We start from the raw sequence: 138,980 nt of genomic DNA, 5'->3' as shown, positions 1-138,980 counted from the left end.
AGCTGTTAAACCCCCCCTGCCCAGCTCAGGGAGGCCGTGGGTGGCCATCGTCACACAGCCCAGGTTGTCCCCAGGGATGGGCCAGGCTGTGGTCAGGGGTCCTCATCCTTCTGTGGTGCCTGCATCTTGTCTCCATCCCCTTTACCTGCACCACTGCTCCATCACCCTGCCTACAGCCTTCTTCCTTCCCCCTTTCCTGAACCACTGCTCCATTATTTTGTCTACAACCTCCTTCCTTCTCTGCCTTCACCACTGCTCCATCACCCTTCCTACAACCTCCTTCCTTCTCTGCCTTCACCACTGCTCCATTATTTTGTCTACAACCTCCTTCCTTCTCTGCCTTCACCACTGCTCCATCACCCTTCCTACAACCTCCTTCCTTCTCTGCCTTCACCACTGCTCCATCACCCTTCCTACAACCTCCTTCCTTCTCTGCCTTCACCACTGCTTCATTACCCTTCCTACAACCTCCTTCCTTCTCTGCCTTCACCACTGCTTCATTACCCTTCCTACAACCTCCTTCCTTCTCTGCCTTCACCACTGCTCCATCACCCTTCCTACAACCTCCTTCCTTCTCTGCCTTCACCACTGCTCCATCACCCTTCCTACAACCTCCTTCCTTCTCTGCCTTCACCACTGCTCCATCACCCTTCCTACAACCTCCTTCCTTCCCCTCTGCTTTCACCATCATCCTGCTTGTCTCCACCACCTGGCTCCATCACCCCTGCCTGTAGCACACCTCCACCACCAGGACCCCTGTCCCACCCGGGATGCTCGGTCCCACCCCACAGCCCCCCAAGCCATGGTGGGCCCCTGCCCTGACCCAGATCTCTGACAGCCACCATCTGCAGCAGTGACCACACTCCTCCTCCTCCCTCAGCAGAATTATGACGCTGGGCTAATGCGGCAGGAGCAAGCTGTCACTTCACCCTGCCCAGCCCTTGCCCGCAGCTTAGGTGTCTCCAGACCCTTCAGCGGAGCTTCGCCCACGGGTGGCAGACACCCCGCACCCCACTCAGTGTCCGGTTAAGGGGTGCTGAGGGCACCGGCACCGCGGGATGCCAGCCCACCCGTGGGTGCCACGGCACTGGGACACGGCAGGGAGCGGCCAGCATGGTGATACACGCTGAGGTGGCTAATTTGCCTGTCCCCTCCTTGCCGTCGGGTAAAAGCCAGCTCCGGAGCAGGGATTTGGGAGGGAGATTAGCCAGAGAGCCATCTGCTGCCAGCCAATCACCAGCACGGCCATAAAGCCAATAATTACAAAAATAAGGTTTCCCACCCTGTTTCTCCATGGCACCCAGCTGGGTGCTGTGCCCCCCATGGAGCAGTGCGCCAGTCCCCACCCCCGGGGCCCAGCACCCCATCAGCACCCAACCTAGACATGGCACCTGGAGTGGGCTTAGGACCTGGCCCATTCTCGGGGACCAGCCCAAGCGTGCTCAGTGCCACGGCCAAGGGGCTGCAGGCGGCGGGTTGGGGGTGAAGGAGCAAACGTTAAAGCCCGCGGCAGGGTCGTGACTCGGCTCGGTGACAGACGCTGGGGCAGATGCCATGGGATTACCCAGCCTAAAACCTTGGGATCTGCCCCCTTCCCCCATCAGTCCCCCCACCCCCAAGCAGGCAGAGAACGTTTAATTACTAATTTACTAATTACCCAAAGATGCTGGTAAAGGGCTTGAGATCTGCAGTCAGGAGCAGGCTCCAGCCACTTTAATCCCACCGTCCGCTGGCGGATGCACCCGGGTCAGGGGACAGCTCAGATGGGGACATTGGGTGACCCAGGGAAGCTTCACTGTCCTGGCATCCCTGGTCCAGTTGGTGATGGTGTAGTGTGGTGAGGACAGAAAGGATAGTGGGGACCAAGAGGACATGGTGGGGATGAGGAAAGGAGAGTGGGGATCGGGAGGGGGGGCAGTGGAAATCAGGACAGGATAGTGGAGAGCATGAAAAGACACCAGGGGTCAAGGAGAGTTGATGGGGACCAGGAGCAGGTGATGGGAACCAAGGGGAGATGACAAGCACCAAGAGAGGACACCAAGGATCAGGAGGCAATCACAGGGTCAAGGAGGAGCCAATGAAGACCAAGAGGAAACGGTGGGGACCAAGAGTAGAAGATAGGAGACATCAGGTACCAGGGGGAAATGATGAGGACAGGGATGAGATGGCAGAGACCAGGGTGGAATGGTGGGGAACCCAAATGAGCTTAAGGAGACTAAGAAGACATGGTATTGACCAGCAGGGGATGATGGAGACCAGGAGGAGTTGATGGGGGCTGGGAGAGGATGAGGAGAAGACAGTTGGAATCTACATCTTTTGATGGGGAACAGGAGACAATTGTGGTTAGTGGAGAGTAGGAGCTGATGGTAGAGACCAGGGCAGGACAAACAGGGACCATGTGAGGGTGGTAGGGACCAGGAGGATGTGATGCACATTGGAAGAGGGTGGTGTGATGCAGCAGGGATAGATGGCAATCATGAGGGGACTGTGACAACTGGGATAGGATGATGAGGACTGAGAGGAGAAAATGGGCAACAGAAGGGGACAACAATGACCAAAAGGGGCCAAGAGAATCCAAAGGAATGATGAAGACCGTGAGGGGACACTATGACCAGAAGGGCATGGTGAGAACATTAGGATAGGACAGAGGAGACAAGGAGATGATAATGGGAATCAGGAGGGGACAATGGCAAGCAGAAGGTGGCACGAAGGTCTGGGAGGGTGCGAGATGGCTGTCAGACAGAAGGAGCCTGGGAAGAGTTAATGTGGCTGCCTGGCACTGAGCTGTGCCCAGGACAGGCTCTGGTTTCAGCTGTAATTAGCTCTTGTTTGTTGGAGGCTCCGTGATAAATGATGCTGTGGTTGCCCGATGACAGAGGGTGACAGCTCCACATCACCCGCCCCAAGCCCTGCCAAAGCCTTTGCTGACCCCTCCAGCACAAGGATTAAAGTTTAATGTGGCTCCAGAACTGACCCTGAGGGCACATCACCCTGGGGGGACTGGGCTGGGGACAGGCTGGTGGCTGTCCCTTGAGCCACCTTCACGTCAAGAGGTTTTGGCACCAAGAGTTTTTTGGCACCAGCTGGGTAAGCAGCAGCCACTGCTGCACCACAGCTGCAGGGCTGCTTTGTGACTCCTTTGGGGTCACCCTCAGGGTTTGTTGCTGAAATGTCACAACAGGTTAGGTTTGTCCCCCTGGGACTGGCCCCACCGGATGGGCTCAGTGCCACTGCAGGGCTGGTTGGTGTGGTCTGGGCACATTCCTGGGCACTGGGTGGATGTGCAGGTGCCAAGAGCTGCTGCAGGGCTCAGCAGAGCCAGCTGAGATCCTGCTCCTCGGCCACCTTTGGAGCGGCAGCTGCTTGAGCACTACGGCGGAGCGAGTGGACCTCAGAGGTGTCCCCAAGGTCAGGTAGCAGGGCACAGCATGAGCACCAGGGCTGGCACAGTGCCTGAGGCCACAGCTTGGGTTTCAGCAGGGTGACAGGGCACCATGACAGCGAGGGGACAAAGGGGATGGGCACAGCCTTTGTCCCCAGCTTTCTGGACTTCACATTTTCTCCTTGCAGATGAACCTTCTCAGCCAGGTAAAGAGGAAGCTGGTGGGGAGGGCACCTCCATCCAGGTGGTCCCACCCCTCTGCTGTGGCACCTGGCACCCATGGACCCTGCAACTGGAATCTGCCCGGTGCTGAGTCTGGGGCTGTAGGGAGGTGGTTGGAGGTCCTGTGAAGTTGGGGATGGGTACCACCAGTATGGGTGCTAATAGGAGATGGGTGCTAGCAGGAGGTGGGTGCTAGCAGGAGGTGGGTGTCAGCAGGATGTGTGCTAGCAGAGGACAGGCTCTAGAGGGGCTAGGTGCTAGCAGGGCTGGATGCTAGCAGGGGATGGGTGCTAGCAGGAGATGGGTGTCAGCAATATGGGTGCTAGTAGAGGATAGGTGCTAGCAGAGGATAGGTGCTAGAAGGGCTGGGTGCTAGCAGGGAATAAGTGCCAGTAGGATGCCAGCAGGATGGAGGCTAACAGAGAATAGGTTCTAGAAGGACTGGGTAGTAGCAGGGAATAAGTGCCAGCAGGATGCCAGCAGGGTGGGGGCTAGCAGTGGGTGGGTGTTAGCAGGATAGGTGCTAGAACGGGGTGGGTGCTAGAAGGGGATGGGTGCCAGACTGAGATGGGTACTAGCAGGGGGTAGGTGCTAGAACAGGGTGGGTGCTATAAGGGGATGGGTGCCAGCCTGGGATGGGTACTAGCAGGGGGTAGATGCTAGAAGATAAAGATGCCAGTGGGGGTGGGGGTGTGCCAGCAAGGGTGGCTGACAAGAGTGGATGGGTGTAAGCAGGGATGGCTGCCAGCAGGGGCTTGGTGCCAGCAGAGGCTGGGTGCCAGGCTCGCTCTGCCCCTCTGCCCACAGGTGAGCACCCTGGTACAGACCCTGCAAGCCCTGGATGTGCCGTTCCTGCAGCCCTGGTGCTGGCTGAGCTCCTGGGTGCGACAGGTTTGGGGGTGTGGGCATGGGGGCCCTGGTCAGGGGCTCAGGTAGTGGATGGCACTCCCCAGTGCCACCAGAGCTAACACCAAGTGTTTATCCCTCCAGGTGAGCAGCTCCAAGCAGGTATGTGCCAGTGTTCCCTCTGTGTCCCCCACCATCCGTCTCACTCCTGGCTCAAAAGGGCCAAACCCAGTATGCCCTGCCTTTTCCTTGGCACCCATGGGTGCTCAGCACCTCGAGGAGGTGTCCCCTTCTCATTGTGATTCTCCATCCCTGGAGACCCAAGCCATGCCCAGTTACCAGGGATGGGGGATAAGCCAGCATGTTGGTGAGGCTGCCAGTGCCCCCAGGGCACCGGTGGCCCTGAAACGCAGCCGGGTGCCCAGGCGGCGGCCGGGGTGGCGAACACTGCAGCCTTCTTCCTCTGCGAGGGACTGCTGGGCCAGCACTTTCACCTGGTCCCCAACGGGATGGCCGAGCCCCAGCCCGGGGACCTCTTCCTCTTCCCACTGACCTCAGGAGTCCCTGGCTGGTGTGGTGCCCATGCTGGCATCTACTGCGGTGAGGGAGAGATCATCCACCTGGAAGGTGAGCCCCAGCGGGCAGGCATGGCATGGGGACATCCCCATGGAAGGGACACAGGGCACAGCGTCCTCTCCACCCCACAGGCAGCTCGGGGACATCCCCATTCGGGATCGTGGCCAAGCACAGCAAGAACCACCTGCTGCGGACGCGGGGCCCGGCCAAGGTGCTGCGGAGGAAGGGAGGGCTGGATGCAGCTGCCCTGCAGCGACACATCCGGGCGGCCATGGACCAGCTGGTGGAGTACGACGTCATCGCCTGCAACTGCATCCACTTCGCCCTCGGCCTGCTGGGGCTGGGTCATCTGGCTGGCATCATGGTGGGTGCCGCTGCCAGTGTGGCTGCCACCACCCCTAGGCACTCAGATGCTTGCTCCAGCCACGTATCACCAGAGCCTATCTCCTCTCCCAGGTGACCCCAGCGCTGCAGTGATGGAGATGGCGATGAGCCCAGGGAACACGGGGCCAGAGCATCCTTCCCCGAGGGACTGGCATCTCACCAGAAGCTTTGGCACCCCTCTTAGAATCATGGACTCTCAAAAGGCCTTTGGGCTGGAAGGGACCTGCCGTGAGCTGAATGCCAAGGCAGCCCTGGGCAGCAGGCAGTTGTGCTGGATTCAGAAACCCCCCTGGAGTAAATGCAGGTGAACCAACAGCAAACGGCTGCTGAGGTCAGTTCCTGAGAGTCAGGGAGCTTCCTACCATTCCCTTGGTGTGCCTTGAGGATGAAATGGTTGGAAGAAAGGAGAGGGAAAGAGGGAGCTTAAAAAGTAAGAAGGAGAGTAAGATGTCACCACCCTTGGATCCAGCAGTATTTCCTGGGATCAGGTCAAGACTTCTGTCCTTTGCTGGTGGATGTTCATCCAGCAAAGGGTTTCTGGGAGATGCAACCCAGGGACCCAAAACATTGCTGTCTCTCTCCCCTCTCGGGGTGTGGGGTGGCCTCCCCAGTTCCCATGTTGATTTGCATGAGGCCACTCCAAGTGTGAAGCTCATAATAAGCCTTTCCCTGGTGCATCTGCAGAGGTTTAGAGGAATGAACTCAAGGAAAAGACAGAATTCCACCTATTCCACCTTCTCATTGGTAGTCCAGCTGCCAGGAGCAGGTCCCTTGAGGCTCACCACCAGCCATTGAGACTTCCAGTTTCCAGGCAGGCCTTATCTATTCAGAACTTTAGCACCACACACTGATCAGAGAATAGAAAGTGAGGCTCTCACAAGGACCTTTAAAGGTCATCTAGTCCAACCCCTTGCAGACAGCAAGAACATCTTCAGCTAGAGCAGGGTGCTCAGAGCCCCAAGCAACCTGAGCTGGAATACAATGGAATAGCACTAAACTGAGTGGGAGTGTTCACAGCATCACCGAATGGGTTGGGTTGGAAGACACCTCAAAGATGATCCAGTTCCAACTCTCCTGCCATGGGCAGGGATGGCTCCCACCAGTCCAGGTAGCTGAAGGCCTCATCCAGCCTGGCATTCAACACCTCCAGGCAGGGGACATACACAACCTCCCTGGGCAGCCTGTGCCAGTCTCTGCCCACCCTCTCAAGAATTTCTTCCTCCTCTCCACTCTCACTCTCCCCTCTCCCAGCTCAAAGCCATTGGCCCTCAGCCTGGCACTCCCAGCCCTTGTCCAAAGTCCCTCCCCAGTTCTCCTGCAGCCCTTCAGCTGCTGCAAGGCTGCTCTGAGCTCTCCCTGCAGCCTTCTCTTCTCCAGGCTGAACGGCCCCAACTCTCCCAACCTGCCCCCACAGGGGAGCTTCTCCAGCCTCTGATTATCTTTGTGGCTTCCTCTAGACCCTCTCCAGCAATTCATTGTCCTTCTTATGCTGGGGACACCAGGACTGGAGGTAGTGCTCCAGTAGGGTCTCACCAGAGCAGAGTGGGAGAATCACCTCCCTTGTCCTGCTGCAATACTGGAAGGCTCTGGAAAGGGATCTGGCCAGGCTGGATCAGTTGTATGAGGTTTAACGAGGCCAAATGGGCTGCACCCAAGGGTGCTGAAGCGGCAGATGTGCTGGCCAAGCCACTTTCCATTATCTACCTGAAGTCCTGGCTAACTGGGGAGGTGCCAATGGACTGCAGGGCAGCAAATGTGATACCTGCCTACAAGAAAGGAAACTACAGGAAACTACAGACCTGTCAGTGCCAGGGAAGGCCATGGAGCACCATTTACACACCATGTAGGAACAACCAGGGGAGCAGGCTCAGCCAGCAGGGGTTTACAAAGGGCAGGTCCTGCCTGATCTCCTTCTGTGACATGACTGCTGGATGAGGGAAAGGCTGTGGGTATTGTCTATTTAGATTGTGGAAAAGCCTTTGATGCTGTTCCCCACAGAATTCTCATGGCCAAACTGCCTGCTGGTGGCTTGGATGGGCACAGCTCAGCTGGATAAAGCACTGCTGGGCAAAAGGGCCCAACGAGTGGTACTAAATGGAGCTGAATGCAGCTGGTGGCAGGTCACTAGTGGGTTCCCCCAGGGCTCAATATTGGGACCAGTTCTGTTTAACATCTTTATTGATGCCCTTGCAGACACAGAGTGTGCCAGCAGTGAGTTCACAGACAGCACCAAATTAAGTGGCAGTGTTAGTCTGCACAAGGGTAGGGAGGCTCTGCAGAGGGACTTGGATAGATTAGATGGATGTGCCAATGTCGATGGGGTGAGCTTCAACAAGGCCAAATGCCAGGTCCTGCACTGGGACCTCAACAACCCCAAGCAAAACTACAGGCTTGGGGCAGTGTGGCTGGAGAGCTGCTGGCAGAAAGGGACCTGGGGGCTGCAGTTTAGAAGCAGATGAATACGAGCCAGCAGTGTGCCCAGGTGGCAGAGAAAGCCAAAGGCATCCTGGCTGGCATCAGGAATGCTGTGTTGAGCAGCAGCAGGGAGGGGATTGGCCTCTGGGACTCTGCTCTGGGGAGTGCTGTGCTCAGCTCTGGGCAGCTCAACACAAGAGGGCTGTGGAGGTGCTGGAGGCAGTGCAGAGGAGGGCAGGGAAGCTGTGAAGGGCCTGGAGAGTGAATCTGATGAGGAGAGACTGAAGGAGCTGGGGATGGTCAGTGTGAAACAGAGGAGGCTGAGGGCAGAGCTCCTCACTGCCTACAGCTACTGAAAGGAGGCTGTGGAGAGGTTGGTGCTGGGCTCTGCTCACAGGGAACCAGTGACAGAACAGGAGGGAATGGCCTCAAGCTGCCACTGGGGAGGTTCAGACTGGAGATTAGGAAGAATTTGTGCCCAGCAGAGTGGTCAGGGATTGGGATGAGCTGCCCAGGGAGGTGCTGGAGTCACCAATCCTGGGTGTGTTTAAAGGTGGTTTGGGGCTATGGTTTAGGGTGAACCTTGTACAATAGGGATCTGGGTTGGCCTTGGTGATCCTGAGAGTCTTCTCCAACCTGAATGTTTCTGTCATTCTGTGAAGGCCAAGTGCCAGGTCCTGCACTTGGGTCACAGCAACTCCACACAACACTTCAGGCTTGGAGCAGAGTGGCTGGAAAGTTGCCTGGCAGAAAAGACTGCAAGTGCTGACAGCCTTCTAACATGAGCCAGCAGTGTGCTCAGGTGGCCAAGAGGCCACCAGCATCCTGCACTGGATCAGCAATGGTGTGGGCAGTGATTGTGCCTCTGTACTGGGCACTGGTGAGGCTGCAACCCAAATATTGCATGAAGTTTTGGGCCCTCACTCCAAGAAGGACACTGAGGGCTGGATCAGGTCCAGAGAAGGGCACCAAAGCTGGGGCAGACCCCGGAGAAGAGGGCTGGGGAGGAGCAGCTGAGGGAGCTGGGGGAGGTTGGTGTGGAGAAGAGGAGGCTGAGTGCAGAGCTCATTGCTGTCTGCAGCTGCCTGAGGAGGCTGCAGTGAGCTGGGGTTGGACTCTTCTCAGGTGATTGAAGAAGAGGAACTGGCCTGGAATTGCACCAAGGAAGGGTTAGGTTGGAGAGGAGGAAAAATATCTTTGATGCCAGAGTGGTCAGGGGTTGGCAGAGGCTGCCGAGGCAGGTGGTGGAGTGCCCATGGCTGGAGGTGTGCCAGAAACCTGCAGCCATGGGCCAGGTTTGATAACCATGGTGGTGTTAGCTCAAAGCTTGGACCTGATGATCTTAGGAGGCATTTCTAACAGAACAGTTCTAAGATGTAATGATGCCATGGTTCAAGGGCATATAATGCCCCTCTGGGCAGCCTGGGCCAGGGTCTCAGCACCCTCTTTTCTGGCGAGGCAATAAACCAAATAAATCAAACATGGCTCTGGTGGGTGCACCACTGGATGGGCACAGAACTGGCTGGAAGGCTGCACCCAGAGAGTGGCTGTCAATGGCTCCATGGCCAAGTGCAGGCCAGGGACAAGCAGAGCCCCTCAGGGATCAGGCCTGGCACCAGGCTTGGTCAGCATCTCTGTGGGTGCCATGGGCAGAGGCACTGAGTGCAGCCTCAGCAAGTTTGCTGCCCACACCAAGCTGTGTGGTGCAGCAGCCAGGCTGGAGGGCAGGATCCATGCAGAGGGAGCTGGGCAGGCTGCAGAGGTGGGCACAAGTCAGGCTCAGGAGGTGCAACAAGAGCAAGGGCAAGGACCTGCAGCTGGGGCGAGGCAATGGCAAGCAGCAATCCAGGCTGGGCAGTGCCAGGCTGGAGAGCAGCCCTGAGGAGAGGCACTTGGGGGTGCTGCTGGAGGAGAAGCTGCACAGGAGCCAGCAGTGAGCACTTGCAGCCCAGAAAGCCAAGCAGAGGCTGGGCTGCAGCAGCAGCAGTGTGGCCAGCAGGGCCAGGGAGGGGATTCTGCCCCTCTGCTCTGCTCTGCTGAGAGCCCACCTGGAGTGCTGCATCCAGCTCTGGAGCCCCTGGGCCAAGAGGGCTGTGGAGATGCTGGAGAGTGTCCAGAGCAGGGCCAGGAGGATGTTCAGAGGCTGCAGCAGCTCTGCTGTGAGCACAGCCTAAAAGAGTTGGGGCTGTGCAGGCTGGAGCAGAGGAGGCTCCCAGGGGACCTTCTTGTGGCCTGCCAGGGTCTGAAGGGGGCTCCAAAAAAGCTGGGGAGGGACTTTTGAGGCTGTGAGGGAGTGTCAGGAGTGGGGGGAATGGAGCAAAGGTGGAGGTGGGGAGAGTGAGGCTGGAGGGGAGGAGGAAGTTGTTGAGCAGGAGAGTGGTGAGAGGCTGGAATGGGTTGCCCAGGGAGGGGGTTGAGGCCCCATGGCTGGAGGTGTTTGAGGCCAGGCTGGCTGAGGCTGCGGTCAGGCTGCTGTAGGGTAGGGTGTCCCTGGGCATGGCAGGGGTTGGCACTGCCTGCTCCTTGTGCTCCCTTCCAGCCCTGACTGATTCTATATGATTCTATTCTATGATTCTGTGAAATGGCTGCACAAGAGCCTTGGCAAGCCCTGTTGAACTGCTGCTGTGCTGCTCACATTCCTTCTCCCAGAAGTTCCTTTCTCCAAAGCCAGTGGTGAGTGATGTGCCACCCCTGTGCAGCCAACCACTCCTGCCTCCTGCACAGTCGCATTCACTGCAACTCCTCTTGAGAATCAAAATAAACATTCCCTAGGCTGCCAGGTTGACATCTGGGCAAAGAGCTGGACCGGGGCTGGTTGCAGCCCAGCCACTGGAGGTGTACCCCAGGGGTCAGCGCTGGGGCCAGGAAGGATCTCGAGAGAGAACTCCTGCAGGAGAATGTGAGGTCTCTGCAAAATACTCCCTTTGGAGACTACAAAGCATCTCCAGCATGTTCCAGGTGGTGTCACTGTGCTCCCAAACCGAACATTCAGCGGCAAGTACCAGCTCAGCCCCAGCCTAAGGAAGCACAACTCCCCGGGCAGCTTTCGCAGAGCTTCTGCCGCGCTCAGCTTTCACTTTCACTTTCTCCGCCTCTCACAGGCGCAGGAAGCAGGAAAGCTCCGCTTGGACCCAGCACCTCGCAGCCCAGCACAGCCCTGCCGCAGTCCCCGCAGCCCTTGGAGGTTCCCGCAGCCCAGCTCCGTTACCGGCTCGGTCCTGGGACATCCCTGATGGGAATTGTGGTAAGGACACTCTGATCCCTGCTGCCTCTTGCCGGCTACTGCCTGCTGGGACGGGCAGAGAGGAGGACTGGGGCTTGTGCCGGGAGGGCTCCACCTCGAAGCGGCAGGGAAGCAGAGGGTGAGTTTTGCTGGGCTGTAGCTGACCTCTCCTGCTCCTTGTGAGAGGTGGAGAAAGGCTGCAAGGGAAGCCTGGGCACGGTGCAAAGTGTGAGCCCTGCCTGGGCCTTTGTGCTTCTTAAAGCTGGGGCTGCTTTCTGACTGCAACTGAGCGTTGAGTTCGGGCACAGAGGGAGACCTCCTGGGGAAGACTTTCGCAGGAGAACAGAAGGCTGAGGGGAGACTTCTGGATCCCTACTGCTGCTCCTCGAAAGGAGGCTGCAATAGGCTGGGGCTTGGTCTCCTCTCCTTACTAACAGGTGGTAGGATGAGAGGAAATGGTCTCAGGCTCCCGCAGGGGTGGTGTAGATTTGGCAGCAGCTGCTTGGCTGCAGCAGAGTTGGAGCTCACTCAGCACTGCCTTCCGGGAAAGGAACCTCTGGAAAGCAGAGCAAGAGGAAACCAACACACATCCAACAGCGACTGCACAGCCTCTTGTGCCACACTGCATTGCCAGGCAAGAGGGACACCAAAGCTGCCAGCACTCTGATCCAGCCCCTAATCAGGGAGTCTCTGCCAGCACCCACAAAGCTGTGGCACCCAGCACTGAGGCTGGAGGAGCAGCCTGGGCAGGGCTCACAGGGTCTGCCCCAGGGTGCTCAGCTGTGGGGAGAGGGGCAGAGTGAGCCTGGCACCCAGCTTCTGATGGCACTCAGCTGATGCTAGGAGGCCCATCCCTGTTAGCACTGCCCCTGCTAGGTCATGTTGCTGCTACCACCCATCTCCTGCTGGCACCCCACCTGCTGCCAGCACCCATCTCTGCTAGGACCTACCCCTGCTGCTGCCTATCCCTGCTATTGCCCACCCATGCTGGCACCCACTCCTGCCACAGCAGCCTCAGCACCTCCTGCCTCCCCTGCATCCTAACACTCAGCACTGGGGAGATTCCAGCTGTGGGGAATGTGGATGTTGTGTGGGATAAAGGAGGATTGGAAGGCGAGAGCATTTCCAGAGTATCCCAGGTGGTCTCCCTCTGTTCCCACACTTAACACTCAGTAGCAATTAGCAGCTCAGACCCAGCTTTCCCAAGCAGGAAGCCCCTGGCACTTTTCCCAGCGTTTGGACTGTACCTGGATTTCTCTTTCAGTCTTTCTCCACCTCTCAGGGTCACAGGACCAGGAAAGGTCAGCTTGGCCCCAGCAGCACAGGTGCTGACACACATTCCTGTGCCTCTCTCCTTGCAGGTATCCTGCATTTTTTCGTGCTTCAGGATGGTGAAATCCTGCCTGGCAGCCTGCTGGGCTGGGGCAGTGTCGTGCTGGCGGGCTTGGACCAGAGGTATCAGATCTGACTCCATAGGCGACCATGTGCCAGCCTTTGAGACGATTCACTTCATGCTGTACAAGAGCATCCCCGGGCAGGGAGAGGTCTTCCAGGAGGTGGCAGAGACAGCCCCGCAGCCCGGGGACATCCTGCTCTTCCCCCTGAGCAGCTATGGCTCCTGCAGCTCCCTCTTCAGACACGCAGCTGTCTGCTGTGGCGACGCCGAGGTCATACACTTCCAGAGTAAGTGCCTGAGCCCCTGCCCTGCCTGCGCCGTGGTGAGGGCTGTGCCAGGGCAATGAGTGGCTCTTGCTTTTCCAGACACGGATGTCCAGAAGAACGTTGGTAGGATCAGCAAGGAAGGCTTCCATGCATTGAGAAGGGAAAGGGGGAGCTGCCTGATGTACCGCAAAAGAGACGGGATCGACCTCAAGGAGTTCCATGGCAAAGTCCGGGAGGCAATGCACAGCACAGGCAGCTATTACCCAGGCACCAACAACTGCATCCACTTTGCCCTCTGGCTTCTGGGCTTGGAGGGCTCCTACATGCATCTGGTGAGCATGGAGCTGGGTGTCACGGCCGTGGTGTGATGGCTCCTGCACCACAGCCAGCCCTGCCTCTACATCCTGAACCCATTCCCACTGGGGGTAAGCTGTGGGCAGTGGGGGCAGTACTGGAGACAGCCAAGCCCCCTCTGCACAGACACCTTTCTCTTGCAGGTGGAAGTCTCAAATGGCAGAGGGAGGCTGTGAGTATCCCTTGGGTCAGCCCTCCCAGGCAGTGCTCTGGGATGCCTGTAGGGTTCTGAAAGTGGCCTGGGTTCTCTGGGTGGGATGAAAGGACCCCAGAAGACTAAGGTCCCCAAGAGGACTGTGACTTCTCCAAGTGGGCTGAGTGCAATGGCATATCTGGGTCCCCATCACGACAGAGAGGGCCAAGGGAGGGCTGACTCACTAGCAGGAGTGGGGTCTCCAAAGGAAGATGAGTTCCTCTGGGAGGGTTATGGCATGCTGGGAAAGAAGGGTCACAGGCAAGGCAGTGGGGTCCCAGGCACAGAGCGGTCCCCAGCAGGGCAGTCCTCAGGAGGACTGAGTGTCCCAGACAGGATTGGGGCCTGCAAAAGGGACTGCTATGTCCTCAGCAGGGCTGGGTTGTCAGGGAGGGCTGGAGTCCCCAGACAGGGATGGGGTCCCCAGGAGGCCTTTAGGTTTCCCAGGAGTGCTGGGCATCTCCTGTCTCTGTTACTGGGGGACCGAGCAGTATGGGGTGGGAAGGGTAGGGGATCTGAGGAACCACCATTCCTCTTGAGCCCACCTGCAGCTCATTCACCCACCCTGACATTGCAGGAGTGGTGCTCCGTGATGTGAAGGGACTGGCAAGAGCCACATCAGCCTGAGGATGACCAGCCCTGACCCACACAGGAGCCTCAGCATTGCCCCACGCACCCCAACGCCTCATCCCAGGGAAGGACCTCTGCTGCGGAGGAGCTGTTCCCTTCTGCTTGCTGGAGCTTCATTGCCAGGCATGATTTAGGTGCTTCAGGAAGGCTGCCTCCATTGAATGTCCCCATTTGTAGCAGAAATTAATAACCTGTATGAGTTATGACTATTAGTTTCTTTATGAATATTATTTTTATTAATAATATTAAAAAATCGGTAAAGTTCCCTGAGGCTCTTTGGATTCTCAGTCAACAGGAAGCAACTGCACAGAATTAAACAGTTCAAACCATCAGACCTTGGAGAACAGTAACACTGCATGAGGCTGTGGCACGGGGGGTTGGAACTGGATGATCCTTGTGGTCCCTTCCAAGCCTGACTGATTCTGTGATTCTCTTCTATGGAAACAGGACAAAGTCTAACTATGCTCTTGGAGTCGTGGCATTCACTCCAGCAGATGTACTCACAACTCTTCTGGTCCCTGAGTAAGTCTCCTGTACAAAAGACACTTTTAACCTCGTGATGTGATCCCAGGGTAGCATACAAAGTATTTCAGGCAGAGAGGAAGAAGATGCTGCTGAGCTGGCTGGTGTTAGCTGCAACACCTGGCTGCCTTCAATGAGCTGCAAACGAGGAGAAGGATGGCTCCGTCCTGAGCACAGAAAGGCAGAGCGCAGAAAGGCTAAAGTAGAAAGGCTAAAGGCAGAAAGGTGAGGTTTCTGAATCATCCCCCCTGATTTCGAAACCTGGCCAATGAATTCAAAGCTTCCTGCCTCCTTTGACTAGGCAGGCACGCTGAGAGCAGCACAAGACACCTGACACGAGGTGCAAAGCTCTCAAGGCTTTGCTAGGGGGAAACCCTTATTGTTTGCTCCTCTAACTCACTGCAGGACCCTGCAACAGAAGGAGGACAGCCAGGACCAAACCTGCCTGGCAGGATTTATCCCTCACCATGACACCATTTCCCTCCTGCAACATCTCCAATGACAATAAAGCAGAGAGCACAACAGTGCAGAAGGTGCCCGTGGGTGTCCCGCAGCAGACCACGCGTCCCCATGCAGCTGTGGTGGGCTGCCCTTGGGCTGCTGCCAGGAGCCCACCCAGCTGCCCCAGCCCTGCCCTCCTCAGCTGGACAGGGGCAGAAAGCTCTGAGCAAAGGCTCCTGGCTCCAGGGAAGGACACAAAGTCTGCCTGGGCCTTGGTGCTCCCTAAAGCTGGGGCTGCTTTGCTGATTGCAACTGAGTGCTGAGCACAGAGGAAGACCTCCTGGGGTAGCCTTGGTCAGGACAAAAGGAGGTTGAGGCAAGAGTCTCTGGGAGGAGGTTGGAATGGGCTGGGGCTTAGTGTCCCCTCCCTACTAACAGGTGACAGGATGAGATAAAATGGTCTCAAGCTGCCCCCAGGGGTGGTGTAGATTTGGCAGCAGCTGCTTGGCTGCAGCAGAGTTGGAGCTCACTCAGCACTGCCTTCCAGGAAAGGAACTTCTGGGAAGCACAGCAAGAGGGAAAGCAGCACACACCCAGCAGGCATGTGAGGGACTGGAAGGCATTCGCCATGTGGCTGCACAGTGTTGAGACACGGAGAGCCTGCACTTAGGTTCCTGGGCTCCACCGAGCGGCTCCGGGACCCTCCGAGCCCCTGGCTGCAGGCTCGTCCCGAAGCTCTTGGGAGCCTGAGACTGCCGCGGGCATTGCCCTGCCGACTCGGGGCAGGGACTGTTCTTAGCAGCTCTGTGCAGCTCTGCAAGGAGTCCGAGTGGGGCGGAGAGCGCCTCGGCTGCACAGGGCACCGCTTACAGGGGGCGGGTCGGCTGCTGGACGTGGGCTAGGGGGAGGCTGCTGATAGGCAGGAGCAGCTGCGAGAAGCACTGTGCTGGAGGCTGCTAGCAGGAGCTGCAGGGAGAGGGCTGCTAAGGGAGGGGAGCTGCAGCAGCTCTTCTGTGAAGACAGAGTGAGGGAGTTGGAGCAGTTCAGTCTGGAGAGGAGAAGGCTCCGAGGAGACCTTCCACTATCTGAGGGGGCCTACAAAAGCTGGGGAGGGACTTTGTAGGATGCCAGGTAGTGGCAGGACTGGGGCAATGGAGCAAAACTAGAGGTGAGTAGATTCAGATGGGATGTTAGGAAGAAGTTCTTCAACGTGAGGGTGGGAGAGACTGGAACAGGTTGCCCAGGGAGGTGCTGGAAGCCTCATCCCTGAACGTGGCTCTGGGCAACCTGATCTAGTGTGAGGTGTCCCTGCCCATGGCAGGGGCTTGGAACTGGACTATCCTTGAGGTCCCTTCTAGCCCTGACGATTCTGCGAGTCTCTGAGCTGCTGGGCTGGGGCTGCTGCCAGGGCTGCTGGAAGAACTCTGCTGAGCACTGCTGAGCTGAGCTGCCTTTGGAACCTGCCCGCAGTGACCTGCCGCAGCTGGCATCTTGGCTCCCTTGGAGTCTCCTTCCCTTCCCAAGAAGGTTAAGTTACTCACACTGAAGATCCCTTTGGGCACCACTCAGAAGCTCAGCTCGGCCACAGCCACTCCCTCTGGTACCTGAGCACAAGCTGGAAGCAAGCTTGGGGCTGTAACTTCTGCCACAGCAGCCACACGGGATGGTGACAGGGGACTGGGCAGCCTCTAGGGCAACCCTTCATTGGCATGCGAGAGAGGTGATAGAATCACAGAATGGAGTGGGTTGGAAGGGACCTTCAACATCATCTACTTCCTAAACCCCTGCCATGGTCTGGGGCACCTCCCACCAGACCAAGTTCCTCAGGGCCTCATCCAACACCTCCAGGGAGGAGCAACCTCCCTGGGCAGCCTGTGCCAGTGTCTCACCTCATTCACTGTCAAGAATTTCTTCCTCATCTCCACTCTCAATCTCCCCTCTCCCACCTCAGAGTCATTGTCCCTCAGCCTGTCACTCCAAGCCCTTGGCAGAATTCTCTCTCCAGCTCTGCTGTAGCACCTTCAGCTACTGGAAGGATGCTTTCAGTTGTTCCTGGAGCCTTCTTTTCTCCAGGCTGAACATCCTCAACTCTCTCAGCCTGTCTGCACAGTGGAGTTTCTGCAGCCCTCTGATCATCTACACTGGACCCTCTCCAGCAGCTCCAGGACCCTCTTGTGCTGGGGGCCCCAGGGCTGGAGGCAATGGTACAGGTGAGGTCTGTGCAGAGCAGAGGGGCGGAATTCCCTCCCTGTGCTGCTGCTGTCCCTGCAGTCCAGCACACAGCTGGCTCTGGGCTGCCAGTGACCAGTGCTGGCTCATGAGCACTTTGGCATCAACTGACACTCCCAAAACCTTCTCCTCCAGGCTGCTCTCAGCCAGCCTGGATTTGTGCCTGGGATTGCCCTGACCCAGGTGCAGGACCTTGCTCTTGGCCTTGTTGAACTTCATGACATTTCTTCAGGCTCACATCTCCAATCTGTCCAAGCCCCTCTGGACAGATGCTTCCCAGCAGTGTCTCAGCCACATCACACAGCTTGGTGTCATCTCCAGGCCTGCCGAGGCTGCCTCACTGCCACTGCCCATCTTGCTGAGAAGGACAATGAGCAGCACTGGGCACAGTGCAGGCACTGAGGGACACCACTTGGCACTGCTCTGCATCTGGACACTCAGCCATTGGCCACAGCTTTGAGTGCAGCCCTGCAGCCAGTTCCTTCTCCAGCCAGTGCCCACCCCTCAGCTCCATGCTTTTCCAGCTTGGTGACCAGGATGCCCTGTGGGACAGTGCCAAGCACTTTACACAAGCCCAGGAGGATGCCAACAGGTGCTCTTCCCTTCTCCACTGCTGCTGTAGCTCCATCACACAAAGCCACCCTGGCCATCAGGCATGATTTGCCCTGGCTGTAGCTAGGCTGGTTAACTCAAATCACCTCTTCCTCATTTCCTGTATGCCATAGCAAGGCCTTCAGGAGGATCTGCTCCATGATCTTGCCAGGCACAAGGATGACACTGACAGGATGCCAGAGCTGCCACCCTTCTGCTCCAGCTCCTCACCAGGGATCTATGCCTGCATCCACAAACCTGTGGCACTCAGCACCAGGGTAGAGAAATACTCTGGCCAGGGCTTGGAGAGTCTGCTCCAGGGTGCTCAGCTGTGGGGAGAAGAGCAGAGTCAGCCTGGCACCCAGCCTTTGCTGGCACTCAGCTGCTGCTAGGCTCCACCTCTGCTGGCACCATCTCCTGCTGCCACCCATCTACTGCTGGTACCCCTCCTGCTAACACCCAGCTCCGCTAGGACCCACCCCTGCTGCTGCCTTCCCCTGCTACTGCCCACCCATGCTGGCACCCTTCCTGCCACAGCAGCCTCACAGCACCTCCTGCCTCCCCTGCATCCCAACACTCAGCAAGGGTTAGATTCCAGCTGTGGGGAATGTGGATGTTGGCTGCCACAGCAGAGAGGGGAAACTCAGGAGCATCTCCAGGATATCCTAGGTTGTCTCCCTCTGTTTCTACACTTCATATTCAGTTGCTTTCAGAAGCACAAAGCCCGAGGCAGCAGTCACAGAGTTTGTGCTGTGCTCAGGTTTCGATTTCGGTTTTCCAACCCTCTCACAATCACAGGAAGTAACAAAGCTCAGCTTGGGTCCAGCTCGTCCCAGCCCTGCGCCATTTGCCACAGCCCTTGTTGGAGGTGCCAGCAGCGCAGCTCCGGCCCCGGCCCCGGCCCCAGCTCCGGCCCCGGCTCCGGCCCCAGCCCCGGCCCCGGCTCCGGCCCCAGCCCCGGCCCCGGCTCCGGCCCAGGGATATCTCTTTTCGCCATTCTGCGGTAAGGACGCTCCCATCCCCCCAGCCCTCTGCACGCAGCTGCCCGCGGCGCTGTTCTGCTCGGGGGGAGGGGTGGGGGAGATAAGGACCGCGGCTTGCCCCGGGAAGTCCCTGCCTTGCAGCAGCAGGGAAGCAGAGGGTGACTTCTGCCTGAGCCGAGCCCTAGAGCTGGCAGCAGTCATCGCGGGCAGGGTGCAGTGGCAGATGGGACTCTGCCCCGCAGGCACTGGTGCTGATGTCCCCTTTCTCTTCCTCTCTCCTTGCAGATGTCGGGACATTCTGTAAGCAGGATCTTGGTGAGACCTTGGTTGGCGCCATGGGGCAGTCGGGGACTGTGGGATGTGCTGGGGCCAGCTGTGCCACTTCTTCACTTTCCCTCCTTGTTGCCATTAGGTGAGCCAGCATGAGACAGTGACGTTTGTGCTGCACAAGAGCATCCCTGATCATGAAGAGGTCTTTGAGAACGTGCCAGAGGGAGAAATACAGCCTGGGGACATCCTGCTCTTCCCCACGGAGGACTCTGGCTCCCTCTTCAAGCACGCAGCTGTGTACCTTGGGGACACAGAGGTCATACACTTCCAGGGTAAGTGCCTGAGCCCCAGCTCATGGCTGTGACATGGCAGAGGCTGGCCCAGGGCAATGGGTGGCTCTTGGCTTTCCAGGGGTTGCTGGTGAGGAGAACACTGGTCAGATCAGCAAGGAGGGCTTCCAGGCCATGAAGAAGGTGAGAGGGAAGTGCCAGGTTTACCGGAAAAGAGGTGGGATCAAGGTCAATGAATTCCGGATGAAAGTGCGGGAGGTGATGAACAGCACAGGCAGCTATTACCCAGGCAGCAACAACTGCATCCACTTTGCCCTCTGGCTCCTGGACTTGACAGACTTCTGCGAGCAACTGGTGAGCATGGAACTTGGCATCATGGCTGTGGTGTGATGGCTTCTGCAACCATAGCCATCCTCACCCAAGACCTCCTCAGGCTGTCCTATACATGGTGGAGACAGTGGTGGGGACAGCCAAGTCCTCTGTGCATGGACACCTTTCTCTTGCAGGTGGAAATCAGAAAGGAGGACAGCAAAGATGAGGCAGGGAGTATCCCCACTGCCAGCACTTCCTGGTAGGTGTCCTGGGTCCCTGGGAAGGCTCTGGAGCCATCTCTGAGCAAGTGGTGGAAATAGTAGTAGAGACAGCCAAACCCTTTGTGCATGGGCACCTTTCTCTTACAGGTGGAAATCTCAAATTAGCATGGAAAAGATAAGGCAGAGATTATCCCCACTGTCAAGCCTCCCTGGCAGAGCTCTGGGAAGCCTGCAGGGACATTCCTGGGCTTGGAAGCCACCTACAGAAAACTGGTAAGCATGGAGCTCAGCATCATGACAGTGACGTGATGGCTCCTGAACCTCAGCCAGCCAGCCTTGCCCTTGCATCCTGACCCATTCCCCCCTCGGGCTGTCCCACAGGTGCTGGGGACAGTGCTGGGCATAGCCAAACCCTCTGTGCGTGGACACCTTTCTCTTGCAGGAGGAAATCTCAGATGAAGGAGACAGAAGGAGGCCGTGAGTATCTCCTGGGTCAGCCCTATGAGGCAGGCTATGGTATCCCTCCAGAGTGTGTGAGGTCATAAAAGGGGGTTGGGGTCTCTCAAGGGATGCAAGAACAGCAGAAAGATTGAGATCCCCAATAGGGCTGAGGTCCATGGTGTGTTCGGTCCCCATCACAACTGTGAGGGCAAAGGGAGGGATGAGCAGGGATGCGGTTCCCAGAGGGAGATGGGTTCCTCTGGAAGGGTCATGGGGTGCTGGGAAAGAAGGGTCACAGGCAAGGCAGTGGGGTCTCTGGGAGGGAAGAGTCACCAGGAAGGCTTAGCAGCCCCCAGGAGTCCCTTGCAGTGTTAGCGGTGACCTAGCAGAATGGGGTGGGAAGGGCAGGGAAGGGTATCTGGGGAACCTCCATCACTCTGGGATCGAGTTGCAGCCAACACACTCACCCTGGCATTGCAGACCAGGCACTCCATGATGTGAAGGACCTGGCAAGAGCCACATCAGCTTGAGGATGACAAGCCCTGACCCACACAGGAGCCTCAGCATTGCCTCATGCACCCCAGCGCCTCATCCCAGGGAAGGACCTCTGCTGCGGAGGAGCTGTTCCCTTCTGCTTGCTGGAGCTTCATTGCCAGGCATGAATTAGGTGCTTCAGGAAGGCTGCCTCCATTAAATGTCCCCATTCCCTCCAGCAACATCTCCAATGACAATAAAGCAGAGAGCACAACAGTGCAGAAGGTGCCTGTGGGTGTCCCACAGCAGACCACGCGTCCCCATGCAGCTGTGGTGGGCTGCCCTTGGGCTGCTGCCAGGAGCCCACCCAGCTGCCCCAGCCCTGCCCTCCTGTGAGAAATATATGTTTGATCCGATCAATTCGTGGCAAGAGGCCACAGGCAGGGAGGAGGGGGATTTTGAATGGAGCTGCACTCCTCCTTGCACCACCATCACAAAAGCATACACTTGGCTTAAGATAACAGAGCAATAAATAATTAGAAACCAGAAAGGTTGGTGGAGGAGGGAGGCAGGTGGAAGAGGAAGCCTTTGCACACGAGCAAAGACAGGAAGAGCCATACAAAGGACACTGCTAGTTTGGAGTTCATGGAAAGGACACTTGAGGAAGACCCCTTACTTCATCACTGAAGAACACAAGAGGGACCACTGGATAAAAAGAGACATGCGTGGAAGAGACACCTCCCATTCTTGGGACTGATCAGGAAAAACAAACCTTGTCTTAGAATTAGTACTGAGTCTGTAATAGAATTGGACCCAAAAGGAGAAGACTGAAAACAAAGGCTGTGCGTTAGGGCAGAGCAGAGCCTCCTGGTGCACCCAGCCCTGTGTACTGTTGATTCCTGTGACTCTATTAAAAGCCTTATTCTGCATGAACATAAGTTTATGCCTTTTATTTATGACACTCCTCAGCTGGACAGGGGCAGAAAACTCTGAGCAAAGGCTCCTGGCTCCAGGGAAGGACACAAAGTCTGCCTGGGCCTTGGTGCTCCCTAAAGCTGGGGCTGCTTTGCTGATTGCAACTGGGTCCCCATCACGACAGAGAGGGCCAAGGGAGGGCTGATTCACTGGCAAGGGTGGGGTCTCCAAAGGAAGATGAGTTCCTCTGGGAGGGTTATGGCATGCTGGGAAAGAAGGGTCACAGGCAAGGCAGTGGGGTCCCTGGGACAGAGCAGTCCCCAGCAGGGCAGTCCTCAGGAGGACTGAGTGTCCCAGACAGGATTGGGACCTGCAAAAGGGACTGTTGTGTCCTCAGCAGGGCTGGGGTGTCAGGGAGGGTTGGAGTCCCCAGACAGGGATGTGATTCCCAGGAGGCTCTTGGGGTGCCCAGTAGGGCTGGGCTCAGGACGGAAGTGCTGGTAGGGAACCCATCAGCATAGAGTGGGAAGGGCAGGGCAGGGCATCTGGGGAACCTCCATCGCTTTTAGCCCCAGCTGCAGCTTTGTTTTATCTTTTCGGGACCCTTTATTGTCCCAGTTTACAATCTTTGTCCCTAATGGACTCTCTGGGGGAATGTCTGGTAATCTCTTCTTTGAACTTTTGGGTCCCTTCCTATCCTCCCGCCCCTTGGAAGCGGTTTGTCCCATGGCTGTCCAATCGCGTTTACACTGGCTTCGGTGTTTCACTTGGCCAAGCCTCTCACGAGGGATTGGAACCGCAGTATTGAAAAACCTCCGCGCTCGCTTCGGAACTGCGTTCAGTCTCACTCACGCACTTCAGACAGCCGAATCCCACCCAACCAAACGGAATACGCTTTGTACTCACACTCCAAGGCTGCTTCGTTCGGATCCACGCGCAGAATTATGGGTCTTGATGTGTCTTCTTGCCGGCGAATTCGCAGTGTGGTAAAAAAATTGATTTTTTTTTTTTCCCCTTGCTTGCCTTTCCGGGTCTAAAGTGTCACTGTCAGTTCACAGCCTAAGTGCGGTAGGAGGGTCTGCAAAAAAAGGCAGAGGTGCACCTTTCCGTCCTACGTACTTAGTCTGCGGAGTTCTGGTGATCCCGGACGAGCCCCCAGATTGTTAAAATTGAGCCACCAAAAACTTAGAGATAAGTTGAAGGAGTTTTATTTTGGCAAGCAGGGAGCAGCGCTGGGCGCAGGGCAGTTTATCTCCACAGCTGCACGCTGTACACACGCGGCTGCAGGGGTTTTATTTCCCGCTCAGATAGGCTTGAGGTGAGGAGAAAGTTCTTCCCTGAGAGAGTCATTGGACACTGGAATGGGCTGCCCGGGGAGGTGGTGGAGTCGCCGTCCCTGGAGCTGTTCAAGGCAGGATTGGACGTGGCACTTGGTGCCATGGTCTAGCCTTGAGCTCTGTGCTAAAGGGTTGGACTTGATGATCTGTGAGGTCTCTTCCAACCCTGATGATACTGGGATACTGTGATGCTGTGATATTCACAAAGCAGTGTAATCCATATTTTATCATTTCCTGAAACGGTTGCAGTTTTTCCTGGAACTTTTACGCACGCGTGTGAATCCTCCTGGGGGTCTCTCTGGTGGTCATGGGGCTGAAGTAACGAGTCTTCCTCAGGTGTCCTTATGACTCGGCTCTTCGTGTCTTCATGTTCGCGCACTTTTTAGTTTCTTATCTTCCATGCTCATAGTGCTGTTCTGTTATCATTCATCCTTGGCTTTGCTTCAGATAGCCCTGGCACACCCCTGTTTTGTTTACGTCCCCCATTGACAGGTCGCTATCTCTTCACAGTGCTTTGTGTTATCACCCGAAGGTTCCAACGTCTCCAGCTTCCTTAGCTCTGACACACCCCTGTTCCCCTGTTTTACTCACATCCCATATTGAAAGGGGGCTATCTTTCCGCAGTGTTTTGCGATATCGCTCGTAGCTTTCAATGTCTCCACCTTAGTTAGCTCCGACACACCCTGCTTTGCCATTCTCATATTGTCATAGTTTTGTTTTCTCATATTTTTATATTCTATTCTGCCTTGTCTCATATTGACACAGGTACTATTTTTCACATCCTCTGCTGCAGGCTGCACCCCCCCAGCTCCCTCAGCCTCTCCTCACAGGGCTGTGCTCCAGGCCCCTCCCCAGCCTCGCTGCCCTTCTCCAAACACCTTCCAGCACCTCAACATCTCTCTGCAATGGAGGAGCCCAGAACTGGACACAGCACTCCAGGGGTGGTCTGAGCAGTGCTGAGCACAGGGGCAGAAGAACCTCTCTGGTCCTGCTGCCCACACTGCTCCTGAGCCAGCCCAGGATTTCAAGGGAACCAAGCAAGTTGTAGGAGTTCTGGGGGATGCAGCATGTATTTGTCTGGAAACAGACAGGATGTATCAGGTGAAATTAGAGGGTGTGGTGGTTCGAGGCTAAGTGGAGTATTCTGATGAGAGCGATTAGATCATTGGCTGTAAAAAGATGATCATGATGAAGTCTGGGTCATTCATTGGTTTGCTAAAAGGGATAAAAAGCCAAAATGTAAACAATTTCTGCCTCTTTTGCTTGCTTCACTCCTAAGCATTGGATCTCTTCACCTGTCCTTTGCTCCACTCTACTCTCTCCACTAAGCTTGGCTAGCAGATGCCAAGTAAGCTTTGCCCTCTGGGAGAGGGAGGGTAGCTGTGAGCCCCTTCTGAGCTTCTTCTGTTTGTCCAGGAGGGAGTTTGGCTTTCTGAATGGTTTCTAAGTCGTTTCTAGTTGTCAATGTGTTGTGCACATATGCTTGTAAATTTAGCTTTGCTGTAAATAGAGCTTCACATTGCTTCCAAGCTGACTGAGCTGCTCTGCTAAACTTCAGTGGTGGGGGGAAGGAGGGTGATGGGGTGCTGGGAAAGTGGGGTCACAGGCAAGGCAGTGGGGTCTCAGGGACAGAGGAGCCCCCAGCAGGGCTCCAAGGTCCCCAGGAGGATTGAGTTTTGCAAAAGGGACTGGGTCCTTGTTACGGAATGGAGTTTAGGGGAATTTATGGGGAATAACATGCGAGGCCGATTTATAAAGGAGATTGTGCTAGTTTGAAGCAAGCTAGAATGTTTTGGTAAAAGAACTAGATAACAGGCAGTGAAATGAAAAACAATTGTGTCTACTTCTCTCACAGTCACGCTGAGAACTCTGGGAAGAAGAAGAAAACATTCTCCATTTTGTTTCTCACTCTTGCTTTTGCCTTAGACCTGGTCACATCTCATTAACCCTGCTCCTACTAACCTTGCTCCCTAACCTCTTGGCTGCACCTCTCTTCTTCCTGAGAACTGGGGTAAGGTTGAGAGGGCCGGGGGGAGGTGTTGGGGTGGTTTGAGAGCCCCTCCTGGGGACTCAGGTTTCTGGGAGGGGAGTTGTGCTTTTGTATTGTTTATCCTTTGTATATTTCTGTATATAATTGTATATAACTGTATATATTGTAAATAGCTGCTTGTAAATTCTGCTAGCTGTAAATAAATTGCTTCATCTATATTCCCAGGGTCCGTCTGAGTTAGCTGGGGCAAATTCAAAAGTGTGGGGGGGCGGGGTAACCCCCAAACCATCACATTTTTTATTGGCGCCCAACGTGGGGCTCGATATTTCAGTGAGTGGAAATTAGCTCTGGGAATTAAGATGAAGCTAATCAAGCAGCTATTGTATTTGGTTGGTGCATTGCTCTGGTCTGGTTTTGTTTTCTTGGCATTTAGTTGGTTAAAAGGTCAAATTGTTGCTTATTTCATTGATCTGGCTTATAATAAGGCTAAAGCTAAGGTTTCAGATATGTTCTGGAGCTGGGGTGATTTTATTCTTGGTTATGCTGGTTTTAATATCTCTGAGAATATTACCAAGGACATTACAGGAGCTCTGGTCAATAATGTGACAATCAATGGAAATTCTGCTTTAAATATGGCTCTAATGAGAGTTATTCAGCCTAAGACAGGAATTCCAACTGTTTGCATAGGCACATGCTCTTGTAAAACTGTTTTTCTTCTCACAGTTTTTAATATTTGCCTCATGATTTTAATATTCATATTAATTTTGGCATTATTGGTGAAAAATTCAAAACCAGCTTCTGTAAGAGCTAGGAAAAATTCTGTGTCTCAGAAGCAGTCTCTTTCACAGCAAAACAAGGGAACACAGTCATCGGCTTCCCCCTTGCCAGCCTCTGCCCCTCCTTCTCCAAGTGCTGGGAACACAGCCAGCGTTCCCGCCACTAACGTAAACAATGATAAGGATAACCAAAACAAGCCACAGAGTTCAGCAGGAGCCTCAGGAGCACAGGCAAGTACCCAAAATCAGAATGTTCCTAGCAACAATCAAAACACGTCAGGGTTGGCAGGCATCCCAGGAGGACAGGCAAATAATAACACTGCTAGTGCTGGTAACGCTAGCCCAGTCAGTCCAAATCCTAATGACACCAGCTCAGCCAATTCGAACCCCCAGCCAGCAGACCAGAACCAAAATCCTCCTGTTAAAAGCAAGGCAGATTTGAACTCACAAGCTCCAGGTCAGACCCCTAAGGATACAAATGCTCCAAGTCAGACCTCCAATAATTCAAATGCTCCAGGTCAGACCCTTAAGGATTCAAACCCTTCAGGTCAGACTCCTAAAGATTCAAATCCTCCAGCAGACACATCCAAGTCTGTTGCTGCTCAGGCCCTTCTGGCACCTGCTAAGGCAAAAGCTAAGACAAAGAGTGGTTCGCAGGAGGATGTAAGAGATGGGACCTCTGGTGATCAGCAGCAAGAGGAGGATGAGGAGGCAGTTAGTCTACGAGACCTTGTAGATGTGCTGAGACAACAATACTCAAGTGAGAGGAGTGCTGTGAGGTTAGCTGCCAAGAGAGAGGATGGTTCCAATGAGTTTAGGAATGCTATGAGGAAAATTGTGTTAGGCCCGGCACCACCAGAACAACAGGAGGAAGAGGAGGAAGATGACATCCAGGGTTCCAAGGATCCACTCAGAGAGGTCAGGGAAGTTAGGAAGGAATACACAAGGGAATCAGGTGAGCCAATCCTAAGCTGGCTAGTGAGATGCCGTGGCATTGGTGCTAATGCTCTGCAGGTAGGAGACAAGTCTGCCAAGCAGCTGGGACCACTCACTAAGGAGAGTGGAGTGGACAAACACCTAGCAAGTCCTCTTGGTAGGGTTAGCTTGTGGACACGCCTTCTGTTGGCTGTGGCTATGAGATATCCTTCCCGAGATGATTTGCCATGGGCAGCCAAGAAGTGGAACACCGTTGAGCAGGGAATTAAGCTTCTGAAGGAGTTTGCTGTGAAGGAAGTGCTTTATGGAGATCATGGTACTCATGAGCCTGACGATATTCCTTTGGGAACAGGTCTCATGAAGAAGCTTATTAAGCTTGCTCCTTCATCCTATGCTAACATCTTGGCCAGTAAATTCCTAGCAAGGAGTGATAATGGAAGATCTTTCACTGTTGGTGAATTCACTGACCAGCTCAGGCAGATTGAGGATAGCTTGTCACATTCTGGTATAATCTCTGCCATACAAACTATGACCACAGAGATGAAAAATACTATGAAAGAACTGAAGGAGGATCTTACAACCTCAATTTCCAATCTGGTAAAGGATACCGTTCCTGCATCATCTGAATGGGTGCATGTTTCTGCAGTCAGGAACAGACGCCCACCTCCTGCAAGGCAATTCCAGCCTAGGAGGAGACAAATTCCACCTAGACAGCAGCAATCACGTGCGTCACTGTGGATACTTCTGCGTGACACATACGGGGAGAACATGAACAAATGGGATGGTAAACCTACTTCAGCTCTTTCAAAGAGGGTCAGGGATCTGCAGAGTGGCAGAAACAGAGGCAGCAATGCCAGGAAAGTAGCTGTCACTTCTTCAGCTCCCGAGAGCAACTGCAATTGTTCCAACAGTTGCAGTTCCTCTCACAACAACACCAATCATTGTGTACACCCTACATGCCATGTTCAGCATTAGGGGTGCCCTGCCTCCAGCCAGGAGGAGGAAAGGGATAGTGGAGAGAACCGAATCTATTGGAATGTGTTCATTAGGTGGCCTGGCAGTTCAAGAGTTCGGAAATACAGGGCTTTAGTTGACACAGGTGCTCAGTGTACTTTATTGCCATCTAATTGTAAAGGGACAGAGTCCATTTCTATCTTTGGAATTACTGGTGGATCTCAAGAGTTAACTAAGGTACAGGCTGAGATCAGTTTAACTGGTAAAGAGTGGAAGACACATACTATTGTAACTGGTCCTGATGCGCCTTGCATTTTGGGAATTGACTTTTTGAGACAAGGTTGTTTCAAAGATCCTAAGGGTCATAAATGGGCTTTTGGAATAGCATCTGTAGAGATTGAGGATGATAAATTGAAATTGTCTGTTAGACCTGAACTTTCTGATGAATCTGCAGTTGTGGGACATCATGACATAGAGGACCTGGAAGTGCCAATTGCAACTCAAACTGTTCATCATAGGCAGTACAGAACTAACCGTGACTCTTTGTTGCCCATTCATCAGCTGATTCGTCAACTGGAGAGTCAGGCTGTCATCGAGAAAGCTCATTCACCTTTCAACAGTCCCATCTGGCCTGTGCGCAAACCTACGGGCGACTGGAGACTGACAGTTGACTTTCGTGCCCTCAACGAGGTGACGCCACCCATGAGTGCAGCTGTGCCAGACATGCTGGAACTCCAGTACGAGCTGGAATCGAAGGAGGCTAAGTGGTATGCAACCATAGACATTGCTAATGCTTTCTTCTCTATTCCCATAGCAAAGGAGTGCAGGCCTCAGTTTGCATTCACCTGGAGAGGAATCCAGTACCAGTTCAACCGTTTGCCTCAGGGGTGGAAACACAGCTCAACCATCTGTCACTCAGTCATCCACAATGCACTGGAGAAAGGTAAAGCTCCAGAGCACATCCAGTACATCGACGACATCATTGTGTGGGGCCAAACTGCTGAGGAAGTCTTCGAGAAAGGTAACAAAATCATTGACATTCTGCTGCAAGCAGGTTTTGCCATTAAGAGAGACAAGGTCAAAGGACCTGCCAAAGAAATTCAGTTTCTAGGAGTGCGGTGGCAGGATGGTCGCCGTCACATTCCTCAGGATGTGATTAACAAAGTCTCTACCATGGCAGTTCCCACCAGTAAGAAGGACACACTTTCTTTCCTTGGTGTGGTGGGATTTTGGAGACTACACATTCCTGGTTTCAGTCAGATTGTCAAACCTCTGCATGATGTGACTCGTAAGAGAAACAATTTCGAGTGGGGACCTGAACAACAAGCAGCCTTTGATCAGATCAAGCGAGAAGTAGTCCATGCAGTGGGCTTGGGTCCTGTGAGATCTGGTCCGGACATCAAAAACATTCTGTACACGGCTGCCAGTGACAATGGTCCAACTTGGAGTCTTTGGCAGAGAGCTCCAAATGAGACACGTGGTCGTCCACTTGGTTTCTGGGGACGTTGCTACAGAGGTTCAGAGACAAATTACACTGCAACTGAGAAAGAGATTCTAGCAGCCTATGAGGGAGTGAAAGCAGCTTCTGAAGTGATTGGAACTGAGTCACAATTGCTTTTAGCTCCTAGACTGCCAGTTCTTAACTGGATGTTCAAGGGCAAAGGTTCATCACCACATCATGCCACAGATGCAACCTGGTCTAAATGGATGGCTTTGATAACCCAACGAGCACGAATGGGTAATCTTGACCGACCTGGTCTGGTGGAGGTGATCACCAACTGGCCGGAAGGCACAGACTGTTCCAAACCTCCAGAGGAGAAAATAACTCGTGCTGAGGAAGCTCCTCCCTATGGTGATCTCTCTGATCAGGAAAAGAACTATGCTTTGTTCACAGACGGTTCCTGTCGCCTTGTTGGGAACAAGCGAATATGGAAGTCAGCGGTTTGGAGTCCAACCAGGAGAGTTACCGAAACGAAAGATGGTGAAGGAGAATCCAGTCAGTTCGCTGAGGTAAAAGCTGTTCAACTTGCTCTTGATGTGGCTGAACGTGAGAATTGGCCTATCCTTTACCTCTACACCGACTCGTGGATGGTAGCCAATGCTCTATGGGGTTGGCTAAAGGACTGGAAGAAGAATGGTTGGCAGAGGAAAGGAAAGCCTATTTGGTGTGCTGATCTATGGCAGGACATTGATGCACGGCTGGAGAAAACTCCAGTGAAGGTGCGGCACGTAGATGCACACATGCCCAAGAGCAGAGCAACTGAGGAACATCAACATAACCAGAAGGCAGACCAAGCTGCTAAGATTGCTCAAGTTGACACTAACTCTGAACTTGACATTGACCTTGATTGGAAACACCGAGGTGAACTGTTCTTAGCTCGGTGGGCCCATGACTCATCTGGACATCAAGGCAGAGATGGAACATACCGATGGGCTCGTGATAGGTCAATTGACTTGTCCATGGACGCTATCACCCAAGTCATCTATGACTGTGACATTTGTGCTGCTATTAAGCAGGCTAAGTGAATCAAGCCCTTATGGTATGGTGAGAGATGGTCAAAGTACAAGTATGGTGAAGCCTGGCAGATTGACTACATCACTTTACCTCGATCACGTTCTGGCAAGCAGTATGTGCTAACGATGGTAGAAGCCAGCACTGGATGGTTGGAAACCTATCCAGTTCCACATGCTACTGCACGTAACACCATTGTTGGGTTGGAGAGACAGATCTTGTGGAGACATGGAACTCCAGAAAGAATTGAGTCAGACAATGGTACTCATTTCAAGAATAATCTTGTGAAAAACTGGGCCAAAGAGCATGGTATTGAATGGATCTATCACATACCCTACTATGCACCAGCTTCAGGGAAGATTGAACGCTACAATGGTTTGCTGAAAACCACCCTAAAAGCCATGGGGGGTGGAACTCTAAAAAACTGGGACAAACATCTAGCACAAGCTACTTGGTTGGTAAATAGTAGAGGTTCAGTAAATAGAGCAGGACCTGCACAATCAGATTTGGTCCAAACAGTAGACGGTGATAAAGTTCCTGTTGTACGTGAAAAGAATCTGTTAGGGAAAACTGTTTGGGTATTTTCTCCTTCGGGCGAAGGGAAACCTGTCCGAGGGGTGGTATCTGCTGAAGGTCCTGGTCATACCTACTGGGTAATGCAGGAGAATGGTGAAATCCAGTGTGTGCCACAGAGAAATCTAACCTTAGCTGAGAGAGTTTAAATTCAAGTTGTTAGGAGTTTTCTGTTCTAGGTAACATCGGCGCCCAACACTGAGAGAATCTACGATAGAATCTACAGTATGTGAGCATGAACCCAATATCACCTGGGAGTCCCTGTTCTGAGCTTTTGAATCACCTACGTCTGATTGAAGTGTGAACTGAACATGTATATATAGTTTTAGTGTAAATATTGGTTTAGATTAGATTGGATAATTCTCAGCGATACTCTGAGCGAAGTAGACAGGGGTGGATTGTGCTAGTTTGAAGCAAGCTAGAATGTTTTGGTAAAAGAACTAGATAACAGGCAGTGAAATGAAAAACAATTGTGTCTACTTCTCTCACAGTCACGCTGAGAACTCTGGGAAGAAGAAGAAAACATTCTCCATTTTGTTTCTCACTCTTGCTTTTGCCTTAGACCTGGTCACATCTCATTAACCCTGCTCCTACTAACCTTGCTCCCTAACCTCTTGGCTGCACCTCTCTTCTTCCTGAGAACTGGGGTAAGGTTGAGAGGGCCGGGGGGAGGTGTTGGGGTGGTTTGAGAGCCCCTCCTGGGGACTCAGGTTTCTGGGAGGGGAGTTGTGCTTTTGTATTGTTTATCCTTTGTATATTTCTGTATATAATTGTATATAACTGTATATATTGTAAATAGCTGCTTGTAAATTCTGCTAGCTGTAAATAAATTGCTTCATCTATATTCCCAGGGTCCGTCTGAGTTAGCTGGGGCAAATTCAAAAGTGTGGGGGGGCGGGGTAACCCCCAAACCATCACAGAGATTTAATGATTTATTACTAAAACACTAGAAATCTCCTTCCCCAAACTTACTTATAACTATCCCACGTAAGTTCTTGGTTCGCGGTTGAAGATTAAAATAGAGAATGGCAAAAATGAAGAAAGTTTGTGATTTTAAGAGAGTTCGTTTGAGTCTTGAGAGATTATTCAGTCTCTAAGTAGAGAGTTTGTTGGTTACTCACTGTCCAAATGCAGTTCTGAGAAGTTTCAGAGTATTTATGAATTTCAGATGCGTTGTCCGAACCTTCTGCAGGTCCAGGCCAAGCTGGGCCCTGGCTTCCGAGGCTGCTGAGCGTCAGGCGCTGCCGAGTTCGTGCTGAGTTCGTGCTGAGCTGGCCGTAACTCTTAATGCTGCTGAGCGATGCGTGTGCAGGCAGGGGGTCATTCAGAAGGAGAGTAGGGTTAAGAGCGAGAGGGCTAGAGGCAAATGCAGCATTATTATAGTGTTCAAAGAGGTGTGTTTAGCCAGTTCAGGTGATTTTTACGTTGATTTTACAGATTGGTACAAAGTTATAATCAATTCATACAATTGGACAATTCTTACCAAAAACAACCTGTAGGACCACCCAGGGGTCAGCTCCCAACAGGTGTCCACCGGGTGATGGGAACCAAGGTCCCTGTCTCAAAACATAGCCAATGTTTACCTTCTACCCCCCTGTGGGAGAAATCTTCTCAGAGGCTCTGTAACTGCCAGGGCAGCAGATAGAAATATTGGTTTGGTTTTTGCTGGTACCCGTGTGAGCCAGTGTCCTGTGCACAAATGGGGCCTGCTAAAGGGCTCTGCTACCTTCCGTGACAGTCCTGCAAAAGGGACTGCTGCAGGGGCTGGGGTGTCTGGGAGGGCTGGAGTCCCCAGACAAGGATGGGATCCCCAGGAGGCCTTTGGGGTTCCCCAGTAGGTCTGAGCTCCAGCTGCTAGGCTTTTGGCAGGGGACGCAGCAGCACTTGGTGGCAAGGGTAGGGCAGGGGACCTGGGGAACCTCCATCCCTCTGACACAGCCTGCAGCTTACCCACCTTGATGCTGCAGGGATGGAGCTTTGTGATGTGAGGGACTGGAAACAACCACTTGACCCTGAGGATGAGCAGCCCTGAGCCACACAAGAGCCTCAGCATTGCCCATGCTAGGACCCATCACTGCCAGCACCTATCTGCTGCTGGCACCCCATCTCCTAGCACCCACCTCTGCAAGGGCCTGCCCCTGCTGCTGCCTATCCCTGCTATTGCCCACCCATGCTGGCGCCCACTCCTGCCACAGCAGCCTCACAGCACCTCCTGCCTCCCCTGCATCCCAACACTAAGCACAGGCCACGTTCCAGTTGTGGGGAATGTGGATGTTGGGTGCCACAGCAGAGGGCTGGAACTCAGGAGCACCTCCAGGATATCCCAGGTGGTCTCTCCCTGTTCCCAAATCGAACATTCAGTTGCAGTTGGCAGCTCAGACCCAGCCTGAAGAAGCAGAAAGTTGCAGGCAGCAGGCACAGAGTTTGTGCTGTGCTCAGGTTTCGATTTCAGTTTTCCAACCCTCTCACGACCACAGGAAGTAAGAAAGCTCAGCTTGGGTCCAGCTCGTCCCAACCCAGCCCATCCCTGCCGCATTTCGCACGGCTCTTTTTGAAGGAGCCAGCAGCGCAGCTCCGGCCCTGGCTCCGTCCCCAGCTCCGTCCCAGAACACCGCCGATGGCTCTTTCGGTAAGGACGCTCCCATCCCCCCAGCCCTCTGCAGCCAGCTGCCCGCGGAGCTGTCCTGCTTGGGGGAAGGGGTGGGGGAGACAAGGACCGCGGCTTGTCCCGGGATGTCCCCAGCTTGCAGCAGCAGGGAAGCAGAGGGTGACCTTTGCCTGAGCCGAGCCCTTCAGCTGGCAGCAGCCATCGCGGGCAGGGTGCAGTGGCAGGTGGGACTCTGCCCCACAGGCACTGGTGCTGATGTCCCCTTTCTCTTCCTCTCTCCTTGCAGATCTCGAGCAGTTCTGTAAGTAGGAGCTGCTGACACTTGGCTGGCAGCGTGGGGCAGTCGGGGGGCTGTGGGAGGTGGCAGGGCCAGTTGTGCCACTTCCTCACCTTCTCTCCATGGTGCCATTAGGAGAGGCAATTTCAGGCAATTCAATTTCTGCTGTTGAAGACAATCCCTGGGCGTGATGTGGTTTTTGACAACGTGCCAGAGAGTGAAATGCAGCCTGGGGACATCCTGCTTGTCCCCATAAAGAGTGATAACCCCATCCACACTCTCTTCAAACATGCAGCTGTCTACCTTGAGGATGGAGAGGTCATACACTTCCAGGGTAAGTGCCTGAGCCCCAGGTCATGTCTGTGACATGGTAGAGCCTGGGCCATGGCAATGGGTGGCTCCTGGTTGTGCAGGACTAGCTGATGAGAGTAACACTGGACTGGTGAGCAAGGAAGGCTTCTGGGCCATGAGAAGGCAAAGGGGGGAGTGCCAGGTGTACCGGAAAAGAGGGGGCATCAACCGCCGTGAACTGAAGAGAAGAGTCACACAGGCAATGAACAGCGAAGCCCAGTATCACCCAGGCACCAACAACTGCATCCACTTTGCCCTCTGGCTTCTGGGCTTGTCTGACTTCTACATGACTCTGGTGAGCATGGAGCTTGGGATGACAGCCAAGGAGCCATGGCTCCTGCAGCCACAGCCAGCCCTGCCCTTGCATCCTGACCTCTGCAGGCTGGCGCACAGGAGGTGGGGACAGTGATGGGGATGGTGGTGGGGATGCCCTCTGTGCATGGACACTTTTGTCTTGCAGGTGGAAATACCAGATTAGGATGACAGTGAAGAGGATGTGAGTATCCACAGTGTCAGCTCTGCCAGCCAGGGCTCTGGTATCCCTGTGACAGCTGCAAGGTCATCAGAGGCGTCTGTGGTCCCTGGGAGGGGTGCAAGGACCCCAGGAATACTGGGGCCCCCAGCAGAGCTGTGACATCTCTAAGTAGGCTGAGGTCCATGAGGTGGCTGGGTCCCCATTAGGACTGTGAGCACCAAGGGCAGGCTGAGTGATCAGCAGGGATGGGGTCCCCAAAGGAAGATGAGTGCTTCTGGAGTGTCACGGGGTGCTGGGAGAGCAGGGTCACAGGCAGGGCAGTGGGGTTGCTGGGAAGGAGCAGTCTCTAGCAGGGCTGTATGGCCCCCAGGAGGCCCTTGGGGTTTCCAGGAGTGCTGGGCTCCTCCTGTCAGTGTCACTGGGGGACCCAGCAGTATAGTGTGGGAGGGGCAGGGCAGGGAATCTGCTGAACCTCCATCCCTCTTGGGCACAGTTGCAGTCTGCCCACCCACCCTGGCATTGCAGGGTGGTGCTCCCTGATGCAGCTGCTGGATGCTGAGGGGCCTAGATAAAATTTCTCACCTGCTGGAGACCAACAAGAAGAACTCACCAGAAGGAGAAGACTCAGCACTAATGCTGCTGGAAAACCAGAAGCTGTGAGTGAATGCCCAGCAGTGAAAGGATCTTATCTATGTAAAATCAGCTTTTAAAACTCCGAGTGCACCTCTGTTGTTGAGCTGTAGGTAAGAGCTGCAATCTGCTCTCTTCAGGCTTTCAGCCTTCTGGATTGCTGCCTGCCTCCCCGTGCTTGTTCTCTCAATAAACCAATGGATGCCCATGAATGGATGAATGGTTAGGGCAATCATTGAGTCTTTCACCATGCCATTTTCTGGTGAGCCAGACAGGAGACTCTGCTTGGGCCTGGACAGGCCCTGGGGAGCAGGATCCCAGCTGGCACCCAGCACTGAGACAGATCTCCTGATTCTGTTGGATGGGAGAGCCCCAGAGCAAGACCTCCACCGGAGGGTGAGCTTCTTCCCTGACTCAGCTGGGTTCCCAGTGAGGGTGGGATTTTCTCTGGCACTGCTGAATACTGTTCTGGAGGGCCACCCTCTTCTCCGTGGACCTTGGCCATCCTAGACAGCAATCACCTGCAGAATGAGGCATCCTTTAACACTGGTTCTGGAGACTGGTCAGGAATGTAGCAGTGTTAGCTGTGTCAGGACATCACATGCAGGTGAGGTGATACGAGCAGCTGGGCGCTACAAATCCACCCCCTGCCTGGCTGGGGAAGGGAAACCAGGGTGAGCCTATGTATGGTCTGTAAAGCAGGGTGAGCCTTTTCAGCATCCCCCTGTGTGTAGGAGAGGCAGGCGATGTGAGACCATTGTGTATTGGTTCTAGTTGAAGCTCCTCGGAGCCCAGAAGCCTAACAGAACAACACAAGAATAGGATGGTTCCCCTCTGCCCCTTTGGAGAGGAAGGGATTAGATGCAGAGAGTGGCAAGGGGGGAAACACCCGAAGAAGAGTCTGGCTTCGATGTGGAAGTTTTGGCGGTTTGTGCTGTGTGGGTCACTAAATGGCTCTGGGTGTGTTAGTGCACGCTTGAGGGTTTTCTTCTCTCTCCTCTCTCTGGAGCTGAGAAGAGGAAATTCCGTGGCACTGCCTCTAACCTCTCACACCCCTTTTCGCTGGCAGGAAGAGAGGGGGGGGGGGGGGGTTGGTTTGCCTGGGCTGTGCTGCTTTAGAAGGAGCAAAGTGCTTTAGAATGCTAATTGACCTATTATAGTTGTGGTGTTAAACTTTCCAGTGTCGCAGCTTGCTTTCTGCCAAGTCTTGTCCTCACTCTGTACGATCGCTTTAAGGACACTGTGCTGTCACAGATGCAAGCCAGCGCTGGCTTCTTCCCTGCTACAGTTTTAAGGCTTTTCCAGAGGGGTCGAACACAGAACAATGCAAGATAAGTTTACCTCATCCCACTGGACTGCTGAGTATCTTGTATTTTGCAGCACAAGCTTCTTGCTCTCTCTGGCTGCTTCCTGCTTTGCTTCTGGTGGCTCTGCCTCTGCCTTTTGACCTTGCTGACTTCTGGCTTTGACTTGTGAAGTATAGGGAGGGGGTGGGAGGTAGAGACGGTGGCTTGGCTGTAATAGTCCTCTGGGCTCTGTGTCCAGATGAGTGTGGGTTTGTCCGTGGGGGTATTGTGCTGTTGTTCATGTGTAAATATATGTGAGACACCTTGTACACCTTAACTGCCTTTATACTTTGATATTTAGTCTACTTTTGTAACTATAATTACTTTTTTTCCCCCAAATTCAGAGTAGGTGTGGTAAATTTACTCCAGGGGGTGAAAATCCAGTTTCATGGGTGCTAAATCTAAACTAGAAGATTCCCTTTCCACCAGCAGTCCTTGGCAGGTCTGTGTCTGCGTTTGTGTGATGTACAGAATCGTAGGGGTGTGGTGTGGATTGCTGGATACAACACAGGGATAGGGTCTGTGATTTGTGACCTGCGTTTTTCACCCTAGGAAGCAATGAGTCAAAACCCATCTGTGTGCTTGAGTGGTATTGCCTGCAGTGTAAATTCCAGCCTGAGAGAAGAGAAGGGCCCTGGTTTGTATTTCCTTTATTCTGTGAGGGAGACAGAGGAAAAGAACAAATAATTGTGAACACTAACTGGAATGTTGTCATCCTGCCTTGTCCTGCTAGGGCAAAAAAATCCACCTAGACTGATCTGACAGTTCTCCTGTGCCAGGGTCTGGGAGGTAAGTTTGATGAGCCCAAACAATGTAATGTTTGGGCCCTGCAAAACTGTGCCCTGAGGTCTAGGAGTTCAGCATCACTGTGTCAAGGGTGCAGCCCCTCAACGTGCCTGTGTAGTCACTCACAGTATCACAGTATCACCAAGGTTGGAAGAGACCTCACAGATCATCAAGTCCAACCCTTTACCACAGAGCTCAAGGCCAGACCATGGCACCAAGTGCCACGTCCAATCCTGCCTTGAACAGCTCCAGGGACGACGACTCCACCACCTCCCCGGGCAGCCCATTCCAGTGTCCAATGACTCTCTCAGGGAAGAACTTTCTCCTCACCTCCAGCCTAAATTTCCCCTGGCACAGCCTGAGGCTGTGTCCTCTTGTTCTGGTGCTGGCCACATGAGAGAAGAGAGCAACCTCCTCCTGGCCACAACCACCCCTCAGGTAGTTGTAGACAGCAATAAGGTCACCCCTGAGCCTCCTCTTCTCCAGGCTAACCAACCCCAGCTCCCTCAGCCTCTCCTCCTAGGGCTGTGCTCGAGGCCTCTCCCCAGCCTCGTCGCCCTTCTCTGGACACGCTCAAGCATCTCAATGTCCCTCCTAAACTGGGGGGCCCAGAACTGAACACAGTACTCAAGGTGAGGTCTAACCAGTGCAGAGCACAGGGGCAGAATGACCTCCCTGCTCCTGCTGACCACACCATTCCTGATGCAGGCCAGGATGCCATTGGCTCTCTTGGCCACCTGGGCACACTGCTGGCTCACGTTCAGGCGGGTATCAATCAGTACCCCCAGATCCCTCTCTGTTTGGCTGCTCTCAGCCACTCTGACCCCAGCCTGTATCTCTGCATGGGGTTGTTGTGGCCAGAGAGCAGCACCCTGCACTTGGAGCTATTGAACACCATCCCCTTGGCCTCTGCCCATCTGTCCAGGCGGTGAAAGTCCTGCTGCAGAGCCCTTCTGCCCTCCAACTCAGTCACATCTGCCCCCAGCTCAGTGTCATCTGCAAACTTGCTGATGACTGACTCCATGCCCTCATCCAGATCATCTACGCAGATGTTAAAGAGGATGGGGCCCAGCACTGATCCCTGAGGGACACCACTAGTGACAGCTGCCAGCTGGATGTGGCACCATTCACCACCACTCTCTGGGTCCAGCCCTCCAGCCAGTTCCTAACCCAGCATAGAGTGTTGCCATCCAAGCCATGGGCTGACAGCTTAGCCAGCAGTTTGCTGTGGGGGACAGTGTCAAAGGCCTTGCTGAAGTCCAGACAGAGCACATCCACAGGCCTCCCCACATCCACCAAGCGGGTCACCTGATCACAGAAGGAGATCAAGTTGGAGAGGCACAAAGCTTTGAATTCACTGGCCAGAACAACTGATGCTAGTGTCTATTGGTCAGGCTTATTTTCAAGCGATGTATTAGTGGGGGTGTGACAAATAGGAGCATGATTGGTGTCAGGAGGAAACAAGAAGGAGGGGAGGTGTGCCTCCCTGGGATGGAGAATTAGCACGGGAACTGGCAGGGGTTTTTTTGTGCTTGCACTGGGGGCCAGAGTTGGGAGGACACACAGAGAAGAGATCTCCAACGACCACCAGAGGTGATCGGAACAGCCCAGACGACACAGGTGCATGAAGGATCTCTGGCGTAGCAAGAATTTCAAGGACCTATTTACATAGTTGATACATAGGCATAGACTGAGTGTGTAAATGGGAGAGGATGTTGTGTGCCTGTGGCAGGAGTTGGTAGAGCACAGACTGCCCTCACACCCAGCACTGCTTGTTTCCATTTTAGCTAATAGATCATATATTATCTCTGGTACTGTTGGGCTTGTGCCTAAGGTCATTTATAGCAAATTCTTGGTGACCCCAGCGTGATCTTCCTCAACTGGACCCCCACAGGGGTCCCCCACTGCCTTAGGTGGCCTCTCTGTGCTCTTCAGGAAACCCAGGAGCACGCAAGACACACAGAGTTAAGGTGGAAGCAAGGAGAAAGAGCTCCCTGATGAACTGCCCTAAAGTACCTGCAGTTCTAGGGGTCGGCGAATGTGTGCAAGCCTGTGCGGAGCCTTTCTAACCGCGTTGGACTGGCTGGTGAGAAGACAAAGCGAGTGTGGAGACAGATTGGGCCTCTCCGGGATTGGTGGTGGGAGGCACTCAGACAGGACCACAGGAACCTCAGGATGGGGCAAGGTGCCCAAAAGCCTAAGGGCCCCAAAGGACAGGGGAGCGAGAAGGCATGGCTGAAGATATCTCCTGGTAGTCTATTGAGAGTAACAGTTTCCACCAGGAGAGATGTAAAATGTACTAAAAAGAAAGAGAAAGCAAACCTGATACAATATTGTATGATAGCATGGCCAGAGGAAAAGATAAGACCTGATGATGATCTTGATTTTTCTCATATGGGTCTTCCGAAGGATGCATTTGTCAAGCTCTGAATACATATGGAAGTAGTAAGGAACTGTTTAGTGAGGAGGAGAGAGATTATGCTGCCTGCTGGGAAGGGCATATCTGGCCCCAGGATGTTAGAAAGGTATTTAAAATTAAAGCTGAACAGCAGGGTGAAGGTCAGGATAGGAGGACTAGGGAAATAAGTGGGATCCTTTAGATTATCTTCCTTCCACATCCCCCCTATATCACCCCCTCCACAACTGATGGCACCTCCCTTGGTCAGGTTCTGACCACCCCCAGGAGGGGTTAAGACTTTACACATTGGACTTGTCTAAGGGACTGCCTGTTGGAAACGGTTCCTTGACTTTTGGTAATGATGTTTGTGTTGTGTGCATCTCTCTTGGTCCTAGTTTAAATTTCCCAGAGACACAAATATAGTTAATAGAACCAATAACAATTTATAGGATGCCTTTCCATCTCCCCCTCTTTTTCCAAAGAAAAGGAATTAGATGTAGAGAGGAAAAGGTAAACCACAGCGAAATAAATAGCCTCACTTCCATTTGGAAGTTAAAAGAGAAAACTTTAACAAAAAATGAAAGGTGTTTTGAAGTAGGGGAGTTACAAAGAGGTATAGAGAAGGGAAAAAAAGATACAATATATATGCATATACACAATCAGATTGATGGCAATGGGTCCTGTCCACCTCGGGGACTGATGGCCATGAGGTGAAGCGAAGAGCAGCAGGAATGGGAGGGTGGTGCTGGCGCACAGGCAGACAAGGCAAGAGAGAACAAAACAGGGAGTTCCTGGTTTTTATATGGGGCTAGACAGGAAGTGGGATTGGGCTAAGGCCTACACCTGGAGTAAGGCTTGGACCCACCCCTGGGGAGGAGTCAGGAAGACCTGGTGTCGGAGTCAAAATCACTCCCCCAGGAGGGTTAACCCTTTACATTCAACCCCTTGGTTAGACCATTTGGCCTCCTTCGATTGCAGTTCCTACTGGAGCTCCAACATGTTAGGCACAGCTGTGCTGACGGAGGAGTCATTTCGTTCAGGCCTCTGAATCCAGTCCCCATTCCCCATTCTCCTTTCACAATGGTCATATCAGGCTCTTGAAGCATGAGTGGCTCTTGCTGATGCCACTCTGCTTCTCCAGGCAGCAAATCAGCTGGTGTACGGGCAGCAGAGAGTCTCTGTTGGTGCAGCATTGCCTGCGGTGTACTATGCAAGAAGCAATTGGTAACTTTATATCCTGCACCTTGTGGGTGCCAACCATGGAAGGGTCATCTGACAGGCCGGGTATGACAGACAGCTGCTCTTGGTCTGCAGTCTCTACAGCTGCTATCCCAAAAGCCCTCGTGTTCCCTTTCGGATCCTTAAAGTACCCTTCCCGCAGAAAGTCGGTCCCCAGGGTGCAAGGTGCATCAGGGCCAGGCACTATGGTGTGCTTCTCCCACGCATTCTTGGTGAGGCTTATCTCAGCCTGCAGCACAGGCAGCTCTTGTGACCCCCCTGTGACTCCTCAAATTCTTATGGTTTCTGTCCCTCTGTGGCTTGAGGTTCATCAGGGTGCATTGAGTACCTGTCTCCACCAAAGCTCAGTACTTCTCTGCTTCAGAAGTGCCAGGCCATTTCACAAACACATGCCAGTAGGCTCTGTTATCCCTGTCCTCCGCCTGGCTGGAGACAGGGCACCTCTAATGCCGAACTTGGTTACCACATTGTGAGAGTCTAAATCCTCTCTCTTGTTCATCAATAAAGACAAAGATTGCCTTTGTTACCTTCCAGGACTCAGACTCGGTGCTTGGCCGAAAGCTCAGGGATGCAAATCAACAGACAACGCCTTGCAAACTCCTGGACCTCAGCCTGGCTGGAATGCCCAGGATGTATGCATCTCAGCTACTCCGAAGAGGAAAGGCTTATGTGTATTCAGGGTATGGACAGGTACAGCCAGGGAGGGGCAGAGGCCCTCTCCCTGGTGGCACCGGACCCCTGCAAATGCAGGAGGATACACAGGAAGAGTTCCTGGGGAGCTGCAGCTGGACCCCGAGCAGAAAACTGTATAAAAGGCAGGAGGAATGCCTGCCAAAGTGTGGCACTCCCACCAGACCACCAAGGGTGCATTTCTACCAGACTACCAGGCGTGCACTTCCACCAGACCACCAAGTGGACGTCCGCCAGACTACCAGAGCTGCACCACCACCAGAAGAACCCCTGACAAACTCCACAGAAGATCATCCCTGGGCCACACACCCGTCTCTCTCTCTCCTCCCCATCTGTGACTGAGGGTAATATGATATGATCCCAGCTCTTTTCCTTCCCTGCTTCTTCTCCTCTTCCCCGTCGTTCTCTTTACCTCTCTCTCTCTCCCCCTTCTCTCTTTCTCCCTCTGTTTTGTCCAACTTTATCCTTTAGTAAATAGTTTTATGGTGATCTATGGTCTCGTTTGCACCTTAATTTCACAACACGGAAATCCATAGGGACATATCTTGCTCCTCTGGACAGAGAAATTGTTAATCTCTGTTCTCTGGACCTTGACACACATGAAGCACATGGAGCTGAGCTGGTGGCAGAACCACTTCTTGGGTGAGAGGATTGCCTGTGGGACACTGGAGCAGCCCCTCTTCTGGAGGAGTTATTCCCAGCGTTTGCACCCTGCAGTTCCCTCACTCTGGCCCATAGACCTGAGGTGCCCTGACCATGCCATCTTGTCCATGTCCTCACCATGTCACAGAGAGTTCTCCACAGTGAGCCCTGAGATGTGCCCTGTCTGGCTTGGGCTGGTCTCCTACGAGGATGAGGAGCATGGCGGTGTGCATTTCTTACAGCTGAAACGTGCACCCATTCAGAAGGTGAAGAGCAAGTGTCCTCTCCCTTCTTCAGTTCAGAGATAGAGGCCTAAAGCTCCTTCATGTCTCTGGTCAAGGGCTCTACAGCTGATATTAGAGCCTTTCTGGAGACACTGTCTTCAAACTGCCTCATTAACAAATTAATTATTAATTAATAATCACTAGTCAGGTATTAATTATAATAACTATATTTATTAATAAAATATAATTATTATTTATTAATTAGCAAACTAATAATTTACAAATTCATGGACAGCTGGGAGATTGTTAAGGTCTCTGCTCAAAAGCAGCCCTCCAAGTGTGCATGCATATGTGGAAGGGGCACCTTGGGTCAGTTTCTTTATCAGAGCTGCTTTCATCCTGACATTGTCAGGGTCCAGAGGCAGTTGGCCATCTCCATAGATTATTTCCCAGACAGCCATTGGCCTCAAGCACATGAGTCCCTGTTCCATATTTGCCCATTTAAGAGGGTGGAAGATCATGTCCTCTTTTGAGGGGTACTGGTGTCTTAAAGCTGTGAGGAGTCAGGCCCAAAGTGTGTGTGTGTGCTGTCTAGCCTCCCCAGCTCTTTATCCACACCCCCATCCATCAACAAGGACCTTAACTGTTTAGCTTCTCTCTGATCTAATTCCACTGTCTCTGCCCCTGCATCCCAGCAGCTCAAGAGCCAGGCCAATAGAGACTGGCCATTTGCCCTTGCATAATCCTGCTGGCTTTGCCAGATTTCCTTTTGAGGCGTGTTTGTGATTGTGACTACCTCAGTGCCAGATTCATTCCCATCTGGTGCATTTCGCTGAGTGCGGTGAGGCAGATCTCGCGGAGAAGGGCTGAACTCACTATGCAAGGACACTGCACAATCCAATGTGGATCAAAAGCGAGTGACAACTTTATTTGGTAGACGCGCGCTTATATGTGTTACAGATAATATATGCATACATGTAAAGAGCTAAATGGCTGAATCTCCAAACACCCCATTTGCATGGTGCACCTACTTGCTACGTGCAGCTGCAAGCAGCAAACCTACTTTCTTATCTCATTCAGGGTTAGCTGGATTCTGCTCTGCCTGAGTTGCCTGCTGACTTGTCAAGGACAGTGCCTCTCTAGCTAGTTATATTAAATGCTGCCTTTGTTTCTTCAGTGCTGCCTTTGTTTCTTCAATGTGGCCTTTGTTTCAGTGTGGCCTAGCACAGCCTTAATTTAGTTCTATATACTCATCCTGCTTGCCCACCTCTAAGTCACGTCCATTTTCCTTTAGCCATTCTGCAACAACCGAGGGGTGCTGGTTCCAGCGGAGCTGCTTTCCATCGGGTCCAAGTCTGGGAGAGGTCTGTACGTCTTCTGTAGCTTTTTGCTGCAAGTGGTGACAGGAGCCAGAGAGATTGAGTGCATAGAGGTGGCTATTTGTGTGGGTGGAACCTGGTCTGGAATGGCATTTGGGACAGGAGCTGCCCCGCTGCAGCTGGCCGTGCCGTTCACGTTCAGGGAGTCATGTGGAGTTGCAGCTCTGCTACAAGTGCCAGGCTGAGAGCTGCCGCACCGACACCTGCCGCACTGGCAGCTGTCAGCTGGGCCTGCCCTCCCCCTGCTCGTTTCGTTACCGAATGTCCTAATCATGGTGGCTACATGCGGCTGCTACATGGCCCAGGCTAGGACAGCGATGATACCTCCCTGAATCACTTTCAAACATATTGCAAACACTGCTGGAAGTACCATCTGAACCTTGAATGTCCTAGCACACATTCTCAGAGTGGTTCCATGTATCAGAGGCATTCCCCAACCCAGTAAAGTTTCCAACAGAATCCACTAAATACACATACAACCACACAGGTAAGCCCTGAAAATAGCCAAGTACCATATCAATCACTATCCAGGCTACATGACCTGTTGTGAACTTATATATCCAACTCCAAAACAGCCATCCGAAAGCCTGAATTATTAAAACTCTTACAACACCCATTTTTAATTTCCAAAGCTTGAATAAAATAATTATTTTCTACCTAGCCCCACATTGAGACACCAAATTAATTGTCTCGGTCCTAGTTTAAATTTCCCAGAGATGCAAACACAGTTAATAGAACCAATAACAATTTATAGGATTGTTGTGAAGGGGTTTGTCTGGGTTTTGGGGGAATGAAATATGAGGCCAAATTTAAAAGGGTTTAAATAATTTAATATGATACACACGAGGAATCCCCCCTTCCCCAAACTTATTTACAGCTACCCCACACAAGTTCTTTGTATGCGGTTGGGAAATTATATTACAGAATGTCTATATACAGCAGAATTGGGAATTTAGCAGAGGTTTGAAAGGATTTAGGTAGAGAGTTCTGTGGCATAAGTGCCACTGGTAAATTACTGAGAGTCTATGCTGGCTTAAATTGAGTTTGCTCAGTTACTCACTGGCAGGAGTCAGTTTCGATGGTCCCAAATATGTGCGGCAAAGCCATGTTGTTAACCCTCGTGGGTTTGAATTGTTCAGCTCAGGGATTATTGGGGGACACTGTCTGGAGCTTCCACAGGCACAGTCAAGCTGGGAACGGTGGCTGGAGCGGCGGCTGGCCAGGAGCGCCTTGGTCAGTCTCCCTGGGCTGGCACCGTGGGCTGGAGTCATGCAGCGGCGCTGGTCCCCAAAAGCGGCTGGAATTGGCTAGGAGCAGTGGGTGGTAGAGGAGAGGAGAGAGGGGCGAGAGTGGCAGGAACACTGAATTGTCCCTTTTATGAGGTCTGATCCCAAGATTGATGGTCCGTAGCCACGATTCTGTCCAATAGGGTTTTGGCAGCAGGCCAAAACATACCAAATAAGGTGAAGTCCAGGGGTCTGGTACCCCCAAATATGGAGAGGGGTCAGGCAGATCCCCACCCTAGGCGCGTGAGCTTACATAAGGTTTTTACTTCAACCTTCAATCAGGCAACCCAGACTCGAAGGCACCAGGGCTATTGTGCTCCTTTGTCCCCCTTAACTTGTTTTCCCCAAGTTTAGGCAGGGTAACACCCTTTGGGGGGACATGTCCGGGCATGAATAGATCTGTAAACACGGTCATGTGGGGCCTGTGCAACCTTCCCCCACAAGGATGCCTTTCCGTCTCCCCCTCTTTTTCCAAAGAAAAGGAATTAGACATAGAGAGGAAAAGGTAAAACACAGCCAAATAAATAGCCTCACTTCCATTTGGAAGTTAAAAGAGAAAACTTTAACACAAAATGAAAGGTATTTTGAGGTAGAGGAGATACAAAGAAGTACAGAGAAGGGAAAACAAGATACAAAATATATATATATACACAGTGAGATTGATGGCAATGGGTTCTGTCCACCTCGGGGACTGATGGCCATGAGGTGAAGCGAAGAGCAGCAGGAATGGGAGGGTGGTGCTGGCACATAGGCAGACAAGGCAAGAGAGAACAAAACAGGAAGTTCCTGTTTTTTATATGGGGCTAGACAGGAAGTGGGATTGGGCTAAGGACTACACCTGGAGTAAGGCTTGGACCCACCCCTGGGGAGGAGTCAGGAAGACCTGGGGTCGGAGTCAAAATCACTCCCCCAGAAGGGTTAACCTCTACTTGGCTCCAACCTCCTCAGCTGCTCCTCACAAGATCTGTTCTCCAAACCCTGCCTGGGCCTTTGTGCTTCTCAAAGCTGGGGCTGATTTCTGATTCCAAGTACAGAATCAGAAACTCCAGAGAGTGTTTCAGAGCACTCTAATTTCCTTTCTTCTATGCCCAACCCCACGGGTTTGCATGGGGGGGAGAAGGTGGTGCAAAAACTGCTTTCTCCTCTTGCCCTGCAGGCTTGAAGTGGGAACAGCTGGAGGTGTCTTTCCACACGTGTGCTGACCTGCGTGGAAGCCCACGCTGGAGTCGGGCTGGTCAGATGGGTTTCCGTGCCCAGTATAAAATGGCAAATAGGCACTTTCTAGTATTAGTAGAGTTAAGGTGTAGAATTCAGACTAGGGATATTATAGAATGTTTGGGGGGATTTTTCTTTATATCAGTGTTAGTACTTTGGGATAGGGGTTATGAAAAAAAAAGGAAAGGTAACAGTTCTTATTACAGTACACTGGCAAAGTTAATATGGCAAAGATTATTGGAGTCAGTTTCCACACACACACGCCAAGATTTCACTTGCAGCATGCCAGATTAGGCAGTGGCTTTCTATAGCATATACATAAACCGAGGTCACATTTCAACAAGGTGGCCTGCGATAGGCCATTGCAGCTATTGAAAGGCACCATTACACCTACGCGGTTGTATGCTTAGACATTAAAACAAACACACCTGCTTACACAGCACACAATATACAATCATTTTACCTGACAAGTAATACTTGACACCTGCTTAAGCTACTTTAACACTTCACAAAAAGAAAAAAAAAAGGAGGGGTGTGTGTGGAATTTTCCAGATAAATCATGCAGAGGAATTCGCCCTAGAAAAGGCCAATAGATCTGTCAGCACAGGGAAGGAATGTGTATGTACATGTTCGTGTTGCCTACAGGTCCTCCATGGATGCCAGCTTGTTATGTCCAGCCTGCTTTTGGCAGTGAGCAGACGTTTGGCTCAGATGGCTATGCAGACACTGTGGCAAAAAAACGTAATGCATGCTGGGCTATGGCTGTTGTTAACCTTACTGACATCAAGCACATCTGTGATTGTAACCCATAAGCACAAATGAACAATGGGAAGTGTGCATGCATGGGATGACAGCATTATTCTGATACTATGTCAGGAGTTAGTTGTGCACAAGCTTTAACCACACTTAATGGCTAGCTTTAATCACACTTAATGAATTGGGTTAGCGCAACAAGCAAATATTATTTCACAAGCCTGCAGCAATTCTGTTCAATGAGACAGGCAACTCTGCACAATAGAGCTGCCAGTGACTCAAACCCAAATTTTGGATGCCAAGGATGGCAAATGCAGCACTGTCACTGCTATTAATAAGCTTTACACAGTCACTCAGCTGAGTAACTTCCAAATTAAACACGCGAGGGAGCCAGGAGACTTGGTGGCAGGATACATCGACATAGCCTTCTGGGCTGGTGGTGATAAAGTGTTTTTAGACTCCAAAGAAGCATCTGGGGATTGGTTGGATACTGTGTTCCTGACTCATGAACCCCAGGGCTCGCATAGGCTGACTGCAGGGATAGCTTACTTAATTGGGGAGCAGTTTCCATCTGGCTTACTGAGGGGAGCCGATGGAGTTAGGAGTCACCACCTCCTCTGAGTGCTTCCTAAACTTGCCTGTGTGCAAGCAATATATGATAAGGGAAAATACGACTGTCCCTTAAGCGCCCCAGTTGGCCCAGAGACACTTCACCCTCTCATGAGGGGGTTGCCAGCAAGTTTGTAGGTCTGAGCATTACCAAACATAGAGACAATTGAAAGAGTGGTCGCAGGAAACTGCAGATTGAGAAGTGCACAGGAGCATGTCATGGCATGAACTGAACTCTTAATGAACTTAAATGCTCACAGGCTTCAGGCTGGGTTTGGCCCCCATGGAGGCAGACACTCTTGGGGGAGACATTCTAATGGTTTCTTGCACGGACAAACCTGCAGCAGTGCACAAGAATGTCTGAAAGTAAAAGATTCTCCTAGCAACACAGGTTCACCAACCTCCCCCCACGGTAGATGTAGGGGGAGAGACCAAACCAAACAAGGCAACTGGACACCTAAATCCAGACAGTTGCGATCCCTGAGAGATAGGTTGTGCAGGCAAGCCCTATCTCAGGAATATCCAAACCCACCTTAAAGCAGGTGGCAAATTGGCAGCTATAAGTCTTGGTACTGTGCATTCAAAACCAGTCTGGGAATCTGCCTGGTAAGCCCTGGGGCCATGGCCACAAGAAGCCTCGAGGCAGCAACTCACCTAGCAATTGCCACATGCCCAGAATCCTGTAAACCTGGATCCTGCTTTACCCAGGTGGCTGACCACTCCAGTGATGGCCTGAGAGCCACGGAGGACTTGCCTCATGTCCGTGGATCTTCTCAGACGATGTGCTCGATCTGAGCTACACAAGCAGCAGAGCCATCACCACGTGGAAGGCCACACCTGGCTGGAACTACAGTTCTCCTCGTTTATGCTTCCACATATACTTTTGGATTACCACTAGTGAGGCGCTAACCAGTGAGTAAACAAAGCCTCTTTTCTGAAGTTTGGGGAAGTTTATGGCTAAGCTTTAAGCATCAGTTTGTGCTGCAAGGCTCTCCAGTTGTAAACATTTTCTGAAATCTTCCTGAATCATTTCGATTTAACCTGACTGCTGCTAAGTGTTGGTCAACATTGCTAATATTGGTGTTACCTATGGGAAGGCTAACCTATGGATAAGGCAAACACAGCTTCCTGAATTGCAAGGGGTTATTACCCTTCACTCTGAATTTCTAGACAAATCTGCCCACTGCCACCAGGATGGAATGTTCCAGAGCACTCCAAAATCCTTTCTTCTCCCCCCCAGCCCCACCACGCGAGAACTGCTTCCCCCCTGGCCCTGCAGGCTTGAATGGGGAGCAGCAGGAGGCCTTTCCGCATGTGTGCTGACCTGTGTGGAGGGCCAGGCTGGAGTCGGGCTGGTGCTTGGCAGGGTTCTCATGCCCAGTATAAAATGGCAAATGGGCACTTTGTCTAGAAAAGCATAAACAGAGCCAGGGAGAAGGTGCGAGGTGGTTCCTGACTTGAAAGAGTTCTCACCTGGACAGAGCTCCTGACGGGACAGGTTCCTACTGTGGCAGAATTCCCCTTTGGGACCGCCCCTGCTTTTGGACAGCTCCTACCTTTTGTACGGCTCTCGGTTTTACACCGTCCCTGCCTGTGGAATGTTCTCCCCACTTTTGCACCGTTCTGTGCAAACTTGCAAGCCCGGCAAGTTCTGGGGTCCTCTTGAGAGAGCTGCCAGCAGCATCTGGACCCAGCTACTCTCGGACCATATCGCAGCTGGCTGCCATTCCAAACCTGGGGGAGACCCCAGCAGTTTGGCTGTCCCCTGCCACCACTGAGGCAGTGTTGCTTCCACAAATCCCTGTCTTGTGGCAGCCCTGCCCAGAGACACTTCTGAGTTTGGCAGCTTGCCACTGGCCTCGGGCTGCTGCCGTGTGGATCCAGACTGTTGGATATTGCATGCAGCATCAGGAGGCAGCCGAGACGCAGAGAAATCCAGCAAGAGATCATCTCCAATTTCCTATCTCACCTCTGTGAGTGAAGCCTGCTGCTGCCCTAGATTCTCTGCTCAGCCTGAATGATAGTGAGGTAAAGCTGTGCTTATAGCTTAGCCTTTTCCAGTTCCTGACTTCCTGAATCTCTGGGGTTGCCTGTAACATCCTTTGTAGGATTCCTGATCAAATTGGAATCTGTAAACACACCTGAACAGGTTTGCATATAGTTTGGGGCAGGGTTTTCAGGAAAATAAAAGACTTCTGTAGTTCCTGAGTCGGCCACAGAAATTCCCAGCCTCCACAACAGGGATACCAGCTGGGGTAGGCTTTGTCAGGAGAACAGGAGGCTGAGTGGAGACCTTCTGGATCTTTACTGCTCCCTGAAAAGAGCCCCTAACCAGGAAGCCTCTGCCAGAACCCACAAAGCTGTGGCACCCAGCACTGGGGCAGGAGGAACAGCCTGGCCAGGACTCCCAGGATAGGTAGATGCCAAGGTTGGGGAATGTGCATGTTGAATGCCAGAGCAGAGAGAGGAAAGTCAGGAGCATTTCCAGGATATCCCAGGTGGCCTCCCCCCGTTCCCAAACCGAACATTCAGCTGCAGGTATCAGCTCAGCCCCAGCCTAAGGAAGCACAACTCCCCGGGCAGCTTTCGCAGAGCTTCTGCCGCGCTCAGCTTTCACTTTCAGTCTCTCTCCGCCTCTCACAGGCGCAGGAAGCAGGAAAGCTCCGCTCGGACCCAGCACCTCGCAGCCCAGCACAGCCCTGCCGCAGTCCCCGCAGCCCTTGGAGGTTCCCGCAGCCCAGCTCCGTTACCGGCTCGGTCCTGGGACATCCCTGATGGAAACTGTGGTAAGGACGCTCTGATCCCTGCTGCCTCTTGCCGGCAGCTGCCTGCTGGGACGGGCAGAGAGGAGGACTGGGGCTTGTGCCGGGAGGGCTCCACCTCGAAGCGGCAGGGAAGCAGAGGGTGAGTTTTGCTGGGCTGTAGCTGACCTCTCCTGCTCCTTGTGAGAGGTGGAGAAAGGCTGCAAGGGAAGCCTGGGCACGGTGCAAAGTGTGAGCCCTGCCTGGGCCTTTGTGCTTCTTAAAGCTGGGGCTGCTTTCTGACTGCAACTGAGCGTTGAGTTCGGGCACAGAGGGAGACCACCTGGGGAAGACTTTTTCTTCTGACAAGGAGGCTGAGGGGAGACTTCTGGGTCTCTATGGCCCTCTGAGAGGAGGTTGGAGTGAGCTGGGCATTGGTCTCCTGTCGCGTTGGCCTCTCTTGTAGGCAGCGTGGGAGAGGCCCCAGGCTCACAGCAGTGTGATGCATAATGGCCAATCCATTTGTCACAAATGAAAGGCATAAACTTGCGTTCATGCAGAAGAAGGCTCTAATTTAGTCGCAGGAATCAAGCAATGTGCAGGCCTGGGTGCGCGGGGAGGCTCCGCTCTACCTTTACCGCAGTCTGTGCAGTTGCTCTGCTCCCTGGGTAAGCTTCCACCCATTGGGTTAGGTGATCTACTCTAACTAATGAATATTTTACCCTTTGCTATATCCTTCTACCCATTGCCTACAATATCCAAGAAGTCCCAATAACTGCCTGACTTCTTCTCATTTTCTGGAGTCTTCATCCCCAAGATCCCAGATATTCTGTCACACATTTATTGCAGCACAGCGCGAACCTGGATCGTGAGGCTCAGCAGAGGGGCCTGTACTTCTGATAGGCTTACACAGCAGAGATGGGCTGGCCACACGCACAGAGGCAGACCTGACCAACTACCCCCTTTGCAAGAACTCAGCCATAACACTGCGTGTTCCCAGGGCTGAGCAGCCTACCTTCTTGCACAGCTCAGAATTCCCTCTGCTACTCTGCCAGCCTTCCAAGGCCAATTTTCTGCAGCTGTGCCTCCTTATCAGTTCAGCTACTCAATCCTGCTTCCTCTCCTTATTTTCTCAGACTATTCAGTTCTGCCCAAACCCCAACAGTCTCCTCTCCTTACTAACAAGTAGGATGAGAGGAAATGGTCTCAAGCTCCTGCAGGGGTGGTGTAGATTTGGCATCACCTGCTTGGTGGCAGCAGAGTTGGAGCTCACTCAGCACTGCCTTCTGGGAAAGGAACCTCTGGGCAAGCACAGCAAGACTGGAAGGCGAGGGCATTTCCAGGATATCCCAGGTGGTCTCCCTCTGTTCCCACACTTAACACTCAGTAGCAGCTCAGACCCAGCTTTCCCAAGCAGGAAGCCCCAGGCAGTTTTCCCAGCGTTTGGACTGTTCCTGGATTTCTCTTTCAGTCTTTCTCCACCTCTCAGGGTCATAGGAAGCAGGAAAGGTCAGCTTGGCCCCAGCAGCTCCCAGTTCAGCTCATCCCTGCTGCGTTTCCCACAGCCCTTGTTGGGGAGGCCAGCAGCCCGGCTCTGTGCCTGGCTCATAGGGACATCTCTGATGGGTACTGTGGTAAGCACCCTCCCATCTCTGCAGCTCTCAACAGTGAGCTGCCTGTGATGCAGTCCCGCTGGGACAGGGAGGAGGAATGGGGCATGTCCCAGGATGTCTCCAGCTTGCAGCAGCAGGGAAGCACAGGGTGGGTTTTGCCCAAGTCAAGGCCTTGTGTTGGCAGCAGCCATCATGGGCAGGGTGCAAGTGGCAGGTGGCAGTGTGCCACCCATGCACAGGTGCTGACACACATTCCTGTGCCTCTCTCCTTGCAGGTATCCTGCATTTTTTCGTGCTTCAGGATGGTGAAATCCTGCCTGGCAGCCTGCTGGGCTGGGGCAGTGTTGTGCTGGCAGGTTTGGACCACAGGTATCAGGTATGACTCCATAGGCGACCATGTGCCAGCCGTTGAGACGATTCACTTCATGCTGTACAAGAGCATCCCCGGGCAGGGAGAGGTCTTCCAGGAGGTGGCAGAGACAGCCCCGCAGCCCGGGGACATCCTGCTCTTCCCCCTGAGCAGCTATGGCTCCTGCAGCTCCCTCTTCAGACACGCAGCTGTCTGCTGTGGCGACGCCGAGGTCATACACTTCCAGAGTAAGTGCCTGAGCCCCTGAACCCCTGCCCTGCCTGCGCCGTGGTGAGGGCTGTGCCAGGGCAATGAGTGGCTCTTGCTTTTCCAGACACGGATGTCCAGAAGAACGTTGGTAGGATCAGCAAGGAAGGCTTCCATGCATTGAGAAGGGAAAGGGGGAGCTGCCTGATGTACCGCAAAAGAGACGGGATCGACCTCAAGGAGTTCCATGGCAAAGTCCGGGAGGCAATGCACAGCACAGGCAGCTATTACCCAGGCACCAACAACTGCATCCACTTTGCCCTCTGGCTTCTGGGCTTGGAGGGCTCCTACATGCATCTGGTGAGCATGGAGCTGGGTGTCACGGCCGTGGTGTGATGGCTCCTGCACCATAGCCAGCCCTGCCTCTACATCCTGAACCCATTCCCACTGGGGGTAGGCTGTGGGCAGTGGGGGCAGTACTGGAGACAGCCAAGTCCCCTCTGCACAGACACCTTTCTCTTGCAGGTGGAAGTCTCAGATGAAGATGGCAGAGGGAGGCTGTGAGTATCCCTTGGGTCAGCCCTCCCAGGCAGTGCTTTGGGATGCCTGTAGGGTCCTGAAAGTGGCCTGGGTTCTCTGGGTGGGAGGCAAGGATCCCAGGAAGACTGAGGTCCCCAAGAGGACTGTGACTTCTCCAAGTGGGCTGAGTGCAATGGCATATCTGGGTCCCTATCACGACAGAGAGGGCCAAGGGAGGGCTGACTCACTGGCAGGGGTGGGGTCTTCAAAGGAAGATGAGTTCCTCTGGGAGGGCCATGGGGTGCTGGGAAAGAATGGTCACCGGCAAGGCAGAGGGGTCCCAACAGGGCTGTGTGGTCCCCAGGAGGACTGAGTGTCCCAGAAGGAATTGGGGCCTGCAAAAGGGACTGCAGTGTCCTCAGCAGGGCTGGGGTGTCAGGGAGGGTTGGAGTCCCCAGACAAGGATGCGTTTCCCAGGAGGCTCTTGGGGTCCCCAGTAGAGCTGGGTTTAGGACACAAGTGCTGGTAGGGAATCCAGCAGCATGGAGTGGGAAGGGCAGGGCAGGGCATCTGGGGAACCTCCATCGCTTTTAGCCCCAGCTGCAGCTCATTCACCCACCCTGACATTGCAGGGGTGGTGCTCCATGATGTGAAGGGACTGGCAAGAGCCACATCAGCCTGAGGATGACCAGCCCTGACCCACACAGGAGCCTCAGCATTGCCCCACGCACCCCAACGCTTCATCCCAGGGAAGGACCTCTGCTGCGGAGGAGCTGTTCCCTTCTGCTTGCTGGAGCTTCATTGCCAGGCATGAATTAGGTGCTTCAGGAAGGCTGCCTCCATTAAATGTCCCCATTCCCTCCAGCAACATCTCCAATGACAATAAAGCAGAGAGCACAACAGTGCAGAAGGTGCCCGTGGGTGTCCCGCAGCAGACCATGCGTCCCCATGCAGCTGTGGTGGGCTGCCCTTGGGCTGCTGCCAGGAGCCCACCCAGCTGCCCCAGCCCTGCCCTCCTCAGCTGGACAGGGGCAGAAAGCTCTGAGCAAAAGCTCCTGGCTCCAGGGAAGGACACAAAGTCTGCCTGGGCCTTGGTGCTCCCTAAAGCTGGGGCTGCTTTGCTGATTGCAACTGAGTGCTGAGCACAGAGGAAGACCTCCTGGGGTAGCCGTGGGCTGGGGCACCTCCCACCAGACCAAGTTCCTCAGGGCCTCATCCAACACCTCCAGGGAGGAGTATCCTCAACCTCCCTGGGCAACCTGTGCCAGTGTCTCACCTCATTCACTGTCAAGAATTTCTTCCTGATTTCCAGTCTCGATCATCCTCTTCAACCTCAAAGCCATTGTCCCTCAGCCTGGCACTCAGAATCATAGAGTCAGCCAGGTTGGAAGAGAGCTCCAAGCTCAGCCAGCCCAACTCAGCCATATTCAATCAACCAGACCATGGCACTAAGTGCCCAGCCAGGCTTGGCTTCAACACCTCCAGGCACAGCCACTCCACCTCCTCCCTGGGCAGCCCAATCCAATGCCAATCACTCTCTCCGCCAACAACTTCCTCCTCACATCCATCCTAGAACTGCCCTGGCACAGCTTGAGACTGCATCCCCTCGTTCTGCCCTGAGCCTCCTCTTCTGCAGGCTGCACACCCCCAGCTCCCTCAGCCTCTCCTTACTGGGCTGTGCTTCAAGCCCTTCCTCACCCTTGCTGCTCTTCTCTAGACATGGTCCAGCACCTCAACATCTCTCTTGAACTGAGGGGCCCAGAACTGGACACAGCACTCCAGGTGTGGCCTGGGCAGTGCGGAGCACAGGGGCAGAAGAACCACCCTTGTCCTGCTGCCCACACTGCTCCTGAGCCAGCCCAGGATGCCATTGGCTCTGCTGCCCACCTGGGCACACTGCTGGCTGACGTTCAGCTCCTCTCTCCCAGCACCCCCATGTCCCTCTCTGCCTGGATGCTCTCTGCCACTCTGTCCCCAGCCTGTAGTGCTGCTTGGGATTGCCATGGCCAAAGTGTAGAACCCTGCACTTAGCCTTAGTGTAGAACTCCCAGCCCTTCTCAGAACTCCCTCCCCAATCTCACTGTAGCACCTTCAGCTCCTGGAAAGCTGCTCTAAGGTCTCCCCAGAGCCTTTTGTTCTCCAACCTGAACAGCCACAACTCTCTCCTGTAAGGGAGATTCTCCCTCCCTTTGATCATCTCCACTGAACCCTCTGCAGCAGCTCCAGGACACTCTTGGTCTGGGGGCCCCAAAGCTGGGGGCAGTGCTGCAGGTGTGGTCTCAGAGCACATGAGAGGGCAGAATCCCCTCTCTGTGCTGCTGCTCTCCCTGCTGTGGACTTCCAGGTCCTTCCCCTTAGGGTTGCTCTCTAACAGATCATCTCCCAGCCTGTACTGGAGCAGTTTATTGCTCCTGCCCAGATGCAGGATTCTAGACTCGTCCTTGCTGAACCTCATTAGATTCTCCAGCTGGCCTTGGCACCATTGCACACCACTCTCTGCACTCTCTTCTGTAGCTGCTTCCTAACCCCTCTCTTCTATCCCACACCTCCTGAGCTTGCTCACAAGGGAATTATGGGAGACAGTGTCAAAAGCCTTGCTACGGTCAAAGCAGACTACATCCACTGCTCTGTCTCCAGCTTCCTATTCAGTTGCAGCATCACAGAATGCTCTCAGGTTAGCCAAGCCTGATGTCCCCTCGGTGAATCCATGATGACTGCTGATAACCTTCTTCTCTTCCAAGTGCCTAGAGGTGATCTCCAGAAGGAGCTGCTCCACTGTTTTTCCAAGGATGGAGGTGAGGCTGTCTGTTCTTAGTTTCCTGGAACCTCTCTCTTGCCCTTTTTGAATTCTGGAGTGCCATTGGCTTTCCTCCAGCCCTCAGACACTTCTCCTCTTTACCACCATTTTGCAAAACTGGTGGAGAGGGGCAGAGCAACGACATCAGGCCAGGTTCTCTCAGCATTCTTGGGTGTTAGCCGCAGATCTTCCTTCAGGAATGTGGCGTAGGTGACCACCTGCTAGCAAGGGATACCACATGGGCTCCACACAGTTCAATGTGAACCCCACCGTTATTGTTCCTTCTGACTCCATTTATATAGTCTAGAGCATAGAGCACACACCTACACATTAGCACAGTCTAGGCAAGAACAACCCAGTCTTTTACATACATCACACCTTGTTTCTCTCATGAACCAGGTGTCCCACTATCTCTTCTCCCCTGTGGGAGGCATCCTGGAGCTGTGGGAACCAAGGCCGAATGGTCACAGACTGGCTGTTACTATTCCTTCTCAGATTGCATTCCCACAATTTCCCCTTTTTGTTTTACAATGAAGGCAGCATTTGTCATCCATTGCAGGGCCCTTGCGAAAGATAACAAACAATGCACCTTAAACATTGCTATACAACAAAACAGCTGTTTCCATCTTTGGCAATGAATGCATCTAGCCCTTGAACTAATAACAAAGGTCGATGGCAGCTCTATTGTGCAGCTACCTGTCTCATCCCACACGTGCACACTTCCCGTTGTTCATTTATGTTTATGGGTTACAGTCATAGACATGCTTGATATAAGCAGTTAGTGACAGCCATAGCCCAGCATACATCTCCATTTCTTGCCACAGTGTCTGCATAGCCATCTGAGCCAAATTTCTGCTCACTGCCAAAAGCAGGCTGGACATAACAAGCTGGCATCTATCAAAGACCTGTAGGCACCATAAACAAATACAGATACATCCCTTCCCTACGCTGACAGATCTGTTGGCTTTTTCTAGGGTGAATTTCTCAGTGTGATGTATCTAGAGAATTTCCCTCCCTTTTTTTTTTCTTAATTCAGTGGTGTTAAATGAGCACAGGCAGGTGTGAAGTATTACTTGTCTTGTAAAATGTTTGTCTTTTGTGTGCTGTGTAGGCAGGTCTGTTGTTTGTTCTGATGTCTAAGTATACAACTGCAGAAGAGTGATGGTACCTTTCACTAGTTGCAGTGGCCTCTTGCAAACCATCTGTCTGAAGTGCAACCTCAGTTTATGTATATGCCATAAAAACCCACTGCCTAATCTGGCATGCTGCAAGTGAAATCTCGGCGTGTGTGCGTGTGAAAACTGAATCCAATAATCTTTGCCATATTAGCTTTGCCAGTGTACTGTAATAAGAACTGTTACCTTTCCCTTCCTATAGTGCTACCATTGATATCACAGTATCACAGTATCATTAGGGTTGGAAGAGACCTCACAGATCATCAAGTCCAACCCTTTACCACAGAGCTCAAGGCTAGACCATGGCACCAAGTGCCACGTCCAACCTTGCCTTGAAGTGCCCCAGAGACGGTGACTCCACCACCTCCTCGAGCAGCCCATTCCAGTGTCCAATGACTCTCTCAGTAAAGAACTTTCTCCTCACCTCAAGCCTAAATCTCCCCTGGCGCCGCCTGAGGCTGTGTCCTCTTGTTCTGGCGCTGGCCACCTGAGAGAAGAGAGCAACCTCCTCCTGGCCACAACCACCCCTCAGGTAGTTGTAGACAGCAATAAGGTCACCCCTGAGCCTCCTCTTCTCCAGGCTAAACAATCCCAGCTCCCTCAGCCTCTCCTCATAGGGCTTGTGCTCAAGGCCTCTCATCAGCCTCGTCGCCCTTCTCTGGACACGCTCAAGCATCTCAGCGTCCCTTTTAAACTGGGGGGCCCAGAACTGAACACAATACTCAAGGTGTGGTCTAACCAGTGCAGAGGGGCAGAATGATATAAAGAAAAAACCCTAAAAAACATTCTATCATACCCTATTCTGAATCCTTGACCTTAACTACACCAGAAATCTAATAACTAAAAGAAGAGCTGAACCATTGAATCGTTAGTGAGGGGAAAAAAATCCAAGAGGATGTTACATTATGTAGAGCTCCTTGGAAATGCTGGCATGGAGGAAAAAAAGAAAGAAAAGAAACCTGTAAGTTAGTCAGCCTCAAAGAGAATTGTTAACCTATAAACTCATCCCTTGTAAATCTTACCTATATCAAAACTGTCTCATCCGTTCACTTCCAAGCTCTAAGTTCTAATACAATCAAAAGCTGAAGCCATTATCAGGATTTTTGTTTGCAAAATACTTCCACTAAAAGACAAATCCAACACTGCCACTTTACGAGTGAAACAGCTCTCTGAGAAGTTTCTCAGAGAAAGGTTGCAAGAAAAGGGAGGGAAGGGGGGTCCCACCGTGGCAGCTATGAGAGGGAGAAACGGCAGCCAGGTGAGGGGGGCGAAGGAGGCAGAGGGGGAGGGGAAAGGGGGGAAAGCCACGCTAGGCTGAAAACCGACAAAGAAACTAAACAGAGAATCAGCTTCTTCAGCAACTGAACGGGAGAAAAGAGACAGTTACAGTCAGACGCTTTTTCAAAGCTTGCGAGTCTTGAATAGCGAATTCTGTGATGCGATCTGAGACGGAGACGGAGGGGAGTGCGCTGTGGGCGGACGGCACCGCAACAGATATCCCTCCCGTCGCTGAAACAGGGCAGCGCTCGCTGCAGAATCAGCTTCTCCCTCTTGGCCTGTGACCGTCCCGGCAACGCTGAACGATCTGAGAGCCTCACTCCTTCCGTTTCCCCGAGTTCTCCATTCTCCGTTGCAAGCAAAGTGGTTTCACTAGGCAGGTGATAGTGAGTCTGAGCCGCAGGTGCCTCAGGGGACGGTAATGGGCTATTTAGCACGTCTGTAGCATTCAGAGCTTCATCAGCGGCTTCTGACACAAGGCTCCAGGTTGTTAAACAGGAGGTCTCTATGGGATCGCCTCCCACGCCTGCTTCAAAGGGAGGGCATCCCATTTCTCTCCCAGTCCTCTCCTTAAAGCAGGTTGCAGCTTTGCCTCGATGCCGTTACTTTCACACCGAATTGGCAGAGTTCGGGTTCTGCATTTTACTGAGTCCCACAAGACTTTCCCTATCTGCCCCCAGGTGTCGATTTCAAAAGCACTCGCTAGGGCCAGCAGGGAAACCATGATCTCGGCACCGTAACCTTCAGAGGAGATAATGCTCATATTTTGACCCTCTCTTAGAGAGTCTATGCTGAGAGGAGCTTTAATATGGCACCTTCTTCTTTAGTGATGCCCTGCCAGCTTCTCAGCTGGGGCCTTCCCAACAAAGGTGGCCATCCCTTTGCGCCACAAATCCTCCTTTAGCAACACGTTGGAGGTCACCACATGTTAGCCGCAAATCTTTCTTCAGGAACATGGCGCAGGTCACCACCTGTTAGCAACAGATACCACACAGACTCCACATGATTCAAGGTGAATGCCACTGGAGACCTTTATTGTTCCTTCTGACTCCATTTACGTAGTCTAGAGCATAGAGCACACACCTACACATTAGCACAATCTGGGCAAGAACAACCCAGTCTTTTACATACAACGCACCTTGTTTCTCTCACTAACTCTCTTAGGAGTAAAGATGGAAGCAAAAAAAGTATTCAGCAACTGCCTTCTCTGCACCCTCAGTTCTCAGGGCTGTCAGGTGCTCTTCCCTACTCCACTGCTGCTGTGCCTCCATCCCACAAAGCCACCATGTCCATCAGGCATGATTTGCCCTGGCTGCAGCCATGCTGGTTAACTCCAATCACCTCTTCCTCATTTCCTGTATGCCACAGCAAGGCCTTCTGAAGGATCTGGTCCATGATATTGCCAGGCACAGGGATGAGACTGACAGGATGCCAAAGCTTCCACTCTCCTGCACCTCACCAGGTTCCCTGTGCCTGCAGCCAGAAATATGCGGCACACAGCACCCAGAGCTGGAAGAAGTGCCTGGACAGGTATCAAAGGATCCAGTCCAGGAGACTCACCTACAGGGAAAAGGCAGAATGAGTCTGGCACCGAATCTCTCCTGGCACTCAGTTACACTACTGGCATTGCCTATGCTAGGACCCATCACTGCCAGCACCTATCTGCTGCTGGCACCCCATCTCCTAGCACCCACCTCTGCAAGGGCCTGCCCCTGCTACTGCCTATCCCTGCTACTGCCCACCCATGCTGGCACCCACTCCTGCCACAGCAGCCTCACAGCACCTCCTGCCTCCCCTGCATCCCAACACTAAGCACAGGCCACGTTCCAGTCGTGGGGAATGTGGATGTTGGGTGCCACAGCAGAGGGCTGGAACTCAGGAGCACCTCCAGGATATCCCAGGTGGCCTCTCCCTGTTCCCAAATCGAACATTCAGCTGCAGTTGGCAGCTCAGACCCAGCCTGAAGAAGCAGAAAGTTGCAGGCAGCAGGCACAGAGTTTGTGCTGTGCTCAGGTTTCGATTTCAGTTTTCCAACCCTCTCACGACCACAGGAAGTAAGAAAGCTCAGCTTGGGTCCAGCTCGTCCCAACCCAGCCCAGCCCAGCTCATTTCGCACAGCCCTTGTTGGAGGTGCGAGCAGCGCTGCGCCAGCCCCAGCTCCGTCCCCAGCTCCGTCCCCAGCTCCGTCCCAGGACACCGCCGATGGCTCTTTCGGTAAGGACGCTCCCATCCCCCCAGCCCTCTGCAGGCAGCTGCCCGCGGCGCTGTTCGCGGCGCTGTACGGCTGGGACTGGGGGGAGACGAGGACCAGGGTTTGTCCCGGGATGTCCCCAGCTTGCAGCAGCAGGGAAGCAGAGGGTGACCTTTGCCTGAGCCGAGCCCTTCAGCTGGCAGCAGCCATCGCGGGCAGGGTGCAGTGGCAGGTGGGACTCTGCCCCACAGCCACCGGTGCTGATGTCCCCTTTCTCTTCCTCTCTCCTTGCAGATCTCGAGCAGTTGTGTAAGTAGGAGCTGCTGACACTTGGCTGGCAGCCAGCATGGGGCAGTCGGGGGGCTGTGGGAGGTGGCAGGGACAGTTGTGCCACTTCCTCACCTTCTCTCCATGGTGCCATTAGGAGAAGCTGTATAAGGTGATTAAGTTTCTGCTGAACAACTGGGGGAAGGTCTTTGATGATGTGCCAGAGACAGATGCGCAGCCTGGGGACGTCCTGCTCTTCCCCACGGAGGACTCTGGCTCCCTCTTCAAGCACGCAGCTGTGTACCTTGGGAACGGAGAGGTCATACAGTTCCAGGGTAAGTGCCTGAGCCCCAGCTCATGGCTGTGACATGGCAGAGGCTGGCTCAGGGCAATGGGTGGCTCTTGGCTTTCCAGGAGTTGCTGGTGAGGGGAACACTGGTCAGGTCATCAAGGAAGGTTTCCAGGACATGGAAAAGGCAACAGGAAAATGCCAGGTTTACCGGAAAAGAGGTGAGATCGACCTGGATGACCTCCATAGTAAAGTCAAGGAGGCAGTGAACAGGGAAGGCAATTTTGAGCAGCTCTTCAACAACTGCATCCAGTTTGCCCTCTGGCTTCTGGGCTTGAAGGACATCTACAAGCAACTGGTGAGCATGGAGTTGGGTGCCATGACTGTGGTGTGGTGGCTCCTGTCTTTGCATCCTGACCCCCTTCCCCTTGGTACTGACCCACACACAGGTGCTGGGGACAGCCATGTCCTGTGTCCATGGACACCTTTCTCTTGCAGGTGGAAATAAAAAATGAAGATGGGAAAAAACAGGCCGTGAGTACCCCAAGTGTCAGTCCTCCCTGGAATGATTATAGGGTCCCTGGGAAGTTTATGGAGCAGTCAAAGGGGACTGGGGACCCTAAGTGGGATGCAAAGACCCCCAAAAGAATAGGAGACATGGGCTGCTGGGAAAGCAGCATCACAGAGAGGGCTGTGGGCTCCTTGGGAGGGAGGGGTCCCCAGGAGGACTTGGTTTCCCTGATGGGATTGGGCCTTCATAATGGACTGCCTTTGCATTCAGTGTACCCAGGATGACTACAGGTTCCCCTGGTAGGAAAAGCAAACAGCCCAGCTCTGTCACCAGCTCCATCTCAGGCGCATCACTGATAGTTACCACAGCAAGGACACTCCCATCTTCACAGCCCTCTGCAGGCAGCTGCTTGTGACACTGTCCCACAGGGACAGGGGGCAGATAAGGGCTGGGGTTTGTCCTACAGTGTCTCCATCTGAAAGCAGCAGGGAAACACAGAGTCGCTTTTGCCTGAGCCGAGCCCTAGAGCTGGCAGCAGGGTGCAGTGGCAGGTGGAACTCTGCCCCACAGGCACCGGTGCTGATGGCCCCTTTCTGTTCCTCTCCCCTTGCAGATCTCAAGCAGTTGTGTAAGTAGGAGCTTGGTGTTATTTGGATGGCAGCATGAGGAGGTCAGTGGACATTTGGGCTTGGTGGAGTCAGCTCTGCTTCTTCTCACCTTCTCTCCATGGTGCCATTAGGAGAGGCAATTTCAGGCAATTCAATTTCTGCTGTTGAAGACAATCCCTGGGCGTGATGTGGTTTTTGACAACGTGCCAGAGAGTGAAATGCAGCCTGGGGACATCCTGCTTGTCCCCATACAGAGTGATAACCCCATCCACTGTCTCTTCAAACATGCAGCTGTCTACCTTGGGAAAGGAGAGGTCATACACTTCCAGGGTAAGTGCCTGAGCCCCAGGTCATGTCTGTGACATGGCAGAGGCTGGCTCAGGGCAATGGGTGGCTCCTGGTTGTGCAGGACTAGCTGATGAGAGTAACACTGGACTGGTGAGCAAGGAAGGCTTCCGGGCCATGAGAAGGCAAAGGGGGGAGTGCCAGGTGTACCGGAAAAGAGGGGGCATCAACCGCCGTGAACTGAAGAGAAGAGTCACACAGGCAATGAACAGCAAATCCCAGTATCACCCAGGCACCAACAACTGCATCCACTTTGCCCTCTGGCTTCTGGGCTTGTCTGACTTCTACATGACTCTGGTGAGCATGGAGCTTGGGATGACAGCCAAGGAGCCATGGCTCCTGCAGCCACAGCCAGCCCTGCCCTTGCATCCTGACCTCTGCAGGCTGGCGCACAGGAGGTGGGGACAGTGATGGGGATGGTGGTGGGGATGCCCTCTGTGCATGGACTTTTTTGTCTTGCAGGTGGAAATACCAGATTAGGATGACAGTGAAGAGGATGTGAGTATCCACAGCGTCAGCTCTGCCAGCCAGGGCTCTGGTATCCCTGTGACAGCTGCAAGGTCATCAGAGTCATCTGTGGTCCCTGGGAGGGGTGCAAGGACCCCAGGAATACTGGGGCCCCCAACAGAGCTGTGACATCTCTAAGTGGGCTGAGGTCCATGAGGTGGCTGAGACCCCATCATGACTGGGAGGGCCAAGGGAAGGCTGAGTGATCAGCAGAGATGGGGTCCCCAAAGGAAGATGTGCTCCTCTGGGAGGGCCATGGGGTGCTGGGAAAAAGGATCACAGGCAAGGCTGTGGGGTGCCTGGGACAGAGGGGTCCCCAGCAGGGCTGTGTGGTCCCCAGGAGCACTGAGTGTCCCAGAAGGAATTGGGGCCTGCAAAAGGGACTGCAGTGTCCTCAGCAGGGCTGGGGTGTCAGGGAGGGTTGGAGTCCCCAGACAAGGATGCGTTTCCCAGGAGGCTCTTGAGGTGCCCAGTAGGGCTGGGCTCAGGACGGAAGTGCTGGTAGGGAACCCAGCAGCATGGAGTGGGATAGGCAGGGCAGGGTATCTGGAGAACATCCATCGCTTTTAGCCCCAGCTGCAGCTCATTCACCCACCCTGACATTGCAGGAGTGGTGCTCCATGATGTGAAGGGACTGGCAAGAGCCACATCAGCCTGAGGATGACCAGCCCTGACCCACACAGGAGCCTCAGCATTGCCCCACGCACCCCAACGCCTCATCCCAGGGAAGGACCTCTGCTGCGGAGGAGCTGTTCCCTTCTGCTTGCTGGAGCTTCATTGCCAGGCATGAATTAGGTGCTTCAGGAAGGCTGCCTCCATTAAATGTCCCCATTCCCTCCAGCAGCATCTCCAATGACAATAAAGCAGAGAGCACAACAGTGCAGAAGGTGCCCGTGGGTGTCCCGCAGCAGACCACGCGTCCCCATGCAGCTGTGGTGGGCTGCCCTTGGGCTGCTGCCAGGAGCCCACCCAGCTGCCCCAGCCCTGCCCTCCTCAGCTGGACAGGGGCAGAAAGCTCTGAGCAAAGGCTCCTGGCTCCAGGGAAGGACACAAAGTCTGCCTGGGCCTTGGTGCTCCCTAAAGCTGGGGCTGCTTTGCTGATTGCAACTGAGTGCTGAGCACAGAGGAAGACCTCCTGGGGTAGCCTTGGTCAGGACAGAAGGAGGTTGAGGCAAGAGTCTCTGGGAGGAGGTTGGAATGGGCTGGGGCTTGGTCTCCTCTCCCTACTAACAGGTGACAGGATGAGATAAAATGGTCTCAAGCTCTCCCCAGGGGTGGTGTAGATTTGGCAGCAGCTGCTTGGCTGCAGCAGAGTTGGAGCTCACTCAGCACTGCCTTCCGGGAAAGGAACTTCTGGGAAGCACAGCAAGAGGGAAAGCAGCACACACCCAGCAGGCATGTGAGGGACTGGAAGGCATTCGCCATGTGGCTGCACAGTGTTGAGACACGGAGAGCCTGCACTTAGGTTCCTGGGCTCCACCGAGCGGCTCCGGGACCCTCCGAGCCCCTGGCTGCAGGCTCGTCCCGAAGCTCTTGGGAGCCTGAGACTGCCGCGGGCATTGCCCTGCCGACTCGGGGCAGGGACTGTTCTTAGCAGCTCTGTGGAGCTCTGGAAGGAGTCCGAGTGGGGCGGAGAGCGCCTCGGCTGCACAGGGCACCGCTTACAGGGGGCGGGTCGGCTGCTGGACGTGGGCTAGGGGGAGGCTGCTGATAGGCAGGAGCAGTGTGTCCTGGAGGCAGGGAATTAATGTGACCAAGTCGGGAATTACAAAAATAGAATGATTTCTTTCTCCTGAAAACCCTGCCCCTGCCCCAGACTAGATACAAAACTCGTCTAGGTTAAAAGCTGCCTGAGCCACTGCTGTCACAATTGTAATGTTTTCCTCCCATCTGGGAGACAGGAAAGGCTTACCTTTCTTTCCTGGAGAAGTGGCAGAATCCCCCTGGGCGGCTGCTGCTTCTGGGCGTGTCACGATTGGTCGGTGAGTCGCCGCCCCGACGGTTCTTGTCGCTGCCCTGACGGCTTAGCAGGCAGATTCCCACACTGGTTTTGAATCAGAGAGAGGGCTGAGAGGCTGGAGAGAAATGCAGCTCAGGCAATGCCCGAAGAAGAAGTGCCATTCCCCTATCTGTGTTTGGATTCGTGTTCTTATGCATCTCTGCAAGCCTACGAGTGAACGAGTCACCAGCACTGTTAATCTAATCCTTCTCACCAAAACATTCCAGCTAGCTTCAAACTAGCACATCAGCCTGATTGATAGTGGAGTAAAGTTGTGTTTATAGCTTAGCTTTTTCCATTTCCTGATTTCCTAAATCTTTACATTTGTCTGTAACATCCTTTGAAGAATTCCCAATTGAATTATAATCTGTGAATAAACCCAAACTAGTTTTGTATATAGTTTGGGGGCAGGGTTTTCAGGAAAATGAAATGATTCTATTTTTATAATTCCTGGCTCAGCCACATTAATTCCCAGCCGCCACAACATTACGGCGCAGCTCATGCAGGGTAGTTCCATTATGGAATTTCTTCCCAAAAAAGGATGCATAATCACAGGAGTTGATTTAATTTGGCCTCAGGAAAATTGCAAACATTCAGAAAAAATCATAGAGAAATTAGCTGAGAATTCTGACTCTGTGATTTGTGAGTCCACAGCAGAATATTGTGCTGTTGTGTTGGGTTCAGTGGTGGCCCAGGCTCAGGTTGAATTCAAAAGTCATGAGAAAATAATTCAGACTTTGGAAAAGAATTTATTAGAGAAAAAGGCAAGGAGCCAGAATATCTGGGAAAACATACTCCTGCAGTCTAGGAGCTGCATAGATGCCTTGAGAGCTCAAGTGGAAGGAAAACTCATAGTTCCTTCAGATATCCACTCAGCAATACCCCTCTCTGCTTATGAACTAGGCAATGTGGAAAGCGATCAGGGGAAAAGGCAGAGAATGTCCTGAGGGACAATTAGGGGGAAGGGAACCCTGCCGAACAGGGCAGAAGAGGCACTGCCACTTAGTGCCATGGTCTTTTTGATTGGGTAGGGCTAGGTGACAGGTTAGACTGGATAATCTTGGAGGACTTGTCCAAGCTGATTCTATTATTCTATAACACTGTTATGCCTGTCCCTGCACTGTGAAAAGCTAAAAAATCATGGAAAAAGCCTAGGTCCAAACCAGAGAGGGACTCCCCTGTAGCGAGTGGGGAAGAGAGTTCTGGTGAGGAGGATGATACGGGACAAAAAGCCAAATTTTGGATGTCAAGGATGGCAAACGCAGCATTGTCACCACTGTTAATGAGCATTACACAGTCACTCAGCTGAGTGACTTGCGAATCAACACGAGGCAGACAGGTGGCTCGGTGGCAGAACACGTCTGTATAGTCTCCTGATCCTGCAGACATTAAGTGTTCTTAGACTCTGAAGAAGCAGCCAGGGACTGGGGGGATGATATGTTCCTGACTAGTGAACCTGAGTGCTCGCAGAGCCTGGCTATGCAGATAGCTTACTGGAGGAGCAGCTTCTGTCCAGCTTACAAAGGGGAGCCAATGGAGTTAGAAGTCACTAGCTGCTCTAAGCTGATTACAGCGCTCCGTAAACTTGCCTGTGTGCAAGCAATATATGATAAGGGAAAATACGACTGTCCCTTAAGTGCCCCAGTTGACCCAGAGAGACTTCACCCTCTCATGAGGGGGTTGCCAGCAAGTTTGTAGCTCCAAGTATGTGCAAACATAGAGACAATTGAAAGGGTGGTCGCAGGAAACTGCAGATTGGGAAGTGCACAGGAGCATGTCATGGCATGAGCTGAACTCTTAATGGACTTAAATGCTCACAGGCTTCAGGCTGGGTTTGGCCCCCATGGAGGCAGACACTCTTGGAGGAGACATTCTAATGGTTCCTGCACAGACAAACCTGCGACAACATGCAAGAAGGTCCGACTGGTAAAAGGTGCTCCTAGCAAGACAGGTTCACCAACCTCTTCCCCCGGAAGGCACAGGGAGACAGACCAAACCAACAAGGAGACTGGATTTCTAAATCCACACAGTCACAATCCCCGAGAGACAGGTGGTACAGGCAAGCCCTATCTCTAGGAATACCCAAAACCACCTTAAAGCAAATGGCAAAAAGGCAGCTAAAAACCTTGGTACTGTGCATTCAAAACCAATGTGGGAATCTGCCTGCTAAGCCATCGGAGCAGCGACAAGAACCGTCGGGGCGGCGACTCACCGACCAATCGTGACACGCCCAGAAGCAGCAGCCGCCCAGGGGGATTCTGCCACTTCTCCAGGAAAGAAAGGTAAGCCTTTCCTGTCTCCCAGATGGGAGGAAAACATTACAATTGTGACAGCAGTGGCTCAGGCAGCTTTTAACCTAGACGAGTTTTGTATCTAGTCTGGGGCAGGGGCAGGGTTTTCAGGAGAATGAAATCATTCTATTTTTATAATTCCCGACTTGGTCACATTAATTCCCTGCCTCCAGGACACACTGCTCCTGCCTATCAGCAGCCTCCCCCTAGCCCACGTCCAGCAGCCGACCCGCCCCCTGTAAGCGGTGCCCTGTGCAGCCGAGGCGCTCTCCGCCCCACTCGGACTCCTTCCAGAGCTGCACAGAGCTGCTAAGAACAGTCCCTGCCCCGAGTCGGCAGGGCAATGCCCGCGGCAGTCTCAGGCTCCCAAGAGCTTCGGGACGAGCCTGCAGCCAGGGGCTCGGAGGGTCCCGAAGCCGCTCGGTGGAGCCCAGGAACCTAAGTGCAGGCTCTCCGTGTCTCAACACTGTGCAGCCACATGGCGAATGCCTTCCAGTCCCTCACATGCCTGCTGGGTGCGTGTGCTAGTCTGAAGCTAGCTAGAATGTTTTGGTGAGAACTAGATCACAGGCTGTGAAAGAGAAACACGGGTGGTGTCTACTTCACTCATAGGGTTGCTGAGATGTATAAGAAAAAGAATCTAGACATAGCTAAGGGAGTCTCACTTCTTCTGCTTGGGAGCTCTGAGCTGCATTTCTCTCTCTAGCCTCTCTGCCATCTCTCTGGTTAATCCACATTGCTTCTTAACCCCCTGGCCGAACCTCCATTCTTGCTTGAGACTGGAGTAAGGTTGAGAGGGGTGGGAGAAGGTGTAAGAGCAGTTGGGAGCCCCTCCTGGGGACTCAGGTTTCTGGGAGGGCTGTTGTGTTTCTGTATTGCCTTTTACCTTGGCTATTTCTGTATATAACTGTATATTACTGTAAATATCTGCTAGATGTAAATAAAAGCTTCATTCAATTTCCAGAGCTGGCTGAGTCCAGTCTGGGTGATTTCCAAAGCCTGTGTGGGGGAGGTCGTGTGCTGGCAACACCCAAACCACCACAAGTATGTTGGTTTCCCTCTTGCTGTGCTTCCCAGAAGTTCCTTTCCCGGAAGGCAGTGCTGAGTGAGCTCCAACTCTGCTGCAGCCAAGCAGCTGCTGCCAAATCTACACCACCCCTGGGGGGAGCTTGAGACCATTTTATCTCATCCTGTCACCTGTTAGTAGGCAGGGGACACCAAGCCCCAGCCCATTCCAACCTCCTCCCAGAGACTCTTGCCTCAACCTCCTTCTGTCCTGACCAAGGCTACCCCAGGAGGTCTTCCTCTGTGCTCAGCACTCAGTTGCAATCAGCAAAGCAGCCCCAGCTTTAGGGAGCACCCACCAAGGCCCAGACAGACTTTGTGTCCTTCCCTGGAGCCAGGAGCCTTTGCTCAGAGCTTTCTGCCCCTGTCCAGCTGAGGAGGGCAGGGCTGGGGCAGCTGGGTGGGCTCCTGGCAGCAGCCCAAGGGCAGCCCACCACAGCTGCATGGGGACGCGTGGTCTGCTGCGGGACACCCACGGGCACCTTCTGCACTGTTGTGCTCTCTGCTTTATTGTCATTGGAGATGTTGCTGGAGGGAATGGGGACATTTAATGGAGGCAGCCTTCCTGAAGCACCTAATTCATGCCTGGCAATGAAGCTCCAGCAAGCAGAAGGGAACAGCTCCTCCGCAGCAGAGGTCCTTCCCTGGGATGAGGCGTTGGGGTGCGTGGGGCAATGCTGAGGCTCCTGTGTGGGTCAGGGCTGGTCATCCTCAGGCTGATGTGGCTCTTGCCAGTCCCTTCACATCACGGAGCACCACTCCTGCAATGTCAGGGTGGGTGAATGAGCTGCAGTTGGGGCTAAAAGTGATGGAGGTTCCCCAGATACCCTGCCCTGCCTATCCCACTCCATGCTGCTGGGTTCCCTACCAGCACTTCCATCCTGAGCCCAGCCCTACTGGGGACCCCAAGAGCCTCCTGGGAAACGCATCCTTGTCTGGGGACTCCAACCCTCCCTGACACCCCAGCCCTGCTGAGGACACTGCAATCCCTTTTGCAGGACCCAATTCCTTCTGGGACACTCAGTGCTCCTGGGGACCACACAGCCCTGCTGGGGACCCCTCTGTCCCAGGGACCACACTGCCTTGCCTGTGACACTTCTTTCCCAGCATGCCATAACCCTCCCAGAGGAGCACATCTTCCTTTGGGGACCCCATCCCTGTTGGTGACTGAGCCTTCCCTTGGCCCTCCCAGTCATGATGGGGTCTCAGCCACCTTATGGATCTCAGCCTACTTGGAGAAGTCACAGTTGTCTTGGGGACCTCAGTGCTAGTGGGATCCTTCCCTCCCACTCAGATATCCCAGTCCCCCTTGATGACCTCACAGCCTTCCCAGGGATACCAGAGCCCTGCCTGGGCAAGCAAGCCCAAGGGATACTCACAGCCTCCCTCTGCCATCTTAATGTGAGATTTGAACCTGCAAGAGAAAGGTGTCCATGCACAGAGTGCTTGGCTCTCCCCAGCACCTGTGTGTGGGTCAGTACCAAGGAGAAGGAGGTCAGGATGCAAAGGCAGGAGCCACCACACCACAGCCATGGCACCCAACTCCATGCTCACCAGTTGCTTGTAGATGTCCTTCAAGCCCAGAAGCCAGAGGGCAAACTGGATGCAGTTGTTGAAGAGCTGCTCAAAATTGCCTTCCCTGTTCACTGCCTCCTTGACTTTACTATGGAGGTCATTCAGGTCGATCTCACCTCTTTTCCGGTAAACCTGGCATTTTCCTGTTGCCTTTTTCACGGCCTGGAAACCTTCCTTGCTGACCTGACAAATGTTCCCCTCACCAGCAACTCCTGGAAAGCCAAGAGCCACCCATTGCCCTGAGCCAGCCTCTGCCATGTCACAGCCATGACCTGGGGCTCAGGCACTTACCCTGGAACTGTATGACCTCTCCGTTCCCAAGGTACACAGCTGCGTGCTTGAAGAGGGAGCCAGAGTCCTCCGTGGGGAAGAGCAGGATGTCCCCAGGCTGCACATCTGTCTCTGGCACATTATCAAAGACCTTCCCCCAGTTGTTTAGCAGAAACTTAATCACCTTATACAGCTTCTCCTAATGGCACCATGGAGAGAAGGTGAGGAAGTGGCACAACTGTCCCTGCCACCTCCCACAGCCCCCCGACTGCCCCATGCTGGCTGCCAGCCAAGTGTCAGCAGCTCCTACTTACAGAACTTCTTGAGATCTGCAAGGAGAGAGGAAGAGAAAGGGGACATCAGCACCAGTGCCTGTGGGGCAGAGTCCCACCTGCCACTGCACCCTGCCCGCGATGACTGCTGCCAGCTGAAGGGCTCGGCTCAGGCAAAGGTCACCCTCTGCTTCCCTGCTGCTGCAAGCTGGGGACATCCCGGGGCAAGCCGCGGTCCTTATCTCCCCCACTCCTCTCCCTCAAGAGGGACAGTTACGCGGGCAGCTGCTTGCAGAGGACTGGAGGGGGGGGAGGGGGGGGATGGGAGCGTCCTTACCGAAAGAGCCATCGGCGGTGTCCTGGGACGGAGCTGGGGACGGAGCTGCGCTGCTGGCACCTTCAACAAGGGCTGTGCGAAATGAGCTGGGCTGGGCTGGGTTGGGAGGTGTTGGACCCAAGCTGAGCTTTCTTACTTCCTGTGGTCGTGAGAGGGTTGGAAAACTGAAATCGAAACCTGAGCACAGCACAAACTCTGTGCCTGCTGCCTGCAACTTTCTGCTTCTTCAGGCTGGGTCTGAGCTGCCAAGTGCAACTGAATGTTCGATTTGGGAACAGGGAGAGACCACCTGGGATATCCTGGAGGTGCTCCTGAGTTCCAGCCCTCTGCTGTGGCACCCAACATCCACATTCCCCACAACTGGAACGTGGCCTGTACTTAGTGTTGGGATGCAGGGAAGGCAGGAGGTGCTGTGAGGCTGCTGTGGCAGGAGTGGGAGCCAGCATGGGTGGGCAATAGCAGGGATAGGCAGCAGCAGGGGCAGGTCCTTGCAGAGGTGGGTGCTAGGAGATGGGGTGCCAGCAGCAGATGGGTGCTGGCAGTGATGGGTCCTAGCATGGGCAATGCTGAGGCTCTTGTGTGGCTCAGGGCTGCTCATCCTCAGGGTCAAGTGGCTGTTTCCAGTCCCTCACATCACAAAGCTCCACCCCTGCAGCATCAAGGTGGGTAAGCTGCAGGCTGTGTCAGAGGGATGGAGGTTCCCCAGGTCCCCTGCCCTACCCTTGCCACCAAGTGCTGCTGCGTCCCCTGCCAAAAGCCTAGCAGCTGGAGCTCAGACCTACTGGGGAACCCCAAAGGCCTCCTGGGGATCTCATCCTTGTCTGGGGACTCCAGCCCTCCCAGACACCCCAGCCCTGCTGAGGACGCAGCAGTCCCTTTTGCAGGACCCAGTCCCTACTGCAAAACTCAATCCTCCTGGGGTCCTTGGAGCCCTTCTGGGGACTCCTCTGTCCCTGAGACCCTACTGCCTTGCCTGTGACCCCACTTTCCCAGCACCCCATCACCCTCCTTCCCCCTCCACCACTGAAGTTTAGCAGAGCAGCTCAGTCAGCTTGGAAGCAAGGTAAAGCTCTAGTTACAGCAAAGCTAAATTTACAAGCGTATGTGCACAACACATTGACAACTAGAAACGACTTAGAAAACATTCAGAAAGCCAAACTCCCTCCTGGACAAACAGAAGAAGGCCAGAAGGGGCTCACAGCTACCCTCCCTCTCCCAGAAGGCAAAGCTTACTTGGCATCTGCTAGCCAAGGTTAGTGGAGAGAGTAGAGTGGATGTGCTAGTTTGAACCTAGCTAGAATGTTTTGGTGAGAAGAATTAGATTAGAAGCTGTGAAAAGGACACAATGGTGATGTCTGCTGCACTCATAGGCTTGCTGAGATGCATGAACAAGAACATAAATGTAGAAAACAGAGTCTCTCTCTGGCTTGCTGGGGCTGTGTGGCTAATCCATCTGCTTCCTAACCCCCCTGGCCGACCCTCCAAACTACCTTAAACATAAGGCAAGATCTAGGGTAAGGTAGAGGGGTGGGAGGAAGCTGGAAGGGTGGTTGAGAGCCCCTCCTGGGGACTCAGGTGTCTGGGAGGGCTGCTGTGCGTCTGTATTACCTCTTAACCTGTATATTTCTGTATCTAGCTGTAGATACTGTAACTACCTGCGTACACATTGTGCCAAGCTCTAAAGAGAAAGCTTCATTCAATTTCCAGAGCTGCTGAGTCTATTCTGGGTGATTTTCCAAAGTGTGGGGGGCAGGGAACACCCAAACCTTCACAGCAGAGCAAAGGACAAGTGAGGTTCTTCTGCCCCTCTGCTCAGCACTGCTCAGGCCACCCCTGCAGTGCTGTGTCCAGTTCTGGGCTCCTCCACTGCAGAGAGATGTTGAGGTGCTGGAAGGTGTTTGGAGAAGGGCAGCAAGGCTGGGGAGGGGCCTGGAGCACAGCCCTGTGAGGAGAGGCTGAGGGAGCTGGGGGGGTGCAGCCTGCAGCAGAGGAGGCTCAGGGCAGAGCTCATTGCTGTCTGCAGCTGCCTGCAGGGAGGCTGTAGCCAGCTGGGGTTGGGCTCTGCTGCCAGGCAGCCAGGGCCAGAAGAAGGGGACACAGCCTCAAGCTGTGGCAGGGGAGGTCTGGGCTGGCTGTGAGGAGGAAGTTCCTGGCAGAGAGAGTGATTGGCATTGGAATGGGCTGCCCAGGGAGGTGGTGGAGTGGCCGTGGCTGGAGGTGTTGCAGCCAAGCCTGGCTGGGGCACTGAGTGCCATGGTCTGGTTGATTGGGCAGGGCTGGGTGCTAGGTTGGGCAGGGTGAGCTTGGAGCTCTCTTCCAACATGGTTGATTCTATGCTTCTGTAACCTGTTCCTCCTGCAGGTTAATAGTGTACCTCCTTGCTTCACTGTTTTCACTCATCCAGTTGCATTAACAAAACCCTGCCTAATGGCAATTTTGGAGAGTCTGTTACCCGCAAAACTAATCCATCCAATTTCTTTTCCCACTTTGTATTTTAAGGTTTTAAGGGAATGCCTTTTCCTGTTGGCCAGTGGCTTTTTACATTTAATCATTTACTTAAACAAAAATAATTTCTTGAGAGTTGTCCCACTTATCTCTGTCTTACTGCAGTTCTCACACACACACAAAGGCAGGAAGGCGATGCTGGGTTTCGCTAACACAAAAGAAGGAAACAGACTTTCAAGCTAAGAAGTGCCTGCATTAACTGCAGCATTTTACTTCCGCTCTCCAGCCAATTTAACACAGCAGGATGATGATTACAACTATCCCAAGTTTGCAAACGGCTCTCCTCTGTTCTGTGGCTGCCACATCGTCTGTCACCACAGCTTTTACCCATTTTCCTTTCTCCACCACCTGTCGATTGTTAAATCCCCTCCAAGCCTCTTCCACCAGCTTCTCTAAATCCCTTCCAGCAGGTACTCTGGAAGGTTAACCCTCCAGGGGGGGTAACCCTGAACCTGACCCTAGGTGGTCAGGGGTGGGTCTAAACACCACCAGGTGATGGTTAGCTCACTCCCCCTTCCTGTCCCATAAAAGCAAGAGGACTTCCTGTTTCACTTCTCTCTCTGCTCTCCCTGCCTTGATCTTACCACCATCACCATCCTGTTTCCTGTTTTCTCTTTTGCTTCACCACGTGGCTATCACCATCAAAATCGGGTTGTATTTATACCTTTTGTATTTGGTTTTTTTCCCTTCCCTATACCTTTTTGTAAATTCCCTACCTCAGCTACCTTTCTGAGTTACTGTTAAACTAAGCTGTTCTTTTTTAACTTCCAAATCGAGTGAGATTCATTTATTTGGGTGTGCTTACCTTTCCTCTCCCCACATCTAATTCCTTTATTTTGGGAAAGAAGGGGAACGAGGGAAGGGCACTTTATAAAATTGTTATTGGTTCTATCGAATTTATCTGAGTCTCTGGAAATATAAATTAGAACTGAGACAATTTATTTGGGGTCTCAACGTGGGGGCTAGATAGAAAGAATTATTTTAGACAAGATTTGGAAGTTAAAAGTGGATGCTCTGAGAGTTTTAATAATCCAAGCATTTGGACAGCTGTTTTGGTCATGGATCTTGAAGTTTATAAGTTACCATGATTTCTGGATAGTGACTGATGTGATTTGGGAATATTCTAAGGATTTGCCTGTGCAGGTCTATGCAGTTTTTTCTGAACTCTGTTTAGAAATGCTTCTGAAACTTGGAACCACTCTGAGTGTGTGTGCTGGGACACAGAAGCTCCAGATATTTTTGGGGGGAAATGGTACTTGCTAGCAGTTTTTGCATTGTGTTTAAATGTGATCCAGGAGGGTTCATTGCAATTTTAAGCTGGTCCAGGTGCAAGTCGCGTTTGGCCACAGCCATCAGGACGCTGGGGAAAGAGATAAGCAGGGGGAGGGGTGGCCCGTTCGGTCTTTGCCGTTCCTGCGGCTGTAGCTGCAGGGGGGTGGGGACTGGCCAGACCGATCCGTTGGGTCAGGCAGTCCCTTCCCCGAGCAGAGGTCCACCACAGGTCTTGCCCAGAGCTCCGCCCTGAGCTCTGCCCCAGGTCCTGCCCCGAGCTCTGCCCAGAGCCCAACCGCCACAGACAAGCAGCCCTGTTTGTCTGGCCCCTGTGACCACGAAAACACCCCAAGCCCTTTCCCAGACACATACCCAGGGCAAGGCAGCTCTTTGGGAACCAGCACCCCCCAGCAATATGTACCAGCTCGAAATGGATCTGAGAAGGAAGTTGCAGTTATCAGCTCTATGCCCAGACAAGGCAGGAATATGCAAGGGCCAATGGACAAAGCCTTTTAGCCTGGCTTTTGAGCTGCTGGGATGGAGGAGCAGAAACTGTGGACTTAAATCAGAGGGAGGCTAAGCAGTTGGGGTCTTTGTCAAGGGATGGGGAGGGTGGATGGCACCCACACACATTGGGCCAGACTCCTCAGAGCTGTGAGATACAGATACCCCTCCAAGGATGACATGATCTTCCATCCCCTTAAGTGGACAAATATGGAACAGGGGATCACATACCTGAGGCAAATGGATATACAGGAGATAATCTATGGAGATGGCCAGATGCCTCTGGATCCTGATTGTGTCTGCATGAACCCAGCCCTCTTAAAGAAACTGACCCAGTGTGCCCCTTCCACACGCGCGCACACACACTGGGAGCACTGCTGCTGGGCAGAGATCCCAACAATCTTCCAAGGATCAGGCAATTTGTTAATGACCTGAGGCAGTATGAAGACAGTGTCTCCAGAAAGGCCCTGATCTCAGCTGTGGAAACCCTTACCCAGGAGATGAATGAGATGAAAGCCTCTGTCTCTGAACTGCAGAAGGCAGAGGATTACTGCTCCTCACCTCCTGAATGGGTACAGGTCTCAGCTGTTAGGAACACACACCGCCATACCCCACCTACTCCCCGTAGGAGACCAGTCCAAAGCAGACAAGGGACACCCAGGGGTTCACTGTGGAGAACACTGTGTGAAAACGAGGAGAACATGGACAAATGGCATGGCCAGCCCACCTCAGCTCTATGGGCCAGGGTGCTCACATAGGGAATAACTCCTCCAGAAGAGGGGTGCCCCAGTGTCCCACAGGCAGCCCTCTTGCCCAAGGGGTGGTCCTGGCAGTAATTGTGATCTGTGTGCCTCCTATGGTCACTACTCAGCATTAGAGGTGCCCTGTCTCCAGCCAGGCGGAGACCAGGGATAACAGAGTACATTGGGATGTGTTTGTGAAATGGCCTGGCACTTCTGAAGCCGAGAAGTACAGAGCTTTGGTAGGCACTGGTGCCCAATGCACTCTGATACCCTCCAGCCATAGGGGGACAGAAACCATTACCATCTCAGGAGGCACAGGGGGATCACAGGAATTGACTGTGCTGCAGGCTGAGATAAGCCTCACGGGGAATGTGTGGGAGAAGCACACCATAGTGCCTGGCCCTGATGCACCTTGCACCCTGGGGATTGACTTTCTGCGTGAAGGGCATTGTAAAGACCTGAAAGGGAACAAGTGGGCATTTGGCATAGCAGCTGTAGAGACTGCAGACAAAAAGCAGCTGTCTACAATGCCTGGCTTGTCAGATGACCCTTCCATGGTTGGCACTCACAAGGTGGAGGATGTCAAGTGTTGTGGAGGCAGGGAATTAATGTGGCCGAGTCAGGAATTTTATACACAAAAATAGAGTTATTTTATTTTCCCAAAAGCCCAACCCCAAAACTATATACAGAAATTAATTTAGGTTTAATTACCAGATTCACTTGCTTTGAGAATATCTACAGGATGCCATTGATAATCTGACTATTCTGGAAGTCAGAAGTTGGGAAAGGCTTTAGCTATTAATTAATAACATTTCCCACTTAATAACATAGCTGAGCCAAAATAACTCATGTCCTGCTGCCTAGTCCCTCTTGCTCTCTTTCAGCAGCTGCAGGAGGGTTGTTAAGAGATACTCAGCTCTGCACAAAGGACCTTAATGGCTGTAGCAGTCCTTTGGAGCTCTTTCTGTATCCAGGCCAGGCGAGGGGGGGGAGGAGAAGTCTCAAGCAGGTACTAAAGCTCAGGCAGGAATGAAGTCCAAGGCGGGAACCCCAAAGGCGGGAAGTCCCCCAATATTTATACCCTCTCTAGACAAAGAGCAGAGTTACCACTTCCTTAGGCACGGAGGGCACAGCCAATCCCAGCCCGATTCCAGCGCGGGCACTGCACGGGGCACCCCTCGTGTGGGAAGGACCCCTTGCTCTCCCACTTCACACCTGCAGGGCAAGCGAGGGAGGGGAACCAGGCGGCTTTTCCTCTCCCATTTAAGCCACAGAGGAAGAGCAATTTAGGGGTATACAGGACTCCAGGACATCAAGTTACCCAATGCTTCTTGTATAGCTCATCGCAGGCAATACCGCACCAACTGAGACTCCCTGCGTCCCATACAGCAGCTGATTCACCGCCTGGAGCAGCAGCTTGTCATCAGCAAGGGCTGCTCACCCTTCAACAGCCCAACATGGCCAGTACAGAAGAAGAATGGAGAATGGAGACTGTAGACTTCAGAGGCCTGAAAGAAGTAACTCCTTCCACCAGCGCAGCCATGCCTGATATGTTGGAGCTCCAGTATGAACTGGAATCGAAGGTGGCCAAGTGGTATGCCACAACTGACATTGCTAATGCCTTTTTCTCCATCCCCATTGCAGAGGAATGTAGGCCTCAGTTTGCCTTCACCTGGAGAGGAGTCCAGTACCACTGGAACAGACTACCTCAAGGGTGGAAGCAAAGCCCTACAATCTGCCACAGCGTCATCCAGACCACACTGGAGAAGGGTGGAACTCCTGAACACCTGCAATTCGTTGATGACATCATTGTATGGGGTAGGACAGCAGAGGAGGTCTTTGAGAAGGGTGAGAAGGTCATTAATATCCTGTTGGATGCTGGTTTTGCCATCAAGAGAAGCACAGTGAAAGGGCCTGCCAGAGAAATCCAGTTCCTAGGAGTTCGCTGGTAGGATGGCCGACGCCACATCCCTATGGATGTGGTGAATAAAGTGGCCACTATGGTGGAACTCACTAACCAGAAGCAGACACAATCCTTCCTGAGGTCTGTGGGCTTTTGGAAGATGCACATTCCTGGGTACAGTCAAATCATGAAGACACTCTTCAACATTACCAGAAACAGAAATAACTTTGAGTTATTGAGCAGCAGGTGGCATTTGACCAGATCAAATGAGAGGTGGTCCATGCCATGGCCTTGGGACTCATTCGAACCGGCCCAGAGATTAAAAACATTCTCTACACAGCAGCTGGTGAGAATGGTCCTACCTGGACCTTATGGCAGAAAACTCCAGGTGAAACACGAGGCACTCACTCAGGTTCTGGAGCAAGGCGTACCAAGGCTCAGAGGCCGATTATACCCCCACAGAGAAGGAAATCCTAGCTGCCTATGAGGGAGTTAGAGCTGCCTCTGAGGTGACTGGGACGGAGTCACCACTCCTTTTAGCTCCAAGGCTTCCAGTTCTGACTTGGATGTTTAAAGGGAAAGGTTCAACTCCACACCATGCCACAGATGCCACTTGGAGTAAGTGGATGGCTGTGGAGAGATTTTTGCTAACAGGACATGAAATGATAAACATGAGCAAACCATGCTGGGAAGTGTCCTTGAGTCCATCTTGGGACCTAAGACACCAGGCACTGGGTAGCACCTCCCACATGCCACTGCAGGGGTGGAGTGCCAGCTGCATGTGGGCAGAGTCAGTAAGCCCAAGGGGGCTGGGTTAGCCAGCCTAGGGGCTGACCCCATGGAATGTTATTGTATATCACCGTATCCATGCCATGTTTGTAACCCTGGACCAACCGGAGCTATCCACATGTAACCAATCCTAAACTAAGTTAGTTGTGCACGCCTGCTGGAGAATTTCTTGCTAACAGGACATGAAATGATAAACATGAACAACATGTGCTGGGAAGTGTCCTTGGGCCCATCTTGGGAGTTAAGACACCAGGTGCTGGGTAGCAACCCCCACATGCAGCTGCAGGGGGTGGAGTGCCAGCTGCATGTGGGCAGAGTTAGCCCGCCCCAGAGGCTGACCCTCAGGTTGTTATGGTATATTATCCTATCCATGCCTCACATGTAACCCTGTACCCTCTGTATGTAACCAATCTTAAGTTGTGCACTCCTCTTGCAAGAAAGCATATAAGTCTCTGTAACACCGGAAATAAAGGGACTATGACCATCTAACCATACTGGTGACCCAAGAGTCATTTTACCCAGGTGCTCCACTGGCAGATGGCTCTCATGACTCAGAAAGCTAGGGTGGGGACCCTTGAGCGCCCAGGTATTGTGGAGGTCATCACACACTGGCTAGAGGGCATTGACTTCCGAAAGCCAGCATAAGAGAAGCCAGTGATCCATGCTGAGGAAGCCCCCCCATACAGTGACCTTCCAGATGAGGAAAAAGGATATGCTCTGTTTACAGATGGATCCTGCCGTCTTGTAGGCAGCAAGCGGAGATGGAAGGCTGCCGTCTGGAACCCTACACGCAGAGTTGCAGAGGCAAAAGATGGAGAAGGTGAATCCAGCCAGTATGCTGAGGTAAAAGCCATCCAGCTGGCCCCGGGCATTACAGAGCGAGAACAGTGGCCAATGCTTTACATCTACACCGACTCATGGATGGTAGCAAATGCCTTATGGGGGTGCCTGTGGGGGTGGCTGAAGGAATGGAAGTGAAATGACTGGCAGAGAAAGGGGAAGCCTATTTGGGCTGATGACCTCTGTCAAGACATTTCTACATGCCTGGACAAGCTACCAGTTAAAATCCGACACATCAGTGCTCACATCTCCCAGAGCAGAGCCACTGAAGAGCAACAACATAACCACCAAGCTGACTTGGCTGCCCACATCTCCCAGATAGACCTGGACTGAAAACACAAAGGTGAACTGTTCCTAGCTTGGTGGGCTCATGACTCTTCTGACCACCAAGGAAGAGATGCCACATATCAGTGGGCCTGAGAGAGGTCCGTAGACATACCCATGGATGCCATAGCTCAGGTTATCCATGACTGTGACAGCTGTGCTGCCACAAAGCAAGCTAAGCGCATGAAGCCTTTGTGGTACGGGGGACGGTGGTCAAAATACAAGTATGGGGATGCCTGTCAGATTGATTACATTACTTTGCCTCGATCTCACAGTGGCAAACACCATTCTGGATCTGCAGAGTCACATCCTGTGAAGACACGGTGGTGAGAAATGGTTAAAGGATAGGGTACATGGGTCCCTGGAAAGTTTTGTACAATCCAGTCCTTGACGTGAGATCTGAGTGTATTGAGATGCAATAAGCCGCAGTGGTGTATGTGATGAAGCTTAAAGGCATTTGTTCTTGAGCCTTCTGATAAACAACTTCTGCGGGACTGTGTCCAGATAGAAGGAGTAAATAGCTTCAGCAGGAAACCACAAGTAGGAGAACCATGCAAATTCCAATCTTTAGATGTGCCAATCGCTAAATAGCAGTACTAAATAGCATGCTGGGTTTGCACTAACATGTACGCTGATGCTCCGAGTATAAAAGCTGGACTGTCTTGTAGCTAACTCATATTGAGTCGTCTCTTGACTTTCCCAAATCCCACCTCCGCAAGTGGCACTCAAACACCCTTGAACATTGGACCCCTCCCTGCTGCGAACCTGGGACTCTCCCTGCTGGACCCTCCCTGCAGGAGCGTGCCGCGGCTGGACCCACACTGCTGGACCGTGCCGCAACTGGACCCTCTACAACTGGACCCTCCCTGCTGCGACCACCCTGGACCTTCACCCTGCTGCGATTAAGCCATCTCCAAAGAGGAAAGGACATGCAACAATTAAGTGGACAATAAAGTTGCTGGCTGCAAAGCTATGCCATGGACAAAGTGCTTTTTTACTTCTGTGCTTTTTAGAGAAGCGGGGAGCAGCGGTACCAAGAAAGAAAGTACCAGGACTTATAGCCTATGGTTCTTTAAGACCCCTGATAGTTACTTCGATGAAGGAGAATGGCGGGATTTTGATAATGCACTATGGGATGCGGTAATTGACGGGGAAAAAACTGCTAAGAACCTTCAAGTGCCGTGGAGAGAGACTATAAATACTATTAAGAAATATAAGATGGAACAGGATTTAGCAGCTGTTGCCTTCCGAAAGCTGCATAATGATGCTAACAACTCAGAGAGCCTCCCACTGAGTTTGGTTTTCAACTAACTGAAGCCCATCATACCGGGGTCAGGGATAGCAGTTTCTGTGGCTGCTGCGGCAGCTGCGGCAGCTCCGTCGTGACCAGGAACACTGCACCAACAACCACTTATCTCATCTTCATCGCCTCCAGACAGCTCCACGCTGTCCTTTGAGGAGATTTTGTTGCCGCTTGATTCCTCTTCACCGCTGCTGACTCCAGCAGAAGCCCCGCAACTGACCGCTCGCCCGCCCCCCACTAAGAACAATCTTTGGCAAACTCGTGAAACAGCTATAATGGCCTCAGAACCTGAGGGGCCTGATGAGAATCTGGAATCAGGGTCCGATGATGAGAAAGAGTATAAATGTAGATTTGCAGAGCGTCTTATAAAGAAAAGATCTAAAGAAGAAAGGAAACTGGTTTGCCCAGTGGCTGTTAAGGCAGAAGATACTGTCACTAATATATGGGGGATTACACCACTTACCTGTCTGCCGTGGGATGAAATTGCCCATGATGCCGCTGCAGATGGAGACTGGCAAGCAGCCTTCACCCTCGCTTCTGTATTTACGTTTCCTGTAACAGTCCAACAAGGACTGAATGGCTCAGTCTCCAATTGACCTTACCATATCAGCAGGACAATGTGCTTTGCTTGGGGCTATTACCCAAGCAAAAAAAGAAATAGGGGTAGAATACTAGAGTCTTAGAATGGATTTTCATAACTATGCAACCTCAAACAACCATCCAGACAAAAGTAGAAGGTCTAGCAGAAATAATTAGAAAAGGAAGACTGCACATTCTGTAAACATCAGGGAAGGAGCCAAAAATGGTGTTTCTGCCAATAAAAAGAGAACATCTTGAATGGATGATACAGCAATCAGAAGAATGATTGATATGTTGCTGGCATTTTGCATAGGATTGAGGATGCTAGGTTAAGAGACATCCAAAATAAGTGGTTGTTTGAATTGTTACTTGCTCTACAAGCTGCTATTACTTAAAGATCAGAACCATACTGCGTCATTCATGTTAGAAGTCACAAATGAGATATTGGTTTGGGAGAAGGCAATGACAGAGCAGATAGACTTGTAGCTATGCCTGTACTTTTAAATGAATTTACCTTAGCAAGAAAAGCCCCCAGCCCAGATACATACAGCACTTTTTAGGATCCATCAGAATAAACCTATGTTTGTATGTTACAGAAATCCAAGGACTGGGCTGTGAGAGGGGCCAGCTGAGGTACAGTATATGGGTAGAGGTTACATGTCTGTGATTACCCCAACAGGGCCTTTGTGGATTCCATCAAAATGGACCAAAGCAGCAATATCTCAGGATGATCCTTCTGATGTTCCTCTCAATAATGATAGTGATCCTGACAAAGATTAATGATAGAATGAACTTTTGGGTAACGTGGGCAAACAGAAATGGTAATCTGGACTTTTGTCTGAACCTACAGTCAAGGTTTGTACCATTCAAGACGTGTCTAGTGGGAATTCCTGCATTCAATGATAATGATTTTAGAAATTACAGCACTGTAAAATTGTACAGGAAGATTGAATGTATTAGAATGTACGGTAAAGTTGATTTCCAGCTTAAATAACAGTCTTCCCTGGGATCCCTAAGAGTTGGAACTGTTAGCATCTCAAGCTATAGGGAATGTGTCTAAGGGTCGGAATTAAACTTGTTTTGTTTTTGGAGACAGGTTTGCAGGTATAAATGGAGTAGGAACAGCCTTTAATGAGGTAGCAAGGGTACCTTGGGAAAAGTACTGGGATGAGACAGGATGGACAGATGTCACGCCTGGTCATAGAATCATAGAATCATAGGATCAACCAGGTTGGAAGAGACCTCCAAGATCATCCAGTCCAACCTAGCACCCAGCCCTATCCAGTCAACCAGACCATGGCACTAAGTGCCTCATCCAGTCTTTTCTTGAAGACCCCCAGGGACGGTGCCTCCACCACCTCCCTGGGCAGCCCATTCCAATGGGAAATCACTCTCTCTGTGAAGAACTTCTTCCTAGCATCCAGCCTATACCTACCCTGGCACAACTTGAGACTGTGTCCTCTTGTTCTATTGCTGGTTGCCTGGGAGAAGAGGCCACCCCCCACCTGGTTACAATGCCCCTTCAGGTAGTTGTAGACAGTAATAAGATCACCCCTGAGCCTCCTCTTCTCCAGGCTAAACAGGCCCAGCTCCCTCAACCTCTCCTCATAGGATTTGTGCTCCAGGCCCCTCACCAGCTTTGTTGCCCTTTTCTCAACACCTTCCAGCACCTCAACATCTTTCTTGAATTGAGGGGCCCAGAACTGGACACAGCACTCAAGGTGTGGCCTAAGCAGTGCTGAGTACAGGGGAAGAATAACCTCCCTTGTCCTGCTGGCCACACTGTTCCTGATGCAGGCCAGGATGCCATTGGCTCTCTTGGCCACCTGGGCACACTGCTGGCTCATCTTCAGCTTACTATCTATCAGTACCCCCAGGTCCCTTTCCTCCTGGCTGCTCTCCAGCCACTCAGTCCCCAGCCTGTAGCGCTGCTTGGGGTTGTTGTGGCCAAAGTGCAGAACCCTGCACTTGGCCTTGTTAAATCTCATCCCATTGGCCTCTGCCCACCCATCCAGCCTGTCCAGGTCCCTCTGCAGGGCGATCCTACCTTCCAACAGATCAACACCTGCTCCTAGCTTGGTGTCATCTGCAAACTTACTGATGCTGGACTCAATGCCCTCGTCCAGATCATCAATAAAGATATTGAACAGGACTGGGCCCAGTACTGATCCTTGGGGAACACCACTAATGACTGGCTGCCAACTGGATGTGGCACCATTCACCACCACTCTCTGGGCTCTGCCATCCAGCCAGTTCTTGATCCAGCACAGAGTGAATCTGTCTAAACCATGAGCTGCCAGCTTGGCTAGGAGCTTGTTGTGGCAGACAGTGTCAAAGGCTTTGCTGAAGTCCAAGTAGACTACATCCACAGCCTGCCCCACATTCACCAGGCAGGAACCTGATCATAAAAGGAGATCAGGTTGGTGAGGCAGGACCTGCCCTTCCTAAACCCATGCTGGCTGGGCCTGAATATCCGCCCTTTAAAACTAAGATGTTAGAGTTCTGTGGCCTGTATGATACCGTAGGAGGTTGGTTTGGATTTTTATTTCTTGGCGCCTATGGAGTGGTTGATATGATGTATCCAAAAAGAGAAATTGGTCCCCTGTTATGGAGTAACGGGATCCCAAAAGCATTACCTCCTGCACATTTTTAATTTGTGGAGACAGGGCCTGGCAGGATATTCCAAGTAAGTCCTATGGTGGTCCCTGTTATTTATAGAATCATAGGATCAACCAGGTTGGAAGAGACCTCCAAGATCATCCAGTCCAACCTATCACCCAGCCCTATCCAGTCAACCAGACCATGGCACTAAGTGCCTCGTCCAGGCTTTTCTTGAAGACCTTCAGGCACGGCCACTCCACCACCTCCCTGGGCAGCCCATTCCAATGCCAATCACTCTCTCTGTGAAGAACTTCCTCCTAACATCCAGCCTATACTTCCCCTGGCACAACTTGAGACTGTGTCCCCTTGTTCTATTGGTGGTTGCCTGCCAGAAGAGACCGACTCCACCTGGCTACATCCTCCCTTCAGGTAGTTGTAGACAACAATGATGTCACCCCTGAGCCTTCTCTTCTGCAGGCTAAACAACCCCAGCTCCCTCAGCCTCTCCTTATAGGGTTTGTGTTCCAGGCCTCTCACCAGCCTTGCTGCCCTTCTCTCAACACCTTCCAGCACCTCAACATCTTTCTTGAATTGAGGGGCCCAGAACTGGACACAGCACTCAAGGTGTGGCCTGACCAGTGCTGAGTACAGGGCAAGAATAACCTCCCTTGTCCTACTGGCCACACTGTTCCTGATGCAGGCCAGGATGCCATTGGCTCTCTTGGCCACCTGGGCACACTGCTGCCTCATCTTCAGCTTACTATCTATCAGTACCCCCAGGTCCCTTTCCTTCTGGCTGCTTTCCAGCCACTCTGTCCCCAGCCTGTAGTGCTGCCTGGGGCTGTTGTGGCCAAAATGCAAACCCCTGTCCTTGGCCTTGTTCAATCTCATACCCTTGGCTTCTGCCCACCCATCCAGCCTGTCCAGGTCCCTTTGCAGGGCTCTCCTACTTTCCAGCAGCTCCACACCTGCTCCTAGCTTGATGTCATCTGCAAACTTTCTGATGTTGGACTCAATCCACTTGTCCAGATCATCAATAAAGATATTGAACAGGACTGGGCCCAGTACTGATCCTTGGGGAACACCACTAGTGACTGCCTGCCAACTGGATGTGGCACCATTCACCACCACTCTCTGGGCTCTGCCATCCAGCCAGTTCCTGACCCAGCGCAGAGTGAATCTGTCTAAGCCAGGAGCTGCTAGCTTGGCCAGGAGCTTGTTGTGGCAGACAGTGTCAAAGGCTTTGCTGAAGTCCAGGTAGACTACATCCACAGCCTTCCCCACATTCACCAGGCAGGTAACCTGATCATAAAAGGAGATCAGGTTGGTGAGACAGGACCTGCCCTTCCTAAAGCCATGCTGGCTGGGCCTGATCCCTTGGCCATCCTGTAGGTGCTTTGTGATGGCACTCAATATGACCTGTTTCATCACCTTGCCTGGCACTGGGGTCAGGCTCACAGGTCTGTAGTTTTCTGGCTCCTCCTTTCGACCCTTCTCATGCATGGGTATCACATTGGCAGCTTCCAGTCTTTGGGGACCTCTCCAGTGAGCCAGAACTGCTGATAAATGATGGAGAGTGGCTTGGCCAGCTCAGCTGCCAGCTCTCTCAGCACCCTAGGATGGATCCCTGTCAGGATACGGAGGCCGGCGAGAGGCGAGATCGGGGCACTGACGACTCGAGACAGCAGCTTCCAGGCATCTGTGCATCAGTACGATTTATTAAGGCAATACAATGGCTTATATAGCCCCCAGAGGGGGTGTGCACAACCAGCCTGGGGCTGGCAGAAGTGGACAGTACAGATTGGTCCCAAGTTATGTGTAAGGCAGAGATAGGTTACCTGTGGTAAACAACCTGTGAGTACCACCCAGAGGGGCTGGCCAGGGTCAGCCCCCTGGGGCTGTGTCCGCCCCAGGGGCCGGCAGATTCCACCCCCTGACAGCTGTGCGTGGGTTGCTCACTGTTCTCAGCCTAGGCCTCTGGGAATCAGTAAGACTCCAAGGACACTTCCCATCACAGGGCCTGATGTTTACATTCCATACCTCGTCGCAGGAGAAAGCTTCCCACAGATCCCATCTGGTCCCATGGACTTGTGAGGATCCAAATGTCTCAGCAGGTCCCTTACTGCTTCCTCATGGATTAGAGGGGGACTATACTGGTCCCTGACTCCATCCACCACTTCAGCAGTCCAGTTGTCCTGGAGACAACCTGTCCCACTATTGAGGCAAAGGAGGTGTTAAGCACCTCTGCCTTTTCGTCATCCTTTGTCACTACATTCCCCTCCCTATCTAACCAGGACTGGAGGTTGTCCTTGGCCCTTCTCTGCCATTCAGATATTTATAGAAACATTTTTTATTCTTCTTAACAGCCGTGGCCAGCTTAAGTTCTAAATGGGCTTTTGCCTCTCTCATTTTTTTTCTACAAGACCTAACAACTTCCTTGAACTTTTCCTGGGACACCTCCCCTCTTTTCCAAAGGTGATACACTCTGTTTTTGATCTTTAATTCCTTCAGCAATTCCCTGCCCATCCAGTCTGGCTGCCTCCCTCGTCGGCTCCTCTTCCGGCTCAAAGTCCAGTGTGGAGGTTCTGTTGATGCCCCTCCTGGTTTCTCCATGTATTGAAAACTCTGTAATTTCATTGTCAGTGGACCCCAGGCAGCCTCCAACCACCACATCCCCTACCAGCCCCTCTCTGTTTGTGAGCAGCAGGTCAAGCAGGGCTGCCCCCCTGGTAGGCTCACGTAACAGTTGGGATAAGAAGTTGTCTTCCACACACTCTAGAAACCTTCTAGACTGCCTCTTCTCTGCAGTGTTTAAGTCCCAGCAGATGTCTGGTAGGTTAAAGTCGCCCACCAGAACAAGGGCAGGTGATCTTGAGGCAGCCTCCAGTTGTTTAAAGAGTAATAAATCAACCTCTTCTTCCTGGCTGGGTGGTCTATAACAGACTCCAACCAGGATATCAGTCTTGTTAGCCTTTGCCTTAAGTCTCACCCATAATGACTCAACTTGATCATCCTTGATTTCTACTCCCATGACATCCAGAGCATCCCTATTATACAGAGCCACTCCCCCATCTCTTCTCCCTTTCCTGTCTCTCCTGAAGAGTCTGTAGCCATTGATGACAGCACTCCAATCATGTGAGCCATCCCACCACGTTTCAGTGATGGTGACAATATCATAGTTTTCCTTCAGTACCAAGGCTTCCAGCTCCTCTTGTTTGTTACCCATACTGTGTGCATTAGTGTACATGCACTTCAGCCTGGCTGCTGCTTTTACCCCTATCTCCAGCCTACCATCCTCAATTTCCTTTGATTTATCTCTAGTGCTGTCATGTTTAACCCCCTCCTCCTTCCACTCTAGTTTAAAGCCCTCTCAACAAGCCCAGCCAGCTCATGTGCCAGGGTCCTTCTCCCCCTCTGAGTCAGTTGTACCCCATCTGTTGCTTGCAGAATCCTGCCTCTGCAACTGAGATCCTGCATACATATCCCTGGAGAGAGCAGCCAGAAGAAATCAGCAGCACAAGGTCAGAGACTGTTCATTTCCCCTGAAGCTGGAGGATTCCAGCCTCAAATTCCACAGGCAGAGACCCTGGAGAATTGGACATTAGTATAGGCTGTGACATAGCCCCAGAGGGTGGTTGTTGATTAATCAGAATTGTGAGTAAATAGTTGAATGCTTCTGTAATTTTTATTACCTCTGCCATAAAGCAGAAAACAGCTTTCAGCTCACCCTTGCTGGGCAAAGAGTATAAGACCCCAAGTGGCATTAAGCCGTGGGGGAAAACTCTCTCTATTAATAGTTTCAATGTATGCTAGTTCGTATAATAATTAATGTCTGATATATTGCCATAATGTCTTCATAACCATGTAGAACAAATATTAATATTAAAGTTCAGTGGTTGGGGGTGGTGAGAGTTGAAATATTGAAGTTTAATAAATATATATATTTTATATAATATTATCTCACACCAATTAATTTCTCTCCTCTGCCAAAATCGGCGTAGGTGGCAGAATACCCCTCCACAACACTTCTTCATCCAATTTCAATATTGCATTAAAAGTCCATAATCACGTGCATCATTTGGATCCCAATCTGGCCTCTGAAGTGGAACATAATTACCTACATTTCTTCCAAGCACTCTGCTGTTGATTTGTCCCTGCATACAATCCCTAACATGTTTTAATACCAGATGTTTCTCAGGTGCAGGCATTTCTCCCAATAGCAAATCCACATCTAGCCAGTGTGGATCATAGTTCCTTACTATCCGTTCCAATCTTTCGAATTGGAATGGCTGAGGGGACATCCCAACAGCCTTTAATTCCTTCTCTCCAGGACTCTAAATCAGGTTGGAAAAGAGGCTCTCACTTTAACTGCTCCTTGGCACCCACCCCCACCCATTACTCCTCTCAGAGCTGCAACCAAAACATCCTGGCTAGCAGGTGCTTTAGTGGCTTTAGACTCCTTTGTTGTAAGAGAGAGCTTCTGAACCACTTTATCTTCTTCCCCACTGCCACCGTCTGAGCACGATTTACTAGCAGAAGTGGGAGTAGACTTGGGAGAAGAGGAGTTAAGGGGTTTGTATCTCGATCAAGTTTCTTTCCCTCCTCTGGTGCCAGTAATTGCTTTTCCCCTGCTTTTATTTGTGTAGACAAACTCCAAGTTAACAGGTTGAGCACCACCAGCACCGCAGAGTAATAACAAATACTGTTCTCAATATTGAAAGCATGTTACAGAACTTAATATAGAAGATAAACAATGGATATTAATTTTGGTGTGAATATTGATTTTTAATTACTAATATTTAATCTTTCAGGAAAATTCATTGAATCATAGAATGGTTTAGGTTGGAAGGGACCTCAAAGACCATCCAGTTCCAATCCCCTGCCATAGGCAGAGGCACCTCTGAGTAGAACAGGATGCTCAAGGTCTCATCCAACCCAGCCTTGAACACCTCCAGGGAGGGAGCGTCCACAGCCTTCCTGGGCAACCTGTGCCAGTGTCTCACCACCCTCACTGTAAAGAATGTCTCAGTTTGAATCTCCCCTCTGCCAGTTCAAATTGGTTACCCCTTGTCCTGTCATTACAAAACCTTGTCAATACTCCCTCCACAGTGCTCCTGTGGGCCTCCTTCAGCTACTGCAAGGCCACTGTAAGGTCTCCTTGAAGCCTCTCTTCTCCAGGATGAAATTCCGTAAGATTCTTTTGGATCCATGGTTGACAGGAAGTAGCTGTACAAAGGGTATTTAGCAACACAGGATGAAACAGTTTAAACAATCAGAAGTTGGAAAATAGAAAAACAGAACAGGAAAAGTCCTGTTCTGCCTCTTGGAGTGTCTTACAATCTTGCTGTCGTTTAAGACAGTCCCTCATTAGGTGTCCTCTCTTCCCACAGTAAAAGCATTCCCCAGCTCACACATCTGTGGTACTCGTTCAGGGGCCTCTCCTACCATTCCTTGGCTACAGCTGTGCTTTCCCTGGCTGCCCCATCTGCTAGGCCTCCCTGACTGCCACCACAAAGGTCTTGGCTTTATTCTTTGCCTTTCCTCATCCCTCCTAACGTACACCTTCTGTGCTCCTCTTCATAATTGCTGTCAACTTTTTTCCTGCCACCCTTCCAACTTCTGTACCTTTTGTCTGATGTCCCAGTTGGAGTGACTGACAACATTTACCTTTAACACTGCCTCGCCTGCTGGGCACTTGGGGTCCAACGCTGAGTGCTGTTGCAAATCCTCTTTAAGTCTCTCTGGCCAGCCTGTGGGGGAGTCATCCTTTTCTTGACTAGTGTTAAATGCTTTAGCAATATTCTGTCCCCAAGGGACTGCTTCTTTTATTCCCCTTATCATTAATGTTCTATAATCTGCCATTTGTTGCCGGTTCGCCGCGTGATTGTGATTCCAGTTGGGATTAGCAACCGGCATTTTTTGATCCCCCAGTGGTCCCTGCTGGTTCTCTCTCTCCCCAGATTCTCATCCTGGCTGTTCTGATCACTTGTCTCTCTCTTCTGAGGTGAAGAGAATCCCCATGATGGACTGCACTTCTTCCCATGTAAAAGTATTTGGTCCCAGAAACTGGTTGAACTCTCTGATGCTCCTAGAGGATCATCTAGACGTTTTCCCACCTCTTTCGTGAACGCACATACCTCTCCAGAGTTCAAAGGAATGCTCACATAGCCTATTCCCCCTTGATTTCCTCCCAACAGCACCTCCCTTAGAGGATATAGTTGGGTAGTTCCCATGGTAGCCTCCTGTGATTCCCTATTGCTCTCTGAACTATCGTCTGGCTCCTGTTCTAGATTTAACACCCTACCTTCTCTCGATTTTGCTCTAACTCCCTTGTTGTGTCTTGGTTTTGCTCCTGGATCTGCATTACAAGGGGGTCTGTAGGGTGGCACCAAGGGAGGTGCCATCAGTTGGGGAGGGGGTGGTGGTAGAGGGGAGAGTGTGGGAGGAAGATAATCTAAAGGATAGTCCTCCTATCCTGACCTTCACCCTGCTGTTCAGCCTTAATTTTAAATACCTTTCTAACATCCTGGGGCCAGATATGCCCTTCCCAGCAGGCAGCATAATCTCTCTCCTCCTCACTAAACAGTTCCTTACTACTTCCATATGTATTCAGAGCTTGACAAATGCATCCTTCAGAAGACCCATATGAGAAAAATCAAGATCATCATCAGGTCTTATCTTTTCCTCTGGCCATGCTATCATACAATATTGTATCAGGTTTGCTTTCTCTTTCTTTTTAGCACATTTTACATCTCTCCTGGTGGAAATTCTTACCCTCAATGAACTATCAGGAGATACATTCAGCCATGCCTTCTCGCTCCCCTGTCCTTTGGGGCCCTTAGGCTTTTGGGCACCTTGCCCCATCCTGAGGTTCCTGTGGTCCTGTCTGAGTGCCTCCCACCACCAATCCCGGAGAGGCCCAATCTGTCTCCGCACTCACTTTGTCTTCTCACCAGCCAGTCCAACGCGGTTAGAAAGGCTCCGCACAGGCTTGCACACATTCGCCGACCCCTAGAACTGCAGGTACTTTAGGGCAGTTCATCAGGGAGCTCTTTCTCCTTGCTTCCACCTTAACTCTGTGTGTCTTGCGTGCTCCTGGGTCTCCTGAAGAGCACAGAGAGGCCACCTAAGGTGGTGGAGGACCCCTGTGGGGGTCCAGTTGAGGAAGATCAGGCCGGGGTCACCAAGAATTTGCTATAAATGACCTTAGGCACAAGCCCAACAGTACCAGAGATAATATATGATCTATTAGCTAAAATGGAAACAAGCAGTGCTGGGTGTGAGGGCAGTCTGTGCTCTACCAACTTGTGCTCTACCAACTCCTGCCACAGGCACACAACATCCTCTCTCACTTATACACTCAGTCTATGCCTAGGAATCAAGTATGTATCACAGTATCATCAAGGTTGGAAGAGACCTCACAGATCATCAAGTCCAACCCTTTACCACAGAGTTCAAGGCCAGACCATGGCACCAAGTGCCACGTCCAGTCCTGCCTTGAACAGCTCCAGGGACGGCGACTCCACCACCTCCCCAGGCAGCCCATTCCAGTGTCCAATGACTCTCTCAGGGAAGAACTTTCTTCTCACCTCCAGCCTAAATTTCCCCTGGCACAGCCTGAGGCTGTGTCCTCTCATTCTGGTGCTGGCCACCTGAGAGAAGAGAGCAACCTCCTCCTGGCCACAACAACCCCTCAGGTAGTTGTAGACAGCAATAAGGTCACCCCTGAGCCTCCTCTTCTCCAGGCTAAACAACCCCAGCTCCCTCAGCCTCTCCTCAAAGGGCTTGTGCTCGAGGTCTCTCGCCAGCCTCATCACCCTTCTCTGGACACGCTCAAGCATCTCAATGTCCTTTCTAAACTGGGGGGCCCAGAACTGAACACAGCACTCAAGGTGTGGTCTAACCAGTGCAGAGTACAGGGGCAGAATGACCTCCCTGCTCCTGCTGGCCACACCATTCCTGATGTAGGCCAGGATGCCACTGGCTCTCTTGGCCACCTGGGCACACTGCTGGCTCATGTTCAGGCAGGTATCAATCAGCACCCTCAGATCCCTTTCTGTTTGGCTGCTCTCCAGCCACTCCAACCCCAGCCTGTATCTCTGCATGGGGTTGTTGTGGCCAAAGTGCAGCACCCTGCACTTGGAGCTATTGTCAAGGTCCTTGAAATTCTTGCTACGCCAGAGATCCTTCATGCACCTGTGTCGTCTGGGCTGTTCCGATCACCTCTGGTGGTCGTTGGAGATCTCTTCTCTGTGTGTCCTCCCAACTCTGGCCCCCAGTGCAAGCACACACACACCCACCCCCCAGGTCCCATGCTAATTCTCCATCCCAGAGAGGCACATCTCCCCTCCTTCTTGTTTCCTCCTGACACCAATCATGCTCCTATTTATCACATCCTCACTAAATACATGGCTTGAAAATAAGCCTGACCAATAGGCACTAGCATCAGTTGTTCTGGCCAGTGAATTCAAAGCTTTGTGCCTCGAGTGACTACACAGGCACGTTGAGGGGCTGCACCCCTGACACAGTGATGCTGAACTCCTAGACCTCAGGGCACAGTTTTGCAGGGCCCAAACATTACATTGTTTGGCTGCTCATCAAACTTACCTCCCAGACCCTGGCACAGGAGCACTGTCAAATCAGTCTGGGTGGATTTTTTGCCCTAGCAGGACAAGGCAGGATGACAACATTCCAGTTAGTGTTCACAATTCTTTGTTCCTTTCCTCTGTCTCCCTCACAGAATAAAGGAAATACAAACCAGAGCCCTTCTGTTGTCTCAATGTGGTGGTTTGGGTTTTACCTGCCCCCCGCCCCACCTTTGGAAATCAGCCTGACTAGACTCAGCCAGCTCTGGAAATTGAATGAAGCTTATATTTACAGCTTAGCACAATATTCAAGCAGATATGTACTATAAATATACAGTTATATACAGAAATAGACAAGGTAAAAGATAATACATAAACACAGCAGCCCTCCCAGAAACCTGAGTCCCCAGGAGGGGCTCCCAACTGCTCTTCCCTCTCCACCCACCCCTCTACCTTACCCCAGATGTTGCCTTGTGTGGCCAGCAGGACAAGGCAGGAACACTTCACACTAGATCAAGTTGCCCAGTGCCACGTTTAGGGATGAGGCTTCCAGCACCTCCCTGGGCAACCTGTTCCAGTCTCTCCCATCCTCATGCTGAAGAACTTCTTCCTAACATCCAGTCGGAATCTACCCACCTCTAGTTTTGCTCCATTGCCCCAGTCCTGTCACTACCTGGCATCCTACAAAGTTCTTCCCCAGCTTTCTTGTAGGTCCCCTCAGATAGTGGAAGGTTATGGGAACGCAATGTGAGAAGAACAATAACAAGTGAATGCTGGCCTTGATTCCCACAGCTGCTGGCTCCCTTACCTGAGAAAGCACAGATAAGTGCACATCTCGTTAAGGAGAAGAGCAAGGCGTGCTGTAGGTAAAGGACCAGGTTGTTCTTGCCTAATTATGCTAATGTGGAGGTGTATGCTCTATGCTCAAGAGCCAAAACGATCAATAAAGGTCTCTGGTATAATTCACACCGAATCCTGGGGAGTCCATGTGGCATTGCTCTGGCCACACTGATCTCTGTGAGTTTTGATCACGTTCCCACGGCAGCTGACAGGTAGCTGCAACAGAAGGTCTCCTCGAAGCCTTCTCCTCTCCAGACTGAACTGCTCCAACTCCCTCACTCTGTCTTCACAGAAGAGCTGCTGCAGCTCCCCTCCCTTAGCAGCCCTCTCCCTGCAGCTCCTGCTAGCAGCCTCCAGCACAGTGCTTCTCGCAGCTGCTCCTGCCTATCAGCAGCCTCCCCCTAGCCCACGTCCAGCAGCCGACCCGCCCCCTGTAAGCGGTGCCCTGTGCAGCCGAGGCGCTCTCCGCCCCACTCGGACTCCTTCCAGAGCTCCACAGAGCTGCTAAGAACAGTCCCTGCCCCGAGTCGGCAGGGCAATGCCCGCGGCAGTCTCAGGCTCCCAAGAGCTTCGGGACGAGCCTGAAGCCAGGGGCTCGGAGGGTCCCGAAGCCGCTCGGTGGAGCCCAGGAACCTAAGTGCAGGCTCTCCGTGTCTCAACACTGTGCAGCCACATGGCGAATGCCTTCCAGTCCCTCACATGCCTGCTGGGTGTGTGCTGCTTTCCCTCTTGCTGTGCTTCCCAGAAGTTCCTTTCCCGGAAGGCAGTGCTGAGTGAGCTCCAACTCTGCTGCAGCCAAGCAGCTGCTGCCAAATCTACACCACCCCTGGGGGGAGCTTGAGACCATTTTATCTCATCCTGTCACCTGTTAGTAGGGAGAGGACACCAAGCCCCAGCCCATTCCAACCTCCTCCTAGAGACTCTTGCCTCAACCTCCTTTTGTCCTGACCAAGGCTACCCCAGGAGGTCTTCCTCTGTGCTCAGCACTCAGTTGCAATCAGCAAAGCAGCCCCAGCTTTAGGGAGCACCCACCAAGGCCCAGGCAGACTTTGTGTCCTTCCCTGGAGCCAGGAGCCTTTGCTCAGAGCTTTCTGCCCCTGTCCAGCTGAGGAGGGCAGGGCTGGGGCAGCTGGGTGGGCTCCTGGCAGCAGCCCAAGGGCAGCCCACCACAGCTGCATGGGGACGCGTGGTCTGCTGCGGGACACCCACGGGCACCTTCTGCACTGTTGTGCTCTCTGCTTTATTGTCATTGAAGATGTTGCTGGAGGGAATGGGGACATTTAATGGAGGCAGCCTTCCTGAAGCACCTAACTCATGCCTGGCAATGAAGTTCCAGCAAGCAGAAGGGAACAGCTCCTCCGCAGCAGAGGTCCTTCCCTGGGATGAGGCGTTGGGGTGCGTGGGGCAATGCTGAGGCTCCTGTGTGGGTCAGGGCTGGTCATCCTCAGGCTGATGTGGCTCTTGCCAGTCCCTTCACATCATGGAGCACCACCCCTGCAATGTCAGGGTGGGTGAATGAGCTGCAGCTGGGGCTAACATCAATGGAGGTACCCCAGAAACCCTGCCCTGCCCTTCCCACTCCATGCTGCTGGGTTCCCTACCAGCACTTCCGTCCTGAGCCCAGCCCTACTGGGGACCCCAAGAGCCTCCTGGGAAACGCATCCTTGTCTGGGGACTCCAACCCTCCCTGACACCCCAGCCCTGCTGAGGACACTGCAGTCCCTTTTGCAGGACCCAATTCCGTCTGGAACACTCAGTCCTCCTGAGGACCACACAGCCCTGCTGGGGACCCCTCTGTCCCAGAGACCTCGCTACATTGTCTGTGATCCTTTTTCCCAGCACCCCATGGCCCTCCCAGAGGAGCACCTCTTCTCTGGGGATCCCATCCCTGTTGGTGAGTGATGGGGACCCAGATATGCCATTGCACTCAGCCCACTTGGAGAAGTCACATTCGTCTTGGGGACCTCAGTGCTAGTGGGGTTCTTGCATCCCTCCCAGAGATCCCAGGCCACTTTCAAGTCCCCACAGGCATCCCAGAGCCCTGCCTGGGAGGGCTGACCCAAGGGATACTCACAGCCTCCCTCTGCCATCTTCATCTGAGACTTCCACCTGCAAGAGAAAGGTGTCTGTGCAGAGGGGGCTTGGCTGTCTCCAGTACTGCCCCCACTGCCCACAGCTTACCCCCAGTGGGAATGGGTTCAGGATGTAGAGGCAGGGCTGGCTGTGGTGCAGGAGCCATCACACCATGGCCGTGACACCCAGCTCCATGCTCACCAGATGCATGTAGGCGCCCTCCAAGCCCAGAAGCCAGAGGGCAAAGTGGATGCAGTTGTTGGTGCCTGGGTAATAGCTGCCTGTGCTGTGCATTGCCTCCCGGACTTTGCCATGGAACTCCTTGAGGTCGACCCCGTCTCTTTTGCGGTACATCAGGCAGCTCCCCCTTTCCCTTCTCAATGCACGGAAGCCTTCCTTGCTGATCTGACCAACGTTGTTCTGGACATCCGTGTCTGGAAAAGCAAGAGCCACTCATTGCCCTGGCACAGCCCTCACCACGGCGTAGGCAGGGCAGGGGCTCAGGCACTTACTCTGGAAGTGTATGACCTCGGCGTCGCCACAGCAGACAGCTGCGTGTCTGAAGAGGGAGCTGCAGGAGCCATAGCTGCTCAGGGGGAAGAGCAGGATGTCCCCGGGCTGCGGGGCTGTCTCTGCCACCTCCTGGAAGACCTCACCGTGCCCGGGGATGCTCTTGTACAGCATGAAGTGAATCGTCTCAAAGGCTGGCACATGGTCGCCTATGGAGTCAGATCTGATACCTCTGGTCCAAGCCCGCCAGCACGACACTGCCCCAGCCCAGCAGGCTGACGGACAGGATTTTACCATCCCGTAGCACGAAGAAACGCAGGATACCTGCAAGGAGAGAGGCACAGGAATGTGTGTCAGCACCTGTGCTGCTGGGGCCAAGCTGACCTTTCCTGGTACTGTGACCCTGAGAGGTGGAGAAAGACTGAAAGAGAAATCCAGGAACAGTCCAAACGCTGGGAAAACTGCCTGGGGCTTCCTGCTTGGGAAAGCTGGGTCTGAGCTGCTAATTGCTACTGAGTGTTAAGTGTGGGAACAGAGGGAGACCACCTGGGATACCCTGGACATGCCTCACTTTCCAATCCTCCTTTATCCCACCCAACATCCACATTCCCCACAGCTGGAATCTCCCCAGTGCTGTTAGGATGCAGGGGAGGCAGGAGGTGCTGAGGCTGCTGTGGCAGGAGTGGGTGCCAGCATGGATGGGCAATAGCAGGGATAGGCAGCAGCAGGGGTAGGTCCTAGCAGAGGTGGGTGCTGGCAGCAGGTGGGGTGCCAGCAGGAGATGAGTGGTAGCAGCAACATGACCTAGCAGGGGCAGTGCTAACAGGGATGGGCCTCCTAGCATCAGTTGAGTGCCATCAGAAGCTGGGTGCCAGGCTCACTCTGCCCCTCTCCCCACAGCTGAGCACCCTTGGACAGACCCTGTGAGCCCTGCCCAGGCCGCTCCTCCAGCCTCGGTGCTGGGTGCCACAGCTTTGTGGGTGATTGGAAAGCGACACTCATGAGGGGCTGGATCAGAGTGCTGGCAGCTTTGGCATCCTTTCTGCATGGCAAGAGCATGGCACAAGAGGCTGTGAGCCTGTTGGATGTGTGTTGGTTTCCTCTTGCTGTGCTTTCCAGAGGTTCCTTTCCCGGAAGGCAGTGCTGAGTGAGCTCCAACTCTGCTGCAGCCAAGCAGCTGCTGCCAAATCTACACCACCCCTGCGGGAGCCTGAGACCATTTCCTCTCATCCTACCACCTGTTAGTAAGGAGAGGAGACCAAGCCCCAGCCTATTGCAGCCTCCTTTCGAGGAGCAGCAGTAGGGATCCAGAAGTCTCCCCTCAGCCTTCTGTTCTCCTGCGAAAGTCTTCCCCAGGAGGTCTCCCTCTGTGCCCGAACTCAACACTCAGTTGCAGTCAGAAAGCAGCCCCAGCTTTAAGAAGCACAAAGGCCCAGGCAGGGCTCACACTTTGCACCGTGCCCAGGCTTCCCTTGCAGCCTTTCTCTGTTGGAGGACGGAGACCGGTGCGGCGAGAGATCGGGGCACTGAGAGTCGACTCTGTGGCTTCTGCGCAGCAGTGCAATTTATTAGGGCGATGCAGCGACCTTTATAGCCCCCAAAGGGGGTGTAGACAACTAACTTAGTTCAAGATTGGTACAAGTGGAGGGTACAGATTGGCTCCAGGTTAAGTGTAAGGCAGAGATAGGTTAACTTACAGTAAACACCTTAAGGATCCCACCCAGGGGGGGTGGCCAGAGTCAGCCCCCTGGGCCGTGCCCACCCCATAGGCGGGCAGATTCCACCCCCTGACAGCTGTGCGTGGGTTGCTCATAGTCACAGGCTCAGGCCCCTGGGAGCCTCAAGGCTCCAAGGACACTTCTCATCACAGGGTCTGATGTTTACCTTTCATGCTCCGCTGCGGGAGGAAGCTTCCCACATTTCTCCACCTCTCACAAGGAGCAGGAGAGGTCAGCTACAGCCCAGCAAAACTCACCCTCTGCTTCCCTGCCGCTTCGAGGTGGAGCCCTCCCGGCACAAGCCCCAGTCCTCCTCTCTGCCCGTCCCAGCAGGCAGCTGCCGGCAAGAGGCAGCAGGGATCAGAGCGTCCTTACCACAGTTTCCATCAGGGATGTCCCAGGACCGAGCCGGTAACGGAGCTGGGCTGCGGGAACCTCCAAGGGCTGCGGGGACTGCGGCAAGGCTGTGCTGGGCTGCGAGGTGCTGGGTCCAAGCGGAGCTTTCCTGCTTCCTGCGCCTGTGAGAGGCGGAGAAAGTGAAAGTGAAAGCTGAGCGCGGCAGAAGCTCTGCGAAAGCTGCCCGGGGAGTTGTGCTTCCTTAGGCTGGGGCTGAGCTGGTACTTGCCGCTGAATGTTCGGTTTGGGAACGGGGGGAGGCCACCTGGGATATCCTGGAAATGCTCCTGACTTTCCTCTCTCTGCTCTGGCATTCAACATCCACATTCCCCAACCTTGGCATCTACCTACCCTGTGCTGAGTGTTGGGGTGCAGGCAAATAAGAAGGTGCTGTGAGGCTGTTGTGGCAAGAGTGGGTGCCAGCATGGGTGTGCAATAGCAAGGATAGAGCCTTGTAGACTTGGGTGCTAGCAGATGGGGTGCCAGCAGGAGATGGATGCTGGCAGTGATGAGTCCCACCAGAAGCACAGTGCCAGCAGAGGCTGGGTGCCAGGCTCACTCTACACCTCTCCCCACAGATGAGCACCCTGGACTGGACCCTGGGAGTCCTGGCCAGGCTGTTCCTCCTGCCCCAGTGCTGGGTGCCACAGCTTTGTGGGTTCTGGCAGAGGCTTCCTGGTTAGAGGCTCTTTTCAGGGAGCAGTAAAGATCCAGAAGGTCTCCACTCAGCCTTCTGTTCTCCTGACAAAGCCTACCCCGGGTGGTCTCCCTGTCGTGGAGGCTGGGAATTTCTGTGGCTGACTCAGGAACCACAGAAGTCTTTTATTTTCCTGAAAACCCTGCCCCAAACTATATACAAACCTGTTCAGGTGTATTTACAGATTCCAATTTGATCAGGAATCCTACAAAGGATGTTACAGGCAACCCCAGAGATTCAGGAAGTCAGGAACTGGAAAAGGCTAAGCTATAAGCACAGCTTTACCTCACTATCATTCAGGCTGAGCAGAGAATCTAGGGCAGCAGCAGGCTTCACTCACAGAGGTGAGATAGGAAATTGGAGATGATCTCTTGCTGGATTTCTCTGTGTCTCAGCTGCCTTCTGATGCTGCATGCAATATCCAACAGTCTGGATCCACACGGCAGCAGCCCGAGGCCAGTGGCAAGCTGCCAAACTCAGAAGTGTCTCTGGGCAGGGCTGCCACAAGACAGGGATTTGTGGAAGCAACACTGCCTCAGTGGTGGCAGGGGACAGCCAAACTGCTGGGGTCTCCCCCAGGTTTGGAATGGCAGCCAGCTGCGATATGGTCCGAGAGTAGCTGGGTCCAGATGCTGCTGGCAGCTCTCTCAAGAGGACCCCAGTACTTGCCGGGCTTGCAAGTTTGCACAGAACGGTGCAAAAGTGGGGAGAACATTCCACAGGCAGGGGCGGTGTAAAACTGAGAGCCGTGCAAAAGGTAGGAGCTGTCCAAAAGCAGGGGCGGTCCCAAAGGGGAATTCTGCCACAGTAGGAACCTGTCCCGACAGGAGCTCTGTCCAGGTGAGAACTCTTTCAAGTCAGGAACCACCTCGCACCTTCTCCCTGGCTCTGTTTATGCTTTTCTAGACAAAGTGCCCATTTGCCATTTTATACTGGGCATGAAAACCCTGCCAAGCACCAGCCTGACTCCAGCCTGACCCTCCACACAGGTCAGCACACATGCGGAAAGGCCTCCTGCTGCTCCCCATTCAAGCCTGCAGGGCCAGGGGGGAAGCAGTTCTCGCGTGGTGTGGCTGGGGGGGAGAAGAAAGGATTTTGGAGTGCTCTGGAACATTCCACCCTGGTGGCAGTGGGCAGATTTGTCTAGAAATTCAGAGTGAAGGGTAATAACCCCTTGCAATTCAGGAAGCTGTGTTTGCCTTATCCATAGGTTAGCCTTCCCATAGGTAACACCAATATTAGCAATGTTGACCAACACTTAGCAGCAGTCAGGTTAAATCGAAATGATTCAGGAAGATTTCAGAAAATGTTTACAACTGGAGAGCCTTGCAGCACAAACTGATGCTTAAAGCTTAGCCATAAACTTCCCCAAACTTCAGAAAAGAGGCTTTGTTTACTCACTGGTTAGCGCCTCACTAGTGGTAATCCAAAAGTATATGTGGAAGCATAAACGAGGAGAACTGTAGTTCCAGCCAGGTGTGGCCTTCCACGTGGTGATGGCTCTGCTGCTTGTGTAGCTCAGATCGAGCACATCGTCTGAGAAGATCCACGGACATGAGGCAAGTCCTCCGTGGCTCTCAGGCCATCACTGGAGTGGTCAGTGTCCTGGAGTCCTGTACACCCCTAAATTGCTGTCCCTCAGTCGCTTGAAATGGGAGAGGAAAAGCCGCCTGGTTCCCTCCCTCCCCTCGCCTGCCCTGCAGGCGTGAAGGGTGTGAGCAAAGGGGTCCTGCCCGCACAAGGAGAGCCCCGTGCAGTACCCGCGCTGGAATCGGGCTGGCATTGGCTGTGTGCTTTTGCACCTAAGGAAGTGGTAACTTTGCTCTTTGTCTGGAGAGGGTATAAATATTGGGGGCTTCCCGCCTTTGGGGGTTTGCACCTTGGAGTTCGTTACTGCCTGGACGTTCGTGCCTGCCTGAGAGTTCTCCCCCCTCTCTCGCCTGGCCTGGATACAGAAAGAGCTTCAAGGACTGCTTCACCTATTGACACCCTTTGTAAGCCTAACGAACCTTAACGATCCACCTGCAGCTGCTGAAAGGGAATGAGAGAGAGACAGACCGCAGGAGGAAGTCATCCTGATCATGAGTTATTTTGGCTCAACTTTATTAGTAAGAAAATGCTATTACTTAATAGCTAAAGCCTTTTCCAACTTCTGACTTCCAAAATAGTCAGATGGCATCTCTGTAGATATTCTCAAGCAACTGAATCTGTTAATTAAACTAAATTAATCTTTGTATATATAGTTTTGGGGGTGGATTTTGGGAAAATAAAATAACTCTATTTTTGTATAAAAATTCCTGCCTCGGCCACATTAATTCCCTGCCTCCACAACAGTCAGCCACCTGGGTGAAACAGGATCCAGGTTTATGGGCTGGAGCAGTCCAATTGGGTGCTGCGTATAGCAAAGGATTTGGCCCTCGGGCTGGAGTGGTGGGACGGCAAGTCCTGTTGTCGCAACTCATTGCAGGAGATGGGCAGGGTCAGGTCTTCCCTTCACGGGGGAGGCAAGTCCCCAGCTACGCAGTGCAAAGGCAAGCAACACAAATGGGTAGCAGACAAAACAAAGGCAGCAGCAGCAGCAAACAAACAAGCTTGCTAAGCTTTTAAGCATTTTGACAAGTGTCTTTGACCAATAGCAACTGATAAAATCACCCCTACTACCAGTCCTAAGTTATTTCACCAAAAAAGGGAGATGCACATGTCTAGCATCTGCGACCTGTGTTTACCAAAGACAAATCAGACTGCAAAACAAGGCCAAATATGATGTCTTTGTGATAGACTGAGAGGTGCCAAGGCTTTTGTATGCTTTCCCGTGCTACTTCCACCCAGGAAGAAGGAGGTGTGGGGTGCCAAGGTGGATATTCAGGTAGGTGTTTAGGACATGTCATGGATATGTATTCTAGGTATAATTTGGACCTCCCACCCATCATCCGCTGGCTACCCTGGTGATGTGCCTCCATCTCTTGTGTAGCTGGTTATCCCTTTTCCAGGTGCTGGTGTTAGTCAGGACTGGTCCTTGGTGTTGACTCTGTCCTGTAAGGAAGCAATACATGCTTCGGTATATGAGAGCCAGGCTTGGCAATTCGTAACTGGGGACAATGCACTGTGCACTGATGCGGTGGGTTTTCCCACTGACATTCAGAGCTTCCCAGGCATATAAGCTTCTGGGTTTATCATGGGCACAAGCACTATAGAGGGTAGTTTAACCAGCCTAGGTCAGTCCATTTGTATTAGAGACAATAAATTATCTTGGTCCCTCCTGGCATGTGGTCAGTGACCACGGTTAGCTCAACTAGGCAGCAGGTCTTATTTTTGGGGGTTCTGTAGCTCTCCCAAAGATTGCTGACCATTAAAAGCTGCCTGAGCCACTGCTGTCACAATTTTAATGTTTTGCCTCCTGTCTGGGAGATGAGAAAGTGTTAACTTTCTTTCCTGGAGAAGCAGCAGAATCAAAACTTACTTTCCTGGAAAAGCAGCAGGTGCAAAAGTGGGGAGAACATTCTAAAGGTAGGGACGGTGTAAAACTGAGAGACGTGCAATATGTAGGAGCTGTCCAAGAGCAGGGCTGGTCCAAAACAGGAATTCTGTCATGGCAGGAACCTGTCCCATCGGGAGCTCTGTCCAGGTGGGAACTCTATTAGCAAGGCTTACTGCATGGCCTCCACATGATTCAATGTGAATCCACAAGAGACGTTTATTGTTTGTTCCGACTCTGTTTATATAGTCCAGAGCATAGAGCACACACCTACACATTAGTGTAATCTAGGCAAATACAGCCCAGTCTTTTACACCCATCATGCCTTGTTTTTCTCTTTCTTCCCCTGTGGGAAGCATACTGAAGCTATGGGAATCAAGGTCGAAATGCTTAGTCTGCCTGTTATTATTCCCTCTCACATTGCATTCCCACACTCCCCCTTTTCGTTTTACAATGAAGGCAACATTTCTCACACACTGCAGGGCCCTTGCAAAAGGATAACAAACAGGACACCTTAAACATTGCTATACAACAAAATAGCTGTTTCCATCTTTGCCAATGAGTGCATCTAGCCCTTGAACTAATAACAAAGCTTGATGGCAGCTCTATTGTGCAGAGTTGCCTGTCTCATTGAACAGAATTGCTGCAGGCTTGTGAAATAATATTTGCTTGTTGCGCTAACCCAATTCATTAAGTGTGGTTAAAGCTAGCCATTAAGTGTGGTTAAAGCTTGTGCACAACTAACTCCTGACATAGTATCAGAATAATGCTGTCATCCCATGCATGCACACTTCCCATTGTTCGTTTATGCTTATGGGTTACAATCATAGATGTGCTTGATGTCAGTAAGGTTAACAACAGCTGTGCTAGTTTGAAGCTAGCTAGAATGTTTTGGTGAGAAGAACTAGATTTCTGGGAGGGGAGTTGTGTTTCTGTATTACCTTTTACCTTGTATATTTCTGTCTATAACTGTATATACTGTAAATATCTGCTTGTATATTGTGCTAGCTGTAAATAAATAGCTTCATTCATTTTTTTTCCAGAGCTGGCTGAGTCTAGTCTGGGTGATTTCTAAAGTGGGGGGGGGAGGGGGCAGGGAACACCCTGTGATGGTTTGGGCTCTCACCCGCCCCCCCACACTTTGTATTTGCCCCAGCTAACTCAGAAGGCCTCTGGGAATATAAATGAAGTAATTTATTTACAGCTAGCAGAATTTACAAGCAGCTATTTACAATCTATACAGTTATATACAATTATATACAGAAATATACAAAGGATAAACAATACAAAAGCACAACTCCCCTCCCAGAAACCAAGGTCCCCAGGAGGGGCTCTCAAACCACCCCAACACCTCCCCCGGCCCTCTCAACCTTACCCCAGTTCTCAGGAGGAAGAGAGGTGCGGCCAAGAGGTTAGGGAGCAAGGTTAGTAGGAGCAAGGTTAATGAGATGTGACCAGGTCTGAAGGCAAAGGCAGAAGAGAAGACAAAATGGAGAAAGTTTTTTTCTTCTTCCCAGAGTTCTCAGCGTAACTGTGAGAGAAGCTGACATCAATTGTTTTCATTTCACTGCCCGTTATCTAGTTCTTTTACCAAAACATTCCAGCTTGCTTCAAACTAGCACACACCCAAACCATCACATATTTTTATTTGGCTCACAACGTGGGGCAGATTCATTTTGAGTGATTGTTAATTAACTCTGGGAATCAGAATGAAGCTAATAAAGAAGCTATTTTACTTAGTGGGGGCTATTGTGTGGCCTGTTTTCTGTTTTCTTGTGTATAAAGCCCAGATTGGTTATTTCTTGCTTAATGTAGTTTTTAAGAAGGTCAAAGCTAAACTCATATCTGTCTTCTGGGCTTGGGGTGATTTCATTCTTGGGTATGCTGGTTATAATGTAACTGGAAATTTTACTAGTAATATTACAGGGGTATTTACCAATAATATTACAGGCAATCAAAGTACTTCTACTGCTTTATCTACAGCATTGATGAGAATTATCTTACCCAGAACTGAGATGCCAGACCCTTGTTCACAATTTTATTCACGTCAGACTGTGGCATTTTTATTGAGTGTGAATTTATGTCTTGTAATTTTGATTTTCGTATTCATTCTGGCATTATGTAAGAAAAATTTGAGTGCAATGCCTGTAAGAACTAGGAAACTCTCTGTGTCCAAAACGTGACAGTGTCACATAAACAAAGCAATCCAAACCAAAACAAAGATAATTCAGGGGCACAGCAGGCAGCTACCACTACACCTCCCTCTCCAGATTCTGGGAAAGCTGCCAATGTTCCTAGTGGGAATAACACGGCAGGATTGGCAGGAGTCCCAGGAGTACAGGGAAATAATCAAAGCCAAGATGTTCCCTCAACTAATAACACTAATAACACTAACTCAGCCAGTTTGAATCCCCAGCCAGCAAACAACAAAAAGGACTCTACCTCTAAGGCAGATTTAAACTCACAGGCCTCAGGCCAGACCCCCAATGATTCAAACCCTCTAGTAGACACGTCAAAGTCTGTGGCAGCTCAGGCCATTTTGGCGCCAGCCAAAGCCCAAGAAAAGACACATTTGACAAAGTGTGATTCAAAACAGGACGTAAGAGAGGGGACCTCTGGTGAGCAAGAGGAGGAAGAGGAGACATATAGTCTTCAGGACTTGGCAAACATGCTTAGATCTCAGCACTTTGATGAGAGGAGCACTATGAGGTTGGCTGCCAAGAAAGAGGATGGTTCCGATGAGTTTAAGAATGCTCTTAGGAAAGTTCTGTTTCTAGGCCAGAGACATCCAGATCAACAAGAGGAAGAGGAGAAGGATGACATCCAGGAATCCAGCAATCCTCTCAGAGAGGTCAGGGAAGTGAGAAAGGAATATTCAAGGGAATCAGGTGAGCCAATCCTAAGCTGGCTGGTGAGATGCCGTAGCATTGGTGCCAATGCCCTGCAGGTAGGAGACAAGTCTGCCAAGCAGCTAGGACCACTCACCAAGGAGAGTGGAATGGACAAATACCTAGCAAGTCCTCTTGGTAAGGTTAGCCTGTGGACACACCTCCTGTTGGCTGTGGCTTAGAGATATCCTTCCCAAGATGATCTGCCATGGGCTGCCAAGAAGTGGAACACCATTGAGCAGGGAATTAAGCTTCTGAAGGAGTTTGCTGTGAAGGAAGTGCTTTATGGAGATCATGGCACACATGAGTCTGATGACATTCCTTTTGGAACAGGTCTCATGAAGAAGCTTATTAAGCTTGCTCCTTCATCCTATGCTAACATCTTGGCTAGCAAGTTTCTATCAAGGAGTGATAATGGAAGGTCTTCACTGTTGGTGAATTCACTGAGCAGCTCAGGCAGATAGAGGACAGCTTGTACGCATTCTGCCATAGTGTCTGCCATACAAACTATGACTACAGAGATAAAGGGGATGAAAGATAGCTTTGAGAATGGCATTAAGAATAGCATTAAGGATGACATTAAAGGTACCATGAAAGAACTGAAGGAGGAACTTAAAACCTCAATTTCCAATCTGGTAAAGGATACCATCCCTGCATCATCTGAATGGGTGCATGCTTCTGCAGTCAGGAACAGACGCCCACCTCCCACCAGGCAATTCCAGCCCAGGAGGAGACAAATTCCACCCAGACATCAGCAATCGCGCGCGTCACTGTGGATAACTCTGCGTGACCAATACAGTGAGAACATGAACAAATGGGATGGTAAACCTACTTCAGCTCTTTCAAAGAGAGTCAGGGAACTGCAGAGTGGCAGAAACAGAGGCAACAATGCCAGAAAAGTAGCTGTCACTTCTTCAGCTCCCCAGAGCAACTGCAATTATTCTGACAGTTGCAATTTCTCTCACAACAATACCAATCACTGTGTACACCCCACATGCCATGTTCAGCATTAGGGGTGCCCTGCCTCCAGCCAGGAGGAGGAAAGGGATAGTGGAGAGAACCGAATCTATTGGAATGTATTCATTAGGTGGCCTGGCAGTTCAAAAGTTCAGAAATACAGGGCTTTAGTTGACACAGGTGCTCAGTGTACTTTATTGCCATCCAATTGCAAAGGGACAGAGTCTATCACTATTTCTGCAATCACTGGTGGATCTCAAGAGTTAACTAAGTTGCAGCTGAGATAAGTTTAACTGGTAAAGAGTGGAAGAAAGACACTATTGTAACTGGTCCTGATGTGCCTTGCATTCAGGGGATTGACTTTTTGAGACAACATTGTTTCAAAGATCCTAAGAGTCATAAATGGGCTTTTGGAATAGCATCTGTAGAGATTGAGGATGGTAAATTGAAAATGTCCATTAGACCTGAACTTTCAGATGAATCTGCAGTTGTGGGACATCATGACATAGAGGATCTGGAAGTGCCAATTGCTACTCAAACTGTGCACTACAGGCAGTACAGAACTAACCGTGACTCTTTGTTGCCCATTCATCAGCTGATTCGTCAACTGGAGAGTCAGGCTGTCATCGAGAAAGCTCATTCACCTTTCAACAGTCCCATCTGGCCTGTGCGCAAGCCTAACGGAGACTGGAGGCTGACAGTTGACTTTCGTGCCCTCAACAAGGTGACTCCACCCATGAGCGCAGCTGTGCTGGACATGCTGGAACTCCAGTACGAGCTGGAATCGAAGGAGGCTAAGTGGTATGCTACCATAGACATTGCTAATGCTTTCTTCTCTATTCCCATAGCAAAGGAGTGCAGGCCTCAGTTTGCATTTACCTGGAGAGGAATCCAGTACCAGTTCAACCGTTTGCCTCAGGGGTGGAAGTACAGCTCAACAATCTGTCACTCAGTGATCCACAATGCACTGGAGAAAGGTAAAGCTCCAGAGCACATACAATTCATTGACAACATCATTGTGTGGGGCCAAACTGCTGAGGAAGTCTTCGAGAAAGGTAACAAAATCATTGACATTCTGTTGCAAGCAGGTTTTGCCATTAAGAGAGACAAGGTCAAAGGACCTGCCAGAGAAATTCAGTTTCTGGGAGTCCGGTGGCAGGATGGTCGCCGTTACATTCCACAGGATGTGATCAACAAAGTCTCTACCATGGCAGTTCCCACAAATAAGAAGGACACTCTATCTTTCCTGGGTGCAGTGGGATTTTGAAGACTACACATTCTGTGGTGGACGGCCACATAGACCCAAATAGGCTTGTTTACACGTCTGTGCTTGCCTGGACATGTTTTCCCTCTGAAAGGTGTTTTTCTATGTAAACCAGCGGGAAAACAAATTAAGTGGACAAAGGGGCACAACAAGCCTGGCGCCTTCAAGTCTGGCCTGCCCTGCTTGTGAGGTGGAGGTAAACAGGTTGCATAAGCTCACGCGCTTAGTGTGTGGGCCCACCTGTGCTCTCTCCATATTTGGGGGTACGGGACCTGTGGACTCGACCTTATTTGGCATGTTTTGGCCTGCTGCCAGATGCTTATTGGACAGTATTGCGGCCAAAGGACCATCAATCTTGGCCCTCATCTCATAAATAGGGCAATTCAGTGTTCCTGCCACCCTCCTCCACCCACCTCTACTAGCCTCTTCGTCGCCTAGGGCCACTACCGCTGTATGGTTTCTAGCCCATGGTACTTTGCACCGATCCAGAGGAACGATCAACCAAGACGCTCCCAGCCCGTTGCCACTCCAGCTCACCATTCCCAGCTCGATCGTGCCTGTGGAGCCTTCTTAGACAGCGCGCCCCAATATCCGAACTGAACTATTCAGGTCCGCAAGGATCAACAACGTGGCTTTCGCTATGCATATTTGGGACCACAGAGACTGTGACTCCAACTAGTGAGTAACTGAACAATCTCAATTTGAGCAGCTAAGAATTTCAGTGACTTTACTCGTAGCACTTTTATGCCACAAGACTTTCTATCCAAAACCTTTCCAAACCTCTACCAAATCCCTTAATCCTGCTGCAGATAGACATTCTGTAAAATAATTTCACAACCGCATACAAAGAACTTGTGTGGGTTAACTATATATAAGTTTGGGGGGGGGGGGGGGGGGGGGGAATTCTCTTTGTATATAATATGAAATTATTTTAAAAGCTTTAAAAAATTTGGCCTCATATTTTACCCCCTAAATTCAGACAAAACCCCTTCACAATACATTCCTGGATTTAGTCAAATTGTCAAACCTCTGCACAATGTGACTCATAAGAGAAACAGTTTCGAGTGGGGACCTGAAAAACAAGCAGCCTTTGATCAGATCAAGCGAGAAATAGTCCATGCAGTGGGCTTGGGACCTGTGCAATCTGGTCCGGACATTAAGAACATTCTGTACACGGCTGCCAGTGACAATGGTCCAACTTGGAGCCTTTGGCAGAGAGCTCCAAACGAGACACATAGACGTCCACTTGGTTTCTGGGGACGTTGTTACAGAGGTTCAGAGGCAAATTACACCCCAACAGAGAAAGAGATACTAGCAGGCTATGAAGGAGTGAAAGCAGCTTCTGAAGTGATTGGAACTGAGTCACAATTGCTTTTAGCTCCTAGATTGCCAGTTCTAAACTGGATGTTCAAAAGCAAAGGTTCATCACCACATCATGCCACAGATGCAGCTTGGTCTAAGTGGATGGCTTTGATAACCCAACGAGCACGAATGGGTAATCTTGATCAACCTGGTCTGTTGGAGGTGATCACCAACTGGCCGGAAGGCACAGACTGTACCAAACCTCCAGATGAGAAAATAACTCGTGCGGAAGAAGCTCCTCTCTATGGTGATCTTTCTGATTAGGAAAAGAGCTATGCTTTGTTTACAGATGGTTCCTGTCGTCTTGTTGGGAACAAGCGAAGATGGAAGTCAGCAGTCTGGAGTCCTACCAGGAGAGTTACCGAAGCGAGAGATAGAGAAGGAGAATCCAGTCAGTTTGCTGAGGTAAAAGCTGTCCAACTTGCTCTTGATGTGGCTGAACGTGAAAATTGGCCTATCCTTTACCTCTACACCAACTCATGGATGGTAGCCAATGCTCTATGGGGTTGGCTAAAGGACTGGAAGAAGAATGGTTGGCAGAGGAAAGGAAAGCCTACCTGTTGTGCTGATCTATGGCAGGACATTGATGCACGGCTGGAGAGAACTCCAGTGAAGGTGCGGCACATAGACGCACACATGCCCAAGAGCAGAGCCACAGAGGAACACCAACACAACCAGCAGGCAGACCAAGCTGCTAAGATTTCTCAAGTTGATATCAACTCTGATCTTGACCTTTTTTGGAAACACTGAGGTGAACTATTCTTAGCTCAGTAGGCCCATAATTCATCTCGACATCAAGGCAGAGATGCAACATACCGATGGGCACGCGATAGGTCAATTGACTTGTCTATGGATGCTATCACCCAAGTGTCACGGAAGGTAGTTTGGGAGGTTGTGGGGAAAATACGTGGAGACTCACTTGTGGATTTTCAAGTGATTTATTGCTCAAACACGGAGATCCCCCTCCCGAACTAAATTCCCCACGTGAGTTCTTTTAGGATTAAAGTTGTAGAATAACAGTTCAGAAAATAGCAGATAAAGGAGAGTCTGTGATTTCTTTAGAGTTCTTTTGAGTCTTTAAAGTTACTCAGTCTTTAGGTAAAGAGTTCTTTCTCCAATTTACTCACTGTTCCGTAGTTCAGTTCAGCAAAGTTCGAAGTTTTGGGCGGTGTCCCTTTGTTTGTCAGGATCGGGCCCAAGCAGGTTTCAGGCCTCTGCGGGCCCCTCGTCGGGCAGGGCCGATCAGGAGTGAGAGGTCACCGGAGCAGGAGTGAGGCAGGCAGGCTAGCGAGCGAGCAGGTAGGAGCAGGTACCAGCAAGCTCAAGCAAGCAAGCGCCGATCCAGGAAGGCACACCATTTTTTATAATGCTCAAAAGAGGTGTAACCCTCCAGTCCAAGCTATTTTACGTTATTCTTACAGATTGGCACAAAATTACAATTAACCTATATAATTGGACAGTTCTTACCAAAACAACCTGTAGGACCACCCAAAGCTCGGCCCATACCAGGTGTCGAGCGGGCATGAGAACTGCCATTCCCCCTAGCCAAAACAGTGGCCACTGTTTACCTTTTATCTCGACCAGGGAGAGACTTTCTCATGGGGCTGAAGGATTGTTTTGGTTTTACGATGCTCTTGGCATTAATGTGAGACACTGTAACTTTCACAACAGGGAGGCCTGCTAAGGGCTTCTGCTACCCTCCATGACACCAAGTCATCCATGACTGTGACATTTATGCTGCTATTAAGCAGGCTAAGCGAATCAAGCCCTTATGGTATGGTGAGAGATGGTCAAAGTACAAGTATGGTGAAGCCTGGCAGATTGACTACATCACTTTACCTCGATCTCGTTCTGGCAAGCAGTATGTGCTGACGATGGTAGAGGCCAGCACCAGATGGCTGGAAACCTATCCAGTTCCACATGCTACTGCACGTAACACCATTCTTGACTTGGAGAGACAGATCATGTGGAGACATGGAACTCCAGAGAGAATCGAGTCAGACAATGGCACTCATTTCAAGAACAATCTTGTGAAAGACTGGGCCAAAAAGCACAGCATTGAATGGATCTATCACATACCCTACTATGCATCAGCTTCAGGGAAGACTGAGTGCTACAACGGTTTGCTGAAAACCACCCTAAAAGCCATGGGGGGTGGAACTCTGAAAAACTGGGACAAACATTTACCAGAAGCAACCTGGTTGGTAAATAGGAGAGGTTCAGTAAACAGAGCAGGACCTGCACAATCAGACTTGGTCCAAACAGTAGACGGTGATAAAGTTCCTGTTGTACATGAAAAGAATCTGTTAGGGAAAACTGTTTGGGTATTTTCTCCTTCGGGCGAAGGGAAACCTCTCCGAGGGGTGGTGTCTGCTGAAGGTCCTGGTCATACATACTGGGTAATACAGGAGAATGGTGAAATCCAGTGTATTCCACAGAGAAATCTAACTTTAGCTGAGAGAGTTTAAATTCAGAGTGTATCATACAAGCTGTTAGGAGTTTTCTGTTCTAGGTACCATCGGCGTCCAACAATGAAGGAATCTACGAAAGAATCTACAGTACATGAGCACAAACCCAACGTCACCTGGGAGTCCCTGTTCTCGTCTCATCTGTGAGGAGACAAACTGTTCTGAACTTTTGAATCACCTACATCTGAGATAGCCGGAATGGAGTGTGAACTGAACTTGTAAAATTCATTAGTGTAAATATTGGTTTAGATTAGGTCAGATAGTTCTCAGCAATACTCTGAGTGAAGTAGACAGGGGTGAATTGTGCTAGTTTGAAGCTAGCTAGAATGTTTTAGTAAAAAGAACTAGATTGCAGGCTGTAAAAGGAAAACAATGATGATGTCCACTTCCCTCACAGTCTCGCTGAGATGTTTGGGAGCAAGAAATTAAAACATTAGATAACACTCTTGCCATTTTTCTCTCACTCTGTCTTGGGCTGCTGGCTGAGCTGCATCTCTCTAACACACCCTTCACCCACCTTTGCTTTATAACCTCTTGGCCGAATTTCTATTCTTCCTTGGGACTTGGGTAAGGTTGAGAGGGGTAGGGGGAAGGTGAAGGGGTGGTTGAGAGCCCCTCCTGGGGACTCAGGTTTCTAGGAGAGGAGTTGTGTTTCTGTATGACCTTTTACCTTGTATATTTCTGTCTATAACTGTATGTACTGTAAATATCTGTTTGTATATTGTGCTAGCTGTAAATAAATAGCTTCATTCATTTTTTTTCCAGAGCTGGCTGAGTCTAGTCTGGGTGATTTCTAAAGTGGGAGGGGGCAGGGAACACCCAAACCATCACAACAGCCATAGTCCAGCATATATTTTGTTTTTTGCCACAGTGTCTTCATAGCCATCTGAGCCAAACGTCTGCTCACTGCCAAAAGCAGGCTGGACATAACAAGCTGGCATCCATGAAAGACCTGTAGGCAACACGAACATGTACATACACATTCCTTCCCTGTGCTGACAGAACTATTGGCCTTTTCTAGGGCGAATTTCTCTGCATGATTTATCTGGAAAATTCCCTCCCCCCCTTTTTTTTGGGGGGGTGTGTGTGTGTAAAGTGTATTAAATTAGCATAAGAAGGTGTTAAGTATTACTTGTCTTGTAAAATGATTGTATATGCTATAGAAAGCCACTGCCTAATCTGGCATGCTGCAAGTGAAATCTTGGTGCATACGTGTGAAAACTGAATCCAATAATCTTTGCCATATTAACTTTGCCAGTGTACTGTAGTAAGAACTGTTCTCTTTCCTTTTTTTCCCATGATCCCTCTCCTAAAGTACTAACATTGATATAAAGAAAAATCCCAAAAAACGTTCAATAATATCCCTATTCTGAATTCTTGACCTTAACTCTACTAATACTAGAAATCTATTAACTAAAAAAAGAGTTAAACCATTGAATCAATACTTAGGAAAAAAAAAAACATCCAAGAAGATGTTACATTACAAGGAGCACTTTTGGAAATGCCGGCATATAGAAAAAAGAAAGAAAAGAAACCTTTGAGTCAGTCAATCTACAAGAGAATAAACTTAGCCCTTGTGAATCTTATACATAGTAAAACTGTCTTATCTATTAACTTTTAAACTCTAAGATCTATTACCAGTAACATTCCTTACTGCTAGGATACAAATGCAACACTGCCACTTTAAGAGAGACACAGTTCTTGGAGAAGTTTCTTGGAGAAACACCACCAAAAAAATGGAGGAGTCCCGGCACCAGGGCGGGCCTCGGAGAGCAGCAGCCAGGCGGAGGGAGGCGGGGGAAGAGCACAGGAGGTTGAGGGGGGCAAACCATGCTGGGATGTGCCTGCAACGAAACTAAACAGAGAACCAGTATCTTCAGAAACTGAACGGAGGGGGAAACAGACAGTTACAGTCACCTGATTTTTCAAAGCTTTTAAGTCTTTAACAGCAAATTCCTTGATGTGATCTGAGACAGAGTAGGTGGAGGGGGTTCCACAGGTGGACGGCACAGTGATGAATGCCTCTCCCACCACTGAAGCAGGGATGTGCTCTCTCCTTCTGCATGCTTTACAAGCCTCCCAATTGTTGAGCAGGAGGTCTCTATGGGATCACCTCCCGTGGCTGCTTCAAAGAGCGCGCTTCCCATTTCTTTCCCCGGCCTCCCCTTCAAGGCAGATGGCGCATATGCCTGATACTGTTACTTTCACACCAAATTGGCAAAGCCATTAGAGTTCAAGTTATGCATTTTACTGAGTCCCACAAGACTTTCCCTATCTCTTCCCAGGTGTCGAATTCAAAAGCACTCACTGGGTCAGAGGGAGCCTGTGGTCTCGGCACCATAATAGTAATCTTTGGAGGATATAATCCTCATACTTTGACCCTCTCTTGGAGAGGATATTTGGGAGGAGCTTATTCTTTAGTTATGCCCTACCCCATCTCACCCCCAGGCTGTTCACCTGGTTTTTCCTTTTTTTTTTCTCTCTTTTGTTCTTCTTCCCAGGTGCCTGTTGCAATGGTTGGCTTCTTTCCACTGCACACACACTGTGGCCTCATCATGGTCCTGCCATGCCAGCTTCTTAGCTGGAGCTTCTCACCTACTGCTGTCATCCCTTGCACTGCCTATCTTCCTTCAGGAACGCATCATAGGTCACCACATGTTAGTGAGGCTTACCACACAGACTCCACATGATTCAGTGTTAATCCACCAGAGACCTCTATTGTTCGTTCTGACTCCATTTATATAGTCCAGAGCACAGAGCAGCACACACCTACATATTAGCATAATCTAGGCAAATATAGCCCAGTCTTTTACATACTTCAAGCCTTGTTTTTCTCATTAAAAAAACTTTTTCCTAATGTCCAGTCTAAACCTCCCCAGCCTCAGCTTGAGGACATTCCCCCTTGTTCTGTCTCAAACTACCTGTGAGCAGAGCTCAGCAGCAGCCTCTCCACAAAGTCCCTTCAGGTAGACAGCAATGAGGTCACCCCTCAGCATCTTCTTTTTCATGCTAACCATCCCCAGCTCCCTCAATTGCTCCTCATCAGATTTACTCTCTAGGCCCTTCCCCAGTTTGTTGCCCTCCTCTGGACTCCCTCCAGCACCTCCACATCTCTCTTGTATTGTGGTGCCCAAAACTGAACACAACACTCGAGCTGGGGCCTCACAAAGCCAAGTCTAAGAGAACAATCACCTCCCTGATCCCATTGGCCACAGCATTTTTAATCCAAGCCATTGGCCTTCTTGGCCACCTGGGCACACTGCTGGCTCACATTCAGTTCCTGTCTGTTACAGTCCCCAGATCCCTTTCTGCCAGGCAGTTTCCAGCCACACTGCCCCAAGCCTCTAGCGTTGCTTGGGGTTGTTGTGACCCAAGCGCAGGCCTTGTTGAAACTCATCCCATTAATGCTGGCCCATGGATGTAAGCCTATCCAAGTCCCTCTGAAGAGCCTCTCTACTCTCATTCAAATCAGCAGTGCCACCTAACTTGGTGCCATCTGCAAACTTACTGCTGACACTCTCTATGCCTGAATCAAAGTTGTCAATAAAGATGTTAAACAGAAGTGGTGCCAACACAGAGCCCTGAGGAACACCACCAGTGAGTGCCCAGCTGCCAACTGGATTAAACTCCACTGACCACCACTCTCTGGGCCCTCCTGTCCAGCCAGCAGACAGTGTGCTCAGCCAAGCCACAAGTAGCCAATTTGTCTACAAGAGCTGTGTGGGGAATAGTATCAAAGGTTGTTTGAAAGTGTAGGAATACAACATCAACAGCCTTTCCCTCATCCAGCAGCTGGGTGATCTGGGCATAGAAGGAGATCAGGGAGGGACCTGAGTACATACTTTTAAACCTTGAGGGGGAGAAATCCTTCTGATTGTCTAAGATGCCAATGCACTGATCCATGAGTGACAGACTACTACCCCCAGTGTTCTCAGCAAGGCCAGCTACATCCCCATCCCCCTTTGAAACTAGTTTAAAGCCCTGCCGATGAGCCCAGCCAACTCATGTGCAATGATTCTTGTTCCCTTATGGGACAGTGGTGGTTTGGCTGTTACCCTGCCCCCACACACACTTTTAGAAACACCCAGCTAACTCAATCGGACTCTGGGAATGTAAATGAAACTATTTATTTACAGCTAGCACAGTATTTATGATCAGGTTACCCGCCTGGTGAATAAGGGGAAGGCTGTGGATGTAGTTTACTTGGACTTCAGCAAAGCCTTTGACACTGTCTGCCACAAGAAGCTCCTAGCCAAGCTGGCAGCTCATGGTTTGGACAGATTCACCCTGTGCTGGATCAAGAACTGGCTGGATGGCAGAGCTCAGAGAGTGGTGGTGAATGGTGCCACATCCAGTTGGCAGCTGTCACTAGTGGTGCTCCCCAAGGATCAGTACTGGGCCCAGTCCTGTTCAATATCTTTATTGATGATCTGGATGAGGGCATTGAGTCCAGCATCACTAAGTTTGCAGATGACACCAAGCTAGGAGCAGGTGTTGATCTGTTGGAAGGTAGGATCGCCCTGCAGAGGGACCTGGACAGGCTGGATGGGTGGGCAGAGGCCAATGGGATGAGATTTAACAAGGCCAAGTGCAGGGTTCTGCACTTTGGCCACAACAACCCCAAGCAGCACTATAGGCTGGGGACTGAGTGGCTGGAGAGCAGCCAGGAGGAAAGGGACCTGGGGGTACTGATAGATAGTAAGCTGAAGATGAGGCAGCAGTGTGCCCAGGTGGCCAAGAGAGCCAATGGCATCCTGGCCTGCATCAGGAACAGTGTGGCCAGTAGGACAAGGGAGGTTATTCTTCCCCTGTACTCAGCACTGGTCAGGCCACACCTTGAGTACTGTGTCCAGTTCTGGGCCCCTCAATTCAAGAAAGATGTTGAGGTGCTGGAACATGTCCAGAGAAGGGCAACAAAGCTGTTGAGGGGCCTGGAGCACAAATCCTATGAGGAGAGGTTGAGGGAGCTGGGCCTGTTTAGCCTGGAGAAGAGGAGGCTCAGGGGTGATCTTATTACTGTCTACAACTACCTGAAGGGGCATTGTAGCCAGGTGGGGGGTGGCCTCTTCTCCCAGGCAACCAGCAATAGAACAAGGGGACACAGTCTCAAGTTGTGCCAGGGTAGGTATAGGCTGGACATTAGGAAGAAGTTCTTCACAGAGAGAGTGATTTCCCATTGGAATGGGCTGCCCAGGGAGGTGGTGGAGGCACCGTCCCTGGGGGTCTTCAAGAAAAGACTGGATGAAGCACTTAGTGCCATGGTCTAGTTGCCTGGTTAGGGCTGGGTGATAGGTTGGACTGGATGATCTTGGAGGTCTCTTCCAACCTGGTTGATTCTATGATTCTATGATATACAAGCAGATATTTACAGTATATACAGTAGACAGAAATATACAATGTAAAAACAATACAGAAACACAACTCCCCTCCCAGAAACCTGAGTCCCCAGGAGGGGCTCTCAACCACCCCTGCACCTCCCCCTGCCCCTCTCAACCTTACCCCAATCTTCAGGAAGAAAAGAGGTGCAGCCAAGAGGTTAAGGAGCAAGGTTAGTGGCAGTGAGGTTAGGGAGATGTAGTTCAGTCTGAAGCCAAAAGCAGCGAGAAAATGGTGAATGTGCTATCTAATGTTTTCTTTCTTGTTCCCATACCTCTCAGCAAGACTGTGAGGGAAGGAGACACAACCAATGTTTTCCTTTCATAGCCAATTATCTACTTTCTCTCACCAAAACATTCTAGCCTGCTTCAAACTAGCACAGGGACAGATGAACTCTATCTGTCGCCAGTAGATCTGGTGCCAGTAGCCCTTCCTTGTGGTCAAACCCCCCAAAGTTCTGCTGATGGCACCATCCTCTGAGCCATGTATCAATTGCATGGATTTTCCTTTTCCTTTCAGTGTCACTCTCTGTTCCCAATGACTGGAGCTGACTGCCCAGGGAGGTGGCTGAATCCCCATCCCTGCAGGTGTTCTAAAGAGGCAGAAAAGTGGTGCTGAGGGACATGGTTTAGCATCAGCCTTGGTAGAGTTAGGGACTGGTTGGAGTCCACGATCTCCAAGGGCTGAAGCAGTTCTGTGATTCCAGGATCCTGGCTGCAACCCAACCCCAGTGCCAGCATCAGGTTTCAGCTGGTGGTGCAGGAGTCCTTGCTGGAGGAGAGCTCTGAGAAGCCTTTGGATGGCTCTGAGGAGGAGGCTGCCAAGGTCCCCAAGGCAGAGGTGTCATCACTGGCCAAGCATAAGCCCTGTGGCCTAGATCCCGCTCACCACCGCTCCTTGTCCTGGGTTAGGGTGGATCCCTCCCCCGGTAGAATAAACTCACCACAACACGGATTTTTTTGGAAAGACAGGGAAAAGATGAAATTGTATTTCTTATAGTTTTAAATAAAACAATGTAAGAAGAAATATACTAGAGAAAATAATAACCTTAACGAATATGGAGAAGGGGTCAAGTGACAGAGAAGCAGCAAAGCAGCAGGAGCAGCCAAAACATCAGCAGGGAAAGATAGCAGCGGGCACAGCTGAATCAGCAGAAGACAGCAAGGAGAAAGTCCAAGCTGAGCTTCCAGACATAAAGCTCTTGATGCTCCAATGAAATTATATTAAGTTATCCATTGTTGCCATTCTATGGCCTATCCCTAGAATGTTCACCTTTCCCCTATGTCTGAGCTAGAATTCCATCTCAAATGGCCACAATCCACCCCTTTAATACAATTCCCATTGGAGCATCAAGTTGTTTTCATCTAATTAGGGACAATGTGAATGTCATGGACTATAGTTGTCCAGGCTTCAGCCATTTTTTTTCTCCAATTCTAAGTCATCTGTCTTTTCATTCCCATCTGCATTGTGCTCAGCAGCACTCAACATCAAGTAATGGACAGTCCCAGTCCATTCTCACTCAAATCTATGCCGTCCATGCATCCAAGCAACCACCCACTGCAAAGTCTCAATTACTCATTGCAGATTCTCCTAGAGTCCCTCTCGGCACAATCTGGCTCAGTCTGCAGTGATCTCAAACGGCGTGTCTGCACCTCTGGGGAAGTCAAATGGGGTAACTAAGTCCAGTTCACTTCCATTCTTCAAGCTGTTGTTCCATTCTGCTTTTCATGTATGCAGGAGTGAAGATCCCTTTGTCACAGGTGAGTTCCATCTCTCTGTCACAGATGAGTTCCAGTATCTACAAGAGTCCCATGCTTCTACTTGCTTCTTGTACCAGGCCATTCAACACCCGTGAGGGTTCTGTACAGCAGTTCCTTCACTTTAGCTGCACAATCAGAAGTGAACCAGTCACACCACCAGTGTGGCCTTTATCTTCCTTTCCCAATCTAAACAGAATTGTTTCAAATTTATTTAACCTTTCCCAGCACCTCTCCCTCCACCTTCTCAATAGACAACTGAAAAGGAGGAGGATCTGGTGGTGGAAAAGAAGGTGGCAGAATAGCAAAGAAACTACCAGAGATCAGTTCCACTCACAGGAACCACTGCCAGACCAGGAGCATCCATCCTCACCACTGCCTCACCGGCCAGAGGAGACGCAACCATCAGGCAACCTTGCAGCTCATCCTGCCACTTGAGCTCAGGACCAGGGCTGCCGCTACGCTTCTGCCACCGCTGGAAACTCATTGGGGATACACAGGGACACACTGCCTTTTGCCGCTAGTCCTGGCTGGCTGCCCTGTGCAGAACCGGCAGGAGTGCGTGGGAAGCAGGGCAAAGACCCTCCCCCTCCCATGCTCGGTACCGCCAGTTCCGCCGCTGTGAAGTCAAGGCTGAGTCGCAGTGGGGGAAGGGAATCCCCATCGCTGCTCTCCGCATCTTCCCCAGCAGGACATGCTCCAAAAGCAGGTTCACCGTTTGCAGCCTCAGCCTGCCCGTACACGCTGCCTGTGCTGGGACAAGAGGGGTACCGAGGCATGGCCATTTCTTCTGGAGTCACCAGCTCATCCCCTAAATTGCGAGTGGCTGCGCCCAGCAAGAGGGTGGCCACCATGGCCATCAGCCCCCCAAGGAGGACAGTGCTGCTTCCGCCTGGCGCCATCTTTGATACCCTGTCCAGAGTTGGAGCTACGGGACCAAAGGAAGCTACCGGCATGGCCGGAGCCGCCTGTGGTTCCACCGCCCACAGATTCCCATCAGGAGGGGAAAACACACACAGGTTTGCCTGCTCCACTCTACCTCACCCCTCCAGCTCACCCTGTGCAGTGCCACTCGGCACCGCGCTGTGGGTCAGCTCATGCTGTGGCCACTTCAGGGGTGGGAGACTTGTATCATCTTCAACCACCTCAGACCTTTCAACTCGCTTCTTGCCACTTGCTTCTCCCCCCTCCGCCACCCAAGATGGGAGTGGCTCACGTCTCCATGCCTTCCAATTCTCCATGCCAGCTTCACTAAGAGACACCAATTTTCCTAAGCTTTAATTCTGTATTTTCTCCAATTCAAACTATGCAAACCAGCAACCATCTCATTCCCCGTATGAGCCCCCAGTTATTCTGTTGTGGTTTTTAAAGAGAGCTGACAGAAATGAAGCTCTGAAATGACATTGGAGAAAAAAAAAAACAGATTTATATTTGGAGAGAAATACCGAGAAAGACATTGCAAAGCAATTACCACATCCCTGGCAAACCCCCTTGAATTTTCCCCCTACCGAAAATAACTAAATCTATACTCCCCAGTGCTCCAACCCTCCTCCCCCCCATAACGCCTCTGCCACCTCTCGAGGCCCAAAAACAGGCCTACTGCTTATGTTTTTCCTGGTAAAGTGGCTCCTGCCAGACACAGGGCAGGAGGAGGAGGAAAGGAGAACGAGCAGGTCTTGTGAGTTTATAAAGAGAGAGCAGAATTATGGGATTGAATAACAATTTTCTAGTCCCCAGAGGATTTTTTTAATGCTATAGTACACAACCTGGGACACTCCTGCATACCAAGCTCCTTCCCTGGAGCCAGGAGCCTTTGCTCAGAGCTTTCTGCCCCTGTCCAGCTGAGGAGGGCAAGGCTGGGGCAGCTGGGTGGGCTCCTGGCAGCAGCCCAAGGGCAGCCCACCACAGCTGCATGGGGACACGTGGTCTGCTGTGGGACACCCACGGGCACCTTCTGCACTATCTTGTGCTCTCTACTTTATTGTCATTGGAGATGTTGCTGGAGGGAATGGGGACATTTAATGGAGGCAGCCTTCCTGAAGCACCTAATTCATGCCTGGCAATGAAGCTCCAGCAAGCAGAAGGGAACAGCTCCTCCGCAGCAGAGGTCCTTCCCTGGGATGAGGCGTTGGGGTGCGTGGGGCAATGCTGAGGCTCCTGTGTGGGTCAGGGCTGGTCATCCTCAGGCTGATGTGGCTCTTGCCAGTCCCTTCACATCACGGAGCACCACACCTGCAATGTCAGGGTGGGGAGGTGGGAGGGTGAGTCCTAGATGGGTCCAAATGGGGTGGAGATTCCCAAGATCCCCTGCCCTTCTCCCAACCCATGCTATGGGATCCACTATTAGCAGCTGCAGTCCAGCCCTACTGCAGAACTCAAAGGCCTCCTGGGGACCCCATCCCTGTTTGGGGATTCCAGCCCTCCCAGACACCCCAGCCCTGCTGAGGACACAGCAGTCCCTTTTGCAGACCCCAATCCCTCCTGGGACACTCAGTCCTCCTAGGGACCACACAGCCCTGCTGGGGACGCCTCTGTCCCAGGGACCCCACTGCCTTGCCCACGCCCCTTCTATCCCAGCACCCCATAACTCTCCCAGGGGAACCCATCTTCCTTTAGGGACCTGGTCTCTGTTGGTGACTGAGCCTTCCCTGGCCCTCCCACTCATGATGAGGACTCATTCACACCACGGACCTGAGCCCACATGGAGAAGTCACAGCCCTCTTGGGGACCTCAATCTTTCTGATGCCCTTGCATCCCTCCCAGAGACCCCCAGTCCCCTTTGATGACATCACAGCCATCACAGGGATACCAGAGCCCTGTTCAGGAAGGCCAACCCAGAGGATACTCACAGCCTTCTTCTGCCACCTTCATTAGGGATTTCCACCTGCAAGAGAAAGGTGTCCATGCACAGAGAGCTTGGCTATCCCCAGCACTGTCCTCAGCCAGTCCCAGGGGGAATTGGGTCAGGACGCAAGGGCAGGGCAGGCTGTGGGTGCAGGAGCCACCACGCCACGGTCATGGCACCCAGCTCCATGCTCACCAGTTGCAGGTAGATGTTGTCCAAGCCCAGAAGCCAGAGGGCAAAGTGGATGCAGTTGTTGTAGGGCAGGTCGGCACTGCTGTCCCTGTTCACTGCCTCCCTGACCTTTCTGCGGAAGTCGCCGCGGTCGATCCCACCTCTTTTCCGGTAAATCCGCCATTCCCCCCTTTCCCTTCTCATGGCCTCCAAGTCTTCCATGGTGACCCGGCCGCTGTCTCTCTTGCCAGCCATTCCTGGGAACCCAAGAGCCACCATTGCCCTGGGCCAGCCTCTGCCATGTGGCAGGCATGAGCCAGGGCTCAGGCACTTACCCTGGAAGTGTATGACGTCTCCATCCCCACGGTACACAGCTGCGTGCCTGAAGAATGAGCCAAGGGAGCCAGAGTCCTCCGTGGGGAAGAGCAGGATGTCCCCAGGCTGCACTTCTCCCTCTGGCACAACATCAAAGACCTCCCCATGGCCAGGAGTTCTCTTGTGCAGCAGAAATTTAGTCATCTCATACTGCCTTACCTAATGGCACCATGGAGGGAAGGTGAGGAAGTGGCACAACTGGCCCCACCAAACCCTGATGCCCCTGGCTGCCCATTGCTGCCAGCCAAGGTATCACCCAGCTCCTACTTACAGAAGTGCTTGCCATCTGCAAGGAGAGAGGAACAGAAAGGGGGCATCAGCACCAGTGCCTGCTGGGCAGAGTCCCACCTGCCACTGCACCCTGCCCATGAATGCTGCTGCCAAGGAAGGGCTCGGCTCAGGTAAAAGTCGCCCTGTGCTTGCCCACTGCTGCTATGTGGAGACTCTGGGACGAGCCCTGTTCCTCATCTCCCCTCTGTTGCAGCTGCCTGCAGAGGGCTGTGGAGATGAGAGTGTCCTTACTGTGGTACCCAGCAGTGATGTCCTGGGGATGAAGCTGGTGACCAAGCTGGGCTGCTGGCTCCACCTGCAAGGGCAGCCTATTCGTCCTGGCAACCCCAAAGGCCTGCTGGGGACACCTGCCCCTGGTGAAGGACCCAATCCCTTCTGGGAAGCCCAGTTACCTGGTGAGCCCTCCTGGGGGAGAATTCTCCCGCAGCAGGATGAGAGCTGGTAAACATGAGAACTCGTGCTGGGAGATGTCCTTGAGCTGGAAGCTACAATGAGCAACCCACGCACACCTGCAGGGGGCTGGACACAACTACAGGGGGCTGAGCCTGCCAGCCCACTGGGGTGGAGATCACAGGTTGTTTTGGCACAGGGTAACCTATCTCCACCTTGCACGTGGCTCTAGGCCAATCTGTACTGTCCACTTGGGCCAGCCCCGGGCTGATTGTGCACGCCTTTTTCTAGTACTATATAAGACATTGCCCTGTCCTAATAAAGTGTACTGCTGCATAGAAGCTCTGAGTCGACTCGTCAGTACCCCGATCTCGCCTCTCACCAGCCTCCCAACTCCGACACCCTCCCTCCCAAGGCCCCACAGCACTGCCTATGACACTGTTTTCCCAGCAGCCTCTGAATTTTCCTCTTTTGGGCATCTTTGCATCCCTTTCCGGGACCCCAGTCCCCTTTGATCTCCCCATAGCCTTCTCAGAGAGCCCATAGCTCTGCCAGAGAGGGCTGACACTGGGGATACTCACAGCCTCTTCTTTGCCATCTTCCCTTGGGATTTCCACCTGCAAGAGAAAGGTGTCCATGGAGAGAGGGCTTGGCTGTCCCCAGCACTGTCTCCAGCACCGGAGGGTCAGTCCCAGGGGGAAGCGGGTCAGGATGCAAGGGCAGGGCAGGCTGTGGGTTCAGAGGACATGGCAGCACAGCCATGATTCCAAGGTCTGTGCTCACTGGTTTATGGTAGAAGTTCCCCAAGCCCAGAAGCCAGAGGGCAAAGTGGATGCAGTTGTTATAGACTGTGTGGTACTTGGCTTCGCTGTTCATCGCCTCCTTGACTCTGCTCTGGAATTCATCCAGGTCGATCCCACCTCTTTTCCGGTAAATCTTGTATTTCCCTCTTTCCTTTTTCATAGCCTCGAAGCCTTGCTTGCTGGCCACACCCACCCCATTCTTATCACCGCGTCCTGGAACAGCAAAAGCCACCCATTACCGTGACCCATCCTCTGGCATCTCACAGAGCAGAAGCAGAGCTCAGCACTTACCCTGGAAGTGTATGACCTCTCCATCCCCAAGGTACACAGCTGCGTGCTTGAAGAGAAAGTGGAGGTGGCGCCAGTCCTCTATGGGGACAAGCACAATGTCCCCAGGCTGCATTTCTCTCTCTGACACAGCATAAAAGAGCTTCCCATACCCAGGCAGGCTCTTGAACCACAGAAACTGAATCGATTCTCTCAACCTCACCTAATGGCAGCATGGAAGGAAGATGAGGAAGTGGCACAATTGCCCCACCAAAGCCCAGCACCCCCTGACTCCCCAATACTGCCTTCCAAGGCGTCACCAAGGTCCTACTTACAAAACTTCTTGAAATCTGTAAGGAGAGAGGAAGAGAAAAGTGGTACCAGCACCTGTGAGTGGAGGGCAGAGTACCATCTGCCACTACACTCTGCCTGTGATGGCTGCTGCCAGGGCAGGAGCTTGGCTCAGGCAAATGTCACCCTGTGCTTCCCTGCTGCTGCAAGGTGGAGACATCCTGGGACATGCCCCGGTGCTTGTCTCCCCCCTGCCCCAGCAGGACAGCGTCGCGGGCAGCTGCCGGCAAGAGGCTGCAGAGATGAGAGCGTCCTTACCGATTTTCCCATCAAGGATGTCCCTAGCAGCAAGCCGGTAACGGAGCTGGGCTGTTGGAACCTCCAAAGTCTGTGGGAAATGCAGCAGGACTGGGTTGGGCTGCGGGGTGCAGGGTCCAATCTGACCTTTCCTCCTTCCGGCGATTGTGAGAGGCGAAGAAAGTGAAACTGAAACCTGAGCACGGTAGAAGCTCTCCGAAAGCTGCCTGGGGAGTGCTGCTTATTTAAGCCGGGGCTGAGTAGCTGCGACTTAACGTTCAGTTTGTGAACAGAGGGAGACCACCTGAAAGTTCTCCTGAATTCCCTGTCTCTGCTGTGCCACCCAACATCCACATTCCCCAGCCTTGGAGTCTACCTCCACTGCGCAGAGTGTGGGGGTGCAGGGGAGCAGGAGGTGCTGTGAGGCTGCTGTGGCAAGAGTGGGTGCCAGCATGGGTGGGCAATAGGCAGCAGCAGGGGTAGGTCCTTGCAGAGCTGGGTGCTAGCAGGGATGTGTGGCATCATGAGATGGGTCCTAGTAGGGATGGTTCCTAGCAGGGATGGGTCCCAGCAGGTGCAGTGCTTGCAGGGACGGGTCCTAGCAGCGGCTGATTGCCAGAGAGGGTGGGTGCCAGGGTCACTCTGCACCTCTCCCCACAGGCGAGCACCCTGCAAAGGGTTTGTGAGTGCTGGAAGAAGTTAGGGGCTTGGGCAGAGTGCTGGCACCTTTGGCATCCCTCTTGCCTGGCAATGCAGTGTGGCACAAGAGGCTGTGCAGTCGCTGTTGGATGTGTGTTGGTTTCCTCTCGCTGTGCTTGCCCAGAAGTTCCTTTCCCGGAAGGCAGTGCTGAGTGAGCTCCAACTCTGCTGCTGCCAAGCAACTGCTGCCAAATCTACACCACCCCTGCGGGAGCTTGAGACCATTTTATCTCATCCTATCACCTGTTAGTAGGGAGAGGAGACCAAGGCCCAGCTCATTCCAACCTTCTTTCAGGGAGCACTAGAGAGCCAGAAGGTCTGCCCTCAGCCTCCTGTTCTCCTGACAAAGCTACCTGTGGCCATTTGAGCTGATTTCTAGCTCAGATATAAAAATATTCAGAACAGTGAAACTTAGAAGTAGAAGCTCTGAGGGGAGAGGTGAACATTCTAGGGATTGGCCATAGAATGGCAACAGTGGATAAGTTAATATCATTTCACTGGAGCATCAAGAGCTTTGTGTCTGGAAGCACAGCTTGGACCTGCCCTTTGCTGCTTCTGCCGCTTCAGCTGTGCCCACTGCTGTCTTCCCCCGCTGCTGGTTTGGCTGCTGCTGCTTTTGCTCCTTCGCTGCCACTTGACCCCTTCCCCTTCTTCCTTAAGGTTATTACATTTCTCTAGGAATTTAGTCTCTTAAGCAATACAATGTCCCCCTGTCCTTCCAGAAAAAACCCTCCATGCTGTGGTGAGTTTATTCTACTGGGGGAGGGATCCACCCTAACCCAGGTCATTAATTTTGGTGCTTTTCCAAACGTGAGACTCCATCTTGGTTTGGTTTTTCTTTTTGATTGATAATCAGGATAAGGAAGTAGGGGGAAAATTAATTTGTTTGGTATATTCTGGTCCATTATTGCTTCGATTTTGATCTTATCAGTTCAGCAGTGCTTTACCACCATAGTGCAGTATTATGTGTGCTCCTTTTTTGCTCAGATGGTTTGGAACTGGGTAAAAGCTGTGTTAAGGAAGGTTGGGAATTTTATGGTGGATGTTTTAGGGTTTAGGAATGTCACTGAAGGTGTGCTGTATGTTACACTTGTAATAGGTAATTGTAATTGTTTAATAAAGAAACATTTTAATAGAGTGTTAAGTATGCCTAGCTGCAAACGGCAGTGTAGGTACAGCTGTTGTAAATCAGGAAATATGCCTAACTGCAGAGGTCATGGTATATATGGTAATGTGCAAAGAATAAGCTAGCTAATTGCTAAAAAATTCAAGGACTAAGCTTTAGGTACATCCTTAATTTTGAGATAAGAGAGAACATGCCACATATGGGACTCGGGACATTAATCAGTCATATTCCAAGGACTAAGCTTTAGGCACATCCTTAATTTTGAGAGAACATGCCACATATGGGATTTGGGATGTTAACCAGCCAAAGGAAGTCCATATTTGGAGACGGGTTAACCAGAGGACACCTGAGGAGGACTGCTTACTTCATCCTCAATGACCACCAGAAGGGAAGGAAGACCCTAACCCAAAAGAAGGAACATGCACAGAAAGGATGGGTTTATGTAATTTGCAGGGCGGAACAACGCAGACAACATAGTATAAATATAGGCTAATTAAGAGACTTGTCACGGCAGTTGGCGGAGCGGTGACTCCCCTGTCGTCCAGCGCTGTAACTTTGCTCATATTCTACTTGCCTAATTGAATAAATTTGTAACCTGGACACTTTGATTTTGAGTCATTCTCAATTTATAACACACTGGTGTCAGAGACTAGGAGTTATTTGGAAGAGCTAAGTTATCCAGTGGCCTGCCTAATATGCTTGAACTTGATGGTTTTGGCTGCTGTTGTAGGTCTGGTTGTAGTTCGGAGATGAGAGAGATGCAGGAACAAACAGGCTATAAGTGAGGTTTTTAACTTTTCTGGAGGCAGCAGCAGGGAGGTAGGAGTTAAGGACAGAGTCTGCGACCGAAGCGGGGAAGGGAAGGCCACGGCACCGGGCAGATGGATTGCTCACAGAGCAGCAAAACGTCCTGCCTCGGAACCTTTGAAAGAAGAAAAAATAGTTGGACATGGCCCATACCCCACTCACTCTGAAGCATGGAGGCAGGAAACAATCTGGTTCCCGTTTCTACCAAACAGAAGGGAGGAAAGTAAGGGTAGAAGTGGTGGAACCCTTGTGGGGGTGCACTCACAAAGGGCTGCGGATGGATAAAGTTGAGAAGCTTGTTTGTGGAAAATGCAGCTCAAACATTTTGATCTGTAGGAGAGCCGCTGACACCGGAGCCTCTGCCATTAGGGGGGCCACTGTGGCAAAGGTTCTGTCGCCTGCAACCAGGGGACTGGAAGCAGTACCGGAGGATGCGTCGAGGTCCTCGGAGGGTGAGCCACTAATGCCATCAAGCCTGCTTATTCCGCTGCTCCTGCCTTAGCCTCGCTTGTCTCTGCTGAGGCGGCGGCTGCTGCTGCTGTGGGAAAAGGTCCTTCTGCCTCAGTCACAGTTCCACCACCATGTGAGGAACAGAGCCAAGCAGACAAACCAGATTTAAATGATTCAGTGAAAGGCACCTCCCAGATTAGGACACGATTAGAAGTCCCTTGCTCCAGTTAAAACAAGGATAATAATGGCCGCTAGTACTGGGGGTCGAGATAGCTCAGATGACGATGAGAATAAACCAAAGCAGGCTGCTTTCTGATTGCAACTGAGTTTTGAGTTCGGGCACAGAGGGAGACCACCTGGGGAAGATTTTTTCTTCTGAAAAGGAGGCTGAAGGGAGACTTCTGAATCTCTATGGCCCTCTGAGAGACGATGGAGTGAGCTGGGGATTTGTCTCCTCTCCTTACTAACAAGTGATAGGATGAGAGGAAATGGACTCAAGCTCCTGCAGGGGTGGTGTAGATTTGGCATCAGCTGCTTGGCTGCTGGGAAAGAAACCTCTGGGAAAGCACAGCAAGAGGAAACCAACACGCATCCAACAGCGACTGCACAGCCTCTTGTGCCACACTGCATTGCCAGGCAAGAGGGATGCCAAAGCTGCCAGCACTCTGATCCAGCCCCTCATGAGTGTCGCTTTTCAAGCACCCATGAAGATGTGTGGCACCCAGCACCGAGGCTGGAGGAACGGCCTGGGCAGGTCTCACAGGGTCTGCCCCAGGGTGCTCAGCTGTGGGGAGAGGGGCAGAGTGAGCCTGGCACCCAGCTTCTGATGGCACTCAGCTGATGCTAGGAGGCCCATCCCTGTTAGCACTGCCCCTGCTAGGTCATGTTGCTGCTACCACCCATCTCCTCCTGGCACCCCACCTGCTGCCAGCACTCAACTCTGTTAGGACCTACCCCTGCTGCTGCCTATCCCTGCTATTGCCCACCCATGCTGGCACCCACTCCTGCCATAGCAGCCTCACAGCACCTCCTGCCTCCCCTGCATCCTAGCACTCAACATTGGGAAGATTCCATCAGCGGGGAATGTGGATGTTGGGTGGGATAAAGGAGGATTGGAAGGCGAGGGCATTACCAGGATATCCCAGGTGGTCTCCCTCTGTTCCCACATTTAACACTCAGTAGCAATTAGCAGCTCAGACCCAGCTTTCCCAAGCAGGAAGCCCCAGGCAGTTTTCCCAGCGTTTGAACTGTTCCTGGATTTCTCTTTCAGTCTTTCTCCACCTCTCAGGATCACAGGAAGCAGGAAAGGTCAGTTTGGCCCCAGCAGCTCCCAGTTCAGCTCATTCCTGCTGTGTTTCCCACAGCCCTTGTTGGGGAGGCCAGCAGCCCGGCTCTGTGCCTGGCTCCTAGGGACATCTCTGATGGGTACTGTGGTAAGGACCCTCCCATCTCTGCAGCCCTCAGCAGGCAGCTGCCTGTGATGCTGTCCCGCTGGGACAGGGAGGAGGAATAGGGCTTGTCCTAGGATGTCTCCAGCTTGCAGCAGCAGGGAAGCACAGGGTGGGTTTTGCCCAAGCCAAGGCAATGAGTGGCTCTTGCTTTTCCAGACACGGATGTCCAGAACAACGTTGGTCAGGTCAGCAAGGAAGGCTTCTGTGCATTGAGAAGGGAAAGGGGGAGCTGCCTGATGTACCGCAAAAGAGATGGGATCGATCTCAAGGAGTTCCATGGCAAAGTCCGGGAGGCAATGCACAGCACAGGCAGCTATTACCCAGGCACCAACAACTGCATCCACTTTGCCCTCTGGCTTCTGGGCTTGGAGGGCTCCTACATGCATCTGGTGAGCATGGAGCTGGGTGTCACGGCCGTGGTGTGATGGCTCCTGCACCACAGCCAGCCCTGCCTCTACATCCTGAACCCATTCCCACTGGGGGTAAGCTGTGGGCAGTGGGGGCAGTACTGGAGACAGCCAAGCCCCCTCTGCACAGACACCTTTCTCTTGCAGGTGGAAGTCTCAGATGAAGATGGCAGAGGGAGGCTGTGAGTATCCCTTGGGTCAGCCCTCCCAGGCAGTGCTCTGGGATGTCTGTGGAGTCCTGAAAGTGGCCTGGGTTCTCTGGGAGGGATGCAAGAACCCCACTAGCACTGAGGTCCCCAAGAGGACTGTGATTTCTCCAAGTGGGCTGAGCACAGTGGCATATGTGGCTCCCCATCACTCACCAACAAGGATGGGATCCCCAAAGGAAGATGTGCTCCTTTGGGAGGGCCATGTGATGCTGGTAAAGAAGGGTCACAGGCAAGGTAGTGAGGTCCCAGGGACAGAGGGATCCACAGCAGGGCTGTGTGGTCCTCAGGAGGACTGAGTGTTCCAGACGGAATTGGGTCCTGCAAAAGGGACTGCAGTGTCCTCAGCAGGGCTGGGGTGTCAGGGAGGGTTGGAGTCCCCAGACAGGGATGTGATTCCCAGGAGGCTCTTGGGGTGCCCAGTAGGGCTGGGCTCAGGATGGAGGTGCTGGTAGGGAACCCAGCAGCATGGAGTGGGAAGGGCAGGGCAGGACAGGGGATCTGAGGATCCTGCATTGTTTTTAGCCCCAGCTACAGGTCCTTCACCCACCCTGACGTTGCAGCAGTGGTGGTCCATGGTATGAAGAGCCACATCACCTTAAGGATGGCCAGCCCTGCCCCACACACCCCAACAGGGAAGGTCCTTTGCTGAGGAGGAGCTGTTCCCTTCTGCTTGCTGGAGCTTCATTGCCAGGCATGAATTAGGTGCTTCAGGAAGGCTGCCTCCATTAAATGTCCCCATTCCCTCCAGCAACATCTCCAATGACAATAAAGCAGAGAGCACAACAGTGCAGAAGGTGCCCGTGGGTGTCCCGCAGCAGACCACGTGTCCCCATGCAGCTGTGGTGGGCTGCCCTTGGGCTGCTGCCAGGAGCCCACCCAGCTGCCCCAGCCCTGCCCTCCTCAGCTGGACAGGGGCAGAAAGCTCTGAGCAAAGGCTCCTGGCTCCAGGGAAGGACACAAAGTCTGCCTGGGCCTTGGTGCTCCCTAAAGCTGGGGCTGCTTTGCTGATTGCAACTGAGTGCTGAGCACAGAGGAAGACCTCCTGGGGTAGCCTTGGTCAGGACAAAAGGAGGTTGAGGCAAGAGTCTCTGGGAGGAGGTTGGAATGGGCTGGGGCTTAGTGTCCCCTCCCTACTAACAGGTGACAGGATGAGATAAAATGGTCTCAAGCTCCCCCCAGGGGTGGTGTAGATTTGGCAGCAGCTGCTTGGCTGCAGCAGAGTTGGAGGTCACTCAGCACTGCCTTCCCGGAAAGGAACTTCTGGGAAGCACAGCAAGAGGGAAAGCAGCACACACCCAGCAGGCATGTGAGGGACTGGAAGGCATTCGCCATGTGGCTGCACAGTGTTGAGACACGGAGAGCCTGCACTTAGGTTCCTGGGCTCCACCGAGCGGCTCCGGGACCCTCCGAGCCCCTGGCTGCAGGCTCGTCCCGAAGCTCTTGGGAGCCTGAGACTGCCGCGGGCATTGCCCTGCCGACTCGGGGCAGGGACTGTTCTTAGCAGCTCTGTGCAGCTCTGGAAGGAGTCCGAGTGGGGCGGAGAGCGCCTCGGCTGCACAGGGCACCGCTTACAGGGGGCGGGTCGGCTGCTGGACGTGGGCTAGGGGGAGGCTGCTGATAGGCAGGAGCAGCTGCGAGAAGCACTGTGCTGGAGGCTGCTAGCAGGAGCTGCAGGGAGAGGGCTGCTAAGGGAGGGGAGCTGCAGCAGCTCTTCTGTGAAGACAGAGTGAGGGAGTTGGAGCAGTTCAGTCTGGAGAGGAGAAGGCTCCGAGGAGACCTTCCACTACCTGAAGAGGGCCTACAAAAGCTGGGGAAGGACTTTGTAGGATGCCAAGTAGTGACAGGACCGGGGGAATGGAGCAAAACTAGAGGTGAGTAGATTCAGATGGGATGTTAGGAAGAAGTTCTTCAGCATGAGGGTGAGAGAGACTGGAACAGGCTGCCCAGGGAGGTGCTGGAAGCCTCATCCCTGAACGTGGCTCTGGGCAACCTGATCTAGTGTGAAGTGTCCCTGCCTTGTCCTGCTGGCCACACTGTCCCTGAGCCAGGCCAGGATGCCATTAGCTCTCCTGGCCACATTGTTGTCTCACATTCAGCTACTCTCTACCAGCACCCCCGGGTCCCTCTCTGCCTGGCTGCTCTCTGCTACTCTGTCCCCAGCCTGTAGTGCTGCTTGGGGTCTCCCCAGAGCCTTTTCCTCTCCAACTGTCGTGAAGGGTTGCAAAGCCTTCTTGCAGAGCCCTCATTTATACAGAATTGTGGCTCACAGGACCATTAATCGCGGGAATGAAACCTTACCCACCACACACACACACACACACACACACACACACCCGATCACCCATCTGCTTGGGAACTGACTAAACTGCCGTTACAGGCTGTGAGAAGATTTCTCCCCCAGAGGGGCATAATCTGTAAACATAGGCCGTTGCTTTGGGAGAAAGACTTTGGTTCTCAGACATTGTGAGCACCCTACACACACCTGCTGGGGGCTGACCCCTGGGTGGTACCACAGGGTGGTTTTGGTGAAAAATAGCCTATCTCTGTCTTACTCATAAATTTGAACCTATCTGTATTGTTCACGTATGTTTGCCCGAGTTTGGCTGGCACACCTCTTCTGGATACTATAAAGATGCTGCATTTGCCTTAATTGAGCACCCCCTTTTAGCTTGGTACTCGGACTCACACGCACACACACGGCACAGCCCAGCACTCGCACGGCATTCGCATCTGCACCGATCGCAGTGCAGCATCGAAGCTACAGCCGACTCGGCAGCGCTCTGATCCTCGCCAGCCTTCGGAAGCCAATGCCCAGCTTGGCCCGGACCCGCGGAGGCTCAGGCAGCGCGCCCCAATCCACGATATTTAGGACTTTCAGAACTTAATTCGGACAGTGAGTAACTGAGAAAACTTGATCTAAAGACAGAATAATCTCTCAAAGCCTTCCAGTGGAACTCTCTCAAGCCACAGACTTGCTTCCTAAATTTCTTCGAACTGTTGCTAAATTCCTGACTTCTTGCACATAGTCATTCTGTAATTTAATTCGCAACTGCATACAAAGAACTTACGTGGGATAGTTATAAATAAGTTTGGGGAAGGGGATTCCTAGTGTTTGTAATAATAAATCTATTTAAATTCTTTCAAATTTGGCCTCGCATTTCATTCCCCGAAACCCAGACAAACTTCTCTCCACAACACCAACCTGAACAGCCACAACTCTCTCCTGTAAGGGAGGTTCTCCAGCCCTTTGATCATCTCCACTAAACCCTCTGCAGCAGCTCCAGGTCGCTCTGGAGCTGGAGTCCCCAAAGCTGGGGGCAGTGCTGCAGATGTGGTCTCATCAGAGCACATGAGAGGGGGAGAATTCCCTTCCTGTACTGCTGGATGCTGAGTGGCCTAGATAAAATTTCTCACCTGCTAGAAGATTGGCTGGAGACTAACAAGAAGAACTCACCAGAAGGAGAAGACTCAGCACTAATGCTATTGGAAAACCAGAAGCTGCGAGTGAAGGCCCAGCAGTGAAAGGATCTTGTCTAAGTAAAATCAGCTTTTAAGAATACATCTCTGTTGTTGAGCTGTAGTTAAGAGCTGCAATCTGCTCTCTTCAGGCTTTCAGCCTTCTGGATTGCTGCCTGCCTCCCCATGCTTGTTCTCTCAATAAACCAATGGATGCCCATGAATGGTTACTGCAATCATTGAGTCTTTCACCATGCCATTTTCTGGTGAGCCAACCAGGAGACTCTGCTTGGGCCTGGACAGGCCCTGGGGAGCAGGATCCCAGCTGGCACCCAGCACTGAGACAGATCTCCTGATTCCGTTGGATGGGAGAGCCCCAGAGCAAGACCTCCACCGGAGGGTGAGCTTCTTCCCTGACTCAGCTGGGTTCCCAGTGAGGGTGGGATTTTCCCTGGTACCTCTGAATACTGTTCTGGAGGGCCACCCTCTTCTCCATGGATCTTGACCATCCTAGACAGCAGCCACCTATGAGATGGTAAAAGGGTTAGCTGTGTCACGACATCACATGCAGGTGAAGTGATACGAGCAGCTGGGCACTATGTATCCACCCCCTGCCTGGCTGGGGAAGGGAAACCAGGGTGAGCCTATGTATGGTCTGTAAAGCAGGGTGAGCCTTTTCAGCATCCCCCTGTGTGTAGGAGAGGCAGGCGAAGTGAGACCATTGTGTATTGGTTCTAGTTGAAGCTCCTTGGAGCCCAGAAGCCTAACAGAACAACATAAGAATAGGATGCCTTCCCCTCTGCCCCTTTGGAGAGGAAGGGATTAGATGAAGAGAGTGACAAGGGGCAAAATGTCACGGGCTGAACGCCATAGGCATCAGAAGAGACGGGGAGACACTTGGTGAAAGCCAATCTATTTATCGCATTCCAAACATGTGTTTATGTACCTTTCATCAGAAGGCTACAAACTGCATTAAACAGGAATTGGTTACCTGTACTAGCCTTAGAAATTAACATAGCAATTGGCATAGACATTCATCATTTTCTCTCACAGTATCACAGTATCAGAGTATCACTAAGGTTGGAAGAGACCTCACAGATCATCAAGTTCAACCCTTTACCACAGTGCCCAAGGCTAGACCATGGCACCAAGTGCCACATCCAACCTTGCCTTGAACTGCCCCAGGGACGACGACTCCACCACCTCCCCAGGCAGCCCATTCCAGTGCCCAATAACTCTCTCAGTGAAGAACTTTCTCCTCACCTCTGTAATAGGTGATTGTAAATTGTTTAATAAAGAAACATTTTAATAGAATTGTAATAGGTGATTGTAATTGTTTAATAAGGAAACATTTTAATAGAATTGTAATAGGTGATCGTAATTGTTTAATAAGGAAACATTTTAATAGAATTGTAATAGGTAATTGTAATTATCCAATAAATAAATATTTTAATAGAATGTTAAGCATGCTTAGCTGCAAAAGACAGTGTATATACAGCTGTTGCAAATCAGGAGATATGCCTAACCTAGAGGTCATGCTATAGATGGTAATGTGCAAAGAATAAGCTAGCTAATTGCTAAGTATTTCAAAGACTAAAACTTTAGGTACATCCTTAATTTTGAGATAAGAAAGAACATGCCACATGTGGGACTCGGGACATTAATCAGTCATATTCCAAGGACTAAGCTTTAGGTGCATCCTTAATTTTGAGATAAGAGAAAACATGCCACATGTGGGACTTGGACATTAATCAGTCATGTTCCAAGGACTAAGCTTTAATTTTGAGAAGTGGGATTCGGGACATTAACCAGTCAAAGGAAGTCCATATATGGAGACGGGTTAACCACAGGACACCTGAGGAGGACTGCTTACTTCATCCTCAACGACCACCAGAAGGGAAGGAAGACCCTAACCCAAAAGAATGAACATGCGCAGAAAGGATGGATTTATGTAATTTGCAGGGTGGAACAACACAGACAACACAGTATAAATATAGGCTAATTAAGAGACTTGTCACGGCAGTTGGCGGAGCGGTGACTCCCCTGTCGTCCAGCGCTGTAACTTTGCTCATATTCTACTTGCCTAATTGAATAAATTTGTAACCTGGACACTTGGATTTTGAGTCATTCTCAATTTATAACAATTGGTGCCGTGACTCGGATCAGGGAAAGCAGTCTCTGACTCTGTGGGAAGGCACCTCTCGGGCTTAACCCGAGGTCCTGCTAGAAGGAAGAGAATTTGCTTCAACCTGACCGATGAACCTAAAACAGAATATTGAGCAAAGTGGTAAACCGGTCAATCCCATACATTTTTGTGCACAGAAGTCCGGACGAAGACGCAGGACGCGTAAGTTTACTGCACAAGGGTTGCAGGGGTTACCGTTCGGGCGGGATTGGGTGTTCCCGGAGTACAGCAACTGAGAGGGGGGCCGGCAGCTCGGCACCAACCCAAGCGAAGTGCGGACCCTTTAGTACTGCGGTTCCCATATCCCGCGAGGGACTGGGCCAGGAATAAGGGGAGCGAGTGTGTGTGTGACTGATTGGTACTCCGGAAGATGGGAGAAAGGGGGGGGCAAGTCCTCTGATCCCATGGGCTTGCTGCCCAAGAATATACTGCACAAGGGTTGCAGGGGTTACCGTTCGGGTGGGATAGTGTGTTCCCGGAGCCCGGAGGAAGACGCGGGGCGCGTGAATATACTGCACAAGGGTTGCAGGGGTACCGTTCAGGCGGGATTGTGTGTTCCCGGAGTACAGCAACTGAGAGAGGGGGGGGGGCCGGGAATAAGGGGAGCGAGGAAGATGGGAGCAGGGGGGAGCAAGTCCTCTGATCCCATGGACTTGCTGCCCGTTATACCCAAGGAAACCCCCTTATCGGTAATGTTAGATAACTGGAACAATTACCCTGGGACGAGGGGTAAGACTAAATATCAAATGATATTTTATTGTACAAGGATATGGGGGGGGAAAGAGATTAGTAAGAATGTGTTCTGGCCGACTTTTGGGTCCTCAGAGGATTGGGTCAGACAAAAATTGAATGTTTGGGTCAATAATAAATGACCCTTTAATCCAGAAGAAGGTCAGTATGCAGAAGTTTGGATAAAAACATCAGGACCAACTGCCTTATTATTCCCCTTAAAGGAAACAGGCAATAAAGAGGAGGAAAAGAAAGAGAAAAGAAAAACGGAGGAAGACATTTTATTAATACCACCACCCTATGTCCCTCCTGAACCACCCACTCCACCCACAGCACCCCCAGTAGTAAGAACCTCACCAGATCCCGTGCCTGTACCCAATCTACAGCAGACGGGACAAGAAAGCTCTGGCTCCACATCAACAATTAAATTAACTAAAACTCCTACTCCTCCCAGACGACAAACTAGGAGCCAGAAAGATGTCTTGCAATACCCTTTAAGGGAAATGCCTATGGGAGGACCACAATCAACAATAGGGTACATTTCTGTACCTCTGAATTCAGGAGACCTGAGAGAGTTTAAGAGAAATGAGATGGGTAAATTAATTGAAGACCCATTAGGAGTAGCAGAGAGATTGGATCAATTCTTAGGTCCTAATCTTTATACTTGGGATGAGATGCAGTCTATAATTAGTCAGTTATTTACAACAGAAGAAAGAGACATGATCAGAAGAACTGGTATGAGTATTTGGGATGCCCAACATGCCCAGGGACCTCAAGCAGACATTAAGTGGCCACTACAACGGCCGAATTGGAATAACCAGGATCCATTACATAGGACCCACATGCAAGATTTAAGAACTATTATAATCCAGGGAATCAGGGAAGCTGTGCCGCGGGGCCAAAATATTAATAAAGCATTCAGTGAAAGACAGAAGAAAGATGAAAGTCCAACCGAATGGTTGGAAAGATTAAGAAAAGCATTGCAGTTGTATTCAGGAGTGGATCCTGATCATCCAATTGGTCAAGCCCTGCTGAAAACTCAGTTCGTAGCTAAATCATGGGAAGATATTAGGAAAAAAATTGAGACGTTAGAAGATTGGCAGGATAAAGGTTTAGATGAACTTTTAAGGGAAGCACAGAAAGTGTACGTTAGGAGAGAAGAAGCAAGTGAGAAAAGACAGGTTAAGTTGATGGCAGTGCAGTCAGAGAAGGAAATAGGGGCAATAAAACCCCTGAGCGAAAAACGGTGGGAGCCAGGATGAGAAATTCGGATGAGGAAGTGAAGAAAAGAGAACCAGTAACTTGTTACTACTGTAATAAGAAAGGGCATATTAAGAGAAACTGCAGAGAAAGGATTAAAGATGAGGAGATACAGAAAATAGAATAGGGAAGTCAGGAGCTCTATCTTTTAGGGGACCGGAGTCATTGGGAGCCCTTGATAAAGATCAAAATAGGTCCTCAAAAGCAAGAATTTACATTCTTAGTAGACACTGAAGCTGAAAAATCAACAATTCAAACCCTCCCCCAGGGATGTGAAATTTCTAATTAAGTGAGGATAAATTACCTCGCTGGAACACAGAAGAGGGAGATAAGATATGACAGTTAAAAATAAACTTGAGTCAGGCTTCAGTCTTACAATTACCAGACTTAAAGCAGCCATTTCATCAGTTTGTGAACGTAAGTGAAGAAACGGCTCTAGGGGTATTGACTCAGGAATGGGCTGGACAAAAGAAACCAGTAGCATACCTCTCAAAAGTGTTAGACCCCGTGAGTCGGGGCTGGCCCAGTTGTTTACAAATTATAGTTGCAAGAGACTAACAAAATTACCTTTGGGGGAGAAGTCATTTTATATGCCCCCCCATAACATCAGGGGAGTATTACAACAAAAAAGCTGAAAAGTGGTTGACAGATAGCAGGCTTCTGAAATATGAAGGAATCTTAATAGAATCCCCCAGGTTAAACCTAAAATCAACTGCTGCTGTTAACCCTGCCGAATTCTTGTATCCAGGAAAGGAAGAAACATTGGTCCATGATTGTTTACAAACTATTGAGCAACAAACTAGGATAAGACCTGACTTAGAAGAAGAAGAACTTGACAAGGGAGAAATTCTTTTTGTGGATGGATCATCCTGGATTGTAGAAGGGAAAAGGATATCAGGATATGCCATTGTCCAGTTGCTTAAAGGAGAATTCAAACTTAAGGAATTGGGACCCTTAAGTGCTAGTTGGTCGGCGCAAGCCTGTGAACTATATGCCTTATGAAAAGCCTTAGAACACTTAAAAGGGAAAGAGGGAACCATATATACTGATTCTAAGTATGCCTTTGGAGTAGTACACACGTTTGGAAAAATCTGGGAATAAAGAGGTTTTATAAACTCACAAGGAAAAGGATTGATTCATCAGGAATTAGTCAAGAGAGTTTTGGGAGCATTAAAAGGACCGCAGAAAATAGCAATTGTGCATGTAAAAGGTCACCAAAGGGGAACTAATTATCAGATTAGAGGAAATAACATAGCTGATACAGAAGCAAAGAAAGCAGCCGGGAATATACACGTTATATTAACAATGGCTGTACAAAAATAAGAACTATGGAAAGAGTTTTGATCTAAATGAAAAGAAAAAAAAAATTAAAACAAATGGGGGTAGTAGAAAGAGATGGCAAATTTATACTGCCAGACGGGCGGGAAGTTTTACCCAAGGGACTAGCTGTAGATATACTTACTAGAATACATGAGAAGACTCATTGGGGAGCCCAAGCTTTGGTGGACCATTTTGAGCAACAATATACATGTGTAGGAGTCCACAACTTGGCAAAAGGTGTGATACTTTCCTGTGAAACCTGTCTCAAAGTAAATCATAGCCGTAAACAACAGAAGCCCCTTGGTGGGAGACCCCCTGCCTACCGACCCTTCTCGAATATACAAATTGATTTTACTGAATTACCTAAAGTTGGAAGATATAAATATTTGTTGGTAATAGTGGACCATTTGACAAATTATGTAGAAGCATTTCCAACTGGTAGAGCTACTGCAAATCAGGTAATTAAAATTTTACTTGAAAACATTATACCAAGATATGGGGTACCTCTAATTATTGACTCAGATAGGGGACCTCATTTTATTTCAAAAATTATTCGAGAATTGGTCGAAGTATTAGGGATCAAATGGGACTACCATACTCCGTGGCATCCACAAAGCTCGGGAAAGGTAGAAAGAATAAATGCACAAATTAAAA

The 138,980-nt window shown here is 51.7% G+C and overlaps 6 protein-coding genes and 1 long non-coding RNA gene across 8 annotated transcripts; 5 read left to right on the top strand and 2 right to left on the bottom strand.

Moving 5' to 3' along the window:
- The first annotated feature begins 10,845 nt into the window (after positions 1 to 10,845).
- LOC135182768 (uncharacterized) lies at positions 10,846 to 14,152 on the top strand. Its single transcript, XM_064157183.1, has 5 exons — positions 10,846 to 11,069; positions 12,410 to 12,731; positions 12,810 to 13,042; positions 13,208 to 13,236; positions 13,835 to 14,152. The coding sequence occupies exons 1-5, from the start codon at positions 11,058 to 11,060 to the stop codon at positions 13,848 to 13,850; spliced, it is 612 nt and encodes a 203-aa protein (XP_064013253.1). The 5' UTR covers positions 10,846 to 11,057; the 3' UTR covers positions 13,851 to 14,152.
- Positions 14,153 to 18,230: 4,078 nt separating this feature from the next.
- Positions 18,231 to 21,599, top strand: LOC135182767 (uncharacterized). 2 transcript variants are annotated; one of them, XM_064157182.1, is made up of 8 exons: positions 18,231 to 18,673; positions 18,939 to 18,953; positions 19,066 to 19,255; positions 19,335 to 19,567; positions 19,720 to 19,784; positions 19,894 to 20,019; positions 20,189 to 20,223; positions 20,668 to 21,599. In XM_064157182.1, the coding sequence occupies exons 2-8, from the start codon at positions 18,939 to 18,941 to the stop codon at positions 20,715 to 20,717; spliced, it is 714 nt and encodes a 237-aa protein (XP_064013252.1). In that variant the 5' UTR covers positions 18,231 to 18,673; the 3' UTR covers positions 20,718 to 21,599. The 2 variants fall into 2 exon arrangements, with proteins under 2 accessions (XP_064013252.1, XP_064013251.1); XM_064157181.1 differs by having other exon boundaries at positions 18,232 to 18,673; positions 18,939 to 18,968.
- Positions 21,600 to 50,166: 28,567 nt separating this feature from the next.
- Positions 50,167 to 133,056, top strand: LOC135182772 (uncharacterized). The gene is made up of 5 exons (XM_064157188.1): positions 50,167 to 50,348; positions 52,192 to 52,513; positions 128,917 to 129,149; positions 129,315 to 129,349; positions 132,045 to 133,056. The coding sequence occupies exons 1-5, from the start codon at positions 50,337 to 50,339 to the stop codon at positions 132,259 to 132,261; spliced, it is 819 nt and encodes a 272-aa protein (XP_064013258.1). The 5' UTR covers positions 50,167 to 50,336; the 3' UTR covers positions 132,262 to 133,056.
- LOC135182766 (uncharacterized) lies at positions 60,070 to 63,839 on the top strand. The gene is made up of 10 exons (XM_064157179.1): positions 60,070 to 60,455; positions 60,727 to 60,741; positions 60,857 to 61,034; positions 61,114 to 61,346; positions 61,487 to 61,522; positions 62,113 to 62,127; positions 62,239 to 62,437; positions 62,517 to 62,749; positions 62,915 to 62,950; positions 63,568 to 63,839. The coding sequence occupies exons 1-9, from the start codon at positions 60,444 to 60,446 to the stop codon at positions 62,930 to 62,932; spliced, it is 939 nt and encodes a 312-aa protein (XP_064013249.1). The 5' UTR covers positions 60,070 to 60,443; the 3' UTR covers positions 62,933 to 62,950; positions 63,568 to 63,839.
- Positions 94,773 to 119,453, bottom strand: LOC135182740 (uncharacterized). Its single transcript, XM_064157128.1, has 6 exons — positions 119,103 to 119,453; positions 98,233 to 98,484; positions 96,142 to 96,463; positions 95,831 to 96,063; positions 95,631 to 95,665; positions 94,773 to 95,050 (listed from the first exon to the last, which is right to left on the bottom strand). The coding sequence occupies exons 1-6, from the start codon at positions 119,451 to 119,453 to the stop codon at positions 95,035 to 95,037; spliced, it is 1,209 nt and encodes a 402-aa protein (XP_064013198.1). The 3' UTR covers positions 94,773 to 95,034.
- Positions 120,214 to 125,095, bottom strand: LOC135182771 (uncharacterized). The gene is made up of 9 exons (XM_064157187.1): positions 124,249 to 125,095; positions 123,664 to 123,989; positions 123,353 to 123,585; positions 123,151 to 123,186; positions 122,160 to 122,174; positions 121,849 to 122,047; positions 121,538 to 121,770; positions 121,347 to 121,381; positions 120,214 to 120,729 (listed from the first exon to the last, which is right to left on the bottom strand). Exons 2-9 carry the CDS (start codon positions 123,773 to 123,775, stop codon positions 120,714 to 120,716), a joined length of 879 nt encoding a protein of 292 aa, XP_064013257.1. The 5' UTR covers positions 123,776 to 123,989; positions 124,249 to 125,095; the 3' UTR covers positions 120,214 to 120,713.
- Positions 125,244 to 126,660, top strand: LOC135182773 (uncharacterized). Its single transcript, XR_010305310.1, has 2 exons — positions 125,244 to 126,211; positions 126,300 to 126,660. It is a non-coding gene; the product is annotated as an uncharacterized LOC135182773 (long non-coding RNA).
- Positions 133,057 to 138,980: the final 5,924 nt, after the last annotated feature.

The sequence above is a fragment of the Pogoniulus pusillus genome, chromosome 17, assembly GCF_015220805.1.
Source record: "Pogoniulus pusillus isolate bPogPus1 chromosome 17, bPogPus1.pri, whole genome shotgun sequence".
Lineage (NCBI taxonomy): Eukaryota > Metazoa > Chordata > Aves > Piciformes > Lybiidae > Pogoniulus > Pogoniulus pusillus.
Note: the sequence above shows the minus strand (reverse complement) of the source record. Positions and strands in the feature narration are given on the sequence as shown.

Coding starts and splice junctions, on each gene's coding strand:
- LOC135182768 (XM_064157183.1), top strand. Junction 12,732..12,809: donor CGAGGTCATACACTTCCAGA/GTAAGTGCCTGA, acceptor TTGCTTTTCCAG/ACACGGATGTCCAGAAGAAC. Junction 13,043..13,207: donor AGGGCTCCTACATGCATCTG/GTGAGCATGGAG, acceptor TTTCTCTTGCAG/GTGGAAGTCTCAAATGGCAG.
- LOC135182766 (XM_064157179.1), top strand. Junction 61,035..61,113: donor AGAGGTCATACAGTTCCAGG/GTAAGTGCCTGA, acceptor TTGGCTTTCCAG/GAGTTGCTGGTGAGGGGAAC. Junction 61,347..61,486: donor AGGACATCTACAAGCAACTG/GTGAGCATGGAG, acceptor TTTCTCTTGCAG/GTGGAAATAAAAAATGAAGA.
- LOC135182772 (XM_064157188.1), top strand. Junction 52,514..128,916: donor CGAGGTCATACACTTCCAGA/GTAAGTGCCTGA, acceptor TTGCTTTTCCAG/ACACGGATGTCCAGAACAAC. Junction 129,150..129,314: donor AGGGCTCCTACATGCATCTG/GTGAGCATGGAG, acceptor TTTCTCTTGCAG/GTGGAAGTCTCAGATGAAGA.
- LOC135182740 (XM_064157128.1), bottom strand. CDS start 119,453: ATGCCGGTAGCTTCCTTTGGTCCCGTAGCTCCAACTCTGGACAGGGTA. Junction 96,064..96,141: donor CGAGGTCATACACTTCCAGA/GTAAGTGCCTGA, acceptor TTGCTTTTCCAG/ACACGGATGTCCAGAACAAC. Junction 95,666..95,830: donor AGGGCGCCTACATGCATCTG/GTGAGCATGGAG, acceptor TTTCTCTTGCAG/GTGGAAGTCTCAGATGAAGA.
- LOC135182771 (XM_064157187.1), bottom strand. CDS start 123,775: ATGCAGCCTGGGGACATTGTGCTTGTCCCCATAGAGGACTGGCGCCAC. Junction 123,586..123,663: donor AGAGGTCATACACTTCCAGG/GTAAGTGCTGAG, acceptor TTGCTGTTCCAG/GACGCGGTGATAAGAATGGG. Junction 121,382..121,537: donor ACAACATCTACCTGCAACTG/GTGAGCATGGAG, acceptor TTTCTCTTGCAG/GTGGAAATCCCTAATGAAGG.
- LOC135182767 (XM_064157181.1), top strand. CDS start 18,939: ATGTCGGGACATTCTGTAAGCAGGATCTTG. Junction 19,568..19,719: donor CAGACTTCTGCGAGCAACTG/GTGAGCATGGAA, acceptor TTTCTCTTGCAG/GTGGAAATCAGAAAGGAGGA. Junction 19,785..19,893: donor CCCACTGCCAGCACTTCCTG/GTAGGTGTCCTG, acceptor TTTCTCTTACAG/GTGGAAATCTCAAATTAGCA.